The sequence below is a fragment of the Elaeis guineensis genome, chromosome 2 (assembly GCF_000442705.2).
Source record: "Elaeis guineensis isolate ETL-2024a chromosome 2, EG11, whole genome shotgun sequence".
In the NCBI taxonomy this organism is placed as follows: domain Eukaryota; kingdom Viridiplantae; phylum Streptophyta; class Magnoliopsida; order Arecales; family Arecaceae; genus Elaeis; species Elaeis guineensis.
This window is the reverse complement of record NC_025994.2, coordinates 4,153,613-4,297,791: the sequence shown is the minus strand read 5'-3', so window position 1 is coordinate 4,297,791 and position 144,179 is coordinate 4,153,613. Positions and strand designations below refer to the sequence as shown.

At 38.4% G+C, this 144,179-nt stretch overlaps 5 protein-coding genes and 1 long non-coding RNA gene across 45 annotated transcripts; 2 read left to right on the top strand and 4 right to left on the bottom strand.

Annotated features, from left to right (window-relative positions):
* Positions 1-15,225: 15,225 nt before the first annotated feature.
* LOC105033792 (uncharacterized) lies at positions 15,226-18,954 on the bottom strand. 28 transcript variants are annotated; one of them, XR_012138448.1, is made up of 4 exons: positions 18,801-18,954; positions 17,130-17,615; positions 16,903-16,985; positions 15,226-15,780 (listed from the first exon to the last, which is right to left on the bottom strand). It is a non-coding gene; the product is annotated as an uncharacterized lncRNA (long non-coding RNA). The 28 variants fall into 28 exon arrangements; XR_012138454.1 differs by having other exon boundaries at positions 15,226-15,529; XR_012138453.1 differs by having other exon boundaries at positions 15,226-15,521.
* A 30,458-nt stretch (positions 18,955-49,412) lies between these two features.
* On the top strand, positions 49,413-60,662 carry LOC105033782 (subtilisin-like protease SBT2.2). Its single transcript, XM_010908705.4, is given in 13 exon segments — positions 49,413-50,265; positions 52,156-52,226; positions 52,229-52,308; positions 54,748-54,850; positions 54,853-55,144; positions 55,514-55,609; positions 55,708-55,780; positions 56,307-56,589; positions 56,843-57,171; positions 58,114-58,354; positions 58,357-58,383; positions 59,381-59,662; positions 60,076-60,662. Coding segments are annotated over 13 exon segments (2,505 nt in total). The 5' UTR covers positions 49,413-50,059; the 3' UTR covers positions 60,498-60,662.
* Positions 60,663-69,270: 8,608 nt separating this feature from the next.
* LOC105033760 (uncharacterized) lies at positions 69,271-114,712 on the top strand. 12 transcript variants are annotated; one of them, XR_012138441.1, is made up of 19 exons: positions 69,280-70,205; positions 75,403-75,665; positions 76,242-76,368; positions 76,539-76,576; positions 78,897-78,990; positions 80,011-82,310; positions 82,416-82,547; positions 82,713-82,785; positions 83,096-83,135; positions 83,401-83,473; positions 84,550-84,615; positions 86,322-86,399; positions 87,639-87,811; positions 90,699-90,745; positions 90,889-91,132; positions 91,217-91,416; positions 110,455-110,543; positions 110,696-110,837; positions 114,524-114,712. XR_012138441.1 is itself a non-coding variant. In XM_073251471.1 (18 exons), exons 2-17 carry the CDS (start codon positions 75,409-75,411, stop codon positions 110,503-110,505), a joined length of 3,993 nt encoding a protein of 1,330 aa, XP_073107572.1. In that variant the 5' UTR covers positions 69,280-70,205; positions 75,403-75,408; the 3' UTR covers positions 110,506-110,543; positions 114,524-114,662. The 12 variants fall into 12 exon arrangements, 10 of the variants coding, with proteins under 10 accessions (XP_029117085.2, XP_073107572.1, XP_073107568.1 ...); XM_073251471.1 differs by lacking the exon at positions 110,696-110,837 and having other exon boundaries at positions 114,524-114,662; XM_073251473.1 differs by lacking the exons at positions 110,455-110,543; positions 110,696-110,837 and having other exon boundaries at positions 69,281-70,205; positions 114,524-114,652.
* Positions 112,562-114,781, bottom strand: LOC105033747 (oxygen-evolving enhancer protein 2, chloroplastic). The gene is made up of 4 exons (XM_010908657.3): positions 114,544-114,781; positions 114,046-114,278; positions 113,134-113,184; positions 112,562-112,999 (listed from the first exon to the last, which is right to left on the bottom strand). The coding sequence occupies exons 1-4, from the start codon at positions 114,779-114,781 to the stop codon at positions 112,739-112,741; spliced, it is 783 nt and encodes a 260-aa protein (XP_010906959.1). The 3' UTR covers positions 112,562-112,738.
* Positions 114,782-117,473: 2,692 nt separating this feature from the next.
* On the bottom strand, positions 117,474-121,274 carry LOC105033732 (uncharacterized). Of its 2 annotated transcripts, XM_010908640.4 has the most exons (5): positions 120,069-121,273; positions 119,150-119,229; positions 118,755-119,019; positions 118,361-118,640; positions 117,474-118,163 (listed from the first exon to the last, which is right to left on the bottom strand). In XM_010908640.4, exons 1-4 carry the CDS (start codon positions 120,814-120,816, stop codon positions 118,375-118,377), a joined length of 1,359 nt encoding a protein of 452 aa, XP_010906942.1. In that variant the 5' UTR covers positions 120,817-121,273; the 3' UTR covers positions 117,474-118,163; positions 118,361-118,374. The 2 variants fall into 2 exon arrangements, with proteins under 2 accessions (XP_010906942.1, XP_073107566.1); XM_073251465.1 differs by lacking the exon at positions 117,474-118,163 and having other exon boundaries at positions 118,171-118,640; positions 120,069-121,274.
* Positions 121,275-131,900: 10,626 nt separating this feature from the next.
* On the bottom strand, positions 131,901-133,182 carry LOC105033723 (F-box/LRR-repeat protein At3g48880). The gene is made up of 2 exons (XM_010908629.4): positions 132,706-133,182; positions 131,901-132,587 (listed from the first exon to the last, which is right to left on the bottom strand). The coding sequence occupies exons 1-2, from the start codon at positions 133,095-133,097 to the stop codon at positions 132,095-132,097; spliced, it is 885 nt and encodes a 294-aa protein (XP_010906931.1). The 5' UTR covers positions 133,098-133,182; the 3' UTR covers positions 131,901-132,094.
* Between the last annotated feature and the right edge of the window lie 10,997 nt (positions 133,183-144,179).

Genomic DNA, 144,179 nt, shown 5'->3' with positions numbered 1-144,179 from the left:
TGGTGTGTGTATGTACATACCTTCTTACAAATATACATATTCAGTGCATATGCATATGGGGTGTGGTTATAATACACAAGGTGTAAGTAATGGACTTCATAAGATCAATAATTTAGGTTTTGAAAATGTTGGATGTGATCTTCAAGGTCTAAAATGCATGCATCAAAGATCATATGCTTCAGAAATTTCTTGCATATGTTTCAAATCTTCCCAAGTACAATGTCCTAATTGTATGATGTAGTGTGTTGATTGTGAGGTGACTTGATTTATAGGATATTAATCTCCAAAACATATGATTTTTGTATGTAGGAATTAAAAATTTTCTACCTGATGTCTAACATTTTGGATTTTCATTTCGGTCATTAACAATGAATTTTGCAGTGGGTGTGAAGTCCCCTCTTTCCATCCACACAAGCACATGCATAAATATGTTTTCCTCTGTGTGCGTGTGTGCAACTGTGCGGGGAGTTGCTATTCTAGATTGAGAATCCCGTTGTTAATCATGATCTACATATCATAGAACTTGTTTGAACAAAAATTCTCTTTGTTCATGTTTCTTTCCTGCAAATGAATAGCAAATTTGGGCCACCATGTTGTGATCAAGGTAGCAAGTAAATGCTATACTTGTAATATGCAGGAAAAAACCTATGACTGCTGCTGCCTTTTCTGCTGATGGATATGTTCTAGCTGTTGCAGCAGAGAGCGTTGTTACACTGTGGGACCCTGACACAAATATTCTTGCGGCTGTAGTTGGAGACACACTCTCGGTGATCCTCAGGATTCCTGGATTATGTTTGCAATAAGTTTCTTTCTCAAGCAAATCCAGAAAATGATCTTGAGATCCTTTTGTTTTGTAGCCAATCACAAAACTTTCGTTCATCGGAGGGTCAGAATATCTGGTATCACTGTAGAAGGGGTTCAAAACCACAGCTAGATGTATGGAATACATCAAATCTGTCAATGTGTTGGTCATACAATCTTTTTGCAGAAGGTATGCACTTGATTTACTATAATTGTGCGGCGGTGCAAGTCCATGTGGTATAGTTTTTTGTTTCTTATGCATGAATCATGAATACGACTTCCTTCATATTAGGATATCGTACTGATAGTTGGTCATCTTTTTTGAATCCCACTCTTACTTACAGCAGATGGATCTCATTTTGCTGTCCTAGCTGTTCAGAGTTCACCTAATGATGCTACTACAAGAGATGGAAATGGAGTAATTTTATTATTTGATGTGGAAGATCCAGTTCCTGTAGCCTCATGGTTGGTACAGAAGGTATGGTCTGTATGGGTCCATTGCTAAATTCACTATCACCAGCTAGTTTATGAAAGTTATGATCGGTAGTTTTGTTTTTGAGTGGAACTTCTGATTGGCAGTTGTCTTCGCTCGAAGGAGATGATAAAAAAAAAAAAAAGTAAGCCACAATGTGTTGAGAGAGGTGGTCGAGCACTGTGATCTCTTAGTTTTTCACATAACAAATTCCTCATAAGAGGTGATTTTAGTTTTCGGGAGCTGCGCAGTTTTCCTAATCAGGAGAAAACTCTCCTTTTAACCTGATAAGCTGTTCTCACTGTTAAGATATTCTTTTACAACTTATTCATCCAATCACGTCTGGTCAATGCATATATAACCGGTCCATGATCTGATGTTTCATAACATAACATTCATGTGTGGCCTTGCATAGTATTCCCCTTTGACATGTTGGCACATGTTGGCTTTTGCCCAGGTTCCATGGGTGCCATTTCTTTTATTCCATTTTTTCTCTTTGATCCCATGATAGAACCTTGACTTGGGTTGCAACTTTAGAAGCATTAGATGTGCATGTTATGAGTTTGATTGGTCTAATTTGGTTGCTGTTACCATGAATTCAGGCAAAAAGAGGTGGCCTCGCTTTTCTACCTCCCAATCCATCTTTCCATGATACTAAATCTATAGTGGGAAAAGACACTTCATTGTTGCTATACATAAATGGCGATCATGAATATGTCATCTTTGATCCATACAGTACTGAAGAAAATCAGATTGGCAGGAATGCTCGGAAAAGTCAAGTACCTCCTGAGGAAAATGGTGAGACTTGCATTATTATATCTTTGCTAGCAGCATCAGTAATATTCTTTAGTTTATATACGCTAATCTATCTTTCATGGTATTCACAAGTTTGCTTAAGTTTTCCATCCTTGGCACCATAATTGGCCATCTAATCTGCCTTCCCCTGAAAACCATTGTACCTTGCTCTTCTTTATATACAAAATCCAGTAATATTAACAATTGGAAAAGAGGTGTCTACTCATATCCTATTTTGCTATGCTGTCGTGCGGATTGGATACTAATCAATCTATGGGGAGCTACCAGACTTCAGTTTGAAGAAAGACCAGATTAAACAAACTTTTTAATCTCTTTGCACTATGACCATAGTGCAAAGGTTCGGAGCTACCAGACTTCAGTTTGAAGAAAGACCAGATTAAATAAAGACCAGATCAATCTTCTCTTCGGCAGCAAAGAGTACAACCAATGAAGGGCCATATTAGTCTTGCTTCACCCCATCCCTTCTCTCCCAAGCTCCAAATGCTCAGAGCCCACCAGAACCAAGCCTTTCTTCCTTTAGCTCTCAACACGTACGGACCCATGACCATTGTGAAGGGAGTTCACCAGCATTTATTGGCATCCGATTCTTTCAAGCCGCACTCGGGCTTTAGTTCAGTAGGCTATGTGCACACTTATCTCGGCTTGATCGACCATCATTTCATATGCATGGTGTGCGGTGGATCTTTATTAAGAGAGTAGTTGAGGCCTTTATGAACTTCCCTAACAGTTTTATCTTATCTTTTGCAAATACTATGACTCTGAGAGGGAATACCCCCCATTAGCCTTTCAACTTTTTCTCTCAACTTTCCACTCCTTTCCACTTTTAACTTTTTTTTCATTTCTTGCTGGGGAGCAAAGGGAGTGGATTGGATCGGGCTTCCCACATGATGATTATTGTGGTAGAAAGTTTAGACTAAGCCAAGTTAGTTGTAACTAGAGGATGATCTTGCCGCAGACGTACACGAAGGGTTGGATTTCTTTCTTAAGATAATATTTTAACTTACGTCTATCTAGGCACACCTTTTATATTTTTTTTGTAATTTATCTTATTATTAATTATTTGACATTATATTTGTAATTTCTAGGAATCATATCTCTCACATAATAATTTAAATCTTTAAATTCTTGATCTTTGATCCTTAAATCATACATAAGTAGCTTCGCTTTGCAAATTTTTTGTAAGGATCCATTTAAATATTTATTTGGTCTCATATCAGCTATGTATTAAGTAGATCTTGGCTGTTCACATAATATTAAAAAAATTCAGATATTATTTTCTGACTAACTTTTTTTGGATCAGATCTGTAGTTATTATATTTTCAATTCTAAAATAACCTAAGATTACTCTCTTTACAAAGATAAATATTTTTAAGATAACTCTAGCTATATTTCTATTTTAAAAGTTAAAATATACTACACTTATAGAAAAAGAAATTTTAATAGTTTTTAACTTTGAAAATATGCAAAGGAGTAGAAATATTGCATGGAAACATGTGATATAACATTTGATCAGTAAGAAAAAAATAATTAAATAATTTTGAAAATGACATCCTAGCATATATTGATAACAAAAATTTTTAAGAAAAGGAAAAAGAAAATGGCATACAGCATATAAAATGTTAATTAGAGTTAATCATAATATTTTAATTATTTGATTGAGCTATTTTAAATTTTAATAACAACCATTTGTACCTATGTGGTATTATAATTCACAAACCTAAAAAATGTAATAAGGAGTGGGAAAAGTTGTGCATGACTTTGGTCAACCATAGATGAGCTTCATAAATTGTTATAGATTGCACTTATTCTATAAATTTATTTTCATAAGACTAGTGTCATTTATTCCACTTTATTTTCGTAAGAAAGCATGTAGCTACAATATATGTGCAGAGAGGAAAGTGAGCGAGGCGTGGGGGCTAGGTTACATAGGTCCTTGGCCCATATTGATTTATGCTTGAACCTAAGGTGGTTCGGAGCTTCTTCCCCAACCACCCCCCTCCGGATCTTATCCTCCTTTATTCCAAATCTTGCTCTTCTATATTTTTCAAAAGTTATCCTTCCTCTTCTATATAAGCCCGCATCTTTTCATGTAACCCAGCTTGGTCAAAAATCTTTTTAGCCATTAACAATGTTTGTTATATGATTTGCCATAGGAACAACCCTGATGGAGATGCGGCATTTGGAGGATATGTGGAAGCTGATTCAAGTCAAACCCAAGATATACTGCAAGTCATTAGCTCTTGGTGAAAAAATTTCGTCCCTAGATGGGTTTTGTTGGATAAACTTTCCTGCTAGTTTACTTCAAAGTTTTCTATTGGCCATGATTGACAATCATATCATGACCCTGGTTGCTTATAAGGAAGAGCTTTTGAAAATGTCGCATGTTGTTTGCAAAATCCTAGTTGAAAGGATTGGATGAGCTAGCGAATGGAGTGTGGCTAGTTCTGCATAGAATGCTCAGACTGGTCTATTTACATAAATTGATTTACTCGAAGTTGTTAGTCTGACCTAGAAATAGAAGAGAAAACATGGAAGGTCGTTGGACTTTATATCTGAACTCTTAGAAATTTTGTGAGCTTTGATAACACAAATACTTCCAAAGAATTAGTACTCCTGCTGCCTTTGATGGAATATAAGCTTGACACTGAGGCATGGTCAGGGTCATGAGTACTGCAAACCATAAGTTAGAACAACAAATTACTTGTATTCAATAATATTGTATATATTCTATAGTGTCTTATTCTGAATACCCTATCCACAAAGCCATACTTATATACGCACACAAAAAGAAGCAAGGCAAGATGGGTGTGATATAGGCATGTCGCTTCATGATTAGACCGGTCCATTGTTGAGCTAGTGGATCTAATCGAACCAATTATTTCATCCATTAATAGTCTCAAGGCTGTCGAAAAATATATCTCCATTCTCAAGTCTCAAAAGTCCTAAAACATTCAGGACCTTTTCATCCTCTACTCTTTTAATCCATAATTATTTCTAGATAAAAATTTGCTGAGAACTTTTTCAGTCATATAAATATCTAGAGTTTAAGAAATTACAAGTTTGTGTTTAGAATAAGACTAAGTATTACTCTCTCTTAAAGGCAAAGAAAAAGAGTGCACCAAAAAAAAAGGAGCAGAAAAAGATAAAGGATAAAGCTTCGTGATTCTCTTGACATACCCACGATATATAAAAGTTCAACTATAAGTTATGAATTAATTAACATTATTAAATATCTTAATCTTATTATTTTTCAAAACAAAAGAAATCTTTGTCTTGTCTCTTGATGTGTCAAAACTTAATGAACGTGCAACAGGATCATTTTATATACACCAAACATATAACAATCATTCTAATTCTTCACAACCGTAGAGATAGGATAATGAGTAGATGATGTATGATCAATAATTAAATATATTATCTTAGTAGACCATTTGTCCGTGGCTAGGGAATAAGTGACACCATCCATCAATAGAATACATATGTGATACACCCTCAAATAGACTATCCATCATGGTGCTGGCAATCCAATGATAGCCTGATATGTGTCCTTGATAGAAGGTGGAGAGACTTCCAGCCTTTCCCAGCTGGTCTTTTACAACTATACTAGAGGCGTTCTAGAGTCTTCTATCTGCAATGACAAACAGCCAGTCTCATCGCCGCTCTACTTTCTCCTCCACTCCATGAGATCATAATCTCAACAACTGTGGAATATATAAGCTGTTATTTCCTAACAATTAGAATGTCTCCATGATCACTGCTCTCTAGCGAATGGTGCACATTTTCGAAAATGATAAGCACCCACCTTCGTCTATAAAACTCTACTCTTCGGGCTTTTTCAGATAAGTGAACACTTATTTTACATGCCTGCTCTCTGAGACTAATTTGATATGAATTAAAATCTATCTTCTTCATAGAACTCTGAGTTCTTTTGACTCTATCTCCGATCTCCATCCTCTACATAATATCCTCTGTGTTTCTACTTTCCATTCTCTTACTCCAATCTACCACATTTTATACTCGATTCTACTACTATGCTCTATATACAAGCTTAGACCTCTTCTATTTGCTTCTATGGGAGACTAACTTAAGCATCAGAGGGTCCACCACCGAAGAACCCTCTAGCATGAGGACTTTCTTATTTTTGGTAGTTTTGTAGGATCCTACTTAAAAGATCAACCGAGGACCTAGCACCAGCATCCAAACTGAAGGTCCTGACTAGCTATTCTGTGACCATCTCTCATTTTATTGCAACTCCATCTCAGCAGTCTGAACCAGCTCGACTCCCTCACGATAATAAATTGGTGCTAGAAGAAGGATCCTGACCCATATTTGAGGTCCTGAGCTTTTCTTTCTTCATCATTCGAGTATGAAGAACAAGAACATTATGATGACATCCTCCGCCACTCTTCCAAAGGTACCTATAAAATTCATTGACCCCAATTAGGATCATCGAGATCTTAAGTTCTGGAGGTGTCAACTATTCCGACCATCACCTTAGAGTAGTTCTAGCAGCTCTTGCAGTAGATCCAAGCACTGATTGCCATAGTGCATGGTCTGCAGCAGTTGACTCAATAGCCTGCTCCGGTACTAAGTGATCATCCGACCTTGTGCACTCTAATCTTCCTCCTTTCTTGAGGAGTTTGAGGTGGAGCAATCAATCCCACCTTGCAAGCCTAGAAGAAGTTCCTTGATCTTCGATCCACCCATCGAGCCCTGAGTGAGCTTCTCTTCATTGTCAACCTTGATCATCTGGTTCAAGAGGAATAACCGACTCACTCGGCCCTATCAGAAGAACAATGAGGGAGGTAAGGAGTAGGAACATGCTCTTCCTTCTTCTCTTTCACTCTCTTCATCCTTACAGGACTCCTCTCCAAGCAGATCTATAAGCCACCCAGAAGGAGGTCTGTGTAGCAAGATGAGCCGCATCGAAAGATCCAAGAGGTTAATCGCCATCTCAATGTCTTCTGCCAGCATCAAATGACTCCAAAGGGAGAGTCCTTGTTTGCCACTCGCCCTCCCTCTGCAGAGTAGATCATAAGGGAGCTAATATCCCATAGCTTTAAGGCACCATTGATAGAGATCTACGATGGCACCACCAACTCTTACGACCATTTGGAGAGCTTCAAGGCCCTCATGATGCTGCAAGGAAACTTGGATGCTCTATTATACAAGTTCTTTCCAATCACTCTCTAAGGTGCCGCTCAAGCTTGGCACATTAGGCTTCTGTCGAACTCCATTCATTCTTTTGAGGAGTTCGATCGACTATTTGTTGCTGAGTTTTAGAGCAGCAGAAAGTCAAGAAAGAGAATAGAAGCCCTCTTCTCCATCAAGTAAGAGGATGGAGAATCCCTCCAAAGCTATATAAGTTGCTTCAAGACAGCCATACTGGAAGTCTATAATCTAGATCACGATGTCAGCCTTCAAAAAAGGACTAAAGGTAAATAGCTTCTACTTCTCCCTCTCGAAGAGATTTTCCCACGACTTCATCGAGCTCCTCATCCATGCTAATAAGTACATTGACGGTGAGGAGAGGATGGCAGAGAAATGAAAGGAGTAAAAGAGAAATAGGGAGGATTATCTGCTCCCCTATCGAGAAGTAGAAGCATAACAACAAGCCTCCCCATCGATCTTGGAGCCCTTGGTGTTTCAAGGACTTCATGTCTCTAAATTTTTATTGGAGATTAAGAATCAGGATACTATTTGATGGCCTGAAAGATGAGCCAACCATCCCGATGCGATCGGATGAAGTACTGCCATCGAGATCATGGTTGTGACACTGAGGATTGTTTCCAACTGAAGAAGAAAATAGAAGTCCTCATTTGATGAGGTTATCTATAGGACTTCGTCCACCATCCAAAGGACACGAGACCTCAGGCTATGAACTTCAGCTTGTGCATGAGTCTTTGATTGATAACAAACCTATCACCAGAGTCATCCATACCATCATAGAAGGATCCGCAGCTAGAGGCGAGAGCTCGTCCATAAGGAAGGCCTATGTCCGTACTGTCTAGATGAAGACCCTTACACCAAAGAGAAAGAGGTCGGATGAAGTCATTTCTTTGTCGAACGGTGATGTCGAAGGCATCCAGACCCCTCATGATGATGTTATAGATATTTTCATGATCATTGAAAATTATGATATAGAAAGAATTTTGGTAGATAATAAAGTTCTATAGATATCTTATTTTATATTTTTTTTGTAAAATGAATCTACTCGTGAATCGCCTTAAAAAGATCAATTCTGGCTTAGTTGGTTTTTCGGATGACGTCATCTCTATTGAAAGCATCATAATTGATAAGTGCACTAATTAGGACATAGAAGTACTAAATTTTTTAATAATTGATCCAATCTTCGTAGAATTTGATTATTTCTATCCATTTTTACAGATAATTGGGAGATTGAGCTCAAAGGATCAAGTAAAATCTAATTTAGCTCAGATCTAAGTGCATCAGAGAAACCACCTTGAGAGACTGACTAAAAAGAAAACAAATTGAAGAGCTGAAAAGCAAAAAAACTGATCTGAAGGTACAAATTTGGGCACCAACTCATGGAGATCTAGGACACTCTGTCCAAGGGCTATGGATGCATTGACTTGAAGATCAAAGGCCAAGAATTCAAAAGGAGCTCTCACACGGATCCAAGTGTGAATGCAACTTAAAGATCAATGGATGAGAAGCAAGCTCCCTAATCTAATGGCCCCCTTCCTTGCCGCCTTATATGAAACCCTAACCCCTCTCTATTCAAAACCCTAGCCATCCTAGGGTTCTCTCCCATCAAAAGTCTGCTACCCCCCTTTTAGTTAGTCCCACATTGAATAATCACCTAATCCTCTCACCCCACAGCTAGTATAAGAGAGCCCCCGCACCTCCATCTTCAGGGAGATCTTGTTTCTCATGCCAAGAGCCTCCATCATGCCCTAGCCTAGTCTCCATGCCTCTTTGGTTCCTAGCCATCTTGTTCTCACTTTCTTCTATCTTTCCAACACAAGAGAAGGAGAGTCAGTCAGGAGCAGGTGAGAGAATCAGAAGGAAAGAAAATTCTATAGAGAAAGCTGTAAGAGGAGATCCTAGTTTAGGTATTTTCTTTCTTTCATTTATTTTTATTTTGAATCCAACTCTAAGTCCCTTTAATAGCTCAAGAGTTGGCAGTTTATTATAATCGATAAGATTTTAATATTCCAGCAATAAATCTTTTATTATTCCATTGATCTCTTTTTTATGCAAGTTAAATTTTGCACTCTTGATTTTAGCAAATAACATAGTTTACTCTACCTTGCAATTTTCTTTTAATTTTTGTAACCTTTAATTTTTTGCAAGTAATTTTCAGCAAATAGAGTAGCATTTGTTCATGTTTTCAACCCTTTTAAGCTTTTAATCACATCATGTCGACTAAGCATCCTTCTAGAATTTGCGATGAAACTAGACCATAGTTAGACGTCAGTATTTTGTGATTTCTTTGCTTGCTTTTAATGTTGAAAGAGTCCTTCTACTTTCATCCTCTCTTGCCAAGAGAGTTGATGAACTATAGTTAGGTTAAAGTCCCTTCATAGTTCATTCTTGATTCGGTATAAGGAAAAAAATAGGTAGAAGGCTCATAATTTATATACTTTCTTCTTCTCCTCAACCCTTTCTTACAACCTTGATAGGTCATAATTGGCTTTAAGTCCTTTCATGGCCTATGCTCGGATCATCGTAAGAAAGAAAAGTCTCTTAGTTAGGGTGAGACAAAATGCTTGATGGATCATAGTTGAGTTAAATCTCTTCATGGTTCATACTTGTTCATGCTTTACACCCTAATAAGAAGATCTAAAAGATATATTATTCGAGAAATCATTGAAAAAGACTATCTCAACTATTGGTCTAGTAGATTCAAAAATCCTAGATCCCTTAGATATTGTATTTCTGCACTTGTGTTCTTTTGATTTTAGTTAACAAACAATCCTCATATCTTCTTCAAAACTTGTTTGAGCAAGAGTTTAAACACACTTCAAACACTCAATTTTTCGTGGGATCGATCCATTCTCATCGAAAGTGCTATATTGCATACCATGCACTTGCGATTATTTTTAAAATACATCAGTAAACCTGCTTGTGACCGCATGGCAAGCTCCAAGGCAAACCACAGTCATGCTTGACTTCTTATTAGTGAAAATAGTCTCAACCTATAATGTGATTTTAAGGAGACCTGGCTTGAATGTCATCCAAACCATCGCCTCCACGTACCACCTGTTGGTAAGGCTCCCTATCATCTAGGGCATAAGTGAGCTCTGAGATGATTAAGCTCTGGCTAGGCACTATCACATCACCTCCCATAAGGGCAAGAAGTCTATATAGGCCATGCCAATTGAAAGTTTCGATACCCACAATGAACGAAAGTAGCAGGGTGGAGAGCCAATCAAGCAGTTTATCTCAGTCCTCCTGCATGAGTCTGACCCAATTAGCAGAATGGTCCAGATCGGATCGCATCAAGATGAAGCCTCTCAAGCCATGCTCTTGAGCTTCTTGCAGACCAATATCGATGTTTTTGCATGGTCAGCCGAGGATATGCCTAACATCAACTTGGAGGTTATGACGCATCATTTGTATATTGACGAACTATATCGATTGATGTAGCAGAAAAAGTAAAGCTTCATCCTTGAGTGCCAATAAGCCATCAAGCAGGAGGTCAATAAGCTCGTAGCTCTGTGAGGTGGACTACCTTGAGTGGCTGGTAAAGATTATCCTCATCAAAAGATGAATAGCAAATGGCACATATGTATAGACTTTACTCATTTGAATAAACTTATCCAAAAGATAGTTTTTCTTTATCCTGAATAGACCAGCTTATCAATGTCACTGTGGAAAACCAAATGCTCAACTTTATGGATACCTTCTCCAGATATAACTAAATCCAAATAGCAACCAAAGATAAGGAGAAGACATCTTTTATCATAGCCCAGGGCTATACTGCTATAAAGTTATGCCCTTTAGCTTGAAGAATGTGGGTGCCACCTACTAGTGTCTTGTCAACAAGATCTTCAAAAATCATATTGGCTAAAACATGGAGATTTTCATAGATGACATGCTGGTAAAATACTGGCAAGTGGAGCAACACATGATAGATCTCCAGAAAATCTTTAGGATCCTAAGGAAGTATCGCAGAAGCACAATCCGAGTAAGTGCACCTTCGGGTTAGCCTCAAAAAAATTTCTCAATTTCATGGTTACCCACCATAGGATCGAGATAAATCCAGAGTAAATCTGAGCTATTATGGAGATATCACCCTTGAGGACTCAAAAGGAAGTGCAGTGCTCACGAGACGTGTGGCTACACTGAACAGGTTTGTGGTCAGGTCGGCAGAGAAGTGTCTGCCATTCTTCAAGATCCTAAAGTAGATCAAAGACTTCCAGTAGACAGTCGAGTATCACGTTACCTTGATTAGCTTCAGGAGTATCTTATTTCCACTTTACCCTTAACTAGACAATCTATCGGAGAGATCTTCTACTTGCACCTTGCCGTCTCCCTAATAACCATAAGTTTGGCCTTTGTTCAGGAGGAAGATGGTGTGTAGAAGCCTGTCTACTATACTAGTAGGATGCTGCAAGATGTGAAAACTAGATATCTCAAGGTGGAAAAGATTGCCTACTCCTTGATGATCTCAACATGAAGACTCTGATCCTATTTTTCAGGCGCACTCCATCAACGTGCTGATTGATCAACCCTGAGGTAGGTTTTGTAGAAGCTCGATGACTTAGGGAGGTTGACCAAGTAGGCCATGGAGCTCAAGAGTTCGTTATTCATTACCAACCCCAACCATCCATCAAGGGCTAGGCTCTAGCAGATTTTTTTGTGGAGTGTACACTCCCAAAGGAGATCAAGGCCACATTAGAATCTTTTATCTCAATGTTTGTGATTCTCTAGACACTGCAGGTCGACGAATCATCCAACGTCGAAGGTGCAAGGGCTGGATTGATTCTCATCAATCTTGACAGTATTGTGGTGAAGCAAACCCTCTATTTCAGCTTTAAGACTTCAAATAATAAACTAGAGTATGAAGCACTCTTGGCTGGGCTGAAGCTCATCCGAAAGCTCGAAGTTCTGTACCTTCAGGTCCTCAATGATTCTCAACTAGTGGTTGGCCAGATTTGAGAGAGTACAAGGTAAAGGCACCCTCCGTAAAAAAGTATCTATTGAATGTACAAAAAATGATTCCCTCTTTCAATAAATTTGAGATTTTATAGATACCTAGATTGGAGAGTGCCCGAGCAGATCTACTGTCGAAGCTATCGACCTTAAAATACGCCAATATTTAGAGACCGACCTGTGTGGAGATCCTTGATAGACCTAATATTGAGGAGGAGCCAACTCGAGTGATGCAGGTGGACAATGAAACCACATGGATGAATCGTTGATCAAGTGCCTGTAGGATAGTTTGCTTTGAAAGACTGGATTGAAGCTCAAAGAGTCATGTTCCAGTCCATGTAGTACATGATGCTCGAGGAAAATTCTATAAGTGATCCTTCTCCATGCCTCTCCTTCGATTGTCTCTGACCCTCCGAGGCTGAGTATGCCCTACATGAGGTTGAAGAAGGCATCTGTGATAACTATTTAGGGGGCAAGGCCTTGATGTACAAGATCCTGTGGCAATGATGCTACCAGACGAGTGTCCACGAGGATGTGATCAAGTTCCTGAAGTATTGCGATCAATGCCAATAATACTCAAGCATTCAGTATCTACTGGCAGCTCTGCTCTCAATTAGTTCTCCTTGGCCATTCGCTTAGTGAGGAATGGACATCCTCAGCCCTTCCTCATAGGCCACCGAACAGAAAATTTATTATTATGGTGATTTACTACTTCACCAAGTGGTTGAGGCTGAGCCACTTTTTTGGATCACTGAGAAAAATATCCACAACTTCATCTAGAAGAGCACCATTTGTCAGTTCGATTTGCCTTAAGTCATTATAACCAACAATGGCCGATAGTTCGACAATGCTTTCTTTCGAGGGTTCTACTAAGAGCTCCACATCGACCACCGCTTTACCTCCGTCAGGCATTTCCAAGCAAATAGAGAAGTTAAGTGACCAACCAAACCATCCTTCAAGGCTTAAGATCTAGTTGGACAAGGCCAAAGACTCTAGATAGATGAACTATACAATGTTTTTTGGGTACCACACTACACACTAGCTTCCAACAAGCGAGAGACCATTCAACCTTGCCTTCAAGACCAAAGCAGTCATTCCAATGGAGATAGACCTATTCTCACATTGAGTAGAGGCCTTCGATACTTAAAGAAATTCAAAAGATCTATGGGCAACCTAGATCTTTTGGAAGAAGTTTGAGAAAGGTGCAGGTTTGGATGGCGGCATGCCAATAGCACATCGCATGCTACTACAACTCCAAGGTGAAGGAGAAGTACTTCTGATCCAGAGATCTGATGCTCAAGAGGGCTGAAGTTAGTTAGCCAACTGAACAAAGAAAGCTTTTACTCACCTAAAAAGGATTTTATCATGTTACCGAGGTAGTTAGCTTTAAAGCCTATCATCTGAAGCAATGGATGGGACACCTCCCTCTAGCACCTAAATGCTATTAATCTTCGCCTTACTATCAATAAGATGTCTCATGTAAAGCTGATCTACAATAAAACTCTAATTTTTCTATCCAAAAAAATATTGTTGAGCAAACATCTGGAGAAGCAAAGCCTCAGGCTCAACCGACCGAAAGGTGGAACATGTGAGAATCATTTTCTGCCTAGATGAGGTCTAAAGACTACATTGAAAAAGTTCTGGACGAACTATGCACCCCAAGCTAGGCCATTGTGCCTGCTAAGAAAGCCCTAGGTGAGCTATGCACCCCATGTTGGGTCATCATGTCGTAAAACCTTGGCTATCTGTAGGCCTTCACGATAGAAGACTCCAAGCCAGGGGACTAGAGTAGCTAGCCCACCCATTCAAAAACTTGAGATAGTTCAAGGTGAGCTATGCACTCTTGAGCAGGCCACCATGCCTACTGAAAAGCCCTAGATGAGCTATGTACTCTAGGCCAATCATCATACCCCTAAAGCCTCGACTATTCTATATGCTTCCAATATCAGAAGACTTTAAGCCTAGAGGTTAGAATAGGCCCACGCCGGTCAAAAGCTCCTAGAAAGCTGTGGATGAGCTACACAGCCCAGGCCAGGCCACTGCACCTACTGGAAAGCCCTACATGAGCTACGTGCCCAAACTGGATCATCATATTTGTAAAGCCTCAACTATCCCATATGCCTCGATAGTGGAAGACTCCAAGCCTTGGGCTAGAGCAGGCCCACGCCAGTCAAAACTCTAAGAAAGTCTTAGGCGAGCTATACAACCCAGGACAAGCCACCGCACCTACTGAAAAACTCTAGGTGACATAAGCATCCCGGCCAGGTTGCGATCCTGCTAAGTCTCGACTGTCTAATACACCTCTATCAGTAGAAAACTCCAAGCCTCAAAACTAAAGTAGGCCCGCATAGGTCAAAAACTCTGAAAAAGCTGCCAAAAAGCCCTAGGTGAGCTATGCGGCCCAAGCTAGGTAACCATACATGCCTTTATCACACATCCCAGAGGCCGTGACATGCTTCAACTATAAGATAAGTACTCATCAAGACTTTAAATAAGATGGAATCCTAGTCAAGGACCATCAAGCTTTGGGGCCTCAAGAAGGCCCCTCTTTTGAGTCCACAAACTCAAAAAGGGTAGACCTCGACCATCAAGCATAAGATGACCAAGCCTTGGGAAGGCCTCTCCTTTAAGTCGACAAACTCAAAAAGAGATAACCGACACCTTCATAGCTTTCTGCCGATGCTGGGGTCAAGGCCTCAGAAGACCATCATTGAAGCAAAAATTGGATTTGGGGAGGCAAAGCCTCGAATCTCAACACAAAATCATCCACAATAGTCATCCACAATAAGATATAAAGGAAGATTTAAATAAAATTTTTCTTTATTAATGATTCAAAAGTATCGACTCGATAGTCAAGTATGCTACATATGGACTCAAAGTACAAAAAAATATTGGCGCAGGAGCCGCATCCTTGACTTTGAAAAGACTTCCTTGGCACCCACTAAAGGATATTGGAGATGGTATGATTCCATTGGATTGGCTACCCCTGGACCCATCTATCTCTCGGATGTTTCTTTAGAAAACCCCAGGAAGTCAGCTCAAGGGGAAAAAATTGCCCTCTAGAAAGGTTCAACACCTTCAGGAGGACTTGATGCTGAAGGTTCAACATGTTCAGGCACATCATCGACCTCCATGAGATCAGCACTAGAGGTCTCAACTGATCGGACAAGAGCTGGTGGGGTTGGAGAAGTTGATGTAGTGGGAGCCAAGATATCGTTAGCTTAGACTTCTTCCTTACCGTAGATTCCCCCGAACGAGCTCGACCTCTTCTTCAAGGCCGACTCGATTGACTCCAAAGTTGGCCTCATTGCTGCAAAACTAAAGAAAAAGAGTTAGAACCGAATATTGCATATAAAATGATGAGAATTATTAAATCAAAGAATCAACCATACTTGAGGAAGCACCGGCTAATGCCGATGTCATAGAGCATCTGCTCGGCCATCAATTCAACTCCAGTACTTGGGCATCGAGCATCTTATTATAATCCTCGTCCTCGAGAAGGACCAATTTCTTCTTTTTCAGAGAAAGCTGAGGATCACCCCAGACTCAATTGAAACCCCAGGAAAGATCTAAAGAAATTAAAAAAAACTTTTCCAACTGTGGACCAAGAAAGGAAGTCTAATGATGAATTTACATCCATACCGAGAAAGAACTACCACCATCCTTTTTTATGGAGATGTTTCTTCAGACTAAACAACACTCTAAAGAGCAATGTCCTCAGACAAATACTGAGCCAGTCACAGAGAATGATGAAAATGATGATCATCCCAATGGAGTTTGGAGTGATCTAGGAAGGACTTGGTAAAAGTCTAAAATGTTACTAATGAATAAATGGAAGGAAGAATAAAAAGATAAAGACTAGTTCAGAGAGTTTCTTCGTACAAGACAATTGACCCTCCGCCACATGACCTTTCCGGCTCGAAACTTCAAACCGAAAAGATGAAGGATGGCCACATACCTTCCGGCTCGAAACTTCAAACCGAAAAGATGAAGGGATGGAGTACAAGGACCGAAGCTTCTAAGATCGACTTCGGTGATGGTTGAGTCCTCATTGTCGGAGCCCCAAAATTTCCAAACCCTCATATGGGCTATCCAAGCTGTGAGGTTCGAAGTTCAATGACTAGATGAGAAGCCGGCATTAGTAGCAGTCCAAAAAATATCCTCAGACCTAGCTTGAGAAGGAGATGGCCGATGGAGAGCTCCAACCGTCTCGACAGTTCTCGCCCCTAACCCACTATCGGAAGAGCTTCACCGCCTCGACTTCTCGCCCCTAACCTCACTATCGGAATATATTACAAGATGAAATGGAAGAATGAAGAGACCAAATAAGGAAGAAAATAACCAAAATAGTGAAAACACTGGTAGCAGTGAAAGAGGACCAATCGGAAAAGAAGCTTGGAAAGAAAAATGCTCATCAAAGCCAGATAAGAAGACGGCACAGGCGGTGGCAGAAAATCCCTCTTGATGAACTGAGTGGTGGAGCAGAAAATCCCTCTGCCAGAAAATTCCAGCCTGCTCAGCGTCACAGATGGGAAAATCCAACCAGTGGAACAATTCCAGAGAGGAAATAAGGGCCAAAGGATAACGGGCAACACAACATCCTACAAGGATCCAAGATGGTTTTCAGACACAACAGGCACAGCACAGGTAATGACAAAAGCACCAAAATAAAACTGGATCTAGAAACGAACGTTCATTACCACCTGGTCGCTTTATCTTCATCACCACCCGGCCTCTTTCCCCACCAGTTCTTATCTTCAATACCAGCTAGTCCCTTTCCCCAATGATGCATATCGTAAGACAATGAGGCAAGCGATAACTTAACAAGAACAATACCCATGCCCAGCAGCCAGGTCAACTCAAATCTACACTAAAGAAAAATGCAGCAGTAGAAATTGAAACATAATAGGATACGAACCGAGAGTATTATCCATACAAACCCGGTGGCAACCATCAGAAACACAGTGCAGAAAGATTCTCAACAAAACCATGCGGAGTATCTGGTCTCTCATGACAAATGTAAGTAAACATTAGACCTGCTGCAAACATAAGCATCTTATGAGAAATTTTCATAGTATTAGCTCCAAAATTAAAGGTGTCTTACTCAGCCCTAGAAAAGTCAAACAAAACAAATAATGTTGCTAGACAAAACATATTAACTACTCCCTGAAGTTGCAAATCAAGCACTTAAAAATACAAATGACAAGGCTTTTCCCCACAAGAACACCATCTCGATATGAACAAGCTCCCAGCATAAGCCGGGAGATTGAGATCTGAGATCCCACATGCCATCCAATGAAGAGAGGTTATCCTTAGAGGTTGTCCTTCCATTTGCCTGTCTACTTTGACCTCTGCCTCATTTTCGGCGCTTCCTCTTGAGCCTCCTCATGCGCTTCTTCTTCCACTGAAGAAAGCAGAAGAAACAAGATTAAGTTATAAGAAAGATATGATGAGACTAAAGCTACCGACAAGAATCATGGGAATGTAGGAGTTGCAGTAACAAAGCATTCATAGAAATATAGGAAAAATAACAGATGGAGGAGAAGGTAAATAGAAACTACCAGTATGCAATCTGCCTGTCAAATTGCATACTAATTGTATTAGAGAATACCCCTCAAATTCCAGAAGATTAATGATCTATCTTTGGATAACCAATGATTCATTTATGTTAGAAGCCACCAAAACACTTCAACAGTCACTTACCTCAATTTCTTAGATATGTCTAGGTTTATTTTAACATATACTAGAAAAAAGACAAAGAATAGCAAATCCCACAGTATCCTTAGCAATCACTAACAAACGGTCATGTTCAACCAGAATAGCTGTATTTAAAATTCTTGCACCATAATTATTTATCAGGCCATCACCCACCAAGGGTTTCAATATCATCAATCATCATATTCTCAGCTCGATAGATAACAATACATAATCTGTGAACAGCATATGCAATAGCATCTCCTACATAATCTCTTCAAGCTATATATCCACAAGCAAGCAATATACACCAGAAAATAAAGATAAAATCCCACGCAAAGATGGTTCTCTACACATTTTAGCCAGATAAGTACCATGCACTAAGTGTTGCAACCATGCAATAATCATATACTGGACATGTCGGATATAGAAATTTGTTTTTTTTTAAAAAAAAATCAGGTTCAGGATCCTCAAATTAAAAAAAAAAAAAAAAAAAAAAAACCAAGTACCACGGATAAATCAAGTACTAAATAAAAGAAGAACGGCACATAACCCCCAAAACATCAAGTACTGTGGAATGGAAACCAATGAATCTTGTTATAGGGATCAAAAGTTCAAGGCGATCTCCCAGAGGATCAAGAAATCAACGCCCTATCCCAAGAATTCAATCACCAACAAATCATCTTCAGAAACATATCAAGTAAATTCCATGATCATTACTCAACAAAGATCTAAGCAACTAATACCTAAATCACGCGAAAATCATCAAGAAATTTCATTACAAAACCCAATTCCCAATTCCATGTTCGAAAATTCTAATCGGTTGCGACCGACAAAAAAGAAAAAATAAACGTAAAGATCAAGATCCCAATAGGAAGCAAAGAAATCTTCATACCTTCGCCCTCATTGTTGCAAGGATTTCGAGCTCTCAAACCTTCACTTCGATTTCTCTTTCGGACCAAGGGTTTCGAGTATTGGGGAAGAGTAAGAGGCCTATCGTCCCGGTATTTATAGAGCTAGGGTTTAGAGGATTCTGTAGATGAATCCTAATTCCGAAAGGATTTTCTTAACAGATGCAATTTGATCGAACAACGGGGAGATCCTGACCGCCCATTTGGTGATTGGGTTCTCGATCCGTACCGGGATTGAACTGTGGAGGAATTTGGGTCGGGCTCAGAGTGCCTATAGGTCAAATTGGTATTGCAAGTTTTTTAAAAAAAATAATGCAGGCTATGTCTCCGTCTATCGGATCAACTTAAGCGAAGGTGTTTAGTTCGAAAGAGTTGGAGCTTGAAAAGAGAATGAAAAGATGATTTTATTTCAACATTTATTAGAGAGACTCCATTTCATTTCGATTTCAGGATGGAATGAAAATATACCAATATCCCTAAAACTTATTCCCAATCTCTCTTGAGGATTCAAATTTTCATTTTGATTTTGATTCTAGTTGCAAACCAAATGCTTTAGGATATAACTATTCTGATTTTCATTCTAATTTTGATTCTGATTTCAGTCATGAATCAAACACCACCTAACATGTTGGGATTTTAATTTAAAAAATATTTAATTTTTTTCAAAAATCTTATCTCCTAAGTTTTGTTGTTTAAATACTATAAAATATATTTTTGTCGACACTTCTTTTTGAGAGTTAGAATAAAAAAAATATAGATTTCTATGAAATACGATATTTCTAAAACATCACATCTCCTCGAAACAGTAGCATCTTCTTGGAAAATCTATAAATAATTCTGGATCTGACTATCCTGAATTATCCAAACACAATCTACTCTTCCTCTTTGGTTTTATGTCTTCTGAGACTCTTCTTCTATTTGAGATAAGTAAACCTCTCAGTGATTGTGCTTATTAAAAGAGGATCAAATCAAACCAAGTTGTTATATTTTGGGGATGAGATCGCCGCAGATATGAACATGGGAAAAATCAAGTTTTAGGACAATATTTTTACACATCTCAATCCGGGCAAACCCTTTTCAATCTTTAGATTTTTTTTAAGTTGTTTATTTCTTTTATAATCTTAATTAAAGATCATTATAATAACAATATAGCAATTTCTAGACAACATTATTTCTAACATAATGCACTAGGGCTAGGCAAGTGAACATGTGCCATTTCTTTTGAATTATGTCCAAGTTGACTAAGGATGAATTTAGAAAAATGCATGTGATTTAAATTGTAATAGTTAATCACCATACGTGCCCAGATTTCTAGACATTAGATGTAGTTGATAAGGTGCGCATGCACCATCATCCAAGTGCTATTAGTTGCACTTAGCAACTTATAGTCATGTTTACACTTAATTTTCACCTCAAAGTGACATGTGTTGATGCCTATCAAGCAAAATGAACTGTTCATGTTTCCACTTAATTTTCACCCCCAAAGTTACAAGTGTTGATGTCATTTAAGGGGCAGGTGAAACACATGTGGATGAGCATGTTAATGTGAGTAAAAATAGTTGATATCAAAAGTCATGGGTGATAGAACTTGATCGTTGGTGCAACAAACAAATTGTTTGGGTGACTGTGAGGTTATGGGAATAAGGAGTGAATGTTTTCAATAGCTGTTTAGGTATTCATCAAGTAAAGATCTCGAAAAAATACTCTATCGACTAAAAATTTTAAGGGTATATTTGGTTGAAAGAATTAGACTCCAAAATAAGAATGAGTAACTTTTATTATAGTTATTTTGTTGGCAGAAATTCCATTCCCATTCTGATACCTAGAGAGAATAAAAATATCCCAATCCCTATAATTTAATCCCTATTTTTCTCTAAAATTTAAATACTATTCTAATTTTAATTCCATTCATGAACCAAACACCTCATGGGATATGATCATTTTATGCCTTAATAGTTGGTCATCTCCTTGGTGATAGTGCTAGAGAATGGAATCTCAAGTTTGTTCAACAGCCACTTGGAGAATTTTGGGATAGATGGAATCTCTTCTATGCCTATTTATGTTTTCATTTGTCTCGACAGATTAGGATGAGAAGATCGTCCACCTCAATGTAAGAACCAAAGATTTGTGCAAATTTTTAATCCCAACCCTGCAAGTAATCAAGGATGTCCCTATAATTAGAAGTGAAAGTTCTTCCAAGTGTGTTCTCTTTTCCTTTTCTTTTTCTTTTCTTTTCTTTTTTTTTTTTTTGGAATGCGAGGGACCAACTCCCTTATCAATATGAGTTGTATCGTAGAGGGTCGCACATTTTACTATATTTCTATTGGCATAGATTTAGATAAAATAGTTAGATATCTTTTAATATTCAGGAGAGCATAGAGAATGGTGGATGGCATCAATATAAGGCCTATCTGTCTGGATGTTCGGACCTAAAATTCTATAGGATTTGTAGATTGGGCCAAGATAACCGCTAAGTTAAGTTGGATTAGGCGTATATTTATAAGAACTTATGGAGTGGGCCAATCTAAATCCCTCAAGGAGACAAAAATGCCTCAGCAATCATTAGATGGATTCCTTGGATACCTGAGGGAGGAGCTATTGAGTACCGGGGATAACATGAAGGTAATCACTATCTGTTACATCTTTGCCACATCTTGTTATCCAAAAATAATTATGTTATGGAGGGAAAGGATCAGAGATCTCTTCTAACCTTCACGAATGCCCAAGTATAGGCATCCAAATATATCCATGCCCATGCTGCTAAATAGTCTTTGACAACTAGGAAAAACAGGGCTCCATACTACAGTCCCTGTGCCTACAAGGTGACTCTTTTCACCAGGGAGACCCCATCACCTGGTTCTGGATTAGATGGCCAACTAGAGGGAGGACTGAGATTTGTTATCTGCAATTAGATAACATGTACATTGGCAGCTGGAGGTTGACATTTCTATGACATCATGATACCACTTGCTAAGACCTAGCTTATATGGTCATTGTTCTAAAAGCAACTGATATTGTATTGGAGGGTGATTCAAAAGCAGTATTCAGTTGGATTTTGGAGGTAACCAATACCCACAGTGACATACACCCTGTCCTCTAGGATTTGAGGAAATTGATCTCTACATTACAATCATTCAGGGCCGTTCATGTACACAGGGAGGCAAACAAAATAGCTGATTGAATAGTCTCTCATATGTCACCAATCAATCATTCTGGTTCAGTCATTTAGGATTTAGCTGCATCGATTCCACAGCCCTTGCATAATCTGTCATTTGTTGATGCTTCTGGATATTTTATAATAGAGCAATATAAGCATTCCATGTTATCCCCCCCAAAAATATAAAAAATTAAAAAACAAAAAACAAAACTTGAAAAGGCATCTGAACATCTTTTAACAACTTCCCAATGTATCAGCAGTGCCAAACATCCATATTGTAGAAGTAGAAGAGAAGGATCCTCACCTACAAATGTCCATGATTAACATTTCCCAGAATTCAGTGATGATGGTAATAGTGATGAATGCTATTTGGTCTATTTAAACAAGCTGATCTATTGAATATATAAGTTTTATTTATTTTCCCATTTTTATTACATCAAGTGCATTATTTTTGTCATTTACTGATACTACAAGCTTTAAATTCTTAAGCGTACTCGGCAATATAGCTTACTGTCAACCTGGTGGATCAAACCTGACAGCTAGAATATGTTGACCAATTTTGATTGATCAACCTGACCAATTATGATTCCCTGGAAATAAATCATTGCATGCCATGATAAATAGAAGTTACATCTAAACCATAATTTACAATTCCAAATAACTGAACCACAAATATTTTCCATATCAATTTGAAGTATCTTACTGCTCCACAAACTCTGATGGTATGTATGACCCTATTCAGACTAACTTCGGCTTGTTTCCCCTCGAATTCTCTATCTACTCCTGTCAAAAACTTTCACCTTTTCGTTGTGGATTGTTGTGGTTCGTACAAACTCCACCTAATTTTAAACTTTATGTATTTCACTCCCACTAACCTCATGCATCCACTATCATAGGCTACTAATGTTGTCAGCTTTTTCTTTTCCTTGCTTTTTTGCAGCTTTTCTCATCTATCGATCATGTGCACTACAAATGCAAGACACTAAAATGTAAATGACAACCAAGTCAAATAGCAATTAAATTTAATGAAATTAGGATCCCATATTGTGGCCTATTAGATAAATGAGTCAGCTTTGAGATTATTTTTAAATATGATCTTACCAATAGAAAGCTTGTAAAGAATTCATGATTTGAAAATGAGGCATAGGTTTAACAAAAGGAGGTGGGGTTGCATAGGATTCTCTCAATATTAATTCTTTTCTCATCAATGATAAGTCAGGCCTCATGTGAATCGCTTCTAGTCTCAACAAGCTATTTTATTTAAATGAAGCTTACTTTGGTTTGATATATGCTACCATGGGTTAATCCTTCAAGTTTAGTTTAAATTTTAATCCATATTCTGACTACATACTATAATACACTATAAGAAGTGAGTTATAATTATAAAAGATTGTCAAGCTTTGCAATTTAGCTCACTCATTTTTGTTGGGTAATGAAGAGGTTTAGTATCTTTTTAGAAAAGAAACACAAACCCTCAGAGAGAGAGAGAGAGAGAGAGAGAGAGAGAGCAATGGTACTAGCCTATAACAAGCGGCAGGCTGTGGTGAGAGCTTATCAGAAACCTCCCAAGAATGCCTCTTTTCAAACAACTAGATTGCTCATCCTTCGAGTATGACTAGCTTTGAATCCAACAAGAGTAGATACAGATTGACAAATATCCAACAAAATAGAATGATAAGGCAAATTTTTTGCTATTCACCCTATTTATCTAGCTAACCACAATGGCAAAATCACCTTCCAAGTGTACCAAGGGAGTTTGAACAATATGCACTGCTAAGCGAGGACATGTCCAAGCTCCTCGAAGCTCCATTTTGTATGGAGCATCTGGAAAAAAGGAGTCCTAACAAAAGAGTTTTCCTATAAGAATCTCTCATAACAAAGCTTTCAATTACACCCTTTGCATGAACACCACCATCAAAGTTTACCCCGAGAATATTTGACCGAGGGAACAGCCATTTAACTGGAGGTGAAGGAGAAGTTTAAAGAGAACCACCAAGCTGTCCACTCACTCATATTAGTATTACATGGATGTACTATCTTACAAACATGACGTAATAGCCCATCCTACAACTATAATATATAATATAATATAATACAATAAGTATAATACAATAATATAAACATATAATATATGGTATATATGAACTATCAGGTCTGATTCCACTCCGGTGAATCTTTTATTATATTATATTAGCTATGGGCTTTTTAGTTTCTAAAGCCAACGCACAGCTTTAGAACACCCAATGACAAATTCTTTGCGCACCGCAAGCAGTGCAAAACTGTATGCATCGTTTACAGTGATTGACTCATACGCGAGTCAAAAAAAAAAAAAAAAAATTCACATGCTGCATTTTGATCCCGCATGCAAGCCAATTATCACGGAACAATATGCACGTTCTACACCACCAATGATATACAAAAAAATCTCACAATACTCAATGACACCAACTTGCATCATGTGGAGAGCCCACAAATCTCTCTCATGGCCTATAAAGCCAATAATTCTCATTAGATAGTCCAACTAAATAACAAACTTGTAATACCCTAACCCAATTTCACTCACTCATTTTGAATAGAACCCAACAAGGCCCTTTGCACAGATTTAAAGCATCAAAAAAAAAAAAAAAAAGAAACAACGGGAAGAAGACTCCCAACGGAAGTCTCTTCTTCGATGAAAGGGAGTTTGAACCAAACTCTAGGGCTCCTCTGTAAGAGGAGACCTTTGTTCCCTCCCTTCCGTGAGCATCCACCGTCAAGAAGACATCGAGATCCCTCTCTCCCTCATCGGTCTTTCTCTCATTTTTTTTTTATTGATTTCGAATGAATCTCTTCATGTCGATGGAATCTGGGCCAAATACCACCGGATAAAGAGGTAAGATCCTCTAATCAAGAAGTTAATTTATTTTGCCATCTTCCTTAGCCTTTGAATTCAAATTTTCGACCAGCAATCGTCGGATTTTCTTTGAGAAAAATCATCTCCTATTTCGATTGTTTCCGTCCCTTTCTCTTTTTGATTTTTCGATGCTAGTGGTCACCGCCGACCACTGGTATGGGTTTTTTGGGCTACACCGTCACAGCCACCGGCCACCACCATACCGGATGCGGCTTCCAGTTCGAAAAATAATAAGGGGGATCACATCCCCTGTTCTATTTAAACGAAGAAAGAAGAAGAAGAAACAGAAAAATAAAAAAAAAGAAAAAAAAAAAGAAAAAAAAAAGAGAGAAAGAAAGAAAAGAAAAAAAATCGACTCTCTCTCCTATCCTCTCTCTTTCCTCTCTTTCTCTCTAATTTCTCTCTCTATTTTTTCTCTCTAAAATTTTCTCTCTCTAGATTATTTCTCTCTCTTAAGATTTTCTAGAATTATGAGAAGAGTGATAATGAGTTTGAATGATTCTAGTGAAAGCATCTTGATCCGTGTCGTCGAACAATATGCCAGCATCTTGATCAGATCATGAACCACTAGATTTGATCATCCATGATTTTATTTTGAATCATCTATATACTGGTTCAATCATGACTTGATTCAATTATTTTGATTGGACCAATCGAGATGTTAGACCGTGTCACCTGATCAATTTGGATTGTACCTCATGAATTTTCTCTCTTCTGACTTTCTTTCTCTATTTGATTTATGAACTCAATGAAGAAACCTCAATCCTATCACTTTGAAAATTTGATTTGGTATGATAGCCAAATTTTGAACCATCTATATCTTAATTAGATCTTAATCGAAAGAAATTAGATGATCGGACCAATCTAAATCGTTAAATATAGTATTCATGTCCTTTCTAATTATTGGAATTGATCCTGTATAGGGTTGTAGATGTTTGATCATGGGTATCGTGATATGATCTATGAACAAAGGATTTGGAAAGATATTTTTAAAATTATGTGGATTTGTTGGAATGCGTATGAGATAAGTAATACTTCACTTTTTTTTAGATTTATCGATAAATTATAATATATTTTTCTGACATGATTTGTGAAATGATGCATAAATTGGATGAATGGTATTTTGTTATAAAAAATATCTTATTTAAAATATTATGATGAAACATGATTAAAAATATTAATTTATTATGCATTATATTGATTGATTTCGATACTACATGATTATATTTTTTTATCGAATAAAAAAATAAGAGATATAATTTATGAAAAATTTTGATTTAAGAATGATATAAACGGATAATCTGACTATATAAAGGACCCCGCCAATAGGGATAAATACGTTGGTAATTGATTTATCACGAGGATTTATGTCGCCAGTAAGACAGTGACAAACCGCCAGTGAGACCAGCGGTTCTGAAGGATTTTGCTGCCTGATGATTCGCAGCTCACTACAAGATGATACGTGTGTTATGACCCTGTCACAGAAAAAATATGGTCATAACTTATAGTTGATGAAAAGAACTTAAGAATAAAAGAAATTGAAATCTCGAAAGAAACTCGAATATTTGAAAAAAAAATAAATTTAGCATGAATTATATTGTATAATTGAAATTAATTTCTAATTGATAAACTCTGTATATTTATTTTTTTATAAATAATTAATTATACTATTTTATTACCTGATGAAATTTATTTAAAGTGATCATTACTTATTGGGCTGTCTAGCTCATTATCTCATATTTTATCGTTTTTACAAATGTTGAGAAATTAAAATGATACAACATATAAATGGAAGAGTGATTAGAAGCAAAACCTCCATATTTTTAATTTGAAAATTTATTGAATTTGATGTAAGACCTATTGAACATTGTTGAATTTATTGAGATGTTAAAGTTGAAATTTGGATTGTTATATTTTCGATTTAAATTATTAACTGATTATTCCGTTGTTATTTTATAATAGCATGATAAGATGCCTTGCATGCTTGTGGAAAAAATTTCTATGAGTATGTGGCGGTTGTCATGATTTTCGACTCAAAATTTTGGATCGAAGGTGCGACGAAATTACATCTAAAATCTCCCATAATCAAAATTAACTACAAAAATAAAATCTTTTTGGAAGGGAATATCAAATGTAGATGGCTTCTCCTGTGCAGTAAACAAGGACATAGCATGCAAACCAAAAAATTGAAGGTGAACTAGGTGTGAAGAACTCGAAAGAATTTTATTCTGCACTTCTGGCAAAATGGAGGTGGAATTTTCACGAAATATTGGCAAAATTTGATTCATAACGTGTACTGCATAAAGAGAATACCTGTAATCACTGGAATCAGAAATTTAAGATCTTATTCATCATCATGGACAGAGACATTATTCAGCCATTCTAGAGTGGCTCTGCATTTATCATGGGAAATGGAAGATTGTTGGATAGAGAAGGAGGCATCATTTGCGCATCCCTTTGCACAGCTATATGAAGCTTCTTTTAGTGTCAACACAGCTATCTCTAGATTTTGGAATGGAAGAATTCATAATTGGCATGTACCTGTTCAGATGCTACTAACAATGGAGGAGCCAAGATAATTCCATCTTGGATATTTAGAGCTGATGCTATATTTATTATTAAAGCTTTCTACTCTTTTGTTAACACAAGAGCTGATGCTATATATATATATATAATATATATATATATATATATATATATATATATATATATATATATATATATATATATATATATATATATATATTATATTTATTTATTTATTTATTTATTTATATTTATATTTATATTTATATTTATATAATCTTATAACTCTTTTTTCTAGCTAGTGTTTTGTGTAAATGATCTTAAACTAGAATTGTTTTGAAGGGTGTAATAAAACAAAATCAATAATTTTAATTATTGTAATATTCTTAATTTATCATTCAAACACCAAAAGCAAATGCTAGGATATATATATATATATATATATATATATATATATATATATATATATATATATATATATATATATATATATATATTTATTTATTTATTTATTTATTTATTTATATTTATATTTATATAATCTTATAACTCTTTTTTCTAGCTAGTGTTTTGTGTAAATGATCTTAAACTAGAATTGTTTTGAAGGGTGTAATAAAACAAAATCAATAATTTTAATTATTGTAATATTCTTAATTTATCATTCAAACACCAAAAGCAAATGCTAGGATTCTTCCTAATTATTTATGATGGCATTTCCCTACATCACAAGATCACAAGATGTACTGAAGTTCTAATATTTTTCATATCTTGTTCGCAAACATAGAAACTCAAAATTATATACCCTTTGGTATAGAAGTGATAAAATCTAGCACAAGCAAGACATCATTAAGAATCTAATCTATATTTATTAAAATGGAGGGTCTGTGCGGTAGAGCTCTCCTTTCGCCATATGTATAATTTTTTTATACACTACAAGAATTCAAACTATTAGTGACGGCTAGTTGCTATCACTAATAGTATACTTGCCATCACTAATAATCTTGCCATCGTTAATTCTATCGTAATAATAAATCTTAAAAAATTTGATCCTAAATATCTTTATTAGCGACAAAAATCCTAGCCATCACTAATAAGCTTTTAGCAACAGCTTTAGTGATGAAAAAATTTCGTTGTTAATTATTTTTTATTTTTTAAATTAAATTTTTAAAATTTAAAAAAAATACTGGCAACGATCTTTTGTATGGCTAATATGTCTCTAATAATTATTAGCAACCAATATGCCGTCGCTAATATCATCTCTAATTTTTTTAATTTTTAAATTAATTAAAAAATTAAAAAATATTAGTGACGATATTATCGTCGCTAATCTGTCGCTAATAAGTATTAGAGATGATATTTTCCATCGTTAATACCATCGTTAATAATAATTTTATTTTTTAAAAAAATAATAATATTTTTTAAAATCTATTTTAATTAATCACAATGAATTATGATTCCTAATACCTGTTATAATTAAAATCTAAAGATAATATGATAATCAAAAATTAAAAACTAATTATATTATATTAAAAATATAAATTATATAATTTTTTTATAAGTAATATAAAAAAAATATAATTCATCAAAAAAAAATTAGATTCAATTCTAATTATCATCCACCTCCTCCTCCGCCTGCTCCTCTCCAGCAGCTAGTGGATGAGAGCTAGATGTTCCAGTATCTATAATAAAAAAATAAAATAATATTAGTAAGTTTCGATATGAAGGCGTATCTTTTGATATATTCTTCAATTCTTGAATAAATTATTCTTACACGTTCCATTCGATGATACGGAGTATAAACACCCTTGGTCCATCGATTAGATGGTTAGATTGAATTTTTAGCCCATAGATCTCTTTTCCAGACTCAATATATATGAAGCTTCTAAATATAAAAACTTAAAATAATTAAAAGAGTTTAGTAATATAATTATCAGATGTGATGGCTGAGACAATGAGCTCAATCGATCGTATAGCTATGGGTCTTAGAAAGCTCTACGATCGTATCACGGATGGCATACAGGAGGCTCTGAGATCGCTGGCTTAGAAGCCTCTACACGACCTCCTCCATGTGCTCATCGCTTTAAGTCTGGACATCAAGGCTTGTGAGGATGCCGAAGGATATCGAGTCGGTGAAGGGTCGAAGCTGTGGCCGAATCTTATAATTGGCTCCTACTCACCCCTAATGGCGCTGAGCCATCCCTCAAGATCAAGAGAGGGCTGAGAAGATGGATCATCACCATACCTCTCAGTAACGTACGCCGCATAATGCGTATGCATAGTTTAGTAATACATTAGTTCTAATATAAAAATCAGATCTTGTAACAACTTAATTAATAAATAAAGTACGAAGTTCTTACCATAATCTGTCGCAATGTGGAATCTAAATAGTCAATAGTCCTCCTAGACGATGTGTGGCCCCCACAATTGTAGCTGGTCTGATGGATGACCCAGCTGCCATGTCTACAATAAGTAAATAATAAATTTAAATTAATTAAAGTATGCATATAAGAGTTTTTATAGTTCTAGTGAAAATTTTAGCATAGATTTCTTATCAGTCTGTCGGCCACAATATGTATGCCGATGGAATCGTCTGTGTGCCTGATCGGATCCTACTGGATGGTTTGATTTTGTCGGGCCCTCCATCACCTACCGACGTACTCCTCGCTGCTCTACTGATCGCAGAGGGCCTCCCATACATCCGCCGCATCCGATGATCTCTGTAGGATTTTCAGTTCGATGGTGACTGAGAACCAGAATGCTTGATGGCAAACTATCATAGGCTGTGTAGTCCATCTCGAAATCTATGTATGGCCACCTACTCGAAGATTGGATGGCCAACCTCCTTATCCTAAGAGATAAGAATCGATAGTAGTTCTACAAGTAGAAGCAAGCATGTATTAATAAATAGAATACAAACCTATCGTGAATTATTAAATTAAACACCTTTGACTTATCCAGAACATCCCCCAGGCTGCATTACGTGCCCCCGACGACCAACTAGAGAATATGTACATCGGCTTCGGCATCAATTGTCAGATGATCTCAGTAACCACACGAGGCATGGAGCTCTCTTTAAATATACTACAAAATTAATTTTGATCAATAAATATTAGACTCTACAATGACTAGATTTTAAACATATTTAGTAAAGATATAGTATTTATGAGCGGCTCTGAATATGGATGAGCTCTCTATCCTCCGATCGAGTTGGAGGTACCGTGAGCTGGGTGGGTCATCTACTATGCCTCTGTGTCTAAAAGTTGATCGCTGCTGCATATGACTGTGGGGTCACTGGTGACCCCCTATCATCCGAACCTGAGAGTATCAAGATATCATAAAGAATGTTATATTAGATAATAAAAAATAAAATAATATAAAAAAGAATAACTAAAGTATTAGAGTTTACCACATGGCATGTGTGCGTAGAACTATGTGAGCTAGCTATATGAGAGCTCTCTTCTCCAGAGCTCTCTCCTCGATCGTGACAGCTTCAACCTCAAGAAGATACGATCCAGAATCTCTGAAAATAAAAATAACTATGTATCATATTGTATTAACTATATACTAGAATAAAATAATCATATATCATATTTATTTAATTGTATATCATGACATCTTAACTTTGTACCACATTCATAAAAGTAACATGCATAATTTATAATTAAAAAAAATTAAGCAATATTAATCTGAAACATAAATCAAAAAAATGATACTGACTACATCAATAGGATACTTTTGCCCAGATCTTGATGATGTACGATTCCAGTTCTCTTTCGAGCATCCTAGTTTCTGTAAGAAGTAGTTCTTCTTCGATAAAAATAATTTGTCACAAGTATTTATCACTCGACAGAGTTTGACTTCTATCTTTGTAGCCATGCAGACCAACACATTATCATGTACTGCTGGATAAGAATTATTTTTCTGTTGATACATTGCAGATGCTACTAACAATCTTATATAACATCTGATCTCTTTGATGAAAAATCGATATCGATTGCAAGTCTAGGGATAGGTCTGCTATCATGCGTCATCTGCCACAGATCAAAGACAACATTACTAGAGGCATCAAGTTGATCTAGTAAAAATAAATAGATATTTAGGCAAGTGGAGCCCCAGTCCATGACTTTCTAGACTTGTAAGATTCTAAGAAAACTACTATTTATGGGGGGTGTTTAAGGAAAGGCAAGTTTCAGTCCATAGTGTACTAATAAGTTGTTGCTTTAGGGCTAATGACCTCCCAAAGGGAGAAAAAAAGATGTAGAACTCCGAACATGCAAAAGAAGAGATCAATTCTCATTGAGTAAAATCTTCTGTTGTCCTCGAAAATGGCAAGCAAAATTCATCGACACCCATCAAGTTTTAGACATCATATGGGAACAAGAAAAAAAGTCCATAGCAATCTATGAAGCCATTTCCTTCAATATCCATTAACTAAGTTTGAATCATCGTCAGAAAAAATAAGAAGGCAACCATAAGAATATAGCAAGCAAAACCATCGACACCCATCAACTTTAAGACATCATATATATGGGTAAAAAAAAAAAAACAGGCCAGCCCTTCAATATCCATTTAGTTTGGATCATCATCAGAGAAAATAAGAAGACAACCATAAGAATATAGCAACCAAAACTCATCGGCACCGATCAGCTTTAAGACATCATATGGGAAGAAGAACAAGAGGCCAGTCCTTTCAATATCCATTTAATTTGATCATCATCAAGAAAAATAAGAAGGCAACCATAAAAATATAGCCATTGAAAAATAAGGCATTGCAAGTTCCTCTGCATCTTTAACCATGAGACAACACTAGCCATTGCTAATGCCGTCACCAATACTCACAATAGTAGGCATGTTGGCGCGAGGACAGGGCCGTGGGGCAGGGGCCGTGGGTCGGGGCTGCAGGGTCAGGGACCACGCAGTCAGGCCGGCGAGGATGGGGCAATGGGGAGGCCGGTGGGCCAGGGGTTGTAGGGTCCGACTGGCGGGTCGGGGCGGCCACGAGTGAGGCGGGGCTGGGGCGGTTGGCTCGGGCCGTGGCATAGGAGGTATCGGCGGGGTCGAGGCGGTCGCAGGCGAGGCGGGGTCGGGGTGGCAGGCTGGGGTCGCGGCACAGGAGGCGTCGGTAGGGTCAGGGTCGGGGTGATCGCGGGTGAGATGGGCCGGAGCAGCTAGCTTGGGGCCACGATGTAGGAGGCACAGATGGGGTCGGAGCGGGCGAGGCAAGGTCGGGATGTCTAGCTCGGGGCCATGGCGTCGGTGGGGTCAGGGTGGCTGGCTTGTGGCTGCAGCGTAAGAGGCACCGGTGGGTTTGGGACAGCCGCGGGCGAGGCGGGGCCAGGGCGGCAGGCTTGAGGCCACAGCATAGAAGGCGTTGGTGGGATCGGAACGTCAGAAAGGAGGATGCACAGGGAGTGGAGAATGCTAGGAAGGACGTGCTGGGGAGGGGGTCGCCGTCGGTCAGGAGGAAGTACTGGCGAGGTGGGGAAAAGTCGAGAAGGAAGAGAACGAGAGAGGATTCACAGGAAAGAGAAGAATGAGTGTGAATTTTTTTTTCCTCCATGGGCTGGAGTTGTTGTTTAGCTGGACTATTACCGACGACAACGATGGCATCGGTAATATAGTCGGTACAACTCATTTTGCATACCAAGGTATTAGCGATGATATTTTTCGTTGCTAATACCCATCCACCATCGCTAATACTATTAAATTTTTTAAAAATATTAATTTTAATATTAAATTTTTTTAAAAAAAATTAAATTAATATTTTTTTCAAAATTATTAGTGACGACATATTATTCCGTCGCTAATACTGTCTTTAATACTATTAAATTTTTTTAATACTAAATTTTAATATTAAATTTTTTTCTCCTTGATCATTTTTTGGGTGGTTAAAAATTATTATTGAATTTTATTAAATTTTTAGATTTAACTAATTTATGGATCAAGTTCTGATTGATTTAAATTAGATTTAATTTAAGTAAGCTTGATCTAATTTGAGGCTAATTGAATTTTATAATCTAAGTAGGACTTGGATTCAAAGTCTAATTAAATTAGTTTGACAGAATTTCGAATTAGATTCGAATTAAATCATAGATTCAGTCCTAATTGATTTAAATCAGATTTAATTTAATTAAGCTTGACTTAATTTTAGGCTAATTGGATTTTATAATCCAAGTAGGATTTGGATTCAAAGTCTAATTGAATTAGGTTTGATAAGATTTCAAATTAAATTCGAATGGGATTCAAATTATGGATCAAGTTCTAATTAATTTAAATTAACTTTAATTTAAGTAAGCTTGACTTAATTTGAGATTAATTGAATTTTATAATCTAAATAGAATTTGAATTCAAAGTCTAATTGAATTAGATTTGATAGGATTTCGAATTAGATTCGAATTGAATCCGAATTGAAAATTATTATTTTTTAATTAATTTAAATTAAATTTAATTTAATTAGGCTTGATTTAATTTAAAATTAATTAGATTTTACAATCTAATTAGGATTTGGATTCAAAGTCTAATTGAATTAGATTTAATAGGATTTTGAATTGGATTCGAATTGAACCCAAATTGAAAACTATTTTTTTAATTGATTTAAATCAGATTAAATTTAATTTAATTTAATTTAATTTAAAGATAATTAAATTTTATAATCCAAGTAGGACTTAAATTCAAAGTCTAATTGAATTAAGATTGATAGAATTTCAAATTGGATTCGAATCGGGTTCAAATTGGATTCGAATTGAACCCAAGTAGAAAATTATTTTCTTCTAATTGATTTAAATTAGACTTAATTTAAGTAAGTTTATTTTAATTTAAGGCTAATTAGATTTTATAATCTAAGTAGGACTTAGATTCAAAGTCTAATTGAATAGGTTTGACAGGATTTCGAATTGAATTCGAATTGAATCTAAATTAAAAATTATTTTATCTTAATTAATTTAAATCAGAATAAATTTAATTAGATTTGACTTAATTTGAGAGTAATTAGATTTTACAATCCAATTAGGACTTGGATTCAAAGTTTAATTGAATTAAGTTTGATAGGATTTTGATTTGGATTCGAATCGGATTCGAATTGGATTCGAATTGAATCCAAATTAAAAATTATTTTTTTAATTTATTTAAATTATATTTAATTTAATTAATCTTGACTTAATTTAAAGCTAATTAGATTTTATAATCCAAGTAAGATTTGGATTCAAAGCCTGATTAAATTAGGTTTGACAGAATTTCGAATTGGATTCGAATCAGATTCAAATTAGATTCGAGTTGAATTCAAATCATTTTCTAGATTATTAATGACAGAAAAGTATCACCGTCGCTAATTCTATCACTAATAACTTTTCAAAAAATTATTTTTTTAAATTATTATTCAATTTTTTTTTAAAAAAATATTAGCGACAGTAAGATTTTCATTGTTAATAGTCTCAATTTGCCATAACTACTAATTATTTTATATTTAAATATTTTAAAAAATTAAAAAATTTTAAATACTTTTAGCGATGGCTTTTGCCGTCATTAATAATTAAATTATCGTCGCTAATAGTATTAACGATGATAAAATTTTTTATCGATTTTGTGGTGACTAAAAAGTATTATTAGCGATGAAATTTTTTTTCTTTACTAATACCATCGTTAATATTCAATATTCTTGTAGTAATATACAACATGTTTGAATAGCAAGGCCTTAAATAGCTCAAATAGTGGAGGCAAATGTTTTTCAATCATCAACTCTAATAGGAAAGGTAAATGTTTAAATAGCAGTATTTGTAGCATAATTAGTGCTGCCTTAATTATAGTATCTAATATATATATATATATATATATAGTAGAAACTAAGAGAAGGTTTTTCAGCATTTGAGATTGTCCACGTAAGCAATTTTTTCTATATTATATGTCCTCCTACCTAATAATTCTTCAAGCATTAAATTCAAATTTTGAATTAATAAAAATTATTTTAGAATTAAATTATGTTATTAATATATGATATTATTGTATTCTTATAATCTAATATATATATATATATATATATATATATATACATATGTATATATACAAATAGAAAGTGAGAGAAAGTTTATGAACCATTGGGACTATCCACATAAGCAACGATTTCTTATCTATAAATGCCATCTGGATACAAATTTATATTCCATAGGCCACGTTTCCAAGCTCTTCTTCCAAACAATTCTTAATGCTTAATAAAAAATATTAAATATCAATATTATATTATTAAAGCATGAAGTCTACAGTCAAGAATATCAATTTATACTAACATTCCATATTTCTAAGCCCTTCTTCCAAACAATTCTTAATACTTAATAACAAGCATTAAATACCAACATTATATTATTAAAGCATGAAGTTCATCCGTATATACAGTTGAGAATATCTTTTGATTTATAAATAATTTTTTTATAAAAAAAAATAGATTTAGAACCCGCATGCAACGTGCATGTTTAAAACTAGTTAAAATCTATTTATATAGATAGTTGAGAATATGAAATGATATTAAAAATTTGAATGAATATTATTTTATTATTTATATATAATTTTTTTTCAATATGATCGGATCTTAAATTTGTACGTGAAGCACGGACTCAAAACTAATATATATTAAAATAAAAGCTCTGCGTTGGCAAAATTTTTTTTTACTATCCGTATAATCTCTTCACGTGCCACATGTTTAAATAGTGGAAAAATAAATAACTCAAATAGGGAAGCCAAATGTTTTCCTATTATCAGCTATAATAGGGATGGCAAATGTTTAGATACTGTTTTTTGCAACATAATTAGTGTTACTTAATTATAGTAAATTCCATAGTATAGTTTTTGCAGCATAATTAGCACCGGCTTAATTACAAAAAATTCTATTTGAGTATCTTAAGTAAATTTTGATTTTTTATCTAATTAAGTGCGGTTTTTACAGTATAATCAACTTCCAAAATTTAACACCTTTGCAATATCTGATTCTTATTGACAAGCCGAAAAGCAAGTGGGCCTATCTTAAATGCCAAGAAATAATGTTGATTAATGCCATTCCATTAATGCCAACTTTAAACAAAATACTGAGAGAATACTTACCAAGGAGCTTCCTGTTACTGGTCTTAAGATGAAGCGTTCAACCCTCATCAACACCCCTTGCGGCAGTTCGCTTTCATCTGTAGGTGATGAAACTTCTTCTGTTTCTAATATTTAGTATCCCTCCCACCTTTCTTTGCATACACACATTATACTACTTTTAAGATAGTACAACCAAATCAATTAAAAAACATACAACCAATGATATCCATCAATAATAGCGTTTATTTTCAAGTTATTTAATTACCCTTACAATTCCTTCTCATTGGATTATTAATAGATAGGGAGCTCAAGAGAGCAATGTATCACTAGAGACTCTCAAAATTATTTGTAAAAGAAAAATTATTATCAGGATAGCAACATGTTCAAGAGATAGAATTTGCTTCTTTTGCTAACATAGAGAATTCCAAGTTAAGAAAATCAAATTACAGGTAATGTATTAAATCATTGGTATTTCATGGGGTTTCGATTCAAATAATTACAAAATCATTTATATACTTATTGGTTGTATTTGTTCAAAATGTTTATAAATCTCTTTTTATTTTTATATAATCATGTTTATGAATTCTATAATAATTCATTGCTATGCCTAGCTAGTGCAATAAAGTAACTCACGATATCTTTTGATTATTGTTTGAAATGTTTTGAATTTTATGGATTAATATATATGACTTGGTTGCATAATTAAGAAATTAAGAATATTAACAAATTATCTAAAAAATAGAATATCATATTCATCTTTTAACTTCCAAAAAATCTTAAATTTTGTCACTTTGGCAGTATATTTGTAGTAGCACTTTCTTTAAAAAAAAATAATCATGAACAGTAGACATGCTCTTAATGAATTTGCAAATGATATTTGACCATATGACATTGACTTAAATAAGTGGTAGGTTTGGGTTCGATTGAATGATCTAGGAGGTGCTTTTCGATTTTCAAGAAATTATGTTGATAAATTCTATCTATCAATACAACTGCAACTTATAGCAGCATTCTGGTGGCTTAATAGTCAACATAACTAAATGTTAAGACAATATTGTAATAATTTGAAAGATGATACAAAATTGAGGCCATGGAAAATCATAATTGTTGCATATAGATTTCCTTAGTTTATATGCTATATGGTGAATTGCTTGAATATGAATATTGATGAACTTTGAAGCAATCCTATATATGTTGTGACCATATATGTGCATGCAAAGAAATTGTCATCTCGCTAGAACTATTTTTTTTTTAATTCTTTTTTTGGTAAAGTAAGGAGCAATTAGTTGTATTAAAAGAGATGTAGAAAATGTTTACAAACTACTTTAGCCAGACATCCAAAATAAAAAACACAAATATTAAGGGCACCTCCCAAAACAAAAGCCTATAGGTACAAAAGGTAGCCATTCTAAATGAGTATAATGATTGATTAAGATCATAATAGGGGAGAATAGGTAACTGAAACACATAGAGTGGTGATGAACTAGCAGACCATATAGAAAGTTTATAATTATAAAGAAATTGATGGCTTGACCAAACTATAAGATCATCCACAAGCGGTTCCCATTGTATTGCCTTTGATGCCTATGAGATAGAATGAGAGCAAAGAAGAATTTAAACACATCCCACCAGTAGATTGATTGAGAAGTGTACGTAAAACTAAAAAGCAAAGTAATGAGAAATGAGTTTGTGAGACTAAACCAGATAGTAATGTTACAATTTTAATGGTAAGTACAAGTGTTGTTATTTGAGAGGAAACTTTATTGGTTTATAGGTATTATTTGGATGCTGTGGATAGAAGTTCAAGGACATCTTGTGGTATGTAGATCTTGAGAATGCTTATAAATCTTTTGGAGAAAAGGTAGTTCTTCTTGGTAGAGATTTTAGATAAATTCTATCTATTGTTCATAATAGTCCAAGAAAAAATATTGTTCAAGTTTCTTATAATAGATCATATCTGTGGGATCATTGTTATATATTTAAACTACAAACTAACATAAAATTGATGCACAGTAAAAAATCTGATTATTCTACTGCATAATGAGCATTCAGAAATAACTAATGATAAAAATATTGTTCCAAGATATACAAGTTAAATTATGAATAATTCTAAGAAAAAAAGCATAAAAAAATACCTGACATATGATGATGCCAGTTTCTACAACCATGTTATTAAATAATTTGTATTATAATGTCTGTATTTGAAAAAAATCTCATGCATTGTGTGGATTATATGCTAATTTATTTCTAAGTTTGAAAACTGAACATCATGTTGAGAACTGGTTAATAAGCTTTCTTATGAAATGAATCCCAATAGAGCTCACCAAAATGTCCCATGATTATATTTGAGAGTTCTTTTATTCTAGTTTTTTTATCTCTATGTATGCCCATAATTCATTGTTTGTATTGATTCTGGTTTCGTACTAATGGTAGGAATAAGTATTGACCAAAGGATTGCCTACGTTCTTAAGTTTCTGGCCCTAATCCTCACTTGTCTCATCCATCCATTAGATGTGTCCTCCTATAAACACTCATTGAGTTATCTAAACTTGTGGCGATTGGATAATTTTTGATGGCATCTTCCTTTGGTTTTCACCATACCTCTTCGCTTGTCAGTGCTTCTATTTATTTTATATGTATTTGTTTTACCTATTGTTTGTTTTATCCTCCCATGATCCTAAGAACGACTCATTGATCCAAGAAGATTATCCAGCATCTTGTGGGCTAGCATGAGACACATCAATATTTTTCAATACATCAACCAATATAACAACTATATTTTCTGATCGATTTTTTTTAATATTTCTAAATAGAGTGCTGCTTCCAGCGTCACTATCATTTTCTTGTCTACATATCAATCTCCTATGGCAATCCAAGATTGATATTGTCGCACGATCCAAACTTGACACTCATGCTTGCATATACAACATATTCTTTAGGGCATAGCTCTAGAGAGTATGCAAAGTCTATAGATCTGAATCAATTTACTTAGTAACAATAGATATGTAACGAAGACAAACAAAACATTTCATGAATAAGTATCCAAAATATAGGATTTAGATACATTTGGTATCAAATATATGTCTGGATAACATATCCAAAATTTCGAATTGACCTTGCGGAGCTGGGCACCCTATGGCATTGAAAAGATATAAAATAATAATATAAGTGAATTCCGCATGCACACACGCCGGTATGAATAAGATAATAATTTTTAAAATTCAAAATATAATTATATATAATTCATATGTCCTTGATTCGATAGTTAAAAAAATACTAAAAGCTTGCATATCATGTATTGCAAGTATAGAGATCCTAAAACATCATATTACCAAAAAGCAACATCAATATGCATAGCATATTTCACAAGATGAGCAATTCTATTCAATAATAATTTTAGTTAAAATATTTATTTTACTTAAATAAAATAAGCCAAATCTGAGGACATTAATGTTCCGACATTTGGAATCAAAGTTATGACCTTGCCTATGATTGGCCAACACACACTATGTTTCAGCATATGGTCGACAACATCATACTACTATACCTTAGCTTGAAGTTGTAAGTCAAATACGCCACATTTTTATCACCAACCACTGGCTCCAAACACTAGGTTTCCCTAATAGTGAACTAGTTATGGCCACAACCTTGCTTGTGATCGATACGAATGCACCATATTTCCACTCGTAGTCGGCAATATTATATACTACACATCAATCTAAAATTGATAAATTAAATAGTTACATTCTATTACCAACCCGCTAGCTCTAAATATCAAGTTTCTCTGATATTAGACTAGATATAGATACGACCTTACTCATGATTGGTCAGCATACACCAAATTTTTACTCATGGTTGGCAACATCACAATACTATATCTCAACCCAAAGTTGATAAATCATACACATCTATCATAACTAGCTAGTCTGGATGCCCTTTTTTTTCAAATTTTACAATCATTCAATATTCTAAATTATCATAAGTTAAATATACACACTTTAGTATCATATTTCATGCGAAAATAATTAATATAATAATCTATGTAACATCAAGAACATCTGCACATAATAGACATGCACATGCATCAAAATATCTGCATATACATAGGACATCGTGCATGAAAATCCTTACCTCAATTAGTAGCAAAAAACTGAGTCGATGAGTCACCTTAGTCTGCATGTACACCATAACAAATTAATAATTAGCATGACAAAATTTGAAACTAACATCTTTGCTAATTTTAGATGATTGCACTAATTTTCTAGCCTCCTAAATTCTAAAATCCAACTCTTCAACTCTACTTTAGCCCTAGGTTTCTATAGTCTAACATAATAATTAAGTTAAATTTGAGAAATTGAAGGACCAGAATTTTACCTTGATTATTGGGCCATGAGTGACTCTACGCTAGTCCTCGCTGGGTCAGACCATTGTTCGCCTTCACAAGCAAGATTAACGAAGCCTAGTTAGGGACATAATTTGAGGGGAGAGAATGCCAGCAGTGGGAGTCATGGTTTCCGGGTGGAGAAACCTTTTTTTTTAAGATTAAGAGTCAAGTCAAACAGGAGACTTGTTGGAGAGAAAGGAGAGAACCAAAGAGATAGAGAGAAAGTTGGGGGAGAAAGAGGGGGAGTGGAACCTGATCTATTTTCTTGGAGAGCAAGGGAAGATAAAGAGAGGGAAGAAGAAGGGATAGTGTAGTCACTGCCCCAATGGCTTGATAGAGGAGGGAAAGACACGTCACGAATAGAAGGAGGAGGAACCATTGTGGTGGTGGCGGTGGTCTTCAGTAGAAAGGGAAAGAAATAAGAGAGGGCCACACCTCTCTTCTCTTCGAGCCATGCTCAATCGGACGAGCGTCATTGTTGTCCAAAGATAGTAATCCAAGAGAAAGAGTGGATTAGATTCTTTAAAATTTAAAGATAATTCTATGCTCTAATTAACTCCTAATGATGTGAACATATGTGCAGACAAAGGATTAAATTATAAAGTAGAAAAGTAAATAAAATGAAGAAACAATCTCAAACATAGAAAATCTATAACAGTTTGGCATCAAATTCGATACCTATGTCCACTCTCCAAAACCCTTGCTTGGAAAATCCAACTATAAACTTCATTACAATTCGATTATTTTGAATTGGGCTCACAATCAATCCAGATTTTTGCACAAGCAATCAACCTAAATCCTAACTTAGTCTAATATGCTTGTCTAATTCTGGGTTTGGACTAGCCTTAACTTTCAAATTTCTATCCCAAAAAATTTTAGATAAAATAATGAATACAGAAATATGATAATTTAAAACTCAAAACAAAAGCTTGATAAAGCAAGATGGAAGTTGCTAATATAGCTCTTGATGCACTTTGACTTCCTCCTTTGCTTGAGAGAGAGAGTTGGATGGATGTTGAAAGGTCTCTCAATTAGTAGCTCAGAAAATCAATGCTTTTATTCTCTCTTTTTCTCTATTGAATGTGTAGTAGGTTGGGACTTCAATGCTCTCTTACATGATTTTCTCTTTCAATTTCATGTGTTCTTCACTTGAAAACTTTGCTTAAATACCCTCAAAAATATCTATTGGAGAAGTCAGTTATCCATATTTTTAGTCCATTAGAATCATTTAGAAAAACTAGCTATTAGGCTGTTAGATATTGAGGAGTCGAATCCTCTTCTTCGAAATTGACTTGTCATCACTAGAGATCAACTCATCTATATCATAGATTAACTCTTGAAGCACTATATCTTTGGGCTACTCTATCTTATGAGTCACTCATTCTGGGGTCAACTCATGGAATGCACAAAGAGACTGATTTTTCTTGCTTTCTATCTTCACCTCGAGACCATTCTAGAGTCTACTTTCAAGTCGTTAGGTCAACTTTAGTAATCTTGGAGTTGACTGATGGGTTGTACTGGTCTACTTCAGACGTACCGAGATCGACTCTTGTACCTTAGGTTGACTCTAGAATCTTCTAAAAATTAACAGTCTTTTGTTTAAGCCTATGGACATTCAGAGATCGGCTCCTAATATCCAAGGGTCGGCTCCTCTCCTCCGATCTCATTAAAGTCTTTAAATAGACTCATGATTTTCCCTAATAGTGAACTAGTTATGGCCACAACCTTGCTTGTGATCGATACGAATGCACCATATTTCCACTCGTAGTCGGCAATATTATATACTACACATCAATCTAAAATTGATAAATTAAATAGTTACATTCTATTACCAACCCGCTAGCTCTAAATATCAAGTTTCTCTGATATTAGACTAGATATAGATACGACCTTACTCATGATTGGTCATCATACACCAAATTTTTACTCATGGTTGGCAACATCACAATACTACATCTCAACCCAAAGTTGATAAATCATACACATCTATCATAACTAGCTAGTCTGGATGCCCCTTTTTTTCAAATTTTACAATCATTCAATATTCTAAATTGTCATAAGTTAAATATACACACTTTAGTATCATGTTTCATGCGAAAATAATTAATATAATAATCTATGTAACATCAAAAACATCTGCACATAATAGACATGTACATGCATCAAAATATCTGCATGTACGTAGGACATCGTGCATGAAAATCCTTACCTCAATTAGTAGCAAAAAACTGAGTCCACGAGTCACCTTAGTCTGCATGTACACCATAACAAATTAATAATTAGTATGACAAAATTTGAAACTAACCTCTTTGCTAATTTTAGATGATTGCACTAATTTTCTAGCCTCCTAAATTCTAAAATCCAACTCTTCAACTCTACTTTAGCGCTAGGTTTCTATAGTCTAACATAATAATTAAGTTAAATTCGAGAAATTAAAGGACCAGAATTTTACCTTGATTATTGGGCCATGAGTGACCCTACGCTAGTCCTCTCTGGGTCAGACTATTGTTCGCCTTCACAAGAAAGATTAACGAAGCCTAGTTAGGGACATAATTTGAGGGGAGAGAATGCCAGCAATGGGAGTCATTGTTTCTGGGTGGAGAAACCTTTTTTTAAAGATTAAGAGTCAAGTCAAACAGGAGACTTGTTGGAGAGAAAGGAGAGAACCAAAGGGATAGAGAGAAAGTTGGGGGAGAAAGAGGGGGAGTGGAACCTGATTTATTTTTTTGAAGAGCGAGGGAAGAGAAAGAAAGGAAAGAAGAAGGGATAGTGTAGTCACTACCCCAATGGCTTGATAGAGGAGAGTAAGAGATGTCACGCATAGGGGAAGGAGGAACCATCATGGTGGTGGCGGTGGTCTTTAGTAGAAAGGGAAAGAAATAAGAGAGGGCCACACCTCTCTTCTCTCCGAGCCATGCTCAATCAGACAAGCGTCATTGTTGTCCAAAGATAGTAATCCAAGAGAAATGGTGGATTGGATTCTTTAAAATTTAAAGATAATTCTATGCTCTAATTAACTCCTAATGATGTGAACATATGTGCAAACAAAGGATTAAACTATAAAGTAGAAAAGTAAATAAGATGAAAAAACAATCTCAAACATAAAAAATCTATAACAGTTTGGCATCAAACTCGATATCTATGTCTACTCTCCAAGACCCTTGCTTGGAAAGTCCAACTATAAACTTCGTTACAATTCGATTGTTTTGAATTGGGCTCACAGTCAGTCCAGATTTTTGCACAAGCAATCAACCTAAGTCCTAACTTAGTCTAATATGCTTGTCTAATTCTGAGTTTGGACTAGCCTTAACCTTCAAATTTCTATCCCAAAAAATTTTAGATAAAATAATGAATACAGAAATATGATAATTTAAAACTCAAAACAAAAGCTTGATAAAGCATGATGGAAGTTGCTAATATAGCTCTTGATGCACTTTGACTTCCTCCTTTGCTTGAGAGAGAGAGTTGGATGGATGCTGAAAGGTCTCTCAATTAGTAGCTCAGAAAATCAATGCTTTTATTCTCTCTTTTTCTCTATTGAATGTGTAGTAGGTTGGGACTTGAATGCTCTCTTATATGATTTTCTCTTTCAATTTCATGTGTTCTTCACTTGAAAACTTTGCTTAAATACCCTCAAAAATGTCTATTGGAGATATCAGTTATCCATATTTTTAGTCCGTTAAAATCATTTAGAAAAACTAGCTATTAGGCTGTTAGATATTGAGGAGTCGAATCCTCTTCTTCGAGATTGACTTGTCATCACTAGAGATCAACTCGTCTATATTGTAGATTAACTCTTGAAGTACTGTATCTTTGGGCTACTCTATCTTATAAGTCACCCATTCTGGGGTCAACTCATGGAATGCACAAAGAGACTGATTTTTTTTGCTTTCTATCTTCACCTCGAGATCATTCTAGAGTCTACTTTCAAGTCCTTAGGTCAACTTTAGTAACCTTGGAGTTGACTGATGGGTTGTACTGGTCTACTTCAGACATACCGAGATCGACTCTTGTACCTTGGGTCGACTCTTGAATCTTCTAAAAATTAACGGTCTTTTGTTTAAGCCTATGGACATTCAGAGATCGACTCCTAATATCCAAGGGTCGGCTCCTCTCCTCCGATCTCATTAAAGTCTTTAAAAAGAATCATGATTTTGCTATTTTGAAGAGGATAACTTCTTGAATTATTTGCATAGCCTCGAGCAACCTAAGAAGTTTTACAACCATTTTCTCCAACCAAGATTAGTATTATTGCGGTCAAAGGCTTGTGGCTTGGATGGATATGATGTATTGGTTCTCTGCGCTCACCCATGCGAGATATTATCTGATTCAGTCGATCCATGGCATGGGACCTCATGATTTTATTCTTTAAAAGATGTCTTATTGGAGAAGAAAAAATCTCGATCTCATATAAGTCAGAGTCTCTCTTAACTCACAACTGATATGAAACTAAAGATACTGTTCTCCCATAACAAGCATTATTAATACTTCAGTGTTTACATTAAAATCAATCCCCCGATCAATAGCCTTGCTGTTGCTAACACTCCTGAAATATGGGGTACGGATGCCGTGGGGAAGAGAGAGGGGTCATGCTGTATACCCCTCCATGCAATGTTGACACAGATCCCACATCCATCCCGCTTAACGGGTCTGATCCCAGACCCGATTGCTACAAACGTAGTACGTAGAGATCATGTAGGTGATAGGTGGTCCCCATATACTAGCCCACCAATCATTGCATGCTGGTGCTAATGAACACATAGTGGACTGTTGTTATTAAGTTTTTTTCCCTCCAAGGGCATTTTTGGGAACTCACTCAAATACAACAAGGTCAAGATGGGTCACGGAAGGGGAGATTCAACAAATGGCTAGTCGAGAGAGGCTGGTGAGGGACATCTCTCAATGTGATTTTTCTTTTTAATCTAGTGGGGTTGGACCCTCATGATGTCCCTCTACTGCCTCTCTCAACTGCCCTTTTCTTCTCCAATCTCTCCTAACTAGCTGATCTTGTCATATTCTGTATGGAGTTTCTAAACACGTTTTAAATATGATAGTTAATCACTAATCTGCCATTTTGGTTGAGATTTTTGTGAGAACTCATTTGGTTTGTGAGAAGTGGACGGAGGAAAGAATGATCAACAAAAAATGAAAAAAAAATTATTTGATGGAAGTCTTCAAAAAAAAAAAGAAAAAAAATATTCTCATAGAAATTAAAGTTTTATATTTTATTTTTTTAAAAAAATCCATATAAGATATGTTATTTTTTTTGCTTTCCCTCATCATAGAAATTGAAAGCCATTTTTTTTCAAAAATATTCTTTTAAGCCATCTAAAGTTTTATGGCCAAAGTGGAAATTCTCTCGATCACAATACCTGAAACCCTCCTCCACTATGGTTTACAGTTGAAAATACCTTTAACCATCATAATTTTTTATTTGCATAGCATAGTAACATATAGAATATGGTAAAATTTTTCCTTGTATTAAGAGTATAATAGATATGTTATATATTTTTTTAGAAAAATAGATCCAAAATAAGCCACAGCTTTTCAAAAATAACTTTTTAGAAAAGAAAAAAATTCTTTCCTCGAGCAAAATGAGTCCTAATTAATTTTTTATAGTTGGAGGTAAAACTCACGTTATCAGCTGAATTTAGGAGGTACTTGGTTGGGAGAAGTGGGTGTCTGAAATTGAAATCGGAATGGATGACTCTCATTCCAACCATTTGGTTGGGAAGAATCTCATTCCAATTCCGATTTCAGGATGGAATGGGAATGGCTCAATCTATATAGAACTCAATTCTTACTCTTCTTTATGGATTCAATTTTTCATTTCGATTTCGATTTCGATTCTGATTTCGATCACGAACTAAATGCTTCGGAAGATTTGGCCATTTCGATTTCGATTCCAAGCTATTCTGATTTTCATTTCCATTCTAATTCTGGTTGCGAACCAAACACCTTCTTATTATCTTGAACAAGGTAAACCAAGATCTCCGTTATCTCGACCTCCACCATCTGCCCCTAGAAGGCCAAGATAAATCTTTGATCTTGACTTGATCCTACTCCTACCTTATCGGATCCACTCCCATGCATGCCGTCCCTGCCAATTGCCTACCAAATTCTTGGCAAATTCCTGTTCGAGCAAGCAAGCAAACACCAGCAGGCATCACATGATCTTCAGCAAATTTGGACCGCACAATCTCTCCAAGACGTTCATTGACTCAGCTGCAGTAGTCCTGGAATTGCAGTGTCCGTCACATTGCATAAATGACAGCCCGTGCACACGACGCCTGGTCATCTGTCGGACTAAAATAACACCGCTTCTCTGCAGCCGTTACGGGCTTGGGAGGTCACGGGCTGCACTCTCGGCGAATCCCAAGTCCCACCACTTGCCCCCCTGTCGCCTACGTTGTTACCAAACACAAGACACGGGACGAACGGCCACTGGGGCCCCCTCCACTCGCAACGGCTCCTTTGGAGAAGAGCACCAAAACCTCATCACAAAAGGCGCTCTCCTCGTGATTCTAGTGCTCCTCCTTAGGATTCCTCCATAATTGGGCCATGGGCGTCCAACCCAAAAAGCTAATGTGCTCTTGTTGAGTTTGATTCCCTTGGCCCTTTTAGAGGGCTCAGGTTGTATCTTTTGTGCAAAAGAAGCGTTCACCCTTCTTCGAACGAATCTATCATTAAATTGTATCATAGCTATTTCAAGATCTATACAGACGGATAGATAGAGGAGTTTGGAGTGCTTGAGATGTGTGTGAGGCGCCATCCAACATTTGACATAACAAGAGAAGATCAATCATCCTTTCGTGTGGAAGAAACAACCTAAACCACCCCCTCTTAAAAATGGATCCTATGATGAGTGTGCCTTTTGGTACATCTTTTTCTCCCAATAGCTGGTGCACCGTAGAGACATGTATGCAGTTATCCTATAATAATTTTTGATAATGATCAACATAATGTATCAATTAGGCTAAGTAAGTGGGACCCAATTTGGTACATCATTTAGAGGAAGAAAGCAAAAGTGGCAAAAGCCTCCGTATGATCATAAGATGATATGCTCGTGTCCCCTTTATTTGTTGCTGTTATTGTTTTTGTTGCTGTTCTTTTAGAAAGGAGATCCTTTCCATGTGCGCTTGGAGGAGTACATAGCACACCACCGTCCGCATTCTTAAATGCCAACGCCTGCCTGCTGCACTGCCATCTTTTTCCCAAGGAAAAGGTAGTCAAAGGGTGACAAGAATTATTAATGATTAAACAAACACATGCCTGCCATGCGAGTGGGCTGGGAGAGGGTAGAGTGGACCTGGATCCAAATTGGCCACACAATCCACTATTACAATCTATTCCTAATCAATGTTAGGATTAGCTAACACTGTTGAATGTGCATTAGCCTTGTTAAGAAATTTCATGTGTGGCTGCTTATTTTTCATTCATTGTGCAATTGAGATTTATGCACAAATTCTTAGGGTAATTATGAATTGTAGTTGGTGCATGCCATTTTGACAAGAGATGCACTTGCTTCACTGAATTGCACATGGTATGTTAGGATCCATGCAAAAGTGTATATTTGGCCTTATATTTTAAATCCTTTGTTTGATCTGGACATCAAGGCTTATATCAAAGGAGTATATAAGAATCTGTACGAATATGTATTTAGTCTTACATCAATAGATCTTGGATATTTAGGGCATGAAATCTAAACAATGCTTTTCTAACTAGCCTTTTGGATGCGACCTTAGATGGTTACATGGTAGACATTTGTGGCCATGACTCCGATTTCTAAACTAGACAAATAACCTCATAGCAATAAAGAATTCTCCACAGATAGATTTAGTACCTAAGTAATCTAAGTGAAAATCACTCTTTCTTATAGCATAGCTCAAATCCAGATCTCATTAAAAGGATCTAAATCCAAATGCATGCAATTTGATGCATCTGGTGCTTATCTACATTGTCTAAACTAAGTAGTCAGTAATTGACCATTTTTGCCGATTAAAATGAAATTGCAACCCAGTCCTCGGACCCCAAATTTCGGGCCAAGAATTGAACCGGAAACCATGGCATGGTGGGAGAAATCATGGCAAAAGCAAAGTCACAGTAACCCCACCAATGTCCACCGAGATGCCCACGACCAATTGGTGGACCCTCCTACTTTACCATGGTCCTTCTAAAGAGAAACTGACGGTGCCATCAGCCATCCTGCGGCCATCCCCACTAGTCAAAACACTCCTTTATGTTCCATGGCTCAATCACCACAATGCGATGTCCCACAATAAAATTTAAGAAAAAATACACTACAATCTGATGAATAGATACTCTCATGGATTGCAGTGTCGGGTTGGACCATACACGGAGACAGATATACTAACAAAATTCTACTCCTGCAACAGTTATCTTTTTTTTAAATATTAGAACGTTGGAAAAGAATCCCCACGCACCATAGGCATCATTCCCCAAATACAGAAATACTGGAAATTTTCTCTCTCTGCTCTCATCTTCTCTATCTTGCTGGCCTTTATCTTTATTTACTCGTTTCTTTTTCGTTTGCTGAGCTGTTGAGCTGTTGGCGTTTTGCTCTCGGGCAGCAGCAGCACCAGAGCTAGGAGACACCCAGCAGTCAAGTACTCTACTCCAACAATGCATATATAAAACCTCCACACCTCACACCACCCCAGAAAAAAGCTTCAGATGCTCTCTTTTCTTTATGATCTCTCTCTCTCTCCCCCTCTCTCCTTGGATTCTTGGATAGGGCGTATTCCATCTTCCCTACTGAGCACTGGAGGGGGCTGGGTGGGAGGAGGGAGGACTTCCTTTTTTCTTGCGGCTTTCTCATCGTTTTGATGGAAGAGTTCAGCTAGAGGGTCTGGAGAAGCGTTCTTGTTTGGTGGACTTCCTTCCCTTCTAGGGGTGGATTGTGGTCTGTGCAGTGGAGTGAAGAAAAGGGTCCAAGGTAGGATTTTGATTTGTGGATTGGTTTTGTTTGGTAGATTTCCTTCCTTTTGGGGTTGGCTGTAGTTTGCATGGTGGTGTGAAGGTAAGGGTCCAAGATGAAATTTTGATTGGTAGATTGGCTCCAAGGTTAGGTTTTGTTTGGCGCATTTACTTGCTTCATGGCTTATATTTACCGTGTTGGGTTTAGTTTGTATGGGAAGTAAAGGGATAGTTGTAGCTGGAGGGTTTCAGCTGGTTTGTTAGGTTCCCTTCCATTAAAATGGGCGGTCTTCATCTGTTGCATTTATTGGTGCTTCCTTTATTGGGTCTTTGGTTGGGAGGACTCTGCCAGGAGGATGCAGCTGTGTACATTGTAACCATGAAGCAGGCTCCTGCAGTTCATTATTATGATATGTTGAAGACGTTTGGAAACAGTGTGGTTAGTAATGGGGCCTCTGGGACATTGAATACCATCAACAAGCAAAGGTGCTCTTTTTCTTTAAAATGATACTTGTCCGTCCATTTTGTGGTTATAATTTTTCTGAGATATATTTTTATTCGTTTTGGGTTGATAAGGAAATAATAGGTGGTTTGGGCTTGTGCTTATTTGTTTCATAATTACCTTTCCTGGGTTAAGTTATCAATGTTATGTGAGATTATTAATTATTACCACTGTAAATTTCTTTATTTTAGAATTTGACCTAGGATTTCTCATGATTATATGGATGTAATTGGGTCCTCTGGGCAACACCACTAATTGCCATGGGATTCGAGTTTTCTTGTTAATAAAATGCTGTGATACGAAAATACAGATGTCCTTGGTTTGGTATCTTACTTCAAATAATCTTTTCTTTTCTATTTAACCTTTCAGTGTAGTTTATTGAGGTTCATCATTTCTTTTTTCTGCTTCTAAATTCACTTTAAGATGAGCAGTTTGGAAAAGTTTATGAGATAATTGTCAGACTTGAAACACCCTATACAGTATACACCCTTTAGATTTCTGTTGGTTGTGAAAGGTTTTAGCTCCTCTTAATAGAACTACCTTCATTTTTGTTGATAATTCTTGGCATATTTCAAGATAGAGGTTCTTTCATTTTGAACTACATCACTGAGTTAATTTACTAATTTTTACCATGACCTAAGTATCTAAGAAAACCTGAAGCATTGCACATTTCAACAGAAAGAGTGAACTAAATCCAAAAGTCAAATACATAACTATACAATGGATTCACATGCTGAGCAGTTTTTGTTGTTGTCATATATGAATTCAATGATTTAGCTAATAGTTCATGAACTAACTCTAAAAGACAATTAGGTAATTAAGAAATATAATAAGTTTTGATGTTAATATTACTTTTCCTACTTCATTTTCATCCTTGGCCAGCCTTTTATGCAAAAGTAAATTGAATATAGGATCAGTTGTGTAAACTATCCAATCTTGAGCAAACTAAAGCCTGCTCAGGATCAGCTTGATGCACCATGGGCTGGCTCAAGCTCAGCTGGAGATCATCACAAGCTGGCCAGACGAAGGAGGGCATGGAGGGCATGGAGGCAATGGGAAGGGAGTGACTGGCAGATCTACGATGGTATGCAGAGGCGAGCACAAGGAGGGCAATACTGAGGGAGAGATTGGCAAACATTAGATGGTTGATTGTGGCTCAATGTTGCTTGAGGAGGAGGATGAAGAGAAGGGTTAAGCTAGGCCTGGCACATGTAGTTATTACTCTTCCTTAAAGTGGCTGTTTATCTGAGTAATTAGATCTCTACCTAATGGCTGAAAATTGATTTACCTCTTTAAGCAAAGAAACTGTATGATTTATAGTTTATAGTATTACAAAATATGATTAAAAGGATATGAAAAAACTTCATGAGTAAATTATAAAATCACTTACTTCATAAATATTTGTATATTGATAAAATTATAGTAAATATATTAATATTTCAAATATTTTTGTTTATACATAAATATTTATATCAAGCACAGTCAAGTTGGATTTGAGCAAGCTGAGAATTGCTCTTTTTCAGATTGTTTATATTTTGAGTTCAAAATCCTATCTCAAGATCAGTTTGTTTCCTACTTGAGCAAACCCATGTTGAACCAAATCTTGAGCAACATGACCTGCTTGTGAGCAGCTAAAATGTTGGACAGTGCTATGCTATATAGTATTAGATTTTAGAGCATCCTTATTTTTTTATTTTGTTTCACTTATACATTGATTGCAGACATCTTGTCATTTTCCTTATGCAGTCATCCCTTCCATTATTTAAATTCTTTGTTGTGGACCTACTGGATCTAATTTATGAAGTGATTGATTTTTTTTTTTTTTTTTTGCATGTGTGTAGTTAATTATTTTTCCCTCTTTTTTGAAACTGCAGAAATGGTTCAAGAACAGATAAAAGTTACGGTTCATATTTGATTCGCCTTCAGGATTCACTACTGAAGAGGGCACTAAAGGGGAGAACTATCTTAAGCTTTATAGCTATCATTACTTAATTAATGGCTTTGCTGTTCTTATCACCCCTCAACAGGTATTTTGCATGATTTTTTATTCTTCCTCTCAGGCATTTTATTTTTTGAGTTACTGCTATGCTCTAGAGTTTAAAAGCAGTGATTTAAGTTAATAATCATGTTTCATTGGCTGTCTAGCTTGTTGGAAACTGTAGTGTTTCCAGGTTTGTATGATTTGTCGTTTATCAAATAAATCAGCAAAGAAAATAAGAAAAAGGAGATAAGATTTATACATGCCCTAGTTCTGGCCTTTTTGGAGGCACATCCTTGATACAGTCCCTTGATTGGAGGTAGCATTTCTACTACTCTACTCCTAAAATTCAATGACAAATTGCTAATACTGGCCTTTTATGCTTTATTGTTCTTAAGCGAAATCAGAGAAAGGGTTCAAGTAGGCAATGATATTGTAGTTAAGGTGTAGTTAATGTTCATGTGCAATTACAACTGTTGGCTGTCTGAGTGATTATTTCACAACCAAATAAGTAATTGCTCATAATAAATGATTAAAAAGGAAAGAATGTAAAAAAATCAGATTTAAAAAAACATAATTGTTGGTTAAATTGGATAAAAGGAGGCATTCAAGAAAATTCCTATTGTTGGACTAACCTATTATTTCCAAAGGTTGCAACAACAAAAAAAAAAATTGAATTAAAATTTGTAAAGAATTGAATTTTCAGAATTTTGATTGTTGGAAACTAATTATAAATCTGACAACAATGCATATAATGTTCTTTTGGTTTGCTTTTATCAACAATCATGTTTCGTTAAACTGTGGCGTTTGATTGACTTCCCTTCTGATTGTCTTTACAATTAGTGACTTTCTGGTTATGTCTGCCTCAAATGGTCACCCAGACATAACCCTCCCATATCTATATACAAGTGTTGCAACTAAGTTGTGACACTTTCTATGTGAACAAGGATGGATGGAAGCCCAGCTGAGAAGTGAGGTGTGGGTAGGATTGAATACAGGTTTCTTGTATCCATGTAAGATACTTTACCAAATAAGCCATTTTGCACACTATAATATCCTATGCATGTGGATTCTTTTTGATTTTTTCTTTTTTGTGACAAGAAGAGGAGGCAGAATTTTCTCTGTCTGTATTTTTTTTATGTTAGAGGGACTATTTGCTTGCTTAAGCAAAGCCTAGACATGGCAGTGTGTCATTGTATACTGGGATAAAGAGGAACGAAGCTAGTTTGTGCTAGCACCGCAACTTGAACTGGTTGGATCGGGTGAATGGTCAACTGTAGCCCAACCCAGCCTCTCTATGTTCCAGCTATAACCTAATCAAACTCACCCTCGGCCTGGGATTTCTCCAATCTAACCCAAGCCAATCCCATCTTAATTATAATTTGGGTTGAGTTGGGTCAGATTAATCAGGACAGTCATATTATATAGGTAATTGAGGATTAGCGAAATTCTTTGGATATCTTTGTTAGGTTAGCGTTGGATTGGTTGGGATCTTATGAACACGAGTCTATAACTTAATAAGGCTAAAGATATGGTTAAATAAAACATGTAATTATTTTATGACAAACAATTTTATTTGTTGGGTTAGATCAAGTTGAACTTGGTTGGTTGGATCTAGGATTGGGTTTAAGCTTTTCGAATGTAGTCATATTTGGTTTTTGCTTTAACTTTTTGATGTTTTCAGTTGCTTTTCATGGTAATTCTTGCAGCTAATTTCTTATCTGTTCAATTTTTATACTTCATACTAGACATGATTATTTTACCTTTGTAGAAGGCAATATATTGTGTGCAGGGTGTCTGGTTGTAATTTTCTAGTTAATGAGATTCATTTGTGCCTTCAGCCCATGGATGAGGCATTTTGGGGTAAGCGAAAAAATTATTTTTGCATGCGCCATGTGGTTTGTTTTCCTTATTCATCACACAAAGGATCTGTTTCAGTCTTCATGGCACAACAGATCTTGGAATTAACGTTTAAGAAAACATGATACATAATTATTAATAATTTAATTTCATGCTTGCAGTAGTCTTAGTTATATAGGCATTTCTCTGTCAGTTTAAGTTTGTCAGCCAAATTTCTCAGTTCAGTTTTTATATGAATACAAACTTCATAGATTGTGTGTTTAGACAACCTAGACTGTGTCATAATCTAAAATATTCCGGAACTGAAGATTGTGACAGATGCAGTTGGCCCTCAATATAGATCTAACTGTTGAACCATCTTTTGAGTCTTTCTAGTTTGATGTTTAACTCAGCTTTCATGCAACACAACTTTAAATCACACTTCAACTTTGACAGAACCTTGATTAGATAATTCTCGGTCAGTATGTGACTTCCTCTTAAATTTTGAATGTTCAAACTTAAAGCATATATAATATCTTAAGATTGGTACTTCTCATTTTTAGAATTGATTGTGACACAAGTAATAAGCCCCCCCCCCAAAACCCCTGTGGAAGAAAAAACTAAGTTGGTATTCTTGGTGCTTTCATAGGCAGAAAAGCTTTCTAGGAGACGAGAAGTAGCAAATGTAGTTCTCGATTTCTCAGTAAGGACAGCAACTACACACACTCCTGAGTTCCTGGGTCTGCCACAAGGGCATGGGTTCAAGGAGGAGGGCCTGAAGTTGCGGGACAAGGAATTGTTATTGGTTTTATTGACACAGGAATTGATCCAACACACCCCAGCTTTTCAGATAATCTGTCTCTCAGTCTTTATCCAATTCCTGCTCATTTTTCTGGTGTTTGCGAAGTTACAAGAGATTTTCCATCTGGATCCTGCAACAGAAAGCTTGTTGGAGCTCGTCATTTTGCGGCTTCTGCCATAAATAGGGGAATTTTCAATGCTTCTCAGGATTATGCTTCACCCTTTGATGGTGATGGCCATGGAACGTGAGTGCTTTCCTTACATGCCATAAGCTGTAGTCTTCTGAAAATGTTTATTGTTTGATAAGATTTCTTTCCTTGTTGAAAATTCTTGATTTCCATATGAGTATTTTTAGGTCATCTATAGCTGTTTCCTGTTTGTTTATTTTCTAAAACCTTGTTGTCAAATGCTTTGATCACATAGAAAATTTTATCTGTCTCATCTATTTTGGAGGAAGCCGTGGATATGTCTAGAAAAAAAAACTGAGCATGAAGTTCAGAGCAATCCATTTGATGTTTGTTCACTTGAACCTGCAAATCATTTAAAGAAATCAAAGTCACAGTACTTTCTTGATTCCAGATTTGTTGATGTAAATGTTTATTCTTCATATATAGGCACACAGCATCCATTGCAGCAGGTAATCATGGAATTCCTGTCATTGTGTCGGGCCATTACTTTGGGAATGCAAGTGGCATGGCTCCTCATGCACAGTAAGTGATTATTTTTGTCTTGATCATTGACTTATCAGCACATGCATCTTTCTCACAGACTGAGATGTGTGGTGACTGTGGTCCGTCATTTTTTTCAGCATATCTGTTTACAAAGCTCTGTATAAGAGCTTTGGTGGCTTTGCTGCTGACGTTGTTGCTGCCATAGACCAGGTAAATAGTGATAACTTTCCTCCACTTCACATTATATGATTTAAGTTTGACAATTAAAGTAAAATTTCTGTCTTTTATCTGTTTCTTTATCTGGTCCTTGATTATAGCTGGTTCTGGCTAAATCATGATAACTTTTTGAAGCTAGCATACTTCTGGTCATTAAATTTGAGAATATCAAGTTCAAAAATTTGCCTAAATTTCTGTATCAACAGTCTTTCTGCCACCTTCCAGCATAAAGCCACTGCAACATGATGACATGAATTGTTAAAAAAATATCACTGCTAACAGGAGTAACACATCTACAGTCTTTATGCATTTCTATTGGTGCATTTCATAGACTAAAAGGTCCTTTAACTATGGAGAATCAAGAGATGGAAGTAGAATATCTCCTTATATTTCCATTCAGAAATATTCTCTGGTATTTTGTACAGCTTTATAACTGTAATTAGGCTATTTATCTTCATTAGGAATTTAGGAGTTGTTTCACCGTATAAAGTTTATTAATTATTTTTCTTTGCATTCGCAGGCAGCTCAAGATGGTGTTGATATTATAAGTTTGTCCATCACTCCTAACAGGCGCCCTCCTGGGATAGCAACATTTTTCAATCCTATTGATATGTCACTGCTTTCAGCTGTAAAGGCTGGAATATTTGTTGTCCAAGCAGCTGGCAACACTGGACCTTCACCAAAGAGCATGTCTTCCTTCAGTCCGTGGATATTTACTGTTGGTGCTTCAGCGCATGATAGAATTTACAATAACTATATTCAACTTGGCAACAATCTAACCATTTCTGGGGTTGGACTTGCACGTAAGTTTGCAAACTATTTTATGTTAAATAACAAAATTTTGATGTCTTAAGATGTCTTGATTTGGGCGACCTTTGTCCCTGCTACATTCTGTATTCACACTGCTAAAATCTTTTAAAAGATCATTATCAGATTCTCGAGTTTTGTGAATCCACTGAATTAATAATGTGTCTATTCTTTCGAAGTAGTTTGCCATATATAATATTGATCTTCTTTATCAAACATAAAACTCAACTATAGTTATTTTTTTTTCAGCTGGAACAGATGGTGACTCGATGTACACTCTAATTGCTGCAACTAATGCACTAAAAAATGACACAACAGAAAATGACATGTATCTGGGAGAATGCCAAGACTCAAGCCATCTAAGTGAAGAATTGGTTAAAGGAAACCTATTGATATGTAGTTATTCCATTCGGTTTGTACTTGGGCTGTCCTCAGTCAAACAAGCATTAGAGACAGCAAAGAACGTTAGTGCAATTGGAGTTATCTTCTACTTGGATCCATTTGTCCTGGGGTTCCAACTCAACCCTACTCCTATGCATATGCCTGGTCTGATAATACCATCTCCTGATGACTCCAAGGTATCGCCATTCAGGATTATCATAGTTTCATTTGTCATGCATCCCCAAAGCTTGGTCAAATGGTAGAATCTGGAAGAATGTTTAAGTTTAGTTTGTGCATGCGCATATGGTTGTATATCCACTTAATTTTTGACACTACTTTATGTTGTGTAGTTAGCATATACAACTTATTACTAGAGCTGTCTTATTGGATCATATGTGATTTGCTCTTGCCAAGGGTTGTTTCCTCATTCAAGGAAACTAATCAAATTTTTGATATGATTTCCTTTGTTTCTCCACCCTCAATCATTTTGCCCTTCATGTACTAGCCCTTCAATGGTCTTGTTACAAATATCCATACCATCTTGGCTGATTTTCTGTTAATCTATTTTTGGTGCAACTCCTAAGCTTCCTCACATGTGCTAAATCCTAACTTCATCAGTCTTATTTTGATTTTTACCATAATTCAATTCAACCTAATTATCTCATCAACTCTGATAACTGACCCCAACTAGTTGGGACCAAGGCTTGGTTGAGTTGAGTTAATCTTGTTGACTCTAATGTGTCAAACGTGGCACATGTAAAGTACCTTCTTGGAATTCAAAGGAATTCTCCATTTGTATTCTTTCCTTCATAGAATTATGTTCTTCAATATCTTTATCACAGGGATCTCATTGCTTAAACTGTAGGCATGTCCTTTTAGAAAATTGGGTTGCCAACAGTGCTTTCCTAAATTTGGTATAATGGGCCATTGCAATGCAGATCTTCAGTCAGCACAAATGTCGGACCCATTTCCATTCATCTCTTGCTTGCATGCTTGATATGTGCATACTTGGATTTGGGACACAAGTGGAGTTGCTAGATACTCTTAAGCCTATCTAGTTATGTAATCTTTCCCTTCTTTTTTTTTGAGAAATGTATCTTTCTTTAATTGATACTGATGAATACTTCATAACCGTGCAGGTGTTCCTAGAATACTATAACAGCTCCTTGGTGAGAGATGAAATCTCAAAAAACATTGTCAAGTTTGGTGCTGCTGCAAAAATATTAGGAGGCCTAAAAGCTAACTACAGCAACCCTGCACCAAAAGTAATGTATTATTCTGCTAGAGGACCAGATCCACAGGACACTTCGTTAGCTGATGCTGATGTCATGAAGCCCAATTTAATAGCTCCTGGTAATTACATATGGGGTGCTTGGAGCTCGTTGGCACTGACTCCGCTGAATTTGAAGGTATTTTAATGGTTAACTGATAAATGTTCTCCTCATCCATCATCATTGCTATCACGAAGATAAACTCCTTATTGTAAGATCTATTACCCATGCCCATATGCAGTTGTCTTCTCATTTCTTTAACCGATCGCATGGAATATATGACATGAACGTCTCCTTGACAATTAATTAAATACAGTACATTTTCCTCATTGATTTGCATGCTTTGTGGTTATCCTTGATCATGTCTAGATAGTAGATATAGTTCCACATAATCATATAATCCTAAACTAACAGGTGTTATTTCATCTATGTGGATTCTGTAATTGTAGTGGTATCAATAAATCTGACAATAATTTATGTTTGACTGTCATTGTGATCTCCACTCATTGTTTTGGTGCTAAGTTCCTGGCCAAGGCAATCATACGCAAGGCTTGCCATGAAACCTATAACTTATAAGTGCTACTTTGCAAGTTAAAAACTAACTAATCTTAGACTCGTATTGTAGTTTCCACCCTTGAGGTTCCCATGGACCATGGAAAACTGCAGATAAAGAAGCAATTTTTCATATAGAGAATTGTTTTCATTTGTAAGATGTAATATTTGACATGCATCTGGATGGTGCAAATTACAAGTGAATGTGGTAAATTGAAACAAGGTTTTAAATCCCGTGGGACGGGGTTGTCCTGATTTTTTCATGGAACGGGATGCACCACCATCCTGTCCTGTCCCAACACTTGGGACGGAGGATGTCCCAAGGCATCCTGATTGGGATGCTGGGATGCTAGTGGGACAGCCTGTCCCGATATATGGGATGGTACCTTGTCCCGGTGTCCCACAGGACGTTCTGTTGGGACTTGAATCCTTGAATTGAAGCAGAATCCCAAAATGCTATGTAATCAAATAGTCTTATCATATTTAAATGTGCATTTTCTTTTTCTTTTTTTGTATTAGTTGATTTTCTTTTGGGTTAGCTTTTACTTGATTCAAACCTTCGTGTTTTTAATATGATTCTTAGGTGAGAATTTTGCCTTGATCTCTGGTACAAGTATGGCTGCTCCCCACATTGCTGGGCTTGCTGCTCTGATCAAGCAGAGGTTTCCACATTTTAGTCCTTCGGCCATTGGTTCTGCACTCTCCACAACTTCCACTCTCTATGACAAGCAAGGAGGACCGATCATGGCCCAACGATCTTACAGCAACCCAGATTCAACCCAGTCACCTGCAACTCCTTTTGACATGGGCAGTGGTTTTGTTAATGCAACTGCTGCTCTAGACCCAGGAGTGATCTTTGATTCTGGTAAGTTCTATGAGACAATTTCCTTCATGTAGCAAATGACCAATACCTCCATCCGACAACCTGTAACAGTTAAGTTGTTTATATAGAATTTAAGATTTATGCATGATAGGACAAAATAAACTACTGCCAGTAAAATAGTGATAACTGCAAGTTAACTTCGCATCATATTGAGCCTCCATGGCTTTCTACCATACTTATAAGAGTGCCAATAGAAAGATTTGCTAATACTCCAGCCATAATTGCAGGTAATATCCTGAAAAATGACACTCTGTACTGATACCCCATGGGCATTTTAGCTTTAATACATGATGCGAATATCAGAATAAATAGTTTATGACCAATTTATGTTCTCTCAGGGAATTTACAGTTTTATATGGTTATAACCTGTGGCATTTGGCTTGTATGATATGCAGGTTTCGATGATTTCGTTGCATTTCTATGTGGCATCAATGGTTCTAGTCCTGTAGTCCTGAACTACACCGGTCAGAACTGTAAACTGTCCAACATGACTGGTGCGGATCTAAACCTGCCTTCCATCACAGTAGCATTGCTCAACCAATCAAGAACGGTCACAAGAACAATGACCAACATTGCTAATGATGAGACTTATAGTGTCAGCTGGAGTGCTCCTTTTGGGGTCTTGGTTTCAGTCGCACCTACACGATTTTTTATTGCCAGTGGCCAGAAACAAAACTTGACTGTTGTTCTAAATGCCACCATGAACAGCACCTCCCCCAGCTTCGGAAAGATCGGTCTTTATGGAAGTGGAGGCCATAGGTCAATGGTTCCATTATCAGTCATCTCAAAGATTGTATACAATACCACCATAAGCTGAAAAAGGATCTGACAATTACTTTTGCTTTGGCATCAAGGTTGACCTGATTTTTTTATTCGTTTTTGTGTATAGGAGCATCCTGATATAACTAGAAGAGTGACTAATAATTGTATAAATGCATCTTTATCCCCTTCCATGATGGGACTTACATTTTCGAACAAGTAAGCATCATTTTGTGGATTAACTGAATAACCAATCTGTATGCATATCCCCAACTGTGTCAGGTGAGAATACCATGGTCTAAAGGGCAGCCATTGCATGCATAATGGACATCCTTAATGAAGAAATGGAAAGAGGAGAAATTATTGGTTAGAGCAATTATGTCATGTGTATCTTGAGCCATCCAATAAAAAGCCATCGTATCACTTATTATTAGAAAAAGGTCAATTGTTATCTAAGTTTGATTGGAAATTTTGATTGGAAAATGTTTTGCTGATAACTTTTGTTATTTTGAATGGAAAAAAGTTCACTTTGACGGTGTGATGGTTTTTTGTTGATTGGTTTAAAATACACATGGTAGAAATGTTTTAGCCAATAAGTTTTTTGGAAGGAGAGATTTAAATATATTACATGTTTGAAGTGGTCTCCGACATGGTCATCTAACTTGAATCTTTAAGATACAACTCCATAATCATGTTTGATGACAGGGTTTAGTATGAGAACCTTTCGTGTTGGTTTGCATAAATTCATGGTGTAATTGCTTTTCTGCAAATCTCTCATTGCTCCTTGTTAGGATTTGACGCTTCGAGATTCAGTCCACATTGAGCCCACAGCGAGGTTTGCGGAGAAAAACGAAGTCCAACGAGATCAAGATCACCTGAAACGGAGCTCGGATGGAGGAGATACGAGCTTTTGAAGTTGGCACGAGAATCGAGGTGGTGGAGGACCGGCGGCGGCGGGCGGCAGCGGCGCGCGGGACGCGCGACCCAGGCCTGCGCGGGACGCGTGACCCAGGCTCGCGGCCCCTTTGCCCCGGTCCACCGTGGACCGGACGGTCCACGGCGGGGCCTGTGGACCGCGTGGGCATTTCCCACGCGTTTCTCGCGGTCCACGGCACTATTTCGTGGACCGGAGCACGATCTAAGGGCCCAGAGGGCTCTCGATCTTGATCCGACGGTCTGGGACGTTAATTTGGCTTGTTTAGGACTCTTAAACCTAATCTAATTAGGTTTTAAACCATGTTTAACCCTTTAAAAAGGTACTGTGACGAACAGAGGAGAGGAGGGTTCGGGTTTCTCGCCGTACAGAGCCGTACGAACCCGATTGAAGAGAGAGAGAGGCGAGGGCGCTGAGAGAGAAGGAGCAGGAGGCTCCTGGACAGCGGTCGCCAGGTACTTTAGGGGTTCAGGAGGGTCTTCAAGAGAGAGAGAGCTTTTGTGAGGGGAACTTCAGGTGAGAGAGAATTGGGTGTACAAGGGTTGAGGGTGAGGTCTCCTCTTGTAAAATTTCTTTTTCATAGTGAAGTTTGCATGCCCCGTGGAGGCGAGCCCTTTTGTGGCTGATCCATGTATTTTGATTGTTTTTCTTTTTGTTTTGTTTCTTCTTTCTTCCTGCTGCATCGCGTGGTACTGAAAAGATCTTGGGAGGTGGTGTCCTGTCCAGACATCCTCCCAACAAGTAGTATCAGAGCAAGGCGGTACAAGGACGCAGATTGCAGCGGTGGTGAGCAAGACTGAAGATGGAGAAGACAGGAACAATCAAGATGGAGATCAACAAGTTCGATGGTAAGAGCAATTTCTCTTTGTGGCAGGCAAGGATGAAGGACGTGCTCATCTAACAGGGGTTGATCGATGCTCTCTTGTGCGATGAGAAGCCGACCACCATGGAGGTGCAGGATTGGAAAAGGCTACAGATGCAGGCGGTGAGTACCATCTGCATGTACCTGGCGGATGAGGTGGTGATCCATGTGCTGAGCGAGACTTCCCCGACGGTGTTGTGGTCGAAGCTCGAGGAGTTGTACATAGCGAAGTCTCTCACCAACACACTTTTCCTCTGGAGGCAGTTCTACCAACTGCGGATGATTGAGGGACAGAACGTGCAGGAGCATCTGAGCCACTTCCAGAAGATCCTCACCGACCTTCTCAGCGTTGGCGAGAACGTTGAGGAGAAGACCAGGGTGCTGGTTTTGCTGGCGTCGCTTCCCCCTTCGTACGAGTCCTTGGTGACTGCTCTTCTAGTGGGGAAGAGCACTATCAAGATGGACGAGGTCATCGCAGCAATACTCCAGAACGAGGTTCTCAGAAGGGAGAACCCAGCTTCGAGCTCAGGTGGCGGTAGCTCAGCTTTGGTGGCTTCTGGAGGAGCAGGAGGCGGTAGACGAAGTGACAGGAGATCGCAACGAGGGCGATCCAAGTCCAGGAAGGACTTGAGCAAAATCAGGTGTTACCGATGTGAGGAGTTGGGGCATCTAGCCAGAGATTGCCCTCAACTGAAAAATCGGACGGTGGCTGCTGTAGCGACGGCCGGCAGTGATTCAGATGGAGATGTCCTGGAGATATCTGACGAGGTATCTACTTCTTCCCAGTAGTGGATATTAGATTCTGCATGCCCCTATCATGTATGTTGCAGAGAGGAGCAGCTTGACTCCCTGGAGAACAGTGAGGGCACTGTATATCTGCCGGATGGATCGAGCTGTGCGATCAGAGGCATTGGGACGGTCAGCTGGAGGACACATGACGGTGCAGTGAGGAGATTGGGGGAAGTCCGATACATACCCGATTTCAGGCGGAATCTTATCTCACTTAGCAGACTAGATTCGAGAGGCTACAGGATGGTAGCTGGTGGAGGAATCCTGAGGGTGCTATGTGGCGATAGGATTGTGCTGGAGGGGAAGAAGGGGAGCAGAGGACATTATTACCTGGCAGGGAGCCCAGTGCGAGGTGGAGCTTCGGGAGTCAGGTGGAGCCCAGAGCGAGGTGGAGCTCCAGGAGGCGGATCGGGCACGAGACAGGAGACTCGGGAGGACGAGAGGCGACGTCGCAAGGTGAGATTCCTATTGCCGCGGGATGATGCCCCGAGCAGATCTCAGGTCAGGAGGAGCACAGCATACGACGGAGATGGGATCGAGCAGCCTGGCTCGACTCCCATGTTTGCCCATCCATGATCAGCAGGCGATTGCCCCAGGGCATGGGGACGAGGAGATCCAGAAGCTCTCGAAGTTTGGAGGAGGTCGAATATCGAGTCGAGATAGAGATTGTTAGAATTTGACGCCTCGAGATTCAGCCCACATTGAGCCCACAGCGAGGTTCGCGGAGAAAAACGGAGTCCAACGAGACCAAGATCACCTGAAACGGAGCTCGGATGGAGGAGATACGAGCTTTTGAAGTCGGCACGAGAATCGAGGCGGTGGAGGACCGCCGGCGGCGGGCGGCAGCGGTGCGGCCGCAGGCGGCGGCCCGCGGGACGCGCGACCCAGGCCTGCGCGGGACGTGCGACCCAGGCCCGCGGCCCCTTTGCCCCGATCCACGGCGGGGCCTGTGGACCGCGTGGGCATTTCCCACGCATTTCTCGCGGTCCATGGTACTATTTCGTGGACCAGAGCGCGATCTAAGGGCCCAGAGGGCTCCCGGTCTTGATCCGATGGTTTGGGACGTTGATTTGGCTTGTTTAGGACTCTTAAACCTAATCTAATTAGGTTTTAAACCCTGTTTAACCCTTTAAAAGGGTACTGTGACGAACAGAGGAGAGGTGGGTTCGGGTTTCTTGCCGTACAGAGCCGTACGAACCCGATTGAAGAGAGAGAGAGGCGAGGGCGTTGAGACAGAAGGAGCAGGAGGCTCCTGGACAACGGTCGCCAGGCACTTCAGGGGTTCAGGGGGGTCTTCAAGAGAGAGAGAGCTTTTGTGAGGGGAACTTCAGGTGAGAGAGAATTGGGTGTACAAGGGTTGAGGGTGAGGTCTCCTCTTGTAAATTTTTTTTTCATAGTGAAGTTTGCATGTCCCGTGGAGGCGAGCCCTTTTGTGGCTGATCCACGTATTTTGATTATTTTTCTTTTCGTTTTGTTTCTTCTTTCTTCCTGCTGCATCGCGTGGTACTGAAAAGATCTTGGAAGGTGGTGTCCTGTCCAGACATCCACCCAACACTCCTGTTTGTCTCCTCTTATTGCTTGCTCATTGACCTAAGATAAGGGTTCATCTAACTTAGCATCAACGCAAGATGGAGGTCTTTGGGTCATCTGACCACATCACACCGCAGGAAAGTACTATCAAGAAACAAAGCAGTCTGGTCTAAGAAAGATGCATCATAATCATGTATTAATAACACATTAGTTTGATCACCAATCCTTAACAATAATTCTACACTTCCCTTCTTGCTATTTTTTGGGGTGAAAGTGGATTGGAATATCTATCCGAAACTATTTTCATATTTGAATCTATTCGGAAAGGGATAGATTTGAGCATCCGATCAATATTTATATTCATTAAAAAAATAATGATGGATATAAATAAATAAATATTTAATTTATATTTGAATATTTAATTTTATTTATAATTCTATTCAATTAAAAAAAAATAGAGAGACACTCACTTCGAATTTAGACCTATTATACTTAGATCCAAAAAAAATAAAAAGTGTTAATTAGCCATAAAAATTTTAAATTTTTTGCAATATAGCTTAATCATCTATCTGGATCTCAACACCGTTAATGAGATGAGGAAAAAAAGATACCCTTATTTTAAAGAGGCTCTTTTGTGATTCATTTATTTACATAAAATCTCAAAGTGCTCTATTTTCTATCATTCATCTATCTATACAAATCTTAAAGCATCTTAACCTTTTGTCATTCATTTGCCAGCATAGATCTCTAAGTGCTCCAACATTAATCATCCATCTGCTTGCACAGATTTTAAAGAGCTTCATTCTTGATCATTTTATCTATTTGTATAAATCACAAAGTGCTCTATCTATGATCCATTTGTTTGTATAAATTTAAAAATGCTTAATCTACGAATCCATTCATCTGTGCAGATCTCAAAGCGCTTAGTCCTATATCATCCATTTGTCCACACAAATATTAAAGCACTCCATCTTCTATTATCCATGTACTTGCATAGATCTTGAAGCACTATATCCTCAAATATTAATCTATTTGCATAAATCTTAAAGCACTATGTTCTCTATCCTCTATCTACTTGTATAAATGTTGAAGTACTCCATCCTCTATCATCCATCAGCATGCACAGATCTCAAAGCATTTCATCCTTTATCTCTATTCGCTTACATAAATCTCTAAGTACTCCCTCTATCATTCATCCATCCATGTAGATTTTGAAGTGCTCCATCCTTTGTTATCCATCTGCTTGCACACATCTTGAAGTGGTACATCCTCCATCATCCATCTGACTGCATAGATCTCAAAGCAATCCATTCTCTATCGTCCATCTATTTACATAGATTTTAAAGCACTCTATCCTTTATCATTCATAATATTGAAAATAGGCTGGGCTGGATCTGACTACACCCCTATCCGAGCACGGACTGAAATTTTTTCGGGCTTTAGACTAGGTTAGGCCCAATAATTTTTGAAAACCCAAGCCCAACCTTGGCCCAAAATTGATTAGGCTAGCCCAAAAAAAGTATGATCTTACCAGTAGCCTAAATAAAATTATGAGCTTACCAGGTGTCCAAGATCCTTGTCATCAAAGAACCTTCGACTTTCCTCCTAGAATGCCTCCACCCCTCTTTGCCTTTGGCGCAGCCTATAGTGGACCTCCTCCGTTGCCAGCACTCATCTCCCTTACCATGACTCCACCCTTTACTCTAATTACTCCCTCGCCATCGCCCCCTCCCTACAGCTCCTCTCCATTTGCCTCCCCACCGCCATCCTCATCAGGTCCATCCCTTTGAAATTCTCTAGTCCCTCTACCTCGGCGTTGACCCCCTCTCCAGCACCCTCCCTCTTGAGCTTGGTAACTTCCCTTCTTTGTCGAAGTTGACCTCACCAGCAACTCACTCTCCAGCTCCCTCCCTCCCTCCATTTGGAACCTATACGACCACCTCATCTCCCTTCACCTCCATTACACCACAATAAAAGAGCTCCAGCGTTATCCTCAATGCCGTCGGTGGATAGAAAAAATCAAACCCTAGGCCTCGATGGGCAGAAGTTTTGGGAATTATGATTCCTTCATGATTTTTTGAAAGAAGAAGAGTATAAACATATTTTGCCTATTCTTAATTTGGTTTAGCCTAAATGCTCAATCGATTGAGCCTAAATAAATCGAGCTAGATTCGGGCTCCATGTCGAGCTTGAATTCAGGTTCGGACTTGGATCGGGCCAATGGTATACTTGAATTTGGCCTGAAAAGAAAATTAGCTCTATATCCAAGCTTAAGTCCAGCTTGATATTGTTTGGGCCTAGCCCATCTTAACCCGAAATCGGACCGGCTCGAGCTTATTTCTAGCTCTAGTCATTCATTTGCCTATAGAGATCTTAAAGTGCTCTATCTATCGTCATTTGTCTGCCTATACATATTATAAAGCACTCCATCCTCTATCATTTATTTCTTTGTATAAATTTTAAAGTACTCCATCCATGACTATTCATCTGTTGGCATAGATCTCAAAATATTACTTTCTTCTCTTTCCTTTCAATTTTTGTCAAAACAAGAGCCTCTTGCCAAGTTAGTGGGAAAGACAGTTATAAGATTTTATAAAAATTAAGCTATCAGTTGATCCTTACATGATAGCATTCTCTAATGGTCGGTGGCTTGGGATCGGGACCGCTGCTTAGGCATGTGAGAGCAAGGGGGCATTGTTCGTGGATACCGACTAGTAGAATAAGCTTCGTCTCTTCTTCTTTGAACTTTCTATTCAGGTTTGAGAAAAAAAAAGCATTCTCTATACTGCCATCCAAACATTCATGCCTTCCTTTATTGTTGAGTTCGCTAGTGTTGTATTGCAAAATATTTTTGAGGAAATAAAACCATTGCAAAGTTGAATAAAGAAATGCAATTTACTTAATACTCATAGAAACCATACAGTGATAGAAGAGAATAGTAATTAGAAGATTTTAGGAATATTAACATACTACTTGTTATTGCTGATTTCCCCACCCAAGGTCAGTTGCCGAGAAAGATGTGGCAGAGATGAAACTACCGCTGGAGCTTCGTCCGAACACCTGCAAAACAAGTCCTCACTAGGGGTGGCATTTTTCGATAAAGACCCTCCGATGCTCAAGTTAGGAGATTGAAGAACAATGAGAGGAGAGGCAAGGAGTCGATTGCGTATCTTGGAGGGTCCCGGAGCCTTAATTTATAGAGGAGTTTGAGTTGTATCCATCTCGAAGTCCTGATGATTTTTGGATTTATCGCATAGATTGATTCGGAGTAGATATTTTTCTTTTATGGGAGACTCAATCGTGGAGGAGTTTTACTCTATCCAAACTTTTTCAGTTTGAAGGGGAGCCAGATCTGATGTGAAGATTAGCTCAGCCATGGACGAGCTACTATAGATCATCCGTGACTGAGGTATTGGAGTCCGTGGAGCAAGAGCTTGTCCTCAAGCTTACTGAAATAGGTCGGCATTGTACGAGCTACTGTAGGTCGTCCAAAGCAAAGGTCATGGAGACTGTATCATGCACGCTAACCTTTAGATGATCTGAAATAGGTCGGTTGAGAATGATCTATATAGATTGTCGAAAGCTAAAGAGTTGAAAACCGCTGCTGGTAGGGTGTCCGACTTTCTATCACATCTACCTCCCTTCGGGCATCCATCTCTTATAGCTCGGCTTAGGATTCAAAGATGTCTCAACTGAAGCCGAGCTACAGATCCACAACACTACTAATTATAAGTTTTGTATCTAATACAAAATCGAATTTGACCCAAATTATTGGGCTGAAAATAGGTCATATATCGTCTTTCAACATCCATTTCTGTATCCAAAGTGGATCGGATTTAGATAGAAATATCAAAATTCTAATTGATTCGGATCCAAATTTGGATATTCATTTATAAATCTTGCTGGATTTGTATTTAGTTTAAATAATTTTCATATTCGGATATTCGATAAAAAATTTTCAAAAAAAAACTCTATAGCCAAGATTGGGAGTGGGTGAGTTGGATAGACTTTGGATCGGATTATGGATTAGCTTCGAGAGAGTTCAGATTAGGTTTGAGCTTTTAAATATGAAGCCATATATTTTTTGGATTAGGCTTAGGTATACTCTTGGTCCAATTTGGGCTCGTCGAAGCTCGAATTCGGACAAGGTTTGAAATGGAGACCAAACTTAGACTCAGAGCTAGTTTGGAATTATTTCGGGCACAGATCCTCTGTGGCACTCCAGATTGGATCCATGTGTATTATTTTGGATCCAATGATTCAGATAGAATCAATTGCTGAAAACTTCTAGTGATATTATCTGACCCTTTCTTCAGTATGCTTCTCTTTTGATTACCCAAAAAGAATGCTTCTTCTTCTAATATAGGTGCGCAAGAAAATAAACTGAACTGCAAAAAAAAACTACCACGGCCGCTTATTTTGGTTCAGTTTAGATCTGTTTTTTCCGATTCCATTTTGAATTGAAATTTTTTGAACTCGAAAAAATTGATTCTGCTTTTGCTTTAATAGAAATTAACTTAAACCGGACAATCTATGTGTATGTACATATAAATCGGTTCACTTTGCCACCCCAATGGGATGGCATTCGGATGGATTTTTGCGATACCTGATCCATCTAACCACACTATCTTAGCCAACGAGGCAGAGTTTGGTTTGCTTGTAAATTGATTGGTGATATATTTTTATCACATATAAATACTAACACAGTACACAAGGCTTCCCTCTTCGGCCGCTGCCACAAGTCTCCCGCCCAGTTGAGGCTCCTAGGATGGAAAAAAGAGAGGAAAAGTTGGGGGAAAACAGAGGAAAAATCTAAAAAAACAAAGGAAAGATGGAAAGAATTAAAAGGTAAGACCCTTTCCACATGGATTGCTCATTTTTTTTTTTGCTTTTCACTTCGTTTTCTTTTCGGACATCCGGTGAGATTGGAGAGGTTTCTTAGGTTCCGGTTGGGGTTTTTTTCTCAAGATTGGCGGTGTGAGTTGGTCCCTTGAGCGCTTAATCGAAGTATTATTTTGTGGGATTTGGGGATTTTTGATCGAAAGGATTCTTCTTTGGTGACAAAATTTTCAGTTTATGGAGTTCCATTGAATATATGAATGAGGTTTCTTAGGTTCCGGTTGGGGTTTTTTCTGACGATTGGCGGTGTGAGTTGGTCCCTTGAGAGCTTAACCGAAGCATTATTTTGTTGTGGGATTTGGGGATTTTTGATCAAAAGGATTCTTCTTTGGTTACAAAATTTTCAGTTTATGGAGTTCCATGAATATTGAATATATGAATGAGGGTTAATCGGGATGCTTGGCTGATGTGCCAGTTTTAAGTGGGACAGGTTTGGGACGGGTTCGGGTGGTAAGATTTTAAACGGATTCGGATACGGATAGGGTAAATTTTGCGCATACCCCACCCATTGCAATCCCTCCGGGCTAAGCCTTGGCTGCCCCGAATTTCAATCGTGCACTCAGTCTCAGGTCCTCTCCTCCCACTCCGTCCGTCCGTTTGTACTCTCGTGTCTACCCTTTCCTCCTACTCTGCCCGTCTGCCACTCGAGACTACCTTCGTCGACTCTAGCCGCCGGAGCAGCGTCTCCCCTTTCCTCCCATTCCGCCCGTCTGGCACTGTCCCTCGCCTTCCTCCTCCAACCCCTCACTCAGGTAAGATCTTCTCTCCTCTTATCTGCTTCTTCTAAAAATGCTTGAAATGCTAGTTTGTTCACTGAATTCTTTTATCGTTGTTTGGGTGGTATCTTGGATTATTTCGACAGTTTGATGGATCTAAATCAAGAGTTAGATAAGAAAAAGGGTTAGGATTTGGATTTGGTTTCTTCCTTTTTTTTTTTTTTTTTTTTTTTTTGCCCCCCTTACCCTTCATCTTTAGTCCTATTTTCTTCTTTTTTTTTTTTTTTCTGAGATGAGGGAGTTAAATCTCGAAAAGCTGTGTGTGTGGAACCCTAGATTGTTAGGGCTATATAATAAGATGGAAGGAGCTCGATGTAGGGGAGAGGATAAATTATCTGCTGTGATACATTGTAAGCTGTTATTGTTTTCTTTTGTTCGTTTGTTGGAGCTGGTTTGTGCTTGGCATTATGGATATGATTTTGAAGGTGTTTGGAATTCACTGACTGCTGGAAGCTTTATGGAGGTGCTTATGATAAATGTTTTCTTGATGTAGCTGATATGCATCAGGTCATGATTATTAATCTTGATATGCATCAGTTCATGGTTATCGTTTTCAATGTTAAAATCAAAGTTCAAATGTAGTTAGTAGAAAGTTTGCATGTCTTGAAAGTCTGCATCATGGAGGAAACAACATCAATGTCTTGAAAGTTTCAGTCCTTTTTCTAGGTGGAATATTTTATTTGAGAGTGTGCTGGCTAATCAGCCTTGGGAACGTATTGACATTGGTTTCAATCTTTTTCAAGTATTTAGTTTATGTTTCTATTGGTTGGTACATCTTTCTCCAGTAACTATCAGTCCCCTCTTACTCCACAATTTCATATATTGGGTAACTTCTCTATGATTGTTGGATATTTTTCACATACTATAATATCAGAAATTTATCAGATTTGCTATATATTTTTTAATCATCAATTGTGATGCTAATGCAACTCGCTTATTTGAGAGAGATGCTGGAAATTTTGTTCAAATTGAGTGCCTGCGAACTGGATAATTGAGAGGGTAGTGCTTGACCCCAAAAATTAAGAGGATAGTAGTAGTAGATATTCACTATGTATTAGAACCATAGAAAAAGATATGATTGTTGTTTACACAACTGGGTGAAAGGATTGTTGACATGGAAAACAGATTATCTTGCTGAGTAAAAAAGGTTAATGCTGATAGGGCTGTCAACAAGTCAGCTATTCATGAGCAATTCAATATTTAAGCTTCTGTTAGATTGTTACTGCAGTTCTCATGACTTTTTATATCGATTTATGTGACATTGGGATTCTGTATTATGTGACTGAGGCTTCACATTTTAAATTCCAGTTCCAGTTCTGTATTATATGATGTTATATATGGCATTATTCTTTATTATGTGATGTTATATATGGCATTATCCAATGTATTAAGTCTGGAACAAGTTTGACATAAAATGTTTGTTCCGATAAAGTTGAGGCTGGTTTCAACCCATTCAAACTAAAATGGGTTGATTGATGAATTGGAGTGTTGACAATTTGACATCCATTCTCATGAAGCTTGCTGCAACTCTAAAATGGATAACTTAGCCTATTCAAACTAAATTGGACATAAGCCCATTTAGCACATCCATTTAGCTGCGCTTTCGACAAAAGTCCAATACCTTACAACCTTGATAAACTGAATTAATTTTTTAGAGTCGGTTCGAAACGGTCTTAGTGTAAGATCGGTCCAATTTCAGTTTTGAATTTGGGAAACTGATTTAAATCAGTTCGGTTTCAAAAATACCCTTAAACCAATCCGATCCAAACTATGCACACCCCTACTTGCTGATGATCATATCGTCATCTGTTGCAACGATGCTGATGCTGATTTCTCCTATGCCATCACCCCATCCCTCACCCTTCTTCTCCTTCTCACCTCATTTGACATCCTGCTGCTCGTCAAATCATTGTTCCCTTGCGATGGTGTTGCCAGCTACCAGGGCCACTTCTGGCCTCTTGTTGTCTTCCAAGACATCAAGCTCGATGACGGCACTATCTTCATTTGGTGTGATGTCAACCATGCCATTGTTGATGGCACCTCTTGGAACTTCAGCACATGGGCCAAGCTTTGCCGTGGCGGCACCTTCTAGTTGTTGGACTTCCACGAGAACTTCTTTGGCAATTCTATAGTGGTGCTTCGGTTCACGGATGGTGCCAGCTAGGAGGTGACTTTCCTGATGCATGCTCCATTATGGGAGCGAATCTTCCCCTTCTCTGAGAAGCAACCCGAGATCTCAAATCGAGGGCCAATTTCTGGGCCTATGAGTTGATCGCTGAAATATATCGGAAGTAGATTCACAACCTGCAAAAGTGATGACAGGGGCCTCATTGGAGGAGGAAGAGATATAGTCCAGCTTGGAACTTTGCTGACATGGTGGTGAAGGTGGTGAAGGGTTGTAGCGCCTCTTTTGTAAACACCATTGATAGAGGAAGATCGAAGAGGAGGAGAGAGGTGAGAAGATCTGTTTGGATTTGTTGAGAAAGACGGGTTGGGATCCACCCGATCTTCCGCACCTAGAAGAGTTTCACTTAGACTCTTTTTTTTTATGATAAGGGAGTGCTCGGACTCGAAAAGGGGGAGATGAGAGGCGTTGTGATCGGGGAGAGTATTGAATTTATGATGGAAGGGTTGAGATGGGATGAGGTGATTCTGATAGAAGCTTTAAGTGATTGATTTTATTAGAACCGTTGGATTCAAAATAATATACGTGGATCCAATCGGTCATAGCACATATCCTGTAGTGCAAATTATACATCGTAGAGGATTCGTGTCTATCATTTCCAAAACAGGCTTGAGTCCCGACCCTTTTGAACTAGGTGTTTTGATTGATTTGCTTGATTGTTAGGTTCCAGGATCTAGCTATGATCGCTAATCTCTGGTCTCTAGACTCAAAGGCTTGAACGAAGTCTCCCCTCCATCAGGGTTTCTTCTCTGCATTTGCCGCCACTCTATCCTCTTTGGTCCGTGAGTGAGCCTTGCCTAGTTGTCCTATGAATCATTGTCGTTGCCAATTGTTGTTCTCTACTCAAAATAGGTTGATGCGAATAAGACGACCCTCCTCTCGTCGGTCAATGAATGTTCCATTCAGCTACAGACGGTTTTTGGCTTCCTCCCTTTCCCCCACTTGTGACCATCCTCGGCTTCTTTTCTACTTAGTTCTTCCAAGTCTTGTCATCCATGGCCATTTTTAGGATTTCATTGCATCCGAGTAAGTCATATTGTGATATCTTAGATTTTATCCTATCTCATCCTTTGATGTATTTCTTTTGGTTGTGGCAAATTCGATCACAGTATATCTACCTTGCATTAGATTTAGAGAAATACCTGGAGTTCTATGTGGTTCTTGATGCTTTCTAGATTTTTTTCCCCTGTTTTCTTTGTAATTTCTTATGATTATGTGGTTCTAAACTTGTGTTTATCTTGATTTTTTTTTTTAAATATTCGATGGTAATGGTGCCCTGCTTCTAGATTTTGTTAGGTTTCGTTATCAGGTCTCGAATTCCCTTATTCTTTTTTTTTTCTTTTGTTTATTGTTTTGTGATGAGTTAGGAACAGGTATCTATCTTGGGATGTATCTAATTTAGTTGTTTGCTGGGTTGTTGGTGCCGATAAATGAGTTGATCGTGCAATTTCTGATTAATAAATGCTTAAGAGATACATACCTTCGAAGTAGTGGAATTCCTGGATAATAAATGATGCTTGCTCATGCAAATGGCAGAGCCTTTCATGCACCAGCCCAAGTTCACTAGATCTGACATATAGGTGGCACTGGTGTTCGACTAAATCGCTGAGCTTGTATTGTTCCAGAACTTATGACTAAGAGTTCACATGCAAGCCAAAAGAACAGCAGGCAGCACATCCATGGGCAAACAGTGGTTAAGACAAGTTTAAATCCATCTTTCCATAAATTTGTCTGGATTTATTGCCAATAGAAGACTATGTAAAATGGTAGCAAAGTGTTTCAGGTTAAGCTGGTAGAGTGGCTGAAGACATTAACAAGTAACCACAATTCTGAGGGAGTTCTGGATGCAAAGATGCTTGAGAAACCTTCTTCAAGGGCATTGAGATGGACAGTCTTGATATCTGTGCATTTTGTGGATCCTGATTCACAAAAGAGGCCGAAGATGGGTCCTGTGACACATAAGCTGAAGTTGATGATTAAATTTCACTGCTGATAAAGACTTAATTATTACTCTTTCCAGTTGCATGATCAGCAATTTTGGTGCTTAATGTTGTAACTCCCATGCGCTAAATCAGAAGAATGACATATTGACATGTTGAAGCCAGTTATGGGATTTTTTTTTTTTAATGAAAATTTGAGTACTGATTTAAATTCTTTTAGAATGAAAATATGATAGAAAGTCAACAATGACATCACAAATTTAGATAGATTTATTGTGTCTGAACATATTGGGCCAAATCAGTCTGGCTCACTTGTGGCCCAAACAGCCTAATTCGGGATGGGCTTGGGCCTGAGGTTGGGTCAGGCTCATCCTTTGATTCTCTAAAAATTTTCGGGCCTAAGCCCAACCTAAAGTTTGAGTAGAAAATTCAGGCTGGTTCAGGTAGGGGTTTGGTCTGGCTCGGCCCATCCATTTCCAGCCCTATCTATAACCCAAGATTCAAACCAATGATCTCTGATTTGAATAGCAAAGTCTCAACCATCAAGCTACAACATGCATTCCAATCTTATGTAAGCAGTTTATTTTACTTATTCATATGTACTCATGTGAATCAGTAGGGTAGTAGGGTTTGGATTTTAAACATAAATGATACTTTTAATACCCAAACCCAGACCCATCACTGGAGATCATCGAAGGCATGCAACCCTAACTGGTCCTGGTCTGCAATTACTGAAACCCAGAGCCAACCTGATATTACTCGTATTTTATTTCTTGTTACAAAACTGGCCAAGTCTCTGGTTTGGATATAAGCTGAAACTTTTTTCCCCTCTTCCGGCAATGTTTTACGGCTTTTGGATGGTTGGCCTTTAACAACAATTTCTCATGACGGAAACTTTTATTTCAGCTTTGCTAATATTCTTGTTTTTTTTTTTCTGAGGAAAATGTTCTAGAATTGTTAAATTGATACTATTGTTGATTTTACATTTGAAAACTTTAAAGTTTGTTTTTTTGCATTCATATAATAGTACAATATATGTTTATCATAGCACTAGATGGACAATGATTCTCATCAGAAGGAAAATAGTGAGTGGAATTGTGAGGAATCAAAGGGAAAAGATGCAGCGGATTCCATGGATAAGAAGAATTCAGCTAGCAAGGCCGAAGGAGTCCAGATCTTGGCATTTGATCACTCTGTGGAGAACTTCTTCGCTACAATGGATGCTATTTTGGCTCTTTGTGGGGAGCCTGGTGAGCAGCGCTTTGAGTCTGGCGAGATTCAGCGGTTCTCTTCCATGATCACCTTTTTGAAGTGAGCTTGCTTTGCTTCGTTCTCTTTGCATGGAAAAGTATTAATTTCCGGACTATTTCTATATTAGCTACTTACAGTTACTTCCATGTAAAGATGATTGATTTCTTTATATGTTCATAGAAATGTAAAAAGCGAGTAAATTTCAAATTAGGATACTTATGCACATTAACCACAGCACTTCAGTTTATTTGATTCACCATTAGCAGTTAGGTTCTTATCTAAAATCTAAGTTAACTTATGTTACTTTGATAGTTTGAAGCAATTAGGCTTTTGAAGTTTTTGCTTTTGAGAATAGAAAGTCTGAAACATTTGTAGCTTTTATAGTTTGAAGCAATTAGGCTTTTGAAGTTTTTGCTTTTGAGAATAGAAAGTCTGAAACATTTGTAGCTTGCCATCATTCTGTTTTTGGACTTCAAAAACCTTCAGAATTGTTTTATGGATATCAGAAACTTGCCATGCATTCTTCCATTGGTTATTCACTCTTGGTTGCATCTTGTCGGTTTGAACTCTGGATCATCTAAATATTATCTTTCTAGTTCATATCTCTTTTGACTAAAATTTCTGCCTGTTTCACAGAGAGTGGAGGCATTTCTGTTATGAACCAAAAATTATCAATTTTTCTTTTGAAACTGAATCTGCACGGGTGAAAGTTGTTCCTGATGGGAAACGCTTATCTCAGTTTTCATCTGCAGCTGTTCCGAAGGTTAGCCAAAATGGGTCTGATGGTATTTCAGATATTCTTAACTTTCTTTTCTTTGGCTTTCTCAGACCAAAGTAGAGAACATTGTGGATTTGTTTGGCATGGAGCTACAAATCATTAATTTGATCCTACATAACTCCTTGTAATCTTTTTGGTTTCACATGCTGATGCAGATGGAACAACTACCTCGTAAAACAAGAAATTCGGACAGGTATTCCTTCTAGATGGATGCTACCTTGTTGTTGTTTCTACAACATGTCTTGGTATACATACACTAAAAATCCAAGTTTTTGAATTCGAAAACATATATCTATGTTTTGTCTGTTTTGATCAGTTAATATGTAATACAGAGGAGGTAGTACACATGCTTTGAATCACACTTAGCTTGTATAGGTGAGGATCGGTGTGCTGTCGCCATATAGCCCAATGGAAATACTACTCCAGGCATTTCACCGCTCTCATCTAGTAGCTAGGTATAATTGTAGAAACTGCTGCCAGACATTTTGTGATGTTATGTAAATCTTTCAGTGCTGGTATATAGTAATGTATGGTTGTTATCCAGCTAGCTAGCTATGATTGATAGACTATGTTACCTGGGTCCTTTGACTTAGCCTAAAATATCTTCACCTGATGCTTTTAACATGGACATCGGTCTGACACTTGGATACAACTATTTGAGGAGAAATTCTTATATATTAAAAGGATCAGACACTTGAAAATGCACTTGCACTGACACAGACTTGAGTCTATGTAACATACCATTAGTTCTTTCACTAGGGTCTACAGTGTAGATCTTGATTCATTGGCTAAACATGCATATTTTTGCTTTGAATGCTTTTATAAAAGGTATGAAACACTACTAACAGGATGTAAAATCGTTGACAAATGTTTTGAGGATGGCTGTTTAATTATTTAATGAACTGACACCACTTAAATGTCATAGCTTAGTGAATCTGGTGCAGAGCATGTCTATCAAGCACCTAGTTCTGACCGGTAAAGTTGGTCCAAAGCTTTGTAGTTGCTCCCATGCACTGAACATTTGGTACTTATCACATAACTAAAATGAAAAAAAAATGGGTACATCAATGATTATTAGGAGGAGGGAGAAAGAGAGAGAGAGAGAGAGAGAGAGAGAGAGAGAGAGAGAGAGATAATTTAAGGAAACATGTATTGGGATTGGAGGAAACTTGTAAATGATATATATGAACCAAGCAAGTTCTTATGATTCGATGTTTCATTAAGTCTGAGCCGTCTTGAATGTTCTAAACGAGCAACCAGGCATGTGGAATGGGCAACTGATGGAAGAGAGAAGGAAGAGTGAGTGACAGAGTCCAATCTGTTCAGGGGTTCAATCTGAGAATCCAATCTATTTCTGAGTTGAAGAGAAAGCTCCAATTTGTTTTGGAGTTTTATTAGAGAGGTCCCATTTGATTTAGAAGGAAGGAGTTAAGTAGTTAGTGGGTAACATATTTTTAAGATAAATAGGAGGGTGTTTGTGGCATAAAAAATTGATGGTTGGAATCAAGATGGAATACTCCCTGATTTTGAAACTGCCATATTTATATATAGTAAAGATAAGAAAATTATTTTTATAATTGTAAGTAGATTAAAAAGTTTGCTGTGATTGAAAACCACCATTGAGGGTTCAGGCTTATGTGCTTCTTCCTCCCCTACAAGATATGGATCTGTGCTGCAGTGAGCATTTATTGATTAACCCTCATAACCATTCAGCATTGTTCATTGTATTGCTACTCTGCATTTCTTCAGTCCTACGGGCATGCATTGACTGTACAACACTTTAGAATGTTTAAATTTCATGTAACCAATTTAATTCTATAGACTATATTCTCATTTATCCCTTAACATGTGTGTGTGCGTGCATGTTTGTAAACTCAAACTAAAGTTACCCAGACATGTAGTTTTTGCCATATCTTAGCTGTATAGTGTCCTTTTTTAAAGATTTTCCATATTAATGTGTCCTTATCTGTATCATATCTATATCATGTATCGGTGTCCATGCTTCATAATTGTTGATTGCTTTTTTGCCCCTATGCATAGGAGTTCCACTGAGATTTTTGAAGAGCCATCGGCTTAGCAGCCAAGCATCATAAAAGCCACTATAAAATTTGTTTATTTTTCCCCGTATCAGTAGCTATTCTACTTGTTAAGCAGATTGCCACTATATTCTACTTTTATATTTCCATAATAAATATTTGGGAGAAGTAGGGGATGGCAATGAGAAATCAGTGTGATTTTTAAATCAATGAACCTTTTAGTGTCAAACATTGATAGCATGCAATAGTCCAGCTTTCTAGTTCATTTTTGGCATCTTTATAATCAGCAATGAAAATTCTCGCAACACTTTCATTTACCTTATATATATAGTTGTATCAAATCACTAATATTAGCTCATCTCTTGAATTGAACAACTTACTGGAATGAGCAATTTTTATATTCGCCATATTACTTTGTTTTGTGCTTTATAGATCTCTTAGATGCATGCTTATAAAACTCTCGAGGTATATTTGCAGCAGTGATTTTGTCTTGCATGCTGGTGGGCATGTCTGGGGATTGGACTGGTGTCCCCAGATCCATGAAAAGCCTCATTCTAATATCAAATGTGAGGTAGCTTCTATTTCCATCCTCAACTTTTCATTTTTTGTTGTTGTTTTGGCAATGCCATATTTCTATGGCCTATTATTGGAACATCTAACATATTGTTTTATGTATCTCTATCTGATTATATTTTTAAATAATTGGTAAACTCAGTCTATATATTAATAACAACAAACTCAGTTAGGTCAAAGTATGTCATGGCTAATACAATTAACAATCAATAAGCAGATGGATTCTCATTGAATAGTCTGAATGAAATAAATATGCTAATCTTGTTACTTGCTAATAAATAAATTCTTTGTGCATAAAGATTTTCTTCACAAGCTATATCACCATTTCTTTACCTCTTGGAAAATATATTTTGATGTGGACTTTTAGTAAGAGTCTCTTTTGAAATAAGTTGCTGTAGCAATCCTATAGAATATAGATTGTCTCATTCATGATTCACCTAATTGTATAGTAGTGCGGTGCCAACTGCTAAGTTAATTTTTCAAGGAAATCCATGATGTTATTCATTACCAAAGGGTAATTGCTCTAAGTTATAATTGATTGCTTAATTTAATATTGTCATTTTAAACAATTTGTCACAACATTGCTGCAAACTGTCTAGTCCCTCTGCAAACCAAATCCATAATCATTACCATTATCATCACTTTTCTGAATAAGTTATCTTTGGTCGGCTTAATTTGGTATTTAGCACCGCTATGTCCTAAATGAACCTAATTTTACCACCCTCTGTCTGAAGAAACAAAATTTTCACATAACCTTCTTTGTTTAGGCAGTTCTTTGTTTAACACATACATAGGCTATATGCAAGATATGCATACATTTGCTGGAGTGCACAGTTACAATGGTTAGTGTGGTGGTTAAAATGATTTGATACTGTGGATGGTTGAGTTCCCCTTTCGCATTGGGCAGATAGTGTTTGTGTTCATATGCCTTCTGGTATTTGTATGAACTGCAAAGACTGTTGGTGTCATCATGTGTAATGATTTATTTCTGATTTACCTTTTCCTTTTGCTTTGACAGTATCTTGCAGTTGCTGCTCACCCTCCTGGTTCTACATATCACAAGATAGGTGTCCCATTGATTGGAAGAGGTGCCATTCAAATCTGGTGCCTCTTAACTTTGGATGACAAAGTGGAATTTTCTCTACCAAGGTCCAGAAGAGGGAGACTTAAAAAGGAACCAGTTAAAGAAGAACCGCTAAATGATTTTAATGGTACAGGTATGACAATAACCACCAAAAGGCCCAGAGGCAGACCAAGGAAAAGGCCAGTTGAAAATGATACAAAATATGCTTTAAGTGTGGAAGATGGATCAGATCTACCAAGCCCAAGATGGAGACCTAAAAAGAGACTGATGCTGGGTGTAGTTGATCTAAATGGTTCAACGAAATTATCTCCAGCAAAGCCTAGAGGAAGACCTAGGAAAAAACCAGCTTCTGATAACAACAGTGCACAAAAATCTTTTCTTGCCAAGCCCAGAGGGAGACCTAGAAAACATTCGCCTCCAAGCATTGATAATTCAAATGACAAAGATGTCTCACGTCCTTGCAGTAACAATCAAATTCAGATTGTAAGTGAGTCTAATGTGCCTACAACTGTTAATTCAGGGAATAATGTAATGGCATTGTCTTTTTCTGCTGATGTAAATTGTGAGGAGGTAACAATTCAAAAAAGGTGCAGAGGAAGACCCAGAAAGAATTCCATTTCCACTGTAAATGATCATGTTCCAGAATCTGGGGTTGAATCAGGGAACGGTACATCTTTTTTGGCCATTTCAAGCAGATCTGAGACTTTGGACATGAATGAATCATTTTTATGCAGTCACAATCAGCTTCCAAGTGTTGTTGATTTGGGGAATATTGCAGTGGCATCACCTGTTTCTGCTGATGTAAATTGTGAGGAGGAAACAATTCAGAAGAGGTGCAGAGGAAGACCTAGAAAGAACTCCATTTCAAATGTAAATGAACACATTCCAGCATCTGGTGTTGAATCAGTGCATGGTACATCTTCCTTGGTCACTTCAACCAGACCTGAGACTTTGAACATGAATGAATCATGTTCATGCAGTAACAATCAGATTCCAAATGCTGTTGATTTGGGGAATATTGCATTGGCATTGCCTGTTTCTGCCGATGTAAACTTTGAGGAGGGAATGATTCAAAAAAGAAGCAGAGGAAGACCTAGAAAGAACTCCATTTCAAATGCAAATGAACAGATTCCAGCATCTGGTGTTGAATCAGGAAATGGTACGTCTTCCTTGGCCACTTCAACCAGACCTGAGACTTTGAACATGAAAGGATCATTTTTATGCAGTCACAATCAGATTCCAAGTGCTCTTGATTCGGGGAATACTGCATTGCCATCTCCTGTTTCTGCTGATGTAAATTGTGAGGAGGGATCAATTAAAAGAAGGTGCGAAGAAAACACCTCAAGTGTAAATGAATGTGTTCCAGCATCTGGTGTTGTATCAGGGAATGGTACATCTTCCTTAGCCACTCCAAGCAGATCTGAGACTTTGAACATTAATGAATCATGTCTATGCTGTAACAGTCAAATCCGAAGCACAGGTGAGTGTGTTCTGCATTTAACTGTCGAGTCGGGGAATGCTGCATTAGCCTTACCTGTTTCTGCTGATGGAAACTGTAATGAGGAAACATTTCCTCCAAGGCGTAGAGGGCGACCTCGAAAGAGGCCACTTCCAACTATAAACAAGTGTGTTATGGCATCCGGTGTTGAATCAGGGAATGATATATCTGTATTGCCAACTTGTAGCAGACCTGGTATTTCGAGTGGTGATAAATCACCTCTATTTAGTAATAGTCAAACTCTAAATGGAAGTGAGGGTTTTCATCCTTTAACTTGTGATTCAGGGAATTTTGGATTGGCATCATCTGATTCCGTTGATGTAAATTGTAAGGTGGATACAATTCAACAAAGGCATAGAGGGAGACATAGAAAGCAGCCAGTTTTAAGCTTGAACAAATGTTTTCTGGAATCTGGAGTTGAATCAGTGGATGATACATTAGCATTGCCCACTTCTAGAGGACCTGAGACTTTGGATGTAGTTGAATCATTTCTGTACGGCAATTCTCAGGATGCGATGCTCTTAAGTAATGAAGTGGGCTGTGAGAGCTCATCTAAAGCCGACTTAACTAGCTTAATTCCAAGAGACATTGCTTTGCCCCGGGTTGTACTCTGTCTAGCTCACAATGGGAAAGTTGCATGGGATGTGAAATGGAGACCTTACACCATCAACGATTCAGAAGGCATGCATCATATGGGTTATCTTGCTGTATTGTTGGGAAATGGTTCTCTGGAAGTGTATGCCTATGCCTCTCGTCTGAATATATATATATATTGTGAACATTTTGTTTGGAATGGTATCATAATGATATATTTGTTTTTCCCCCCTTCTTACACATATAGGTGGGAAGTCCCAGCCCTTAGCATGGTCAAAGTTTTATTTGCTTCTAGCTGCGGTGAGGGTACCGATCCTCGTTTTTTGAAATTGGAACCTGTATTCAGATGCTCAAAGGTGAAATGTGGAGATCGACACAGGTAAAATCAGTTCGATGTGCCTTTGCCAAAGGTTCACTACTTGGTTGTTGGTTTTGCTCCTTGAAAATATCCTCCTGTAGAAAGGATTATGTGTTACCTAATTATTTATGAATGGTTGGACACTGTTTTTTTTTCCATTTTCTTATTCATATTCGTGTTATACAGCATTCCTCTGACAATGGAGTGGTCACCTTCTGCCCCGCATGATCTAATATTAGCTGGATGCCACGATGGAACGGTAAAAATCATACTGCACATGTTATTGCGTATCATTGTTAGTAATCGGTTGATCTCATTTTCCTGGCTGTGCTTGTGAACTCATCCAAATGGATGATTCTTTGTAGCTTGGTTTCTCTTGTTATCAGTGTATTGTGAAAAGGCGTATCTGGTGGATTCGCAAGCTTTCTTTTGTTTTCATTTTATTTTGGATCTAGGCAATTCTATTGAAGCATTACAAACTCAGATATTCTGAATAAATTTCTTAAATTTATAATTGTCTTTTATGAAAATTAATTGGACTCCGATTTGATTAAATTTCTTATATTTAGGTTGCCTTGTGGAAGTTTGCTAAACAATATCCATCTCAAGGTATTAATCTAAACTTATTAAATTTAATTTTTTGAGAAATAACAATTTAAATTTACATTGAACTATTAATGATGGATATGCTATTCTAGAATCCTTAACGGTGACTGAATTTCTTTTTCTCAGAGAGTTGTAAATTCTTTCAAAGCAAAGTCCATTTACATGTCATATTATAAATATCAGCAATTGAACTGCAAACTGCTTTCTGAGTTGTCAGAATTGCAGGGATTGAGAAGTGAAATTTCATTTTATACTTGTTTATATACAGATACAAAACCTTTACTTTGCATCACGGCTGATTCTGCTCCTATAAGAGCACTTGCTTGGGCTCCAGAGGAAAGGTACCTGCTACCTTAATATTTTATTTTATTTTTTTAAAAATTTATTTATTTGCAGTTTAAGACTTCTGAACCAAGGATTTAAGCAGCAGTTCTGGCAGCAACCAGTCAAGACAGCCTCTCCTGTGCAGTGCCACCTGCAGATGTGCCACATCATGCTGAAATTAAAAAGTCTTAAAATCCTTTTTTAAACTGAAATATTTAAAGAATGAATTAATAACTGTCATGCAGTCATGTACTGGTGCAGTGATGCTGTTATATGCCCAGCACGAGCCAGCACTTGAAATATTGTTCTACACACATCATATCTTGTTAAAATTGATAGGATCCTGATTTATGATATTTTCAGGCAACACTCATGCACTTTTTCTCATATGAAATATGTTTAATGATAGTTATTTTTACATGTGTCAAACATACATATACTTTGATGCTTTCAAGGATCATCCGTGTATGTTAGATTGAGCTGTAAATCTAATGCTATACCATATATTTGAGTACTGCTGGCAGAGCCAATGATGCATTACTATTGCCAATAACTTATTGGCAAGCAAAATTGGTAAGCTACCAACATTTTGCCAGTGCTCAGCATGTTTCCGTATCAGTGTCTGCTGAACATTGACATGGAAAAGCATGGCATGGCTGTGTGCAGTACATATGGTGCCACTGCAAGGTTGTCATGCCACTGACATGCAGTAGTTAAATCCTTGGCAATTACATTAAAGAAAACATGTTGATATTAATATGTCAATGTGGAACCCTATGTTTCAAAAGATAACAAAAAAAATGAACGAGTTGAACTGCCCCTTGAGTGTATTAGAGATATCCTAATCAGATAAAGGTAAGAAGCAAAATTTTAGAATTGCTGAATTGTAAAATGACAAGTAGGATGTTGATTAAAACTGAATAGTACTACAAGTTTGATGTTTGTCAATTGCAGTAGACTTTATTTAGTTGTGCTTGCAAGGTGGAGGAATCACTCTAAGTTCCTCCAATGTAAAATTCTATGATTATGATATTTTGCCATAGTTCATAAGTTCTTTCTTGGTATGTTACTAATGCTGTTGTAAGTTATGCAGTGATAAGGAGAGTGCAAATCTTTTTGTGACCGCTGGACATGAAGGTTTAAAATTTTGGGACCTGCGGTATGTTTATCACTCTATTTTACAATGAAGAAAAAAGGAAAAAAAAGATCTGTGTCCGTTTTGTGTCTCAGTTGACCAATATATCTTAATGATGTAGATAAAAAAAATACACGTTTCTTAAAGTTCTCTATCAATATGTTTTCCTGCTAATTATTGGCAAAAGATCTCCATATTTTCGCTTTGTCTTCTAAATGATGCTTTTTGGTTGTGATTTGAACTGTCATTGAAGCTTATGTTCTTGCTAAATGATGACTTGAAAAAAACTTGTGGAGAACATGACAAAAATTTGTCTCATAGCCTTTTTTTAGCATCATGAAGATTAAGAGTTATTTTTTGGCATACAGGCAAAATTTGCCTAGGATCTGAAAATATTTGGTCAAACAGAGTCAGACCAAAAGGTTTTCTCATGATTAAAACAGATTTGCCTGGTTCTGGTCTGAATAGATTTGGCTCAACATCTCTCAGAAAGTATGGCCCTAAACTGAGTGGAATGGAGGAAAAGGATTCATGTAGCTGACCATAACTAGTTTGGGATGATGGCTTAGTTGAATTGAGTTCAGTCTGACCAAAAGCTTCTGGAAGTTAAGAAGGATCATTAAAAGTAAAAAAAATAAAAACATTATAAATATGCCTCTCATCAAAATTGGTATAAAATGTCTTTGGATTGCTAGGAGAATGAGAATTTAGGATGTTTACTGAGGATCAATTTTATTTTAATATTATCTATAATTCCTAATGTAGTATTATTATATGAAGCATTGTGGAATAGATCAGTCTGAAGCTTATATCTTTTTTCACTCCATTTTTTTTCGAATTATGGTTCATGTTTAAGGAGTTATGACATATTTAAAGATGATTATATTTGTATTTTTATGGTATGATAACAAAGTTGATTTGTCATTCATATTATGGAGGAAAACTTTGGAGTTCAAAATATCTTTAGATTTGCATATAGGCATTTTGGAGTGCTATTTTTGTGGATTTGTAAAAGAATTGATGCCCTGTTGGAAAATTATGTCTGTGTTGGTCTGTACTGTCACATTCCTTTTGTGGGTCTATTACATGGAATGGAGAGTGTGAGAGAGAAATTTACATGTAAGTTAATGCTCCTGTTCTTTAGTCGTGGACAGCTATCATTTACATGCCATATATTTTATTTTGGGATTTATTATGCCAAATTGGGCCTCCATGTTCATAGTCATCTGAACATGGGATAATAATGAAATGGGTGCTTTTGTTTGCTCAATTTAATGCATCTTTGCACGCTCATAACGGCTATGATTGTGAAGCTGATATTGTGTTAGCTTTTTGCAACATCTGCCAGCGGAATTGGCACTGGAACACCAGTTGGTTTGAAGTTTGCGCTAACTTGCAGTATTGTTGCAGATTCGTTTTTAATATATAACTGTCAACTCATCCCTTACACACATTTCCTGCTTGCATCTCTTCTGTTTTAAGTCTGATTACAATTTTTACTAAACAAATGGAGTGTTCTGACATAAAATTGTTCATATTGACCTGCAATGCAAAGCTAGAAAAATGAAAACGTCACCAAATTTAATTATTATTATCAGAAATTCTCATCTTTGCATTTTCTTGCATGTTAGAATAAGCTTGCCAACATAATACTAATTGCTTTTGAGCATGATTATGTTCTTTCATATAGTTTGTGAGATCTAAAAAGTGTAACACTTCCTCTCTTGCAGTGATCCATACCATCCGCTATGGGACTTGAATCCCACGCCAAGAGCAATTTTGAGCGTGGATTGGGTAAAACATCCTAGGTAATGTTTGATCTTTATTTATGGTAGAATGTGTTCACTTAAGTGTTCTTGATACCGACTTTTTTTGCATACTCTTATTGTCAGCGGTGATGGATAGTTAAGTAAATTTGTTGAATAGTAACTACTAAGGTTTCTTAAGAGAAGATCTTTTCTCATTGTTTACTTTACATTGCCTAAATAACATGAAAATGCTGATTAAAATAAGGCCAGATTTAATCTGGAAAGTAGCCTTCTATTATATATGATGTGATAAGGTAACTTCAGGAAGACTAGCCAATATTATGTGAGCACAACATAATGCTACTAACAAGTAGAATATTAACCTGACTATCAGAGTTTGTACCTACAGCATATGCCAAATTGATCTAAACGAAGTTGGCTTAGGCTAGAATTTTATTTCTGTTGGACAGACATGCTGTGTTAAATTACCTTCTTGATTGCCTCACAGGATGCTCAAACTATGCATCAAAACGAGGAGGTTAATTTGCAAAATATGTATAATCCATATTGACATGTCATTTGAAAATGTATCAATGCATTCATGCATCTGTCTTGAATTTTTCTCTGTACATATGAATGTGCTGCGGCACACACATCACATGCTTTCTGGGTGGGGAGAGCTGGGGTTGTTTGTGTCTTTTAATTCTAAAGCAAACAAAAATATGCACCTGCTTGAAAATATTTTTAAAACACTCATTTGTAAAAGTGAAAGCAAAATGAGTGCATGCTAGTTTTCTATAAATTTGATTCTGATAGTTTTGACTCTTTGATGTATAAAGGTTCACTTCAATTAGTTTTAGGATAAAAGGAAAATACAGTAAGTGCTATTCCACTTATTTCCAGGTAGCAGTAAAGCCGTACCCTCATAATTCATAAAACCTGAAGATCTGACTGCTTATTAAATACAGTGCAATAGTTAATTCAATTAGCTTTCTGTCCATTTGATGCAACTATAACACTCTTGGGTATTTCTATAATTTGGGGAAAAAGGCAATTGTATTTGTGTTCTGGTGGTTTTCAAATGTATAAATAGTTATTCTGATTATAATTTTATTTATCTGCAACATGCATGCAGAAGTAGATTGACATCTATTTCAAGGACATATTTTACTCCATAAAAAATTATTTCTACCGCATGTAAGCACAGATTACATGTATCGCATATCACTTGTACAATTAGCAGCAGATAAGTATCATTCCTGTGGGTAGAATTCTAAAATTCATGCTGCTTCCTTTTAGATGTATTATCTTATCACTTGATGATGGAACCTTGAGGATCCTCAGCTTGTGGAAAGCAGCATATGATGTTCCTGTTACTGGAAGACCATTTGCTGGGACAAAGTATCAAGGGCTGCATAGCTTTGGCTGCTCATCTTTCGCCATTTGGAGTGCCCAGGTGTCACGAACTCTAGGTATGTTTGTTCTATTTTTGATTGCATGGATAAGATACTAATCAACCGTTGATTTTCTTTTCTTTTTAAAATAAATTTTTGACTTTGCCCACTTTGGTGACTTTCTTTTTCATTTTAACTATAGGGTGATTTTACATTTTTTCTAAGTGGATGTGTGGTGGGGCAACAGTTGGTTTCTAAGTTCTAACAAGTGACTTGAATATCTAACTATTTTACTTGAGGCAAGTTTTCCGAAATAACATTTTCTATATAGATATGTTCAATAGTAGTTCTAGTTGAAATTGGGTCCGTATGGACCGTGCTACCCGTACTGACCATACCATACCATACCGACCATACCATACCATACGGGACCATGCCATTCTGAACCCAGCAGAACTGCTGCATATCATCCAGATTCAGATGGTACCGTGGCTGGGAGTGAGAAAAAGTGTTGAAAGCCTGTCTTGGTACGGAGTGTGTACTGTACATTACCGACCATACCTCACCGAATTGGTAATGTACCGATATAATTCTCAGTACTGGTTTTGCAGATCTTGATCGGTTTAGTTGTTTCTTTTAAATAGCTATGTAACACCTTTTCTGCATCTATGATACCGGGACTCTTCATTTTGCCTCAGCATACCTACATTGACACAACACGACATCGACATGGGTATGCGATTTAGATCTGGCACACTTGTGGATTGGTTGGACATGGTACACTAATCAGCCAGGTGGAGCAAAAAGAAAAGAAGAAAGGAATGGAGGAAAGGACTAAAGAAGATGATGAAAAAAAGGAAGGAAAGAAGGACGAAAGGAAAGAAGGAATGAAAGGAAAGGAAAGAAAGAAAGGAAGGAAAGAAAGAAGAAGAAAAGAAAGAAAGGAATGAAGGAAAGAAGAAGGCAAGGGAGATGGAGATTAGCTATGTCGTGGTGGATCAGTGATTTCTGTGGAATAGGTGGCGAGTCTGGGGGATATGATAAAAAGGTTTTATTAGGGCTCAACGCATGTTGTTCTCGGGCAAAATTAAAGTTTAATCCCTTGAAAGGACTACCAACCAATGTTTAGGCCTTATTTGTTGAGTGTTTTATTTTTATTTTATTTTAATTTTAACCTTTGTCTATGCATTAGGATCTATTAGAAGGACTATTTGTAAAAATAATGCCTAATTTGTGCCAGGATTCAGCATTCCATCCTAATTATATGAGGACTAACTGCAAAATAGCAGCTAGTTGGACATACCCATGTACCCTCATGCAACTTTTGGTTCCTTTTAAGCCGAGTTCCCATGTCCTAGAATTTGGGGATGGCACAAGTCTGACTTCTAGATGCACACCGCCACTTGATGCCCATACCCAAACCCATGCAACATAGTTATTGATCAGTACAATTCTACCAATTTGGATCAAATTTGTTGATAGCTTTTTTCACATAGAATCAATTTTACATGTTGGACCCTCTTTATGCACAGGCTAAACTTCTATTCTCCTGACCAAGGTGTCCTATTTTGAAATGATTTCCATAATTGAAGTCAAATCTTTTACTTGCAGATCAAAGAAGATAGAACCCATAATTATCAGGAACATGCCTGTTGATAATAGGCAAAATTAGCTACCTCATGCTCCAACTTTCGAGACTAGCACATAACCCTTTGCAGATGGAAGCGTCGAAGTGGAAGGTCACACCCTAACTTTATTCTTGTTAATTTTCGACAGTGACAATTTATAGAGCTAACTACTCCACTGCTTTAGCTTGCATAGTGACTGACAATAAAAGACTAGAAACTAGAATGCCAAATGCAATAAATAACCAAAAAAGATTCATTGCCCTTTGGCTCCTTCTCCAGCTCCAATTAATACCCTAAAGAATAAAACCCCTTCCCCCCTTGCCCCTCCAACTGCATTTCACCCTTAAAAGCCCCCTGTCCTTCAACTAGCCTTTCTTGATCTCGGTATCAGTATGCTTATTCTTTGTTTGAGTAGCCTACCACATTATGTCCAATGTTTCCACCTCGCTTTGCAACTTTTCTATCCCTTTTTCCTTTTGCCATCTCCAAGTCAAAGCCGTCCTCGTCTCTCTAGTCCTTAGCTTTCTCTACTCTTGATGTTAAGGTCTTTACTACCAGTATATAGTTCTAATTTTCTTTTGGCTTTTCTTTGGTTGTGCTTTCATGGGGTCCACCTACACTTGCCGCATCTAGGGCACAAGGAAGGAGGGGTGAGGGTAGTGGAAATGTTCTAGCCCAAACACTAATTTGATAGATGAAATCAAAAGGGACTTGCTTGATTGGAAATTGTAATACAGTAAAAAATATATGTAGCTTTTATCAGGTCATGATGAAGAAAAGATGTCTTTCAAGCAAAATGTCAGTACCTTACTGGTTTGATGTGTACCTTATTGGTGAATGGTACTTCATGTGCTCATACATGAAAAATGAGTTCACATGTGTCGGTATAGTACCAGTACTGGTACCTTTTACCAAATATGAATCTATATGGTCAATTTGCATGGGTATATAACTGTACTTAAATCCTTGAGTATAAATGATCAACATATTTTATACATATATCTTCCATGGAATTACGGGGAAGATAATATGTTTTTCATTGTTGAGAAACAATCTATTACACTCCAGGTTATGGAAAGAGTGAATTTTATTCAACTTGTTCCACATTATTCTCCATTGATTCTGTCTCCAACATTAGTGAGCTAGAAATGGGTATCTGTATGCGTACACATCCATTCAGAGATGCATATGTTATAAGGATATGTATGAACTGTGATCCTAGTGTTGCTCAGTGCACTGTCATTATAACGGTCAAATAGTACATGCTGCTTTCTGATTTCCTGCTTGTAAACCAATATTGTACTTATCAATCAATCTATATTTTTGTTAATTCTCAGGTCTCGTTGCTTATTGTAGTGCAGATGGATCTGCAGTCCGGTTTCAGGTAATGAACTATCTGATGTAAGCTTTAAGGAGATGTTTATGCCTATCCAATACAATGATTTCTCTCTAGATTATTTTTTAAATGATATAAAATGACAATGCATATCGTTTCTGAGACAATTGTCAAACTCTTCTCCTGAGTAGCTTACTGAAGCTGTGGACAAAGATCCAAAGCGAAACCCTAAACCGCATTTCCTTTGCGGGTCACTTATGGAAAAAGGCCAAGTTCTTGAGATCAATAGTCCACTACCTGATGTTCCAGTGCCCAACATTCCTTTTGCGCAAAAGAAGTCGGTTGATGACTGTGTGGACACTGCTCCGACCATGCAGTTGCATGGTTGCTTCTCAGATGTGGATCAGGCAAAACAAACAGGTCATGCTGTTTCAGGTGATCATTGAAATTTCCAACCATGCTTGCTGCCAAAGTTTCCTACAAATAGTTCTCTCCCTTGCTTACCAGCTTCATGTTTAGGTAGTGAAGAAACAATGGGAAATACAACATCAAAATCCAGAAAGAATGAGAAGAAGAAACAGCATGCAAGTGCTATTGCTGTGCAAACAAAATTTCATGCTGAAATAGAGCAAGGGATATTGCAAAGAAAGGAAAACAGAGATGAAGGATCTGCACAACAGTTTGAAGCACATCCTCCCAAAGTTGTGGCTATGCATAGGGTAAGGTGGAACATGAACAGAGGGAGTGAAAGATGGTTGTGTTATGGCGGAGCTGCAGGCATCATTCGATGTCAGCAAGTTTCTTTGCCAATGTAGTGGGGTAATACTGTTAGTCATTAAATATAACAAATGTCTGTCTCCTACTAGTACATCATTCAGAATTGTGGTATGATAAATATGCTGTATATAATTGTTTTAATCTATATTTCAGTTGCTTCTCCTGTAGTTTGGTTGTTAAGTATTTTGTCGGAGTTTCCATATTGTGTACACATTTGATCATGAAATGTTTCTTGCAGAACTAATAATCAAAAGGAGGTTCTGTATGTGGCTAGACCAAGCGGAGAAAGATTTGGTTTGGTTCTGTTGGGTATAAAATACCCTCAGCCGAAGTTCTCTGCAGGATTGGCCCTAACGGGCTCCGTCACCAACTCCGACCGCGGGTAAGCTCCGTCCGACTCCTATGGGAGCCGGACTTCGCCTCGACTTTGATTGCAGATAAACTCCGCCCGGACTCCTACGGAGCCGGCCTCGTCTCCAGCTCCGCTGCCGGACTCCGCCCCTACGGGAGCCGGGCCTCGTCTCCAGCTCCGACTACAAGAAGACCCCGCCCGGACTCCCACGGGAGCCGGGCTCCGTCCCCAACTCCGACTACAAGCGAACTCCGCCCGGACTCCTACGGGAGCCGGGCTCTATCACCAACTTCAACCGCTGGTAAGCTCCGTCCGGACTCCTATGGGAGCCGGACTTCGCCTCGACTTTGATTGCAGATAAACTCCGCCCGGACTCCTACGGGAGCCGGGCTCCGTCCCCAACTCCGATCGCGGGTAAGCTCCGTCCGGACTCCTACGGGAGCCGGACTTCGCCTCGACTTTGATTGCAGATAAACTCCGTCCGGACTCCTACGGGAGTCGGGCCTCGTCTCCAGCTCCGACTGCAAGCGGACTCCGCCCGGACTCCTACGGGAGCCGGGCCTCGTCTCCAGCTCCGACTGCAAGCGGACTCCGCCCGGACTCCTACGGGAGTCGGGCCTCGTCTCCAGCTCCGACTACAAGAAGACCCCGCCCGGACTCCCACGGGAGTCGGGCTCCGTCCCCAACTCCGACTACAAGCGAACTCCGCCCGGACTCCTACGGGAGCCGGGCTCTATCACCAACTTCAACCGCTGGTAAGCTCCGTCCGGACTCCTACGGGAGCCGGACTTCGCCTCGACTTTGATTGTAGATAAACTCCGCTCGGACTCCTACGGGAGCCGGACTCCGTCACCAACTCCGACCGCTGGCTTCAGGCTCCCCTCAAGTGGATAACTAACCACCAGACACTCCAGCCGAACTTCAACCGACGGGTCCGCACTCCCCGGCGCGGCACAGCAACGGTCGCGATCCTGCTCCACTTCCTGCGACGGATTCCGCACGGCTCCACTATGCCCTGGCAGACCGTTATGATGTCTACGATCCTGCTCCACCTCCTGCGACGGATTTCGCGCGGCTCCACTATGCCCTGGCAGACCGCTATGATGCCTACGATTCTGCTCCACCTCCTGTGACGGATACTGCGCGATTCTTCCACCCTCTGGCAAGTCCGACAATGGACGCCGCTCCACTCCCTGCGGCAGACTCCACGTGGCGCGCGACAGTGAGGGCCACGGGTCCGCTCCACTACTCGCAACAAATTCCTCCTGATTGTGGCGGCCCACTACCAGACGGTTACGAACATCGCTGTCAATTTGTTGCTCCCCCGCCTATAAAAAGGGAATCCCAGATACGTTATTCTATAAGCTCTATTTTCTATCCCAAAATTCTGCTAAAATCCCCGTTCGAGCACTCCATTCTTGTTGAGGCAGAGAACTGACTTGAGCGTCGGAGGGTCTTGCCGGAGCAACCCCACCTCCGGTTGAGACTTCTTTTGCAGGTCCCGGCGGCGACCGCGACTCCCTCGACTCCAGCTTCTCCGGCGCAAGCGGATTTTTGCACCAACAGGATTGGCGCTAGAGGAAGGGGCCTGTGTCTTCGCAGTATCCTTGTTCTTAAAGGAGCGCTCAACGGGACCGCCCCCGGACGTCTCTTCCGGCATCCCCTCCCCCCTCCTTTCTCCACTTGGTCCTTGCTCGATGCCTCCCCGCAAGGCATCCACGCGACGATCCACGGCCTCCGCGGCACGGCCTCCACGGCCAGATCTCAGGCTCCGGCCTCCCCTCCTGTTTCTCAACCTCCTCCTCCTCCGGCGACGGCGGTCGGCGCGGAGCAGTTTGATCTGCTAGCGCAGCAGGTCAGAGGCCTCACAGAGGCTGTGCAGGCTATGCAGCAGCAGCAGCCGCAGGCATCAGTGCGCCTGGAAAGGGTGTCTCCGGAACACCAGGATCCGACGGCGGGGCGGGCCACTTGGGCCAGCCGCCCCGTCCTTCCTGGGAAAACGAACCCGAGGGTGAGAGTCCTCAATCGGACCACGACTCCACCCCTGGAAGATCCCTGCCCCCGTTCTGCCAGAGGACCCTCGAGATTCGAAGTCGGGAGGATCTCCTAGATCGGAGACTCCAAGAGATGAATCGACGGATCGAAGAACTCCGCCATGCTCCCCCCGCTTATGGTGAGGATATTTGTACTGACCCTCCCTTCTCTCAAATGATCATGCAGGAACCGATCCCACCAAACTTCAAGCTCCCCCAGTTCGAGAGCTACGACGGGACTTCGGATCTGGTCGATCACCTGGAAGCCTTCCGGACGATGATGCTGCTTCATGGCGCTCCCGACGCCATTCTGTGCCGAGCCTTCCCCTCCACCTTGAAAGGAGCGGCGAGAAACTGGTATTCGGCGCTGAAGCCGGGTACCATCTTTTCCTTCGATCAAATGAGCCACCAATTCGTGGTCCATTTTGTCAGCAGCCGACGCCCCCGGAAGGGTTCAGAGTCCCTCATCAATATCAAGCAGAGGGATGGGGAGTCCATTCGGGCCTACATCAACCGTTTCAACATCGCAGCGCTGGAGGTCCGGAATTTGGATCAATCAGTCGCAATGGCCGCTCTGAAGGACGGCCTTCAGAAGAATGACCTTTTATTCTCCCTAGAGAAGAAGTACCCCAGGAATTTTGCTGATTTGTTGGCTCGGACTGAAGGGTACGTCCGAGCGGAAGAAGCCTTTAAAATGAAGGATGAGGAGGCCGCGAGGGAGCGGCAGGTGGGAGACTCGAGTAAGCCCGCAGTTGAAAAAAGGTCGAGAGAAGCTCGGCCGCATTCTCGATCCCCTCCTGGGCACAAGCGTGTCCATACTCCGCCCCGGGTACGCAGGCAGAGAAGCCCAGACCGCGGGGTTCGGCGGAGCTCCCACCGGGAAGATTCCGCAACTACGCCCCCCTCAATGCTTCGAAGGCCCAGGTACTGATGGAGGTCAGGGAGCAGCTCCCTAGGCCAGAGAGGATGCGCACACACCCCGGGAAGCGCAACCCCAACAAGTTCTGCCTCTACCACCGCGATCACGGTCACGACACGGAGGAATGCATCCAGCTCCGAGATGAGATCGAGGACTCATCCGGCGAGGTCGACTTAACCGATTTATTCGACGCCGGCCTGAGGGTAGAGAAGATCGGCCAAGGGCCCTGCCGCAACCTGAACCGCCAAGGAGGGAGGAGCAGTCCGGAGATCGGCCTCCAATTGGGACCATCGACTCCATCGTCGGAGGGCCTCAAGGAAGGAGCAGACCTTCCGCGACCGTGGAACTCGAAAAATCTGTAAATGTATTGCTTACAACTCTACCCCGAATCTAAATTCCTTTCGACTTTACGTGCTCCTCCCATTTGAAATGAATTTGTTGTGACTGGGGATAACCCCTTCAGACAATCAAAACAAGTTATGTTAGAAACAGGAGGAGAACCTCATCCTAACATAACTAAAATGAAAGTCCGATTATCTCGAGATCGGATTGGGGGAGAGGCCTTACAACGTCCTGATGTGCCCCCACAGCCATGTCAGGAACAGGAGGAGAACCTCGCCCTGACATGAGCAAAGTCAAAGGCCCGGTTCTTTTAGACCGGATGGGGGGAGAGGCCTTACAACGCCCTAATGTGCCCCCACAGCCATGTCAGAAACAGGAGGAGAACCTCGTCCTGACATGAGCAAAGTCAAAGGCCCGGTTCTTTTAGACCGGATGGGGGGAGAGGCCTTACAACGCCCTAATGTGCCCCCACAGCCATGTCAGGAACAGGAGGAGAACCTCGTCCTGACATGAGCAAAGTCAAAGGCCCGGTTCTTTTAGACCGGATGGGGGGAGAGGCCTTACAACGCCCTAATGTGCCCCCACAGCCATGTCAGGAACAGGAGGAGAACCTCGTCCTGACATGAGCAAAGTCAAAGGCCCGGTTCTTTTAGACCGGATGGGGGGAGAGGCCTTGCAACGTCCTAATGTGCCCCCACGGCCATGTCGGGAACAGGAGGAGAACCTCGTCCTGACATGAGCAAAGTCGAAGGTCCGGTTCTTTTAGACCGGATGGGGGAGAGACCCTGGTGATGGTCCTTATGAGCCCCGCATCTCCGTTGGGAACAGGAGGAGAACCTCGTCCTGACGATGACGAAACCCGGCCGCCCAACAAGATCGAATGAAGGGGAAAGGCCCCTTAGCGGCACCTCCATACTTCTATGCAACCCCGCAAAAGGCAGGGGGAGGGTCCTCACTCTGAGAAGAGGAGGAAAATTAAAAAGGAAGAGCAACGAACTACGACGGAAACAGATGAAGGACAAACCACACCAAAGACCTAAAGAACCTCGTCTCAATAAAGACGGGAGCTCCTACCAAACACCCCCGGTCTCTGAGAAAACTCTCGACACAGGTCAAGAAGACAGCGACGGCATCGAGGTAATGCAGAGTTCGGACCGTCAAGCTCGAGCTCGCGGCCATGAACGACGAGGAAGGCAAGTCAACGTATCAACGACTGGACGCCTCCCAACGACGTCAACATCAGACAGGTCGGACGGCAAGAAAAGTTCGGCGGACGACAATTTAATACAACGCACGAACGAGGTAACACGAAATCTCCTTTTCATTCCATTTCCAAAATACACACTACAAAGCCCGGAAGGCCAAGGAAAGAAAAGCAAAACGATAAAAGCGGGACGAAACAACAAAAGGAAAATATATACATGAAAGGACAGAAGGACGAAAAGAGTCCTAGGGAAGCTCTGCTCCCTCCGACCTAGAATTATCTGCTCCACCCCTCATCCAAGACTGCCTGAAATTCTCAATTTCTTCTTCTAGCTCTCTTCTTCTCTGCAGCGCGCCTTGGAGCACCCGACGAAGTCGTTGGCTCTCGATCTCCGCCTCTCGACGCCTCTTTCTCAAGACCTCAGATTCCGCCTCCGCGTCCGCGACAGCCCGCTGCTCGTACGCCAGCTGGATCTTCAGTTGTTGCAGCTCAGCCGTCTTGTCCCCGAGGGCAACGGAAATCCCTTCAACGGTTCCTCTTAGGGACTGGAGCTCATCAGAATCCCGAGCGGAAGTAAGCTGAGCCCTGTCGGCCAGCTGCCTCTGAAGACGGGCGACTTCGTCGGTCGCCACCCTGAGTCTCCCTTTGTATTCGTCCACCTGCCTGCGCCAACCGGTCCGGTGTACGTCGTAGCTCACCTCGGCGTCCTGAAGCTGCTGCTGAAGGGCGGAGACCTTCGACCATTCTCGGTCGCGTCAGCCCGGGCCAAGAGCCGGGATGAACTTCCTTCCAGCTGGCCAATCTTCTCCTTCGCAGCAGACAGTTCCACTCTGAGAGCGCTAATCTTGGCAGCTTGAGCCCAAATTCGGTCGCTGGCGCTCTTCTTACATTCCTCAAGCTCCTTCGTGAAGTCCGCCTTCCTCCGGCTATACTCCATGATCCCCTTCACGTGGAGATTCCGAAAGCGGGTGGCCTCGGCGGTGGCTTCAGAATGGCCCTCCCTCAGTTTGCGAAGCTCGCCTTCCATCTTCTTTGACTTTTTTGTCGAGTGAAGGACTTCCTTCTTCAGCCGTTGGATCGTCGACTTCAGCGGGATCCCCAGGGGTAGGGGAAGTGCTTCCGCAGGACACTGCCATCGGAAGGTGAAAGCGTCAAAACGCGACTCATCGCAGGAAGAAAAGCAGAGAGAAGAAGGGAAGGAGGGAGAAGCCACCCACGACAAGAAATTCAACTTTATTGATTGGATGATTTTTGAAGACAAGAAGGAAAAGGAAAATTGCAGAAAAATAGAACTACAAGGTCGGAGGTCTCAGACCTCAGAGGCAGGAGTTGGAGAGCTCGGCGTCCCCGGCAAGGGAGCTGTGACAGCAGTGGTGGCGGGCGAGGGACCGGCCTCGTCTTCGGACTCCTCACCCAGGAAGCTGAGGTCGAGCTCCAGAAATTTTCTGGCCACTTTCTCTTGGCAAAGCTCGAACCTCTTGATGAACGCCTCCTGGCCGAATTGGACATTCAGGTCCCTCATCTCCGCGGAGGCCTTGAACTCCCCTACCGCAAGAGCCCTGGCCTCCGAGACCAGGACTGGAGTCTGCTCAATCAAATTGGTGACCTCGGCCTCCGCCTTCCTCGCCGTCTCCACCAAGGCCTGCTTTTCCTCCTCCCGGGCTTGTCTCTCTCTTTCAGGACCTCTTGGAGGGCGACTACTTCGGCCGTCTTTTCTTTAAGGCGGGCAACCTCGGCCCGGCAGCGCTCCCACCTGGACGATGTCCCTCCTCGCACGGTTCGTCGCCTCGATGTTGGCAAGGAGCTGATGCCCAATCTGCAAGGACGGCTAGGGGATCAGAACAAGGGTCGAATAGCCGGATGAATGAAGATTTGTTTACCTCAAGGAAGGACTCTAAAGAGTCCCAGACCCGCTGCTCAGGATCGGCGTTGTCGATCCTCTCGATGACTTCGGGCAGAATGCAGCCGTCGATCAACCGCCTAATCAAGTCTCTGTCATTAAAGGGATTCTCCGGCCCCTCTTCGGAACCGAGGGACTCGTCGGCGGCGGCGCGGCGGCTACTCACCCTGCGGGCCACCGACTTCCTTCTCTTCCCCTCTCGGCAACGGGCGCCTCCGCGGAGCGGACCCCCGAAATGGGGGCCCCAGTCGGCGAACTCCTCGAGGAGGCCCGGGGGGCCACTGGCTCGGCGTCCGAGGGAATGTCAATCGCCGGAGCCGCTTGGACGGACGCGGCCAAGCTCGACTCCTCCGCCCTGGCCCTCTTCGTCGATCCGGAGGTCGCGGCGCCCTTCCTTTTGTGGGCCCTGAGGCCCCTGGCGAGCATCCGCGCTGCTTCGACGTCCATTCCTTAAAAAAAAAAAATTGAATCAATCAACAACCAATCAAGAGTTAGAAGTCGACAACGGGATAAAAAAAAAAAAAAAAAAAGAGAAAAGAGAGAAAGAGAAGGAGAGAGAAGAAAGAGAAGGAAAAAGAAGAGGGGCAGAAGGAAAGAAGAGAAAGGAAAAGATGAAGTACTCGCAGGATTCTGGAGGCTCAGGCCGACGTTGAACAAAAATTGCTCCCTCAGAAGGTTGGGAAGGGAAGGAGCGGAATAGGCAAGAAGCTTCCGGGCAGCCTGGAGATCATCCTCCCCCAGATTGGGGGCCCGGCGAACAGAATCCCTCAGAGAGCCTCAGGGGGGCAAGCCCAGCCTCAAGGTCGGGCAGTGGACGAAGAGGTACTTCCCCTTCCAGTTGTGGATCGAAGAGGGAGCGCCTTTCAGCAACCTCTTCTTGCCGAACTGAGGGGAGAAATACTACCAGTCCTTCGTCGAAGGATGGCGCTTGAAGGTATAAAAATACCTGAATAGGGAGAGGGACGGTTGGACCTCGACTACGTGGCAAAGGGAGAGAAACCCTATCAAAAACCTAAAAGAATTCGGAGCAACTGAAGCCAAGGAGATATCTAAAAAGCGAAAGAGGGCGACAACGAAGGACGGAAGCGGAAGCCGGAGCCCGGCACGGAACGCCTCTTGATATAAGCAGAAGCGACCAGACGGAGGAGCGCTGGCCCGGTCAGAGGGGCCGGGAAGCTCCAGGTCATACTCCGAAGGAACTCCGTACTGAACCCTTATCAGCAGGAGCTCATCCGGAGACAAGGAACAGGGAATGGCGCCCGGCGCGAAAATCGGGCGAGGCCCCGCCCCAGGTACGGGTTCATCCGTAGAACGGGGGACCTGGGGGGTCGAGGCGGAAGAGTTCCCAGAGCCGCTAGGAGCGGAAGAGCCAGAAGACATTTCAAATGACTTCGAATGAAGGCTCTAAAGATCCCGAAGGAAACGGACGGGGCAAAGGACAAGAGATCACAGTAGACTAACCCGGAGGAATACGACAGAAGAAGATGGCGAAGAAGAGGCTCCTGGGCGACGAAAAGAGAGGTGGAGGTTCCGGGACTAACCTAGATTGCTCTGAGAGAGGCTGAGGGGCGAGGACAGGGACGACTCGGAGGGCGCTTATGGCCCAAGAAGACGCCAAGAGAAACGGGGCACTCGAAGAAAGGGCGAGTACCGCTAGAATTCTGAAGCGGGGTAAGGGCCCCAAAGGCGGAAGGACGGGTTTAAATAGACCCTGGGATCCGGCGCTATAATGATCGCGAATCCCCCCAGGCCAGCCCGCGCTCGACACGTGTCCCACTCACTATGGCAGGCGGCTGAAAGTGGCTGACGGTTGGCAGGACTATTATTGCGCCGTACCTGGGCCAGTGTACCTGCGGGAATTTCGAAGAGTCCTCTCATATCGCCCCGATTCGAAAAGACTCCAGCACGCACACATTTAATGCCAAAATATCTGGAGGCGGTCGTACGCAGGGTTCGAGGGGAGAACTTCGACTGTGCGAACCTCTCTGTACTTCCTTCATTCGAACTTTAAACTCGGAAGTAGGGGGACTGGTGTTGGGTATAAAATACCCTCAGCCGAAGTTCTCTGCAGGATTGGCCCTAACGGGCTCCGTCACCAACTCCGACCGCGGGTAAGCTCCGTCCGGACTCCTACGGGAGTCGGACTTCGCCTCGACTTTGATTGCAGATAAACTCCGCCCGGACTCCTACGGGAGCCGGGCCTCGTCTCCAGCTCCGACTGCAAGCGGACTCCGTCCGGGCTTATACGAGAGCCGGGCCTCGTCTCCAGCTCTGACTACAAGAAGACCCCGCCCGGACTCCCATGGGAGCCGGGCTCCGTCCCCAACTCCGACTACAAGCGAACTCCGCCCGGACTCCTACGGGAGCCGGGCTCTATCACCAACTTCAACCGCTGGTAAGCTCCGTCCGGACTCCTACGGGAGCCGGACTTCGCCTCGACTTTGATTGCAGATAAACTCCGCCCGGACTCCTACGGGAGCCGGGCTCCGTCCCCAACTCCGACCGCGGGTAAGCTCCGTCCGGACTCCTACGGGAGCCGGACTTCGCCTCGACTTTGATTGCAGATAAACTCCGCCCGGACTCCTACGCTACGGGAGCCGGGCCTCGTCTCCAGCTCCGACTGCAAGCGGACTCCGCCCGGACTCCTACGGGAGCCGGGCCTCGTCTCCAGCTCCGACTACAAGAAGACCCCGCCCGGACTCCCACGGGAGCCGGGCTCCGTCTCCAACTCCGACTACAAGCGAACTCCGCCCGGACTCCTACGGGAGCCGGGCTCTATCACCAACTTCAACCGCTGGTAAGCTCCGTCCGGACTCCTACGGGAGCCGGACTTTGCCTCGACTTTGATTGCAGATAAACTCCGCCCGGACTCCTACGGGAGCCGGGCTCCGTCACCAACTCCGACCGCTGGCTTCAGGCTCCCCTCAAGTGGATAACTAACCACCAGACACTCCAGCCAAACTTCAACCGACGGGTCCGCACTCCCCGGTGCGGCACAGCAACGGTCGCGATCCTGCTCCACTTCCTGCGACGGATTCCGCACGGCTCCACTATGCCCTGGCAGATCGCTATGATGCCTACGATCCTGCTCCACCTCCTGTGACGGATACTGCGCGATTCTTCCACCCTCTGGCAAGTCGCGACAACGGACGCCGCTCCACTCCCTGCGGCAGACTCCACGTGGCGCGTGACAGTGAGGGCCACGGGTCCGCTCCACTACTCTCGCAACAAATTCCTTCTGATTGTGGGCGGCCCACTACCAGACGGTTACGAACATCGCTGTCAATTTGTTGCTCCCCCCGCCTATAAAAAGGGAACCCCAGATACGTTATTCTATAAGCTCTATTTTCTATCCCAAAACTCTGCTAAAATCTCCGTTCGAGCACTCCATTCTTGTTGAGGCAGAGAACTGACTTGAGCGTCGGAGGGTCTTGCCGGAGCAACCCCACCTCCGGTTGAGACTTCTTTTGCAGGTCCCGGCGGCGACCGCGACTCCTCGACTCCAGCTTCTCCGGCGCAAGCGGATTTTTGCACCAATAGGTTCAAATGAGATAGTTTATCAGCATGGAATAATAGTGAATCACTTAGAAGGTAGCCGTACTGGGGAAATTAGAGAATATGTTATTTTGCTTCGATGAAGCAGATGATGATGATGCTAGGATGATAAGGGTGAGTATTAGAGTGCATATTCTTGCATGAATTGAGAAATCACTACTATTTTATTTATTATTCTCAAACTATTATTTTAAATTTGTTTTTGTTAACACAAATTAATGGGTATTATTGTTTTAAAAAGTTTACAAAACATATATGATATTTTATTAGCTGTCTATGTTTGTTTCTTTAAACTCCTATGGTAGCTGAAAATCACTGACATACAGAGTCTGCAATCTAGTCAACTTTCCTTTTGCTGAATGTCTGGTCAATAAATTCTGTGATTTGTTTTACCATAACCTGTTCAACGTTGTATTTTATGAACTTATGATGGTCCTATGCATCTTCTCTGCGAGTTTGTATTGTAACGAGTTCTTTAGCATGACATTTATTTCCTTAACAAAATTTTTAGCATAGTATATAGGAAAACTATATTAAAAGCATGAGCAAGAGGCCTGAGTTTTTTTTTTTTCAAAACCCAACTTGGTGAGAACATGATTAGATTTTATGCACAAGCTTCACTATCATGGATATTGTGTTGTATGTCACAAATTGAAGACCTAACCAGATCTTCACCCGTCACTGCTCACACAGAGAAATACCACTGGTGTGGTATGGTCTATGAACTGAACCAAATAGTTAATTGGGGGGTAGATAGATGTAACCATTGGTCAGAACTTGCCAACCAGGTAACCATGCATTAGAATTATTCATTGTTTGGCTGACATATTGAGGTTTAGTGGGATAAGTTGTAGAAAAAAGCAAAGAGGTAAAGAGAGAGAGAAGAGAAAGCTCTGATAGTTGACTTTGTTTCATTTTTCCCTATGAAATAAAGTTAATTGGGTTAGGTTGCTTTTTTGTGTGTTGATTGATAGAACATAACATGCCTTTTTCGCTCTTGTTTGGCTAACCCATCCCTAACCTTTATATAACCAGCATCCAAACTGGCCCTTAGTGTTTAGGGTTAAACTTAACCAATATGTTGTGGGAAAGTTCAATTTAGACATGAATTTTAATTAAAATTTGATGATGAAAATTGCAGTTCCAATACAAAATTGATAATGGATGTGGAGGAGAATCCAGCGGATATGAAACTAAAAGGTTTGGGCCTGTGTTACTTGGACCTTGATATCCGGCTATTTTGGACAATATGTGTTTCTTTTAGTTGTCAAGCACGTATACATAAAATAACTTTGCAAAATGTCATTTCTTTTAAATGCTTAAGCTAATTGGAAAGTTTGAATTAGAAACATGTATAATGTAAGACATTAATGAATATATCTTTCAACATTTTCTTTTACAAAATGGTTTCTTTTACTAATTTCGATGCTTGGAAACATGTCTAAATCCAGTTCTTATATCCATGTCCATGCAATACTTCTCTGGGGGTACCTAGGACTAAATTTCATGCTTTGCTGTCTAACCATGTTCTATTTGCAATGTTTATATGAATTGAACTAACAATCTGAGTTCTCTAAACTCTAAAGTGAACAAAAGTGATTGACTAGAGTGCAGCCTAAGGTTTTGGATTAAAGGTCCAACTGGTAGGCATGGACCTTCATTGCTAAAATTGGGAGCGGATGCAGGAGCAAATATTTTGGAAAATGCTTTGAGTAAAAAATGTTTTAGGATGCAGATTGGAGTTGGAGCTTTGTGGAGTTTCTAAAGCAGGTAACATTACCTTAGGTTGAAGTATTCTGCAAGAAAGTGGTGGACTAAGATGTCAGGTGAAAGAAACAAATGATTTGGAGGTGAACCTGAACAACTGTTTTGTGTAAGAGGGCTCAAAGCTCAATGGGTAGCCGCTTAGGAGTTGGTAGAATTGAGTTTAAAAAATTGATGGTGGAAGAAAAACGTGGGAATAATACCAGATCTTAAAGATCATAGAAATACAAAACAGATAGTACCAAAACAGACATTGTTTATGTTCCATAACTTCTTTTTAAAGAAAAGTTTTTACATAGTAACAAAACAGACATTGTAATGTTGCTGATAGTTACTATGTGATTGCTAATACTTAATAGTTACTAATTGATTAATTCATGTGTATATTATACATGTATAATTATTTTATTAAGGACTCTTATGGCCCATCAAACTTGATATCATGACAACTCAAGACCTTACCCAAAAAGGCTAGTTGGAAGGTGTAATTTGGATTTCCTTGGCCCTTTATAGGTACACCTCTACCTAGTGCATCGTAGATGCGGAAGTAGTGATCTACCTTTCCTAGATTGTTTAATTAATTAATATAAATTTTTGACATCAAAAAAATCATATATTGATTTACATGCAACTTATGAACTATGTGAAACTGTGTTTGAATGAAAAATAAATTGGTAGTTTGGAAGTAATATTTTTATTATGAAATATTATGCATGTCGTATATAGATCTTATGTGGAATATGTGTTTTGATTGGAATATCCTATATATTTTTCTATAAAGATGCTTTGATATGTTTTGGATTTGGATTCTTAGTCTAACTATGTTATGACCCCTAATAAAGGTTGGTACTATGACTATTTCGGGACTTGATTATTATGGACCTACTTGGTAGGAGTTTAGTGCAGTTCCATGGGCCCTGCTATAGGGGTATTGTGGTTTTAGTTAAAAAGCGTGTTGTGTTGAACATGATATTTTCAAATGGAACTTAGGTATATAAAAATAAATATGCGAGGATCCGCGTATGCATGTGTTTAGTCCCATATCGGCTATGCACTGAGTAGGTCTTGAGTATTTATATAAGGCCAAGGAATCCAATAATATCTTAGCATTTTTAGATGAGGTCTTTGGTTGTCACAAATGATATCAGAGCGGATCCAACCTATAGCTCATGTGTATTTGGGGATGTTGTAACGCAAGCCTATTTGGGTTGTTCACGGTTGATTGTAGTGCTTGTTATAGGATTTGTGGTACTTATGATTGGATTTGAATGGATTGGTTTTTTAGCTTGACCAGGATGCTAGGGCTTATATGGGATGGAGTAAGATTTTAAATCTCGTGGGATAAAAGTATCCTAGTTTCTCTATGGAACGAGATGCCCCACTGTTCCATTTGGTTCTATCCCGACAGTAGTCCCGGTTATGCATCCCGACGGATAACCTCCATTTTTCTCCCCTTCTTTTCTTTCTTTCTTATTTTTTCTTTTTTCTTTCTTATTTTTCTTGTCTTTTTTTTTCTCTACCTTTTTTTCTTTTCTTTCCTTTTTCTTTTTTTTTCTTCTCCCTTTCTTTCTTTTTTTTTTATTTTTCTTCTTATTTCCTTTTTTTTTTCTTTTCTTCATTTTTTGTTCCTTTCCTTCTTTCCTCTTTCTTTTTCTCCTTGCATGGAAGGGTTTCGGACTCCCTAGCTTGTCTTGGTCCCGTTCCTCACAAGAATGGCATGGGATGGCTGGGATGCTTTCCATTCCGTCGGGACGTAAAATCTTGGGAGTATGTGAGGACCGTGCATGTGTGCATTTAGTCCTACATTAGCTATGCATTGGGTAGATCTTGGATACTTACATAAGGTCAAGGAACCAAAATAACACTTTCCGGCCAATCTTTTTGGTTGAGATCTTGTTACAATAGTTAGGCCCAATCTTGGCCAACTTGATAGAAGGACCATATTTTTTAGTTCAAGCCTTGCTTTTGAGTTGTTTGCCGTTGTTGAACCCATTTAAGTGGCTGAGGATTGTTCAACTAGCAGATAACATTGCTCATTAGCATAAAAAATTTAGAATTCACCATCAAAATGAATAATTCAAATTGCCTTATAACTTTTGAAAAGATGGAATAAAGTTAACCTCATGGATGGTTTTCAAACTTTCATTCCTTCAAGATCTCGTAGATCTGCTAATACGAATGCCTGTTAGTGACACATTGGGCTTGCATTGAAGAATACCAGGGAGGATACACAACATTGTCTATCATTTAGCAAGGTTTGAGATACCATGGTATGGGGGCGTCATCGTGATGGACCAGCATAGTATGTGCTACATTACACTCCGTACCTACTTACGGTTTGTTGGCATAGATAAAAGGTTGTGTTGATATGAGGTGATACAGTATGCAATATAGGGAGGTACATACTATAGTATGGGGTGGTACTGTTGGTATTTCAAACTTTCATATTTAGCATGATATGCTATATAAGGTGTGCATATCAACGAGATATAGGATGTGCAGAATTGTTAGAGAAAATTTGGAACAGTTAGCTTTAGTGATGAGCAATAGATAACAATGTTTTAAAACCTGGACCATTGATCAAATTGGAAAAGATACCGATCACAGGTTACTAGTTCAACTGTCGGGTCAATCAAAATTGAATTATGATGTTGTAATGATGAAATAAATATCTTAATATATCTAAATTAAATTAAAATTATAAATAAACATTTTATAAATATTATTTATAACTAAATTAATTTAAACAAAATATGTCGCATTTCGTTAAGTTGAATTAAGTTTTCCTCTAACATCTAAAGATAAACTATTGCTTTGGAAACTAATTTTCAATAAGCAAACTTAATAAAAAGGACCAGGCAGGGAAAGAGAGAACGAAAATTAGAGAACAGAGAGTGCTGTGTTGGCACTCTAGTTGTTGGAGGGTGCTGAGAAGATAGATAGACCAGGGGGAGGGAGATTGTATTGCCAAGCTCATTTAGCAAGGGGGCTAGGAATAGAGAGGAAGAGAGAGATTGAGAGGGGGGAGGGCCAGGTTACTGAACTGCTGACCTATTGTCCAATCTCGGCTATCGAGGGTGCCTCGAGTCGAGAGCGACCAGGAGGGTGCAGAGAGAGGTGATCTGTTGTTGTCAATCATTGTCCGCTGTCCTTTCATCAACCATTCGCTTGTGGAGGAAAAGGAGGGAGTGGATTACGATGTGTCATGGAAGAGGAGATAAACCCCTTGTATTTTGTTGAAACAAAGCCTAATATTTGTTAAGCCGATTCTCATGTATATCAAAAATTGGCTGGTTCACTTTAACCCAGAATGGGTTGAGCAATTCACTGATTTAACCATGGATCTTTATGGTCTTAATAAAATGATCCGGTTTCGATCCCAGTTTTAGATTCATCTAGATGGGAGCCTTGACTGGTTGATTACTCAACTAGTTCAACCAGCATGTCCTGTCTAATTTTTGAAACATTGATAGATAACAATACTTCCTTTAAATGAGTTAATTATTTAAGAAGCACAAACTTATGATGTTTGATTACATTATTTAACTCTTAATTTTCATGCATGCACAAACTTTATTGTGTAATGATAATCTGTGCATAAATAGGAAGTGTGAAGGACAATTTTGAAGGTGGCAGCATGCCTAAGAGAATATTGTACTTCAGTAGATTAATCCTGTTAGAGAAGAAAAGACAAGAGGAATTGAAAAGCAAAAAATAGAAGATGCACTATTATCTTTATTATATAATTGGTTCATGTGACCATTATGATCAATTATCTTGTTGCAGTCTAAATTTGTTAATTTTTGAACCCTTTATATTCCTCATTATACTTGCATTTCACCTAGGGCTAATCTGAAATATGCTTCTTCCAGAATTGAAGTTGAATTTGGACCCTTCACTTCTCTCTTATACCACTTAAGGTGCTTACCTTTATTACTTAACAAAATTTCCATTGTCCAAAGATCTATGTACTCATATCTAATAAATTTCTGACCACAAAAATTCTTTTGGTTTTTAACGGACAAGATCATAATTGTTTCTGATTTTATTCTTATCATGCTTGAGGCTGTGAGAGCTGTTAATGGGTTCTAGTGATTTCTAGTACTATTCCATCAATTTTCTCTTATTAGTTGTCAACACTTACCAAGGCCAAACTAAACTACCACTAATGGAATCAAACATATCTCGGGTAAAACTGTTTTATTTAAAATTCTGTTATTGAGATGGTAAACCCTGAATTTTCTAGTATTCCATGTTGATTGTAGATTTTATGATCTTTTCTTGAGGAGGATTGGTTTAAACTCATTGGTATAGATCTTGTTATTTCTCCTGCAACACTTTAGTATTGAATGGGATACGACATTAAAAAAAAAAAAAAATTGACATTGTTTTCCCATTCTTCCACTCCGACCCACCCCAACCCCCTTTCATGTTGTTTCTTATATGATCTCCTTGTGAGAAAGCTGTGAATGGTTAGGATAAAAACAGGAATGTTCTATGGTCTGGCAAAAGGGTTGCATGTTTTCTTCTTTTTAAAGAACTGGCACTACTGTGTTGTGGTCAAGCATCAATATTATATCCTGGTAAGCAAAATTAGACCATGTTACATATAACTCTGAGATTCTAATTTGAATCTGTTGAATGAGATTCATTTGGAATTGGGAGCACATGTGAGAAAAAAGATTCCTTTGTTTTGTATAATTCATGATTTCTCTTAGACAAAACTAATTTACTAATTTACGTATGTAGAGGTTTGAATTTTCTTTGTTTCCTGCTCTCTCTCATCTCATGGGGGAACTTAAAGTTCAACCCCAAGCTTCCGTGAATATGGAGTTCCTGGATTTACTGACATCTGTATATTTAGGTTGAGTTCTGATTTACTTCCTCCTTTTCAGCTAACCATTGGGTTCTTAATAAAGAAGAGGCTGGCGATTCTGGTAAAACTTTGGGCATTTACTGCTGGTTCTTGGCCTTGACATTTGCAGATGTGCTGCTTTAAACAATTTGAATTGCAAAAAATATGATATGCTTGCATCTGCATTTGAAACCAGTGTCAATTTCAGTTGTTGGATAAAGATTGGATAATTTTTTTCGTCCCTCTGCTTGTGTAAATTGTTGTCATGCAGTGGTTTGGATGATGGGTCTTGGTTCTCTTGCATTGGCTTCCAAAGGAAACAAATTCAAAAAAAAAAAAAAAAAAGCATTTGGTACCCACTTATCTGTTGGCTATTGTTCCTTAGTATCCTGACTATTAAGAGGATTGTCATTTATTAGGCTTCGTGAAAGAGAAAACAAAGAACAAGGAGGATCCGGACAAGATTTTAGGAGGGGGGACTACCTGGGTGATCCTTTTTTTCCCCTTTAAAAGGATGAGATAGAGAAAAGGATGGTTGGTGGGCTTCGATTGGGAGGCTAAGTGGCTTGCTGCAAGCCTCCAACAATCTTGACTGTGGAGCATGATTAGACACTTGAATTGTAATACCTATGTGATTTTGGTGTATGACTTCACTCATAACATCTCTCTCTAGCAGCTGTAATCTTCCACAGTAACTGGTCTATGAAATGCTCTGTCCTCTTCTTTTCTTATGCCATCATATGATTTCTTTATTGGTTGTAAATTAAATTTCATTCTCAAGGTTGAAAAATATGTTCTAGTCAAATGCTTTCCTCTTTGATATTTTAATATTTTTTCTTTTATGTTCTGAATACTAAGCTATTTCTTGATAGAAGTAAGATATATTTCTGTCTAAGTTTATACTGGTTCATGGTGTTGCATTTTGAGGTAAGTGCCAACTTATACGAAGGAAGATATCCAGAAACTTAATGAGATGATTTTTCTCATTTTTGAGTATGCTTGCTTGATATATCATCTTGGGTTCTTAAAATTTAAAGTTTTTCATGGTATTTAACATGCTTTATAGTGTGTAATTTTGTGATAAATGCAATCTCTTGTTGCTTTTACTTCCTATTGTTGGGTTTATAAAGGAAAATCTTAGTTCTATGAGCACCAAATGAAGGCATTTGCAGGCAGGGAGCTGTCAAATGCATTCTCAAGAGTTATAAAATTTGACAAACTTGTAATGGGGCAAAAAACTTTGCTGCTTGTTGATGTGATATGGTCTTAGTTTGTTCTATGCCACACGATATGCTACAGCTTTATGGTAACAATGAATTCAAAGGAAAAGACAAAAGTTTACTTAGCTCCATTGCATTAAACTGCAATATGGTTATCTTCTTGTGCATCCTTTGACAGACCATGAACTAGAGCTTTACAGTGACAACAAGGGCCTGTTTGGATGTTGCTGTAGTAATTGGGCCTGTTGGCCCGCCCAACTCACAAGCTTTTAAGGCCCCACTCAATTCCCAGCCTAAGTCCCACCTGGTGGGCCTGTTGGTCTGCAAAAAGAGAGAAGACAAAGATCCACAGAGGTCTTTTTTTTCTCTTAATCCCACAAGACTTGGGCTAGGGGTGTGTTGGGTTGACATGGGCCAAACCCAAATGGGCTGCCCAATCCATGAATCCAGAAAGAAATCCAAACGAATCATGCTGGATTACCCAAACAAGGCCAAAGTACCATATTTTCAGTCAGGTTTTTGACTTAACTACATCCTAGCACAACGTTGGAATGTGTCAAGTATTTTCCTCAATTCCTTAATGTTGCACTTTTTAGATCTTGGCTTTTCATTGTCTATGTTTCTTTATTTACTGTCTGCACTTCTGCTGCTTTCTGATTTTCATGTTATAGAATCTATCACCCGCAAAAAAGGTGAGTTACAGAACTAAGTTTTTCTGGATGTCATTTCCTGTTATTGTTCTTGTATTGTATTATTGCAGAACTAGTTAAAGTTTGAGAAATTACATCCTTGCTCTTTATCATACAACATGTAGCAAAGTCATTGTCTATTTACAGGAGAGTTTTATCACTGAACCTGCTTTTGAAGTCAACACAACAATGCAGTGATAATGTTAATTGGAGGCTTTGTAAAGGCATATACCATGGTATTCTGTTAATCTTATTAACCTTCATATTTCAATATTAGATGTTGATTAATAATGCTACTCGCAAATGCATTTGTGAATGTTGATGCCGGAAATATTTTGGTGGATTACATTCTGGTTCTCATAAATCAGTTTGCACTATTGATGCTCAGAAACTGCTCCACTTGGTCATGCTTGTCCAAGAATCAGAACAAAGGAAAATGAAGACAGATTGTAATAGCCTTTTGGGAAATGTCAATTAAGGAAGCAAAGCAGTCCAACCCTTTACCCACCCTGATGTTCTTCCCATGGCAGGCATTTCTTTCTTTCCTCTAACACCTATTCTCAGTCATTCTTGATTGCATGTTCATCAACCTAGGGTAAGTTCCCACCTAATTTAACATCCTTGCAGGATAGAGATATGGGTCATGCATGATCAGAGTGCATCATAAGCAAATACAAAGAAGAAAAATAATTAGACCTGATCTTAAAAAACGTTTGTTGTTTCATGGATTAATAGAACATTAGTTTGACCTTATGCTTCCTGTCTTGCTACCATTAAAAGTGGTCATTTGTGCTGAATGGAACCGGCAGTTGCATCATCATTTTTGCTGTATCTACTGTTACAGAACATAGAAGGCAAAGAGAGTTCTTGCATGGAGAAGTCTTTGATCATCGATCTTCCAAATAAGTCCTCTGGTCTTAAAAATTGGTATCATATATGGATAAAGTATTTCTATTTATAGCACCTTCAGACTGTATCTAGTCTATGCTGCTCCTGGCATGGTTCAGTTTTTGAAGTTACTGATTGCCCTGGGAATCTTGTTAGTCCATAATGACAATATGCAAAATCTCTTAGTTGAGGATGGTATAATTCTCTTCTAGATAAACTTTCAAGTTCTTTTTTGACAACTCATACTTCAGGCATTAGGCAGATTGATTTGCTAACGTGGTATGTAATAACCTCTTTGGAGTGCTAGTCTGATCAAACTTGAGGTGCCGCTTGATTTGGTTATTCCAATGTAAAGGGTGCCTGTTCTGATTGCTGTTATTGCATCAAGAGTAAACAGTTCTTTGTACAAGAAAGTGAATTATGGGTAAAAGGGGAACTATTTTTGAAGATGAAGATTTCAAAATAAACATCAATGGAGCCTCTTTGGGTGTCAAATTATTCCATTGCTACCATCTTTTCCTATTTTTCATTTTCAATGTAGACTCACCCAATAACCTGCATTATAGCCATTTCTTTCTAGCATAATTGACTAAATACGTTCTTTTAAACTGTTTGTTTCAGTTTTGCTACTCCTTGTGTTCATATTTGAATTTAAATACTCAATAGACTTCCAATCTTTTCCCTTGCATGGTACTTATTCTATCAATGGTATTGTTGCTATCAAGGTTTTAAATCCTATGAGACGAAGGTGTTCTGGTTTCTCCATAAAATGGGATGGTCTGTTGTCCCATCCTGTCCCGAGAGCAGTCCCGGTCATACATCTTGATAGATATCCTCAATTGTTCTCCCCTTCTTCTTTCCATTCTTTCTTTATTCTTTTCTTTTTTTCCTCTACCTTTCTTTCTTTTTTCTTTCATTTTCTTCTCCCTTCCTTTCTTTTTTTCATTTTTCTTCTTCTTTCCTTTCATTTTTTTCTCCATTTTCTTCATCTTTCCTACCTTTCCTTCTTCTTGCTTCTTTTCTCTCCGTATGGATGGGTTTCAAGGTTTCGAACCTGTCCCAGTCTTGTTTTCTTATAGAGTGGGATGGGACAGTTGAGACAACCTCTGTCCCATTAGGATGTAAAATGTTGGTTGCTACAAATATGTTCGATTTTTTTAAAAAAAACCTAATACAGCTGTCGCTGGATTTTAGAGTTCATTCAGCATTGGAACTAATAAGCTTGTGATGAATTGATCCCTGATACTAGCTACTCTTGTCTTTTCTCCTTTAGGTTGCTGTCTCGGAAATCTTGGGCATAGCTCCCAGAGTCAAAGGTTTTGTATTGGAATAATAAGATTTTATATTGCTTAATAAGATTTAAGGATACAAAATAGAGAGTTCTCTAAGATCTTTAAGATTAAAATGCTTGCCTGACACTTTGAAATCCAATGTACCATCTTCTTATCAGACAGCTTGCATAAAACACATTCTGATCCTAAAGATGCCAGTTCTAATTACATTCAACTCATTTGCACAACAAATGTCACACACAACCTCTTTCTTATGCAACGCTGAAGGAATTGGCTGTGCTCTCCACAAACTTCCTGGCACCCTTGAACCATCTCTTGTCACCAGCTTGTGCCTTGCAGATGTATAGCTTACCATCTGAAACTGTTGCCGTTATAAGCTGGTGCTTCCCACCCTCATCTCCATCTGCTGTCCTTGTCAAAACTGAGATGTAGTAGTATTGTTTCCCACCTACCACTGGTGTGGAGCTTTCCAATATGTTGGCTGTTGCTACAGCATCCTGGTCGAACCCACCCTACAAGACAAAATCTTTTAATTTAATAATGTTTCCTTTAATTATCATGCATATGTTGTTAGTCATATGAGTATCAAAAGATGCTAAACCTAATATTGATAAAGATTAATCAATTTGGTATGGTTTTGACCTACCTCAGCATCTGTTTTGCCGGCGTAAGCCTGTTTCCCTAGCAAGTAATCAACCTGCACATAAATGTATTGGAACTTTGAGTCCTGGATTCTGTTATCTGAACTTTTGCATGTAAACTTAGTCTGCAGCCTTGCCCAGTTACCAAACTCATGCTTTTTCTTTCTTGAGCAAGTATCTCTTTTTCTTTTTTTACTTTCCTTTTTTTTTTTTTGGAACTTCAGCAACTAGTGTAGAGACCCCAGGGCCACATGTGGCGGAATTTTACTGATAATTGTTCCTTACCATGTATATGGAGAAACCCGACCTATAACCTTTCTTAAACCCAATACTTTTTAGCTAGAACTTTTTTTGATTAATCTCATGGAATGTGGGAGAAAATCTTGAGATAGATATGTCATAGATTTAAGAAGAATTGGGTGAAACATGAATTCACCAAAGGAAAAGCATCTGTGCACCTGTGGAGGACAAAGCACTGGAGAGCCAAGTTACACTATATAAGAAAGCGTGATAAAAATTTGGGTATGACTAAAGGTTGAAGGTTTAGCAAATTGAATGGAATCGCTCAAGGAATGTGGATGGAATGTGTAAGAAAAGATGTGGAAAACTTGCTGTGGCAGCAGATGCAGACTTCAATCGGAACTGGTGGCAAAGGATTAAGATATATCCCACACCAAATAGCTTCAGAAAATGTTTGCTGGTTAGGACTCATGGTTCATCAATTTTACAAGCTAAGAAGCATTAAAAATTTGGCATGAGGCATACACATAACAGCAGGATAACTTGTTATCCCTGTTCCTGATGATTTATTTTTATCATGTTGAGTATGGCCTGGTTCAGATTATCTTGCATAAAATTCATATGCTCGAGACTTTGCTAGTGCATTAGGGACTAATATACAGTGGAAATGTAATTACTTGGGAGAGAAATTCCTCAGGGCTGCCGTAGTCAGTGATGGATTTGTTTGATGTGGGGGTGACCATGACGCAAACGTAGCTGTTGGAGTCGAAGTTGTCTTCATACCTCATCACCTGACCCGGATACTCCACCTCTTTGCTTGGGTTCCACTTTGATGGTACCATCAGCTTGAACCCATCGCCAGCGTATGTCAAGAAATCTGTATTTGTCTTCGGCTTCCCAAAGATATTAGCTGCATTGAAAAAAATAATCTTAGGCATTTGGCTACTGAAATTGATTTTTTTTTTTTTTTTTAATTTTTGTATGCAAATTAGCTAACTACCTACTATTTCTTAATATTTCGGTCATTGTATATTATAAATATCCATGTTTTCTGTTCAACTTCCTATGTAATTGTAGGACCATCACAAGCTCAACTTAAATGAACTGACAATTTTTTTCCTCCTGTTGAGTTTGTTGCTTGTAATTTTGTTGCAGAGAATCGAAGGAAAGATTACCTGCTTCACCATAGGCAGCATCGGCAGGTGAGACCTTCACACTAACGGCAGCTGCACCGACGAGCACTGTCAGAGCTAACCGGCGTGAGACCACCGTGTTGCTCTCATCTTCTTGGCCTGCCTGCTTGTGCGCCCTGCAGACCAGCTGGGTAGGCCTGGTGCTTGGCATCGGACGTGATGATGGAGTTCTTGAGGTGGAGGGTGCATGGTGGTGGAGGAAGCATGAAGTTGAAGCCATCTCTCTCTCTCCCTCCCCCCTACTCTTCTCCAATCTCTTCCTTGGTTGTTGAGATTGGTAAGTGGCAGTGGGTTATTATGGTGGCTTTGTGATGTGTGGAGGGAATGGTTTTGCTCCAGATATGGGATGGGCGTGGAGGATAAAGGGAAGATGAGGGAGTTTTAGATTGGATAGGGTTTTAGAAGCTTTGATTGATCCACGCAGCACCACATTGCTTTCCCATCGCCTGTCCAGTGTTGGCTGCCCTTGCGTTTTCCCCTATAATTGTTTGCCCATGCTCTGCGTCTACGAACGTACATGTTCTGGTTTATATACGGTACTCGTATCCCATCCAGGGAAAAACAAAAATTACTACTGTCGTAGGGATGATTTTGCATGCAGACCACGAAATTTTTTCCTCTGTTGATGCAGGTTTTACTTATTTGGCAGTTGCTTGATTTCCTGAGACCTATTGACTAAATTTACAATTCATGGTTGATTGTAATTTCACCAGAAGACGGAAAAAAAAGGTAAAAAATAAGCCCGTTACCAGCCATCAGATCGGCAGCTGGACTGACTTTAAGACCATCTTGCACAAAAAAACTTAATGTATGAAACAACAATATTTTTGGTGGGCATGTTTCAAATGCCCAATTAGAATTTTTAATGCTATTCAAATTATGACGTTCGCGACAATGATATAATCTTTATTTATTTATTTATTTATTTGGTAAAAGATGATTTTTATCTTTAACTCCTGCTGATGATATACACCGACGGTAGAATTTTCTCACAGGAGCTGAGCAGCTTCACAAATATTAGCATTTGTTGTTAGGGTCGCCGGGACTGCAAGTAGAGGGTCTTTCTTTGGAATCATCGTTTTTCATGGAAAAGTAGGGAACCCCTAGAAAGTGTTGTGGTAGTTAGAGATGTTAGCTCCGTGATACATAAGCCAGTGGTCTTTTAACCACATAAGTTTTGGAGCCGTGGCATATGCTATGTTTGATTTGTGGATTGTGCATGGGTTGATAGTTTCAATTGTTGAGTTTGTTAGGAATCAATTGGAGCAGCGAGCACTTCTTTAACTCCAAAGTACATCTTCTTGGCCATGGGGTCCCTGTGGTTCCTTCACTACCGACGATACTACCTTAGTCTCACCTCTTCTGGGGGAAGAATTTCTAATCTAAGGGAGGCCATCTCCATTGTGATTTAAAGGTGATCAGGCTAGTGTTAAAATTACGGGCTTCTTTGGATATTTTTATAGGATTGGACCGAAAGTTCTTAGAATTCATAGACTGGAGTGTCCATTTAAGCATACTATCCAGCTCAAATCCTATGGGTTCCCTGCAGCCTAAAAGTTAGGATCTGGATTGTATTTATAAGGCTCTTGAAATATGCAAGCTAGATGGGCCAACAAGCCCGACTCGTATATGCCCGTCAACCTAACCTTATAGGAACATCCAAACAAGCCCCAAAGGTCTAAAGCTGCGGCCCTTGAAAATATCCCCATTTTTACGTGGCTCTAAATTGGTGAGGCCCTCGCAAAGAAAGAATGGCATGCCGACGATAAATGTCCCTTCTGCAATCACTTTACTGATCAGCCATTCCTGTCTTTATCAATTGTACCTCTATCGAGAGCATTTCAATCAAAATTTTCTTCTATATATCAAAGCACAAAGGAGGATGAGCATGAGCATTGGTGTCCCTCTGGGTTCGTTGGATGAGGAACTGTATCGTATCTAAAATCAGATCTTGTTTAATCAACCGTCACTAGCTATTTGTTGCAGCCTTTGGAAGGAGAGATGAGCTTTCTCTACAAGAATTCCCCTGCATCAGTGATTCTGCACTCTGCTTTTTCCTTCCTTGGTGACTGGTTTAGCCTCTCACTAAAAATCCATCCATGATATATATATATATATATATTTTTTTCACTTTGGTTGCGGTAAGCTGGCACCTTTCTTTGCGCAGTTTTGTTGAGAAGATTTTTGTTAATAAGACCTCTGTTCCCTTTCTACCCACCCTCCTTTCTCTCTCCTTTTGTCAAGAAGACTATGGAATGCCAGAATAGGTAGAAATTTGCTCGACAAAGAGCATGAAAGTTGAGGAAGAATGAAAGTAGAAGATTTGACAAATAACCACTCCTTCAGAACTCTTTTAAGTTTCTTTCCAATAATTGTTCATATGCACGTAGGAGCAGCCAACCGATCCATAATATTGTAGGATATCCATTTTGCTGTTAATCGGCATCCTTGTACGCCAAGGTGACGAATATGTCAGCTATTAATCGCATCCTTGTACGCCAAGGTGAGGAATATGTGCAGCAGTCATCGGTTCCAATGCATATGCTTTCCTTTTTCTATGGTGAGATAACCTCTGTTCTTTTGGTCATTGCAATAGACTTTTTTTTTTTTGTCATATTATGAGAATTTGTCATAGAAAACAGGTATTTACATGACAAATTATCACTTCCAGCCCGGACAAATTATAATTTGGGTTGCTCTGAAAATGTCTTCGTCGACCCCTGATGCTTACAATGCTGCATAATTCGAAATGCAAAGAAAATATCATACCCAAAGATATTACTTATCCAGAAGTTACAATGCTGCATAATTCGAAATCCAAACAAAATATCATACACAAAGATACCACTTATCCAGAAGTTACTATAGTCTTTTCTTCCCTTCTCCTTTTCTCTGGTGATAGCCTTGGTAAGATGTTTCTAGACCAAATAAGGTGAAACATGAGGGTGAAGCTGACACTAGGATAAAGACACAGGCCCCTCCAAGCACTGGTATAGCCTAAATCTCGTTAATATATAAACAAATAGCTTAAACACCAGATCCAAGAAATGCTGTTTTTTTATTAGTGGCTATAATTGAAGTGAATACAGATGTTCGAAGCAAAATCTCCTACATCTCTCTCTTGAACCTACACTTAAAGCTACAATATTAAGCTTGTTCGGACAATACAGCACATGCCAAACTCAAGGCAAGACATCTAAATGAATGCCGATTTCACTAGTCATCAGATATCTTAACTTCTTTTTTCCCTTTCCATTTTTTTTTTAATGATGAAAGACACCTTAGCGTTCAATTGAATAATATCTGAAGCTGCACAGAGTTCTGCAGCCAAGAAACAATGCACAAATGAAAAGAAATGGTGGCTTCAACAAATGGTGCTTCTGGGTATGCTAGGAATTGTACAACAGTATCCAACCACTCTAGATCCCTGTCAGCAGGCTGTAATCTTCCAATGAAAGAATTATCTTTATGTATGTGCCACTGTCTTCAAGTCACACAAAATGGATGACTCAGTGCATCACAAGGGAATTGAATGTCTGTTCGACACAATGGCCTTTACAAGAAACCACTTGTTCTGCATTGGGCAAGAGATGCAAGATTCCCTGCAAATATTTGAAGAGATCAAGGCAATCCAAAGGAAGAATAATACAAGTATGTTTATAATAACAACAACGTAGATACAACAGAACTAATACAGGGTAAGCACTCCATGCATGATCTATGTCTGTGCAGAACTATCTTGCATCTATAAATGATATGCAACATAATCAGATTCCAACTGAAGCAAACGGATATGGACCTCAAGTTAGCTTCTCAGATGCGGATGTAACCTCCTCCCTGAAATCCATCTCGATGAAGGGTTTTTCTCAGGAACGACTTTCTACTGATCGACCAACTCCGTATCGGTGCAGCATGCCTATTCCAAGAAGATATGTGCGCATAGATAGAAGGAAAGATGAAGCAAACTAGAAGCAGAAACAGCAAGGCAGCGCAGAGAATCATAACATTACGAAACCCATCTTTCAAATCAGGGTCTCTTTGCCCTGTCCATGGTACACCTCCAACATTCATCCCAAATACTGCGACATAAAAAGAATAGATCAATTAAAACAATCACACAACTTACTCTCTGGAATGAATCATGTGATATTAAACTTACTGTTTCTATTTAATAAAGTAAAAAGAGAAATTACCTCCAGTAACAATGGATAGTGGAAGAAAGATCATCGAGAGAAAAGAAAGACAGTAAAGCTTCCTGTTTATTTGCTCTGACTGCCAGCTATCAAGACCAGCCTGAATTGCTGTTACCCGATTAACTATGAATCCCAAATTCTCTTTTAGCCTCCTAAGACGACCTATTAGTTCTTCAAGTGCAACAATGTCTTCACTTGCAAACCAACTTTTAGCTGCACACTTTTCTTTTACTCGTGGAAACACTTGCTCACCATGAGCAACAACCTGGGTTACAACACAATCAGGAAAATGAGAAGATCAATAATCCATTTAGAGCGGGGAGTTCCTCGTTCAAATGATCCATAATCATGACCTTTGATGAAGCTGCCACTAATAAAATGAAATAAATGAATACCTGTAAGAGGCGCTGCAAATTTAAATGCATTTTCGGAAATCTTCTGTCATCCAACAATTGTTTCCTCAATGTTGTTCCACCTGGATATCAAAGGAATAGCTCCAGTGAGTATATTGACCAATCATGCATGCATACTAGAGTAAGACTACAGGGGGGCGGGAGAAAAAAAAAAAAAAAAAACAAGAAACTCCATGGCCATGCTAAGAGTGAAATTGCTAAAAATTGTAAACATATTTCATCCAAACTTCCACACAAGGTAAGCCTTCCTAGTTAAGCATCCCATCATAAAGTTAAAGATGATTCTCACGTTCCATTACGTCCATTCAACCATTCAGTCCCGACACAATTAAATATACAACTCATAACTTTTGTTATTTGATACATCATTATTAATCCACATTTAATTTTCAATCATCTAGCATTTTCATGTGCTTGAATATTTATGGAAAGAACTATTTTACCATGTCAACCCAGTTAATCTATAGTCTTTCCATACTTTTAGAGGCATGCCATTCATTGAACTGGTCTACATGCTTTGAGTGGCTACTTTTCTTCTAGTAACTAAAATGATCATCTACAAATATGTGGACCTTGTAGTTAATTACAAAAGTCCTTTAACAATATCAAGAGATAACCTTCTGTATTCATATGAACTCACCATCTTCCACTACCTCACTCCTGATACACCTCGAACATAATGCAAGTCCATGGGTTGTCTCCAGAAACATCAGCATTGTCTAAGCAGTAATCTTTCCATCTCCAAATCCAAAAAATTTGCATTTTTCCTTTCCTTCTATAATATTTCATACAGATTCAAAGCTATGACACAAACTTAAATCTACAGCTGACAGATATATTGATAGCTAATGAATTATGAGCAATTAAGACATGGGCAAAATTGACTCATGGTAACAGTTACCTTTATCCAATTCCAGCTCCATTGAATCCAACTCCATCTCAAACTTTGTCACTATATCCTGCACCTGATCAATGTGTGTGTCAACAATGTGCACAATTAGATTCGAAACGGTCTCCGGCACGGGATTATCGGCCTCCTCTGAATGATTCATTGTCAGCAAGAACTCAAGCACATGCTCGCCAATCACAATGCCACTCGAACCACCAACCTCCTCATCCCTCAGCACTCGCCGGCTCGGGCTTTCAACGCTTGGTATCTCCGACAGCAACGACCGCTCGGTCTGCGAAAAACCCAGCCTCGGCACCCGTCCCAGGCTCACGGTGATCACCGAGTTCTCGGTGAGCCGTGCGGCGAGGCGGAGGGTGAAGTTGCTCGCCGCCGGGCCAGGGGAGTTCACCCGGAACACGAGGGCGCCATTAACGTGGCCGCAGAAGGGACCGTTGCTGACGAGGGTGAGAATGTCCTGGAGTTTTAATGGCGGGCAGAGGACGTCGATAAGGTACTCGGCGGAGATGGCGAGCTTCTGGTTGCTCTTGGGGAGCTCGACGTGGTACCAGCAGAACTCTTGGCCGGTGCCCTCTCGGAGGTCCCATTCCTTGGTGAAGAAGCCGCCGTGGCCGTCGAAGCGGTAGGCCTTTTTCCGGACGGCGCCGGGGAAATGGCTCCGGTAATGGCGGGGCTCTCGAGTGGTGCTCTCCCTCTCCGGCTCCTCGTCCTCCGCCGCCGGGTCCTCGGTGACGAGCTCCATGGAAAAAAGACTCCAAATTTTTGAGAAATATCGGAATTTTAGGAGTTGGAAAGGTGCGATTTTGGATCAAATTTCGGGGGAAAGGTGAGAACTCTGAACCGATGGAGGGACTCCGGAATCAAGGAGTTTGAGAAAATGCCGGTGGGACACCGGTTGAGATTGGGAAAGGCTTAGGTTCTCCAACAATGCCGAAAACGGCAAATATCTTAAATTAGATACGATATGGAATCCAGAGAGAGAGAGAGAGGGAGGAAGGAAGGGAGGGAGGGAGGGAAGCAGGGAGGGTATTCCAGGCCGAGGACGGACGAGACACGAGAGTGTTGGAGAAGGGAAGAGAAGGGGAGAAGATATCGTAAAGAAGGGAGAAAGCAATGGAGAAAGTAACGAACCCTCGAGGCATGCGCCACCTTCCGCGGAGCTTCTCTGCTCTGGGATTTTGGGGTACGTGGATCTCGGATTATGCAAACAATAATCCCCTAGAGACCCTATTAATATTAAGTACTATGCAAATACCTCTCTCACATTTTTTGGACATTTAAATATTTCTCTCGTGATCGATCTCAGTTAAGATCGATGACAGAAATGCTCCAATTCTTTATTTACAGCTCAAATAAGAGAACCTGGTATTGCTGCGTCATCGACGTATAATAAGATAAAAGAATGCAAAAAAGTTAGTAGATTTGGTTAACGTGATTATGATTCGATATGTAATCTAGACCAACTATATTTAATCAAAAGGAGTTGGTGTTTCTTAATTATTTTTTAACAGAAACGGTAAGAATATCCCAATCACCTCTTAGGTAGGGATACTTACAAAAATTTAATTTTAGCAGGTCACCAGTCAAACTTATTTTATTCTTATAAAAAAGATATATTTTATTTTTTTCATTTGAAAATTGGATGACTCCCCTTATCTCCATTGCGCCGCCTCCTTCCTCTAGAGGCTGCCTCCCCATGCTAGCCGCCTCTCCATGCTAATCACTTTTTCATGTTATTTTTCTCTCTATGCCGTATCGAGATTCATTGTCAAGTCTCATTCTAAATAGAATTTTATTTTTAATTAATTATTTATTTTAATAATTTTAAAATTTTATTTTTAATATTATTTTATTTAATTATTTTTTAAAATATTATTAGAATTTATATCCCAACGAGCCTTTAGTTTGTGAGTGAAGATACGAGTTAAACTTCTATCCATATTTTTACCAAAAAAAAAACTACCCATGTGATGCTCTATTTAAAGAGACCTTTGGTATCTCCGCAACATGTAGAACCATATAGAGAACGGTATTCAAGGATGTGGGAAGAAAGAGAGAGGAGATTATTTGTACGTATAGAGACTTCTTTATGAGGTGTTTTTATTAAGTTTTGTTCTTTATTATTCTTTGAATAAATTTATTTTTTTCTCTTAATTTTTTTTATAATTATTTTTTTCATTATTCTCTATAAATATTTTTTATTTGATGTTTATTTTGGATCTTAGATCAACATGATCGATCTACTACGTATAGCATGCCGTTCTACATGGTATTAAAGCTAAGGTCATGAGATTAGTGTCCTGTATGTTTGTGGCTTTACATAATATTAGAGCCATAGGCTTGAAGAGTGGTTGAGTGGTTTATGGCTTTGATTAATTTATTCTGAATATATGATTTTTTAGAGTGGCAACTTGATTGGTGGTGATTCCTGTATTCATAGCTTGGCATGATTGAAGAGCTTTCAATAATTTATTTTATGGTAGTGTAAGCATGTGCAAGTTTGTTTGGTGATTTCAAAGATGATGAAACATCGTGGCTGATACTAGTACCTACTTTATTAATGGGTTCCTAGATATAATGCCTGACCTTACTAATATTAATATAGTTACTTTACTATTATCACTTCTTTTCGTTAGTTGAACAACACCTGTTATTCATATTGGAGGATCTTGTCAAATCTTATTTGACAAGTCAAAATTTATAGAATATTTTGGATGATTTAGAGATGATGTCAATAGCCAAGATTGCAAAAAAAAAAGTGAAATATGAAATCTAGAAAGATAATGTGGATTTTTTAAATTTCAGTTGATAAAAAAAATTTCTCCATATTTAGAAGGTAAAGGATTCGAAGGAAGCATGAGATATTCTTGCAGTTATCTACTTAAATTTTGACAATATGAAAAATTACAAATGAAAACTATCTGAAGAGTGAATTTTGATTCCAAACTTTCTCAAAAATTTTAAAGAAGAACAAATTTAGTTTAAAGATAAAGATCTGAAATAGGAGAAGCTTGATCAGTTAGAGATTGGGGCTACTTCTGAAGACTCAGAGCATGATAATGTTGATCATTTGAGGATCAATCAAGTTCAGAAAAAAATCTTGAGTAGGGCAAGCTTGATCAATCTCAATTCAGAAGAGGTCATCATTGAAGAATCCGCTAATTTTGAAATTACTTAAGAAGAGTCAAAGGATGCTACAATTGATCCAGTGGAGAGATATGTATTGAAGAATCAAATCATGCGGAAGAGTCCTATGTTGAAAATATCAAAGATTGGAATGTTTCATGTGGAGATTTAGCCGGTTATGAGGATGAAGAGCTAACTAATTTAGAATTAGTTTTAGAGATCAAGCAGCAAGAAGATATAGTTGGTCGAGATGATTCTTATTGTGCTTTGGTATCAGATGATTTTGAAGCTCCTCCAAAGTTCAAGCGGTTAAAAGACTCTATGCATGAAGAGTTGATTCTATATTTAAGAAAAGCTAACTATATGCAGATACTTAAAGCAACCCAAGTAGGGGCATATAGATATGGTCAAATTTTTGTTATTGATTTTACCTATGTGCAGGTAACGGCTGATGCTCATAGCAAATATAATTGAAAACTTAATGTTTGTTAGGATGAGCTGGATGCTCAAAGCATCTCGACATCGTGATCATGGTGTCAGTGCCAAGAAAAAAGTATTACAGGACATCATCAATTCTGATATATGCATCGAAGAAGACAAGCCAATGAAGGAATTATTGTTCGAGCTAATAAAGGAGTTCTATTATTCAATTATTGATTCAACAAATATTACGAGTTACTGTTATCATGACAATGATGGTGATGGCTACGATGGCACTTCATGATATCGATAACTTTAGTATTGCGAGATGGACTTTGCAATGAGGGTGTTGAGATTCATTGTCTAGTCCTAATCCAATTAAATTTTATTTTTAATTGATCATGAGTTTTAATGACTTTAATTTTTTTTAGTATTATTTATTTAATTATTTTTTTTAAATATTGTTATAATTATGTCATAGTGGGTCTTTAGTTTGAGTTAAAGTAGGAGTTAAACTCTCACCCATATGATGCTCTATTCAAAGGGATCTCCGATATCTCCCTAACATGTAGAATCATGTAGAGAACTACTGAAGGGTGTGGGAAGAAAGATAGAAGAGAGATTATTTTTGCATATAGAGATTCCTTCATGAGGCATCTTTATGAGATTTTGATTTTTATTCTTCTTTGAATAAATTTACTACTCTCCTAATTTATTTCTTCCATAATTATTTTTGTTCACAATTCTCTGCAAATATTTTTGTTATTTGATATTTATTTTGGATCTTGAGCCGGCATGATCGATTTACTACGTGTAGTGTGCCATTTTACACATCGCTCCTCCCTTATATTCTTGTCCATCACACTGCCCCTTCCCCTCACCTATTGTCTCTTTCTGTTCCATTCACCTTCTCCAGCACCATCCACCTCCTTGCATTGGCCCACTCTCCTTGCTGCCCCCCTCCCCCATGCACAGGCTCCATTGCACCCTCTCCCCTCGCCCATTGCCTCTCCCTGTGCTATCCATCTCCCCCCGTGCCATCCACCTCCATGCATCAGTCCCCTCCCCTCACCACCCCCTCCACCGTACACTAGCTCAATCCCACTATCTGTTTCCCTTGCTTGCTGCCTCCCCTAACATTATCCACCTCCCCATGTCGGCACCCTTCCCCTCATCGCCCCCTCTCTCATACATCCACTCCATCCTGCTGCCTCCTCTCCTTCCAATTGGAGATGGAGAAATACCAGAATTGGAGGAAATTTTTTTTTGAAAATATCCTTAATGTTTTCAAAATTTAACGTACCAGCTATTGCCTTCCACAATACATTAGTCCTGGATATTAAAAATTACGCACGCGAGCTCTGATCATGACTGGTTACAGATAGTAGTTGGTAAAGAATCTTGAGCTTTCTTTCTCAATCAGATGGCCAATCTTTTTTTAAATGGTGATGATTCTATTCTTTTGGAGCGTTATAGCAAAACCCTTCTTTAAATATTGGTTGGCCTATATCAAATTTATTCTTTTTTTCATTTCTTTTTTGCTTATTTTCTTTATTACAATTATTCAGCAATACTAAGTTCTTTTACTTGGAGCTGTAAGAAGAAACCTCAACCTCAACATTCCTTCCATCTATCCATAATATGGTCGATCATAGTCCAAAGCAAGGTCAATCATGAGAGGAATATTAAAATATAAATACAGATGTTGTTTCATCATGAGATGAGAAAAAAATGATTGAGTTTAAACCCACTCTGCTAATGAATTTGAGAGTCCAATTCAATTACTCACTTTCCACACATCAATTATAGATTGGTGATTGAACAGAATGATATAATTCAATCACCTATGTTTGATACTTCTACTTGATGTGGTAGAACATGTGTCTGATGATATGGATATGGCATAAGTAGATTCATCTAGATCACAGCTGACATGGCATTTGAGATACACTTTGTAACTTCTTTGATGTAATTGGGCTAAATCAACTCCAACTGACCTAAAATCCACGTTGAGCAGAACATAAGCAACCGACTCTAAGGTCATACATCATCCGATATGTTGGATAAAGTTCGCAGCTTCTTCAGATATCTATTTAGCTCGGTAGCCATCCCAGACCAACTTGACCCCTCTTATCTTGAATAGTGGTCAAATTAATTGTTTATATCAAATGCACTCCTTCATCATGCATAGAGTTAAAGATTGCAATAATAATCTGAGATGGTTACAATATGTGCTAGGCAGCTATAGTCTGGCTTTAGGTGATTTTATTGTATTCTAAGGCAGTTACAATATGATCTTGGATTGTTATAGTACATACCTCAGAAGTTATTGCATGGCCCCAATCCATTACAGCATAACTCTTAGGTGATTCCAAATTACATAGCTATATATAGTCCCAGAATCCCTATGTGAAAGGTACGAGAACAAAAGATTCTCTACCCTCTCTAATTTCAACAGCCATATTCTTTCTCTTTCCCACATCCAAGATTTTCTTTGGATAAAGTATCGGAAGGCCCGACAGGAGCCAGCTTCAGTGAGTTCTTTGATCCATTGCTCTTTTATAGATTGATGAAGACGATTCAGTTCGACAACCCGAAGACTAGCAGCAGCACTATTATTTCATCACCCATCATTGACCAATATGCATGCTAACAACAACAGCAGGTGATTCAATTGGAAAATGAGTACAATCTCTCTCTCATCAATGCAAGCAATTTAGAATTATGCAGACCTCTTTCATGTTTGGATCTCATGACATCTTCAAATGAGATGGGATGGGCTCGCCTACTGTAGCCCATGTATTGGTCACTAATCATTGAACAAAATAATGAGACCCACTCCAGTTTTTATTTCAATCAATAAGACCTATTCAAGCTTATGATACATGGATAATTAAATTGAATAGATAGAAAATTGAGACGATCCAAAGTTTATTATTACAAAATTATGTTTAGAAGCTAGGATTTTTCCTAAAGCATTATTGGCAATGAATTCTATAATTCTAATATAGCTCCAACGTGTAGATCATTTCAAAATGATACAAGCGTTTTATTGAAATGTGCTCCCTCTCTTGTAGGGTCAACTATATGCATGATGTGGAAAGTGCCCAACTTAGAGAGCATTTGTCCACATGCATGGTAACCGATTAGACCAAAGTTTTTGATATTTTTTGATGCAAAATGGAAAATGGTACTATTAAAGATGGGCAAATCTATATCCTTGGGCATCAAACAAGGCAAGAAGAATTGCTGGAAGGTCAACATACCATATAGGTTTTAGCAGGTAGAATTCCAACAAGATTGGCCATGCTATTAGCTACTTGTTCTAGTCTCAACATATATATTTATGCTAACATTTTGAATTCAAAGAGCTGCCACTAAATCTTAAGCTAAAATATACGGATTAACAGTTTTTGAGAATCTCGAACATGATAAATAAAATTCACAAATGACCTTCTTGCCAAATGCTTCACCTCAAACCTCAACAAGGAATACCTTGTTTGCTGGATTGAGAGCAACAAACTATAAGCATTGGATCTTGAGATCACCAATCCAAGGAGGTACCCATTTATTGATAAGAAAGATTTTTAAGAAAATTATAGAAATATTCTCTCAATTTAGTTTAATTTTACTTACAATTTTTGTACTTTTAAAGTATCAAACTGATCTTTTAGTTATCGATATATTCCAATATGATTCAATCGTTTATCTTTTTAATAAAATGATGTTATATGATCATTATATGATATCATTATTTTTAAAATAATAAAAATATCTTTATCTCTATTTCTTTCCTCTTACCTCATCTCCGATTGATCCCCTCCTCCTCCATCGTTGATGTACCTCTTTCTTCCTCCTTTCTCTTTCTCTGACACATTTCTTCTCATCTATTTCTTCTCTTTTATGATGGTCCTCTCCACCACTACCTCTTCTCCTTTCTCATCTATTTCTCTTTTTCATCTCTTCTCCTCCAAACCTTCTATAAGCCATCCCATTTTACGGTTGCCCCTCCACCTCCAACCTTCTCATCAGCAACCCATCCTTCTCTCTCTCCTTTCTCCCATCCTCTTCTCTTTCTTGCTCTCTTTCTCCTCTTCAACTCATTTCTTACCCGTGATCCCTCTCCCCTCCCCCTTTTCCTCCTCATCGACTTCTCCTCTCATCTTCTTCCTCCTCTAAAATCACTCATTAGTCCTATCCCTTTATGATGATCCATCCAGATCCATCTCTTTTTATTGACAACCCTTTCTTCCTTCTCCCCTTCATCCTTACTCATTTTTTTCCTCTATGATGGCTCCCTCCACCTCTACCCATTCCTCTACCTCCTTCCTTTCTCTTTATTCATTTTTTCTCCTCGTCCTCCTCTTTCTCTATGCCTCCTATAAGCTATCCTCTTCCACCTCTATCCCTTCTCGTTGGTAATCCATCCTTCCCCCTCTCCTTACTCTCTAACCTCTCCTCTTTCTCCTCCAACCCAATTTTTTATCGTCGGCCGCTATCTTCTCCTCTCCTTTTTCTTATCCACTTCTCCTTCTTATCCTCTTCCTCATCCAAGCCCATTCATGAGTGAAGGACATTTTATTCATTGAGAGAAAAAGTTAACATCATTTATTAGTAAGTAAATGACTAAACCATATTAGAATATATGGATAAATAGAAGGACCAGTTTAACACTTTATAGTACATAAGGTGTAAATAAAATTAGACTAAAGTTGAAGAGATATTTCTAATTTTTTTTTATTTTTAACTTATAAAAAATGACTTATCATTGAAAGTTTTAAAATAACCTTTTTATGTATAGTTAGAAATAAAAACATCATGCTAGGTGCTCCTTGTATCAAATGAAGATAGAGTAATTATTGGATAGCAATTTATGCTTATATCATTAGTTACTAACATACCAACATGGGTAATGTACACTATTAAAAAAAGATAAATGCAACTAAAAGCCTTAAAAAAAAGATAAAGACATCCTTCCAAGCTTAGGCTATTTATACTTAGATCCCAAAAGTTAAAAAAGAGTCAATTATTCACCAAAAAATTTAAAATTTATTGTAATATAGTCTACCTATCTATCTCCATTAGAAAATATTATCATATGAGAGTCACCTAATAACTGAACTTTTGTAAAACCATAGAGTTACCCTTCTACTAACTTAATAAGGGGCTCTTATTTTGGTGCAAATTGAAAGAGAGGGAATATAAAAAGTGTGTGGCTGAAATGCTTTGAGATCTATATAAATAAATAAATAATAAAGAATAAAGCACTTTAACATTCGTGCAAACAGATGAACAATAGAGAACGAGTGCTCTGAATACAAGTAGATGAATGATAAAGGATGGAGTGCTTTGATATTTGTGTAAGGGATAGATGATAAAGAATAGAACACTTTGAGATCTATGCAGATGAATGGGTGATAGAGGATGGAGTTAAGATTTATATACATAGATGATGGTAGAGGATGTGGTACTTTGAGATCTATGCAAGGGGATGGTTGATAAAGGATAAAATGCTTTGCGATCTATGCAAGCGGATGGATGATAGAAGATGGATGCTTTGAGATCTATGCATGTGGATGAATGATACAGAATATAGTACTTTAAGATTTGTATAGATGGATGAATGATAGAAGATCTAGCGTTTTAACATTACATGAAAGCTACAATATAAATTCTTTGAATCAAAGATATTTTTATCCTTTTTCACTCTATTAATGATATCAAGATCTAGATATATGGCTGGACTGTATTGGAATGATAATAAATTTTAATGGCTAATTAAAATTTTTTAAATTTTGGAGTCAAAGTATAGCTGGCTCAAACTTAAAGGAGTGTCTCTGCAATTTATTTAATTTAAAAATATGCAAGAACTTTATGGAGGAGAGATGGATATTCAAATTGATAGGGATAATAGAAGGGGCGGACTCAGGATAAAATAGATGGTCAACAAGAAGAGGACCAAAGAAAAGGAGCTATGGTTGATAGGAAGAGGAGGGGTGAGAAGAGAGAGAGGGTAAGGCATGTAAGAGAATGGAGGGAAAGAATGATTAGGCAAGGATGTTGCAAAAGGAAAGGATGAGGAACAATAGAGAGAGGGTGAGGCATGGGTGATGAAAGAAAGGAACATAAGAAAGAAGGAATGCTAGTTAGAAGTGAGAAAATGAAAATTAGTTTGGAGCAACTTTCTAAATTTATCAAAAGTCAATCTTAGATATAAAATAGAATAGTAAAGAGAGTAAACTCTCACCTTATCTAAGATCCACCTCGATCTCCTCTCTAAAATCAAATTCTTATCACTCCAATCTCATTTATAAGCTTAGTTCTTTAAGGTTTTTATCTCCTCTATCATCTCCAAAAGAAGTTTTTTGGACTTAGTCCCCTCTCCACCATATATATTTGATATTGTTCTAGGCTACCATTACCATGCATCCCGTCAAGTATCATATTCATCTCTGATTTCATATTGGTCTGGCCACTCATATATTGGATTTCAAAATCAAGAGTCATCACTATGTCTCTACTTCAATACTAACTTTAACCTCTTGTCTTAGTTTTTCATCTTCTCTTACCTCTAGTCAGTAGTTGGAGGTACTTGACCTCCTAAAATTTAAGAACTTGTTAAGGTAGAGAAATCTAGTTTAGTTTGATCTCCTCAAATGGATAAGAAAGGGAGAAATGGCTGTTATAGTTGTTGCCTAGCTATGCAACCCAAGAGGGGGGGGGTGAATTGGATTTTTGAAAATTTAAAATTAATCTAGTACCATAAGGATTAAGTAATAAAAGCAAGTTAGTTGTATTGAGTGATTTACCAAAGTGAAGGTATTAGATGCAAGAGTGTAAGAAGGAAAAGAAAATAAGATAGAGAACAAGTAAGCACACCACAAACAATCAAGATTTATAGTGGTTCGGTGCCAACCTTGCACCTACATCACTCCCCAACCAAGATTTATAGTTTAGTTTGATCTCCTCAAATGGACAAGAAAGGGAGAAATGGCTATTATAGTTGGTTTCATTTTTATTGTCCCTCAAAAATCTAAAATACTCTTTTAACATATATTATCTTGAATTTCTTTTTGAACATGAGTAGATTTATTTGCAAATTGAGATTTTCAGAACCATATCTCCATAGGATTCTAAGTAACTTTAAATCCATGATGTATTCTAATTTATTTAAAAATTAAATATAAAATATTTTCTTTTTAAGACTCAAGGAAGTGGATTGACGAAAAGACTCTAGAGTTGATATATATAAAGAGGAGTCTCTGCAAAACCTTAGCCTTCTTGCTCATCACCCTCCTCTTCTTCCTATATATCATATACCATGAATCCTAGCCCTCCACTAGCACCTTATCAAGGAAGAAAGATAAGTATCAAGAGAGCATCGAGCATTCTCTCTCTGCTATCTCTTCCCATCTTTCCCTCTCACTATTTGTTCATTTTTCTTTCCTTTTTGTCATGCATTCACGAAAATCTAAGGATGAGCTAAGAAACTATCTCCCCTTAAGACCTTCTTATAGAATGGGTGATAGGGATGTACTCATAAACACTTTCTCATTATTAAACTAGACTTTCACTAATAAGACTTATCCTTCCTAGCGCCTTAGTTAGGTGGCGACTCCAATTTTTAAAAAAAAAAAGAAAGTCATAGGTCAAGAGGGAGACCTGAACACAATTAGATAATTTGGAGGCGAATACAATCTTTGCATTCAACCCTTATAGTTTCTCGTGTGGAAATAAATGCAACAAGCAGCACCATTTGACAAGAAGACCAAAAGATCACCTTTCTATTCAAACGTAGGAAAGTCCTGAGGCTTATTCGGTGAGATTGCGTACCATCCTAGCTAGCATCGCACGCAAATGAGTGGATATGGACGTTTAGGTGGTCAAGAATTCCTGTGTCTCGCCAACCTTGATGGTCTGACATCTAAGTTTTATACAGCCGCCAAATATTACCGTATTGTTAACTATTTGTCATCAGAACAAAAAAATTATTGATGTCACGTACACCCACCAAACATTACTGTATCGATAACTATTTGCCATCTTCCAGTGCTCATTTCTTTCTCAGCTGCGTTTGGTGAAGCAATAATTAATATCTTACTAATGGACCAGGCAGCAATGGCCATCCACTACCGGGACAAACTTTTATACATCCACGTCAAGTACTTCTCCATGGCATTGCACCCTTTCGTTTGGTGGCGGCAAAGGTAGGATGGTCATTTTGTAAAAGAAAAGAAGAAAAGAAAAAGAAAAAGAAAACCAAAACAGCCAGACCAGAAGGGCACGAAGAAATCTAATTAGATTGCCATGTACAGAACTTTGCTTTACATGGTGAATAAATTAAAGCATCTCAGGAGCTCACTGACCACAACTTTTTAAAGCATGGTAAGATGCATGGTAACCAACAACGAGCTCAATATTTTGAGAGAAACAATTAGTTTCTCGACGAAACATAGACTGATCATATAAATTTCTCATGATTGATGGAATCTATGGACTTCCAAAACCAGTCCCCAGAGGACATCCTCATACTCATCATAGTCATCATGAAACTTGGAACCTTTGTACTCAAATGCTTTGATTCCAGAAGCCTTCCTCAAGACTTCATCATCGACATCGAAACCCCTGCACCTTGTCACATCCAGCTCCTCCAGTTCTCTACACCCATCCAAGATCACCAGCAGCTCTTGCTTGCTCAGATACGATCCTTTCATTGCCAAGTATTTGAGCTTTGGTAGGTGTGTAACAATGGCCAAAGCATCCTCTCTATATAAGCATCCATACATCTGAAGCCCCACAAAGCTCTTGCAGTGGAGGCTAATTTGCTCAAGTATGGGCTCAAAAGAAGGCGGCTTTAGTCCCATATCCAAAAACTCAAGTTCCTTCCATCTCCCTATGATTTCAGGAATACGCTTTGCATATGTCTGCAATACATCAGGCAAAGCGAGCAACTTCACTCTGGGACACCTGTAAACCATTCTCAACAAAGTTAATTAAGAATAGCACTCTCAGCCAAAATAACAATAGGAAAGGTCATGACTGATTAATTATAATATAACAAAATTAAGTTAAGAGTACTCATTACTCATTAGATGCATAGATCAAGTCCGGTAGTGATGCAATGAAAGCAGTACTAGGCAAAGAGAGATCGATCGCCGATCGACGACTGCGAGCAGTGGCAAGTTTCATGAAGCTGGAGAAGGAGAAGCTCTTTATGTGGTACGCCTGTGCAAATCTCTTGCTGAAACTGCCCCATGGCATGAGGTCTAATGCTCGGAAGTTGAGGATTTTCCAGCACTGGGGATCTAAGGAAGCTTTGTGCCATGACTTGCACACAAAGGGGACACCGAGCGTCAGGTCCTCCAAATTTAGCCTTGAGAAGACATTTACCAAACAGTCCATCGCCAGGTCCTCCCACCTCCTACCTTCTTCCATGTTGCTCTCCGGACTCCAAATCTCTTCAGGCTTGCTCCTCATGAGAAGAGCAAGACTTCCTCTCTTGGACTCTTATAGCATGCCAGATTGGAAGGATAAGGAACGATGCATACTTTAATGAATTGTAATGGATGGTTCCTTGTTTAAATAAAGAGGATTAAAATTCTATTCTTTTCTTTAAACCTTTTGGGGACCAAGGATGACATATTGGACTACGGTTTATATATAAAAGGTGGTATGTCACATTCATGGAAACGCCAACCCACGTTAGAAGCGTACGGGAAGCACCATTGACTGTAATGTTTTAATCTGTGCGTATGGGACTCACCAATTGGGTGTTCAAAGTTTGGTGGTTGGTTCCCCCCTCTGTTTGAGAGAAAAGGTGGGGTAAATGACGGGGGACGGTGTTGCTGTTTATTTTAATATTGGAGAATAGGAAATGCTTTTTGACTTCCAAGATCCAATGCTTGAGTTTGAAAAATTAGGTTTATTTATTAAAAAAATATAATTTTCATTCCTTTTATTAAACTAGAAAAATAAATAAGAAATGGTAAGCTGGTAACCGAGTATATATGGTTTCCTACGAAAGGAGAATGAATGTTGAATAAAATAAAAGGATAATTTAGGAATTAAAGAAGAACGTACGGCATCTATTTGGATGATTGTACTAAAAATTTTATGAAATTTGTAGATCGGACTGATGCAATCAATAAAATCATTAGATTATATACCGGATTAAATCTATACCTATAAATATCTGGAAATAGTTTTAGAATAGGCTAGCTTGCATCCGTGAGATGAAAAAAGATCTAGACGTATATTTATAAATATCTAGCAGTGGCTTTAGAGTGGATTGATCCAAATTTTTAGAGTCTATTTTGATTCATGATTTAAACTTATATACTTAGAAAAAATGAACTTGGGTTAGGTTTATATTAAAAATACCCAGAAACTTATGGAGTGGGCCGACTCAAATCTCATAGGATAAAAAAATTACCTACTGGGGTAATATTTTTTATTTTATAGGATTTAGACCGGGCCACTCGATAGACTCTTAGGTATTTCTAAATACCAATCTAATCCAAGCTCATTTTTCTCAATTGTATAGGCCTAAATCATGGATCCTATGGAATTTTGGGCCTATGAATCCAAACATAAAGAAGGGAGAAAAAGACCACAGTATGTTTTTTTTGCCGGTTGTATTGATCTATCTATATTTTTATAGAATTTTCAGCCCAAACATCAAAACAAATCTTGAATCTCTTTTTATTTCGACTTTAGTTTTTGTTATTTTTCTCAATTTCTACACCAATTCAAAAAATATTTTAACTGATTGATCTTTGCCTTCTCCTCCCAAGTATAATAGATTTATGAGAAATTCTTTGTGCACCATAGGCGGTGTAGAAAATTCAACATGGAGCATACCACTTTATGTGATAGGTCAACGTAGCTACCGTTTTGCAATACACATTTAATGTCTGTAGTTTTGCTTTTTCATTTAAAAAATTTGTATAATAAAAATACCCCGTCCTTTGAAAAAAATTATGACATCTGTGGCATATTATGATTTCCTATATGTAAGATGTCATAATATGGCCCAAGAAATTATGACATCCTGCATCAAATTATGACTTTCTGCATGTAAATGTCATAATATGCTCCAGGATATCATAATATGGTCTAGAATATTATAATATAAAAGAGATATTTTTGTCCAACTACTTTTCAATGCACGTTTAATGTTTGCAACTTTACTTTTTGTTTGAAAATTTTGAATGATGAAAATACTCCTGTTCTTTGAAAAAATTTATAACATTCTATACATATTATGATATCCTGCATTATATTATGATATTTTGGATAAAAATTATGACTTTCTGGACATAAGCATCATAATATGGACATAGGATGTCATAATTTTTTTCAAAGAATAGAGGTATTTTCATCATTCAAAATTTTAAATAAAAAAATAAAGTTACAGATATTAAATACGTGTTAGAAAATAATGACTACGTGGATCAATTGGATAAAATGGTACACTCCATGTCGGACTCAATCCTCATTATTTGATCAAATCAAATAATTAGCAACAATTACAAATTAGTCCTCCTATAACTTACTAACTCTTAGTAAGTCCTCCATGTAACTTTTACATATAAGTCCAATCATTAATCAAATTAAAAATTAGATCTTATTACGATTCAAAATCGCTATTTTATAATCTGACCAGTCAGGATCTTTTTTGTGTGTGACCCCATAGATTCTATTCTGTTTGATAGTGAAATATATTTTGATCTCCATCAAAATATCATTGAAATTTTTTTTAATGGATTAGAACAATTCCAACTCAGCCAATCGAGAATTATTGATCATCCAAATAAATCTCGTTGATTTCATAATCTATAAGTGACATCTAGTAGTATACTGTGGCAACCCAACAAAATAGAAGAATGAACCTCAAATGTACTTATCGTGTGATTTAGTTCCTCTATCATGAGTCCCAATAAAATAGAGGTTATGAAAAAACTCATCAAATCCTATGTCTGTCATATGTAAGATTCATTCGACTTGAGTTCATGTGTAAAACCTCATGGAAACTCTTTTCCATCATTCACTTTGTCCAGGCCTAGGTCTTTTGAACTCAGTCTTATAAATCACATAAGATTTTTTTTTCTACTAAGGTCGATAGATCCTATCTAGATATATATCTTATTTCTACAATGAACCTACTATAGTTAACATACACCTCAAGGCTCCGTATGGCTAGAAAATTGAGTTATGGTGTAGTCAAACTATAGCAACCTCATTGTGAACAGTCAAGGCACCGCAGGTCAAAGAACTACTCACACTACTACAGCATCGAGAATGTCACTGATGAGTGAGTAGACATTCAAATGACTTCTCATATTGATCATGCTCAATAGCTTTATTCTCTAACAAACATCTGCACTTTCACTCCAGTGTCTCCATACCGTAGACTTGAGACTTATCTATCCCTAAGGAAAGTGATCTATATATCAATCTAATTAGATCAATCACCGTCTCTGTGATGACCCTATGATCGGGAGCAATTTGAAAATTAACCATTAATGACACATGCCTCAAATCTCAACTCTTGAGAATATGTGTCATCATCTTATTTATTTTCTGGATAATTCATGGACACATGCACTACATAAATGAAAAGTAACTATCCTAATTAATTAGGTCAAGTATGAAATTATATCTGAGAAAGAATTAATATGTTAGCTCAATTGGCTTCTAGGATATACATCTAACAATCTTCACTTGCACTAAAGTCAATCTGCGATAGACTTAAGCCCCATCTTCTCAAGATGTACTTTGATCTTTTGCTGGTAAGATGGTTTAGTGTGTGGGTCCGTTATTTTTTCGTGAGGTCTACTTTGATTCATGAAGTCTTACTTCTAGAATCAGTCATGAATAATCGCTCTTATGTGCTAGAAATTCTGATGAGACCTAGGCTCCTTAGCTAAAATAATGGCACCTCTATTGTCATAGTATAGTGTTGTGCTATCTGATGATATCACATCAATTCTGCAACAAATCCTTTTTAACTAGAAGGCTTTCCTAACAACCTCATATACAGTGACATACATGTCTTCTAGAATTTGCAATGATCAGTTCTTTGAAACTCTTTCAATTTACAAAATCTATATTACATAAGAAAACTCTTTTTCTGATGTAGACTATTTACATTCAATATCAAACATAAAGTCTGATTCAGTGTATCTTTTTATACTCAAATTTGATTTTCTTCAATGATCAAAAATAAATCCTTAGTCCTTCTTAAGTAGCTAAAGATGTTTAATATAGCTATATGGTGCTCCTAGCATGAATTTGATTGCTATTTGCTTGTGACACTCATAGCAAAGATATATTAGGTCATGTACATAATATGACATACATAAGTGAAAGGAAGAAAAACTATTTCTCTTCAGATAGTCCAGGTTGCATCTAAATTTTTTTTATTAATCTATATAAATAAGGATCAAATCTTTATATGATTAGCAGTGGAATAGAAGATCAAATCCCTAAAAATCTGGAACAAATCTTCGTGGAGACCTGAAAATGCAGATCCTCTTCTTCGCATACATGACAGATGCCGCAGGAAAGTGGGATGAACTCTGATCAAATGCCTTCACAATCTAATCAAATAAGGAAGGAGAGGTACTAGTGTGACACCTCACACCAGCAAGGGAGACGCCCACAATAGGGCCTACGGCAAGGGAGGAGGGGCGGCACCAAAGGGGAGAGGCCAAGAAAAAGAAGAAAGGGCTTTTCTCTTCTCACGCCTCTCTCTCTCTTTCTCTCTTCTTTCAATCTGATTTATTTGCTACGCATCCATAGGTATAGATCTTTTTTATTTATGGATAAATCTCATGACCCAATAAGTATAGGACTCCTAACTCAAACATATTTTGAATTAGTCTAATACTCATTAAAGGACTCCTATATGAGATAGTACTGCCATCACATATGAGAATCATATTGCACCCTATCCCTCACCCATATGGGACACACACAATGAGAAAACTTTTCGGTGTTGGTCAGCCCATAAGAGAGAAAAATCTTAGTGCAATTAGGATTTCTCATATCTCATCCAAAACGGATTCGATTCGAATTCAATTCAAAGTTGGTTCGAAATAATTTCGAAAGACTATTAATCCCAAACTCTTTAGAACTTTTGTATCAAGTCTAATTTAAAATTTTAGATCCAATTAAGCCTAATTAATTCAGATCTAATCTGAAATTAATTAGCACTTAAATCCAATCTCTCATATGCTCCATGGATCATAGATCAGAAACTATTTATCTCCGAGATCGAATTTGAACCTTATGTGTAGTGCTAGCTAGACATAGTCAACTCTTCAATCCTGTTTGACCCATAACTTAATTCTCAATCAAGTTAGCTTATATGTTCAATCAAGTTAAGTACTTCCAAATTGGACATATAAATATAAGTCATAACTTTTCTACAGTGTCTGACTTGTGTGTGTGACTCCATAGGTTTAAATACTAAGCCGGTAGCACAGGAACCGATTCCTGCACTATTCGAGATATGATCAAGTAATGATTTTCAATATCCAGATAGGTCGAATTATCATAAAAAAATATTTCAGAACTCAAACACATGGTTACTGTATAATTTATCCTTTTGACCTTGAATGCTCTAGGATGGTCTCAAGTTAACTGTCAATCGAGATTGCTTCATCCACATTATATTTCAATCTTTCAAATCCATCTCATGGATTATCCTGATCAAGATTTTATTAAATTAAAATACAGCGATACATGAACTCTAATAATTTAGAAGGATCAATCCCATCTGGATCCACACAGATTTGTAAGTACTTGACTGTACCTATGGCTTCCGTCACTGTATTAGAAATTCAGATAGTCCGACATCAAAGTACAGTGAGTTGCTTGTAAATCACTATGGTGATCTCAGGTCTGAAGGATACTTATACCCATGTGCTTCGCAAGCAGTTCTTGACAGTAGAAGCTTAGCAGATAAGTCACTTGTTCAGTGATGATGTACTCCTACATTTCACCTGTATACCATACCGGTATCACCACACTCCTTAGTTAAGAGGACAACCAACCCATATGGCACACAATGACCTCCACTCGATAAATGTCATCATCCTGTAATAACGTATCATTTGATCACAAATATGTTTAAGAACTATATGATAAATTATCTTTTTATCGTATACTAACATAGTTCTAAGACTTTATCACAGTACAAAAATTTAAGGAAGATGTAACTTTATGATAAAAAATATCAGAACAACTATTATTCATTAATCAATAATTATATACAAAAATAAACTCAATCGTCACACAATTGATTTTAAGATACTATTTCTAACAACTCTCACTTGGACTAAAGCCAATCGAGATAGTATCTTATACCCATCTTTTATTTGAAATCATTGAACTTTTTGATCTCGAGAGCTTTAGTGAAGGAGTTGGTTAGGTTCTCCTTTCTATCGATCTTCTGAAGCTCGACGTCATCTCGGTTCATTATCTCTCATACAGGTGATAGTGGTGCAGAATATTTTGCAGCATCCGATGCAGCATTATATTTCGCTTCGCATACAGAATCGGCCACAGTATGTTGCTTAAAACTCTTCCAGCAAACAGCTCCTCCATTCAAGATAAATACTAGCCTGACAAGCTTCTACTGTCATCACAATCTGTCTGATAATTGAAATCAGTATATCCCATAAGTTTTAGATTAGTGTCTCCATAGATAAGTCATTGATCTTTAGTATTTTTTAAATACTTAAGAATTGCTTTCGCAATCTTCCAATACTTTTCACCTAGATCAAACTGGTACCTACTCACTATCCCTAGTGAATAAGCTACATCCGATCTCATACATATATAGCGTACATAATAGATCCTACTGTCGAAGCATATGGTATTCTACTCATACGCTCTTTCTCCTCAGGAGTTATCGGACAATCCTTCTTGGAAAGAGTAATTTCATGGCCTATTGAAATATAGTTTTTCTTAAAATTATCCATATTGAACTGCTTCAGTAAGGTATCGATGTATGTGGATTGTGACAATCCAAGCAACCTTCTAGATCTATCCCTATAGATCTTCATCTCTAGGATGTAGGATGCTTCTTCCAAGTCTTTTATGAAGAACTGTGATGATAACCATAGCTTTACACTCTGTAAAGTCTGGATGTCATTTTTTAATAACAGTATGTCATCCACATACAACACAAGAAAGATGACTACAGAATCAAAAGTCTACTTGTAGATGAAGGCTCTTCTCCGTTCCTAACGAAGTCATATGTTTTGATCACCTTATCAAAATATATGTTTCAATTCCTAGATACCTGCTTAAGTCCATAAATAGACCTATTCAGCTTGCGCACTTTCAACTCATCTGTAGATGTGAACCTTCAGGTTGTATCATATACATTTTTCTTCCAGCTCCCCTTAAGAAAAGCAGTTTTGATATCCATTTGCCGGATCTCAAAATCTAAGTGTGCAGCGATAGCAAGCATAATTCAGATGGACTTGAGCATTGCCATAGAAAAGAATATCTCATCATAGTCAATACCATAACGTTGACGGTAACCCTTGACAACTAGACGGGCTTTATAGGTCTCTATCTTCTCGTCTGCTCCTCTTTTTTTTTGAAAATTCATTTACACCCTACGAATTTTATCCTTTCGGATGGATCAACTAGTATCCATATACCATTGATCTCTATAGACTCTATCTCGAACTTTATGGCCTCAGGTAATTTCTGAGAGTCGGGCCTTTGCATGGCCTCCATATAGGTGATCGGATCCTCATTGTTCTCATTAAGTTCAATGGGATCATCGTCCTAAATCAAAAAATTATAGTATCTATCCGGCTGATGCGGTACTCTATCGGATCTCCTTAATGGTGCCTCTACTGGCTCTACATTCGATTTTCTAATCAAATCCAATTCTATGTGTGTCGGTTCTTTCACCTCATGAACTTCATCAAGTTCAATTTTACAGGCATTAGTTTTTTACTAAGGAACTTCTTTTTCAAAAACACTGTCCGACTGCTGACAAACATATTTTGTTCTATAGCGAAGAAGAAGTAGTACTCTTTAAATGCTTGACATAAGCTGGACACCCTCAGATCCTAAGGTGTGAGAGCACCGATTTGCGTCCAATCCATATCTCATATGAAGTTTTATCGATAGACTTGCTCGGCACCTTATTCAAAATGTAGCAGACAGTTTCTAGAGTATATCTCCAAAAAGAGATTGATAGACTCGCAAAGCCCATCATGGATCGAACCATATTCAACAAGATTCGATTTCTCCTCTCAGACATCCTGTTATGTTGTGGTGTTCTGGGGGGTCCATTGTGAGAGAATCTCATTCTTTTTCAGATATGTCAGAAAATCACTGGTGAGATATTTACCACCTCAGTCTGATCGAAGATCTTAATACTCTTTTCAGTCTGTTTTTCTACTTCAGCATGAAATTGTTTGAACATTTCAAATGATCCTGACTTATGCTTCATAAGATAGATATACCCATACTTCGATAGGTCATCTGTAAATTTAATGAAGTAGTAGTATCCTCTTCTGACACTTATGTTTATAGGTCCGCATACATCTGTATGTATTACATTTAGGACATCGCTGGCTCTTTCACATTTTTTCTTAAAAGATGATTTAGTCATCTTACCAAGTAGACAGGATTCGTAGGTTGACAATGATTCACAATCATCTATCTTAAAGATACATTTTTTGATTAACCTGTCAATCTTATTCTTGTTCAAATGATCTAGCCTACAATGCCAAAGATAGAATTTACTGATATTATCTTATCCAGGACGTTTGCTGGCTATGTATATTACACTAATAGACTGTGATATTATGTATATGCTATGTTTTAATTGTCCACGTATAATTGCAGTATCATTCATAATGATATCATAAAAATTATCTTTTATTATAAACTTGAAATCAAATTTGGACAAAAGGCCTACAGAGATGACATTCATCAAAAAGAAGGGACAATAATGACAATCATCTAACATGACACTACTGGACTCGAAGACAAGCTGTAAAGTTTTCAAGATCAGAACTGAAACAAGACTTTCATCTTCAACATTCAGGAACCGCTCGCCCTCATAAAATTTTTTACTTATCTATAGTTCCTGCAATGAATTACATATATTAATTAGACTTTCGGTATCCAATATCCAGGTAGTAGTATCACAAACAGAGAAATTACAAGGAGTTATCATATAAGTACCTTATGAAGCAACTGCTTACTTCTTTCTCTTATTCTTAGACCTGTTTGGGTCAAGAATGGCTATATAAGCAGGATAATTTTTTTTCAATGATCTAGCTTCTTACAGAAGAAGCACTCTGCTTAGCTCTTGTCAACTTTTGATATTTTATCCTGTTTAGGATCGACGGCACGGGATTTTTGCATCTTTTCTTCTTTTCTCTCCTAAAGGATCAACGCCCTGCATATGAACCTTCCACTAAATTTACTGGCTCCTTCTAGAGCTGGTGGTCCTTCTTAAAAGTCTGTAGTAACCCTAACAAATCATGGTAGTTCACTGCAGGCTTCGTCATTCTATAATGACTAAGAAAGGATAGGTAGGATTTCGGTAGCGAATTGAGAATAGCATCCTTACCTAACTATTGATGTAATGGAAAGCCAAGTTTGCTAAGACATTCAATCTACTCAATTGTGTATAATACATGATCGATGACTGAAGCTCCCTCTTGCATACGAGCATTGAACATTGCACAGAAGATTTTATGTCTCTCCACATTTTTTGGAGTGCTGAAGGACTCATTCAATATTTGAATGATCTCCTCTGACTGCGCATCTCCAAACTTATGGCTAAGTTCATCGTTCATGGCTACCCTCATCAGACAACGCACAATCGTGCGGTCATTGAGCTACTTCATGTAAGTGTCTTTCGTGGTGCGAGGAGCGTTGGCTGCAGGTTCTTCAGGTGCCTCGTCTGTAAGAACATATAAAATCTTCTTGTGCTCCAAGATGATCTTCAACTTTCGATACCAACTATTGAAGTTGGATCCGGTAAGCTTGTCACTATCCAATAGCAAATGGAGGGACAGTGTGTTGGCCATAACTGAAAGAAAAATATAAGCTTATTAGTATATGAATTACTTTTTAATCTCAAAGACACAGACTTTGGTCTAAAGGTCTTCTTACTATTTTTACGAATTGGTAGCCTTTACCACCAACTTGAAAATTACATTCATTCTTTAGCGGGTACTAGAATCCACACAGACTGCATTCAGGCTTGAGTGCGGTTTGGCCAACCCTAGTGCATCCTTGGGTAGGTTCATAATCAATTATTTTTCTAAACAATTTCTAGCAATTAGATTTTGGCCTAGACATCCCTTCAGCAGGTGTATGGCTCCTCCACTGAAAATCCTGATTAGGTCTAACTATTAACATGACAATATCAAGTGCATCCAACAAACAAATATTCAGGTCCGAGTGTGGCTCAGCCAATTTGAGCATTGATTTGAAGGTACATCATGATGGTTATATGATGAATGATAATTTCAATACGTAATAGACACCAGACGTGTGGCATCTCATATGCCTATTTGAAATATTGGACTCATTATCATGCACCTTAATGGGAGGCTATGACCAAGTTATCTCATAACTCTATCATTTTATGGACTTAATAATTTAGAAGATTTGATTTCATTGATCTGAGAATGAGAGAAGAAGGTGACCTGCAAGCTGCAAATCCTCTCACTGACTTCACCAAGTCATGTAGGAGATTAGACACAAGCTGGTCTAAAGACATCTAAATCAATCATACTGATTCACCTTAATGGCATGGGTCTGCGTGAATCGACTAGTGACCTAATCAAAATATAATCTACCATGTTGGTCAGATAAGCGAGATTAATGGGAGGGATGTGCCCTTAACTCACCGTAAACATATCTAGATAAATTACTTTCAATTAAAAATTACTTAATCGAATCTGTCAAACTTACTTAAGATACCAACTGATTAATTAGTTTCGATTTATTCCACCAGAAGATTTGGGCTCAACCATGGATCCATGATCATGGTCTATTTATTAGGATCAAACATATGGACTTTATCAAACTTCAACTATTGAGATTGATTTAGAGAAATTCTGATCTAATCTAATTTAATACTTGATTAGATTCAATCAATTCCTCTACTTGGTCTATATGTATTTCTAACCCTAGGTCTAACCCATTAGAAGGACCTGATTCAAGCTAATCTTTTGTCCATCAATTTATATGGTGTCTTAATGTTCTTCAATTCTCAAATTTAGATCATTCAAAATTTAATTCAAAATTAAGTGTGTGAAACATGTATTTTAATTTAGAGAACTATTCTATTAGAATTTTAGGTGAAGCATACCATATGTTTCAATTTATGAAAATAAATTTTCATAATATGTTTAACAATTAAACATGCATAGGTATGATCTAAATTTCATATGTACATCTCATGATCATGATAACTTTTAGATCAATACTGATTACATCTTATGTAACATGCTATTCAGATTTAATATAATTTTATATCTAAATTTTATCTTATTGTAA

Coding starts and splice junctions, on each gene's coding strand:
- LOC105033760 (XM_029261252.2), top strand. CDS start 75,409: ATGGACAATGATTCTCATCAGAAGGAAAATAGTGAGTGGAATTGTGAG. Junction 82,311..82,415: donor GGAAATGGTTCTCTGGAAGT/GTATGCCTATGC, acceptor TTACACATATAG/GTGGGAAGTCCCAGCCCTTA. Junction 82,786..83,095: donor CTGGATGCCACGATGGAACG/GTAAAAATCATA, acceptor TCTTATATTTAG/GTTGCCTTGTGGAAGTTTGC.
- LOC105033747 (XM_010908657.3), bottom strand. CDS start 114,781: ATGGCTTCAACTTCATGCTTCCTCCACCACCATGCACCCTCCACCTCA. Junction 113,185..114,045: donor CTGAGGAATTTCTCTCCCAA/GTAATTACATTT, acceptor ATTTATGTGCAG/GTTGATTACTTGCTAGGGAA. Junction 113,000..113,133: donor CCGGCAAAACAGATGCTGAG/GTAGGTCAAAAC, acceptor TTTGTCTTGTAG/GGTGGGTTCGACCAGGATGC.
- LOC105033732 (XM_073251465.1), bottom strand. CDS start 120,816: ATGGAGCTCGTCACCGAGGACCCGGCGGCGGAGGACGAGGAGCCGGAG. Junction 119,230..120,068: donor GGAGCTGGAATTGGATAAAG/GTAACTGTTACC, acceptor TTTGATATCCAG/GTGGAACAACATTGAGGAAA. Junction 119,020..119,149: donor ATTTGCAGCGCCTCTTACAG/GTATTCATTTAT, acceptor GTTGTAACCCAG/GTTGTTGCTCATGGTGAGCA.
- LOC105033723 (XM_010908629.4), bottom strand. CDS start 133,097: ATGAGGAGCAAGCCTGAAGAGATTTGGAGTCCGGAGAGCAACATGGAA. Junction 132,588..132,705: donor TTGATCTATGCATCTAATGA/GTAATGAGTACT, acceptor AATGGTTTACAG/GTGTCCCAGAGTGAAGTTGC.